General features: G+C 30.6%; 2 protein-coding genes and 1 pseudogene across 3 annotated transcripts; all 3 read left to right on the top strand.

The window, feature by feature from the left end:
• The first annotated feature begins 61,760 nt into the window (after positions 1 to 61,760).
• On the top strand, positions 61,761 to 74,786 carry LOC110618956. Of its 2 annotated transcripts, none has more exons than XM_043958286.1 (9): positions 61,761 to 64,774; positions 66,777 to 67,244; positions 67,485 to 68,180; positions 68,786 to 69,598; positions 69,720 to 70,403; positions 71,751 to 72,488; positions 72,608 to 73,348; positions 73,604 to 74,485; positions 74,587 to 74,786. In XM_043958286.1, the coding sequence occupies exons 1-9, from the start codon at positions 61,994 to 61,996 to the stop codon at positions 74,602 to 74,604; spliced, it is 7,821 nt and encodes a 2,606-aa protein (XP_043814221.1). In that variant the 5' UTR covers positions 61,761 to 61,993; the 3' UTR covers positions 74,605 to 74,786. The 2 variants fall into 2 exon arrangements, with proteins under 2 accessions (XP_043814221.1, XP_043814220.1); XM_043958285.1 differs by having other exon boundaries at positions 74,583 to 74,786.
• A 16,946-nt stretch (positions 74,787 to 91,732) lies between these two features.
• Positions 91,733 to 96,728, top strand: LOC110608108 (annotated as a pseudogene).
• A 3,001-nt stretch (positions 96,729 to 99,729) lies between these two features.
• LOC110608107 lies at positions 99,730 to 113,779 on the top strand. Its single transcript, XM_043958287.1, has 11 exons — positions 99,730 to 102,758; positions 104,872 to 105,378; positions 105,586 to 106,281; positions 106,902 to 107,702; positions 107,824 to 108,206; positions 108,468 to 108,756; positions 109,630 to 110,469; positions 110,560 to 111,300; positions 111,556 to 112,224; positions 112,322 to 112,434; positions 113,494 to 113,779. Exons 1-10 carry the CDS (start codon positions 99,975 to 99,977, stop codon positions 112,361 to 112,363), a joined length of 7,752 nt encoding a protein of 2,583 aa, XP_043814222.1. The 5' UTR covers positions 99,730 to 99,974; the 3' UTR covers positions 112,364 to 112,434; positions 113,494 to 113,779.
• The last annotated feature ends 14,213 nt before the right edge of the window (positions 113,780 to 127,992 follow it).

The following is a 127,992-nucleotide window of genomic DNA, read 5'->3' as shown; positions in this document are numbered from 1 at the left end:
ATTATGACCTATCACTCGAAAACAGAGTCACATAGCAAGAGTCTGATTAGATGATACGCGGTTTCATACGTGGAAAAAAAGACTCGGATGCTGTAGGTTTCGACTTTTCATCAAGACTCGCCCTCTCAACTTTAGGGCGGGAATTCACGAAAAGTTACCGTTAGAAAACACAATCCAACAAATTACTTATAATTGCGGGATCCCCTATCTACTAGTTGGTGCTAATTGGATTTCCAGAAAATTTGATTACCAATTCATCTTCTTACAGTATAAAAATTAGTGAATACAGAGATTAAGGTACACATTGTACACATTCTTATACAATTACTCTTTAGTTCAAAACAGTTCAATATGTTTGCCTTTTTTTAATTTACTGACTTGAGTGTTGGAGTGGCTGCCATAAGCGCCAATCACCCCCACTTTCTTTTTTCTTGCAAATTGACCAGTTGCAGCACAACTCTGTTTCAACCACATCATTTGATTCCATTGCCATGATATTCCATTGGATTCTTTCTGTTCAATTGGATTAGAAATCAGTCTTTCATTCATTTTTTTCTAAAAGTGATTTTTTTTATTCTCTAAAATGGCTGACAATTCACGATCTGTTACTAAGGTTGCTGCCAATAAGGGTATAATTATTTCTTCCACTCGTAGTAGTAGATAAAATATACCTTCAATGGTTAATGAGATTGTTCTGTGCAATCTAAATAATGAGTAGATACTCCACTACATAATAATTTTTATTATCCATAACATTGTTATTTATGTATTTGATCATTTTATAAAATTATAATTAATATAATTTAATTATAAATATTATATATGACATTTTATTATAATTTAATTAATATAATTTTATTGGAAAAAATATAAAAATTATAAATATTGTATAAAATATTTGATAATGTTAATTGCAAGCATAATTTAAATTTTTAGAAAAATTTAAATTCTGTTTTTTTTTAAAAAAAAAAATTGAATTGTTGTTAAAATTGTTGATTTTTTACTCGGACTGTTATTGTTTAGTGTTAATCAATGATAATATGGTGAAAGTTGGACTGTTATTGTTCACTGTTGGTTTTTTACTCGGACTGTTAAAATCGAACTGAATTCAATCTGATTTAAAATTATTTAAAATAATTTGATTATTTAATGGTTGATTCCAATTTGATTTTAATATAATTATAGTTTCAATTTTAACCCTTAATTCGATTTCGATTTGGAAAAAGAAATTTAAAAATAGAAAATTTAAATAAAATATAAATAAATATGAGTCATAAATATTATTGAAGATATATTTTATTAAATAAGTAAATAGTAAAATGTATTAATTTATGTGATTATAGGTCTTCAGCTAATCTACCATTGACTTAATTTAATTATTTTAGTTTGGGTTGCATTTTATTATTTTTGTTTTAATCTTTAATTTTTCTTTCTATATTTTTATCTTTTATGGCTTTGATAAATGCAATATTATGTTTGCATTAATTAAAAAATATATATTTCTTGTTTATTTATATAATGATGACAAAATGCACGTTATTTTTCCATAATGGTTTTTTTTAATTTTCATTAATTTATCAGAAATTAATTATTTTATAATTTATTGAAAAATACTTAAAACTTAAAAAACATTTATATCTTAAATTTTATTTATTAATATTTCGTATGTCTATGAAAAATAATTTATATTTAAAAATATTTTTTATAAAAATATTTTTTAATGAAATAATTTATTTTTTATTATTTAATTTTAATTTAAAAAATAAATTTTGTTAATAAATTTATAAATAAAAATTTTAATAAAAATTTAAAGAATGGAAAATGACTATCTTCTTTTTAAAAGCGAAAATCATATAAAAAATATTTTTTAAAGAAATAATTTATTTTTTATTATTTAATTTTAATTTAAAAAATAAATTTTATTAATAAATTTATAAATAAAAGTTTTAATAAAAATTTGAATGGGTAGAAAATAATTTTCTCTTTTTAAAAGAAAAAATTATATAAAAAATTTTTTTCATAAAAATATTTTTTAAGGAGATAATTTATTTTCTATTATTTAATTTTAGTTTAAAAATAAATTTTATTAATAAACTTATAAATAAAATATTTAATAAAAATTTAAATCAATGGAAAATAACTTTTTTTCCATTAAAAATTTTCATTAAAAATAAACATAAAAATTTTAATCAATTAAAATTGAAATATAAAATTAAAATAATTATCAAAAGATAATAAGTGAAATTATTCAATCAATTATATATTAAGTGTCATTTGCAAGTATAATTTAAATTTTTTGAAAAATTTAAATTCTATTTTTTTTATAAAAAAATTTGAAATGGTTAATGTTAAAAGTTCAATACTTCTGCACTCCGAAACTTAGTCTGATGGAAAGTGTATCTTAATAGACTTGAGAGGTCTAAGATTCTACTCCCACAATCCCCTATTTCAAAAAAAAAAAAATTAAGTAATTGTATGTTTATTTTATATTTTATTTGGCTATTGGAAGGATTTTCATTACTATAATACAGTATTTTAAGATCTGTCCGCCATATTCTGCAATCACATTCTTATTTGTTGCTATTAATTGTAAATTTTGAGGGCGTTTCCTGCTCGTGTATAATAATTTTATATGAGTTGTTTTTTATCTGTTTTCTTTTTTGATTGTCCAAATATGGCATGTATATTTATTTTATGTTCTATTTTCTGAACGGTTGTTATTTGGCGTTTTTGAATAGTTGTTATTTGGCGTTGATAAATGATGATATAGTGAAAATTATATGTGATCGGTGATGGTTTCAACCCCGTACATAGTAGACATAGCCATGGATCAATTTCAATTTCAAACTAAAATCGACAGTTCGATTAATTTTTAAATCGAATTGGATTTGATCCGATTTAAGATGGTTCAAAACGATTTTATTTTTTTAACATTTGATATGATTTAATTTTAAAGTGATTATAATTTTAATTTTTTACTATTCTGATTTAATTTTAATTAAAATTTAAACTATAAATTACTAATTCAGTTTGGATTTGAAAAAAAAATTAAAATTTAAAACTTAAATAAAATATAAATAAATAAATATGAGACTAATATTATTAAAATATATTTTATTAAATAAGTAAATTGTAAAATCTATTCATTCACGCGATATAAAAATAAAATAATATACGTATATTATAAAAATAAAATAATATTATATTTAAATGTAAATAATATTTTTTATAAATTAAAAATAAATTTAAACTTAATTATTTAATAATTTAACTTGTTTATATATTAATTTTAAGTAACATAATTTTTTAAAAATAATTTATTTAAAAAATAAAAATTTAAATTTAAATTAAATTAAACCGACAAATTAAGCCGGTAAATTTTGATTTTGGTTTACAAGACAAAAACTGTAACCAACCCTCTAATTTAACATTTGAGTACGGTTTAAAAATTAAAATTAATTAATCCACCTAATTCTATATTTATTTGATTTAATTTTGATTAAATTTATAGTTCAAATTAAATCTGACCGTGCATTATATTCCGTGCACGAGTTCGATTAATCTAAATAATTTGAGTTGAGTTGAACTATGGATCTGTACTATCGTTGACTTAATTTGTTTATTTTAATTTGAGTTGCTTTTTATTATTATTATTTTTATTGTTAGCTGATCTTTAAATGTTTTTATATTTTTATGATTTTGATAAATGCAATATTACCTTTGCATTATTTCTTATTTATTTATATAACTATAATAAAGAAATACATATTATCATTATATAAATAAATAAATAATTACAAAATTAATTTAATGATAAGTACATCTGAATTTTTATTAATTTTTGATAATAATTTTTTTTAATTTTTATTAATTTATCAGAAGTTAATTATTTTATAATTTATTGAAAAAATACTCAAAACTTAAAATATATTTATATCTTAAATTTTTTTGAAATATGTTTATATCTTCAATTTTATTTATTAACATTCCGTATATTTAAAAAAAAATAATTTATATTTAAAAATATTTAAGTTATGGAAAAACATCATAGCTATAGCTATAAAACATCTCCCCAAACCACTCTAGCATAGCTATAAAACATCTCCCCAAAAATCCCCTAAAATATCATAAGCATGCATGGAAAAACATGCAAAGGAAGGCAAAACAGGGTACCTTCGGCGGCACTTTCGGCGGCCGAAAGTCCTCTCTAGAGGCGAAACTCGGGCAAGTTCGGCGGCAGGTTCGGCGGCCGAAACTCCACTCTAGAGCCAAAAGTCCAAACTTTCGGGGGCGAGTTTAGGCGGCCTAACGCACCTCCTCACATGGTTCGGCGGCCGAAACTCCCTTCGGCGGCCGAACCTGAGTTCATCCAGAACCCAGATTCATGCACCACAAGCCTCCCTACACCTTCCAAACCCTCTTATCATGCATATAATCTCTTAAAACCATGCATAAGCCCTCAAACATGCATATAGGAGCTTAAAACAACCTTAAACTCCAACACACAATAACACATAAACACATATAACAACCAAAGGCATAAAGGGTCCATAAACCCTCCCATGCACAACCATGCAAACCATGCAACATCTACCCTTTTTCCTCCACAAAACTTGCTTAAAACATCATAAAACACAAGGATCAACACTTACCTCTTGAAGAACGAGAGTTGGTGTGATCCTATCTTCAAAAATGGAGAAACCAAGCTTCAAAAGCTCTAAACTCCAAAACCTTGCTCAAAGCTCACAACTCTTCAAAACAAGGATAAAACTCATTAAAAACCATGAAAGAATTTGTAAAAACCATGAAATCATCTCAAGGAGGACATGAGCTCACCTTGGGTGGGAAGAGGAAGAAAACTTACCTCTTGAACCGACCTAAGGGGCTTTTATAGGTGGCTTGGTCAACCACTTTTGGCTGCCCAACTTGCACTCACAACTCCACCACATTCGGCGGCCGAACATGGGTTCGGAGGCAACAAAACTCAGCCACTTTCTGTGGCCGAACATTACCTTCAGCGGCCGAACCCTGATTTTCCCTCCTTGGCCTTTTCTCTTCAAAACTCATTTCCTTTCCTTCTCAAAACCATAAAACACTTAAAACCATTTTAGAAAACCTTCACTTTACCCTTGCTCTACCCCTCAAAGAGGGTCTGACATCCGAGATTCCACCGGACGGTAGGAATTCCGATGCCTGAACGAGCGAGGTATTACAGAGGTTATAGAAGAGCAAGCACAATAGGAAAAATCATGTCCACTAGGATAGGATGTGGAGTCCTGTCTTGCATGACGATGTGAAATGCCATGATTTTATGCATGTGCATTGATGTTATGCTATGTATGTGTGCAGGTTCATGTGTTTCCACATGAACCATATGATGATAATGATTTGTGTATGTGTGCTGTTTCTCAGAAAGTAGGATGAGAGGCACTCGTCGATCTGCACGATTGACTGGAGTTCTGCCAGAGAATGAGGGCATGGATGCCCTTCCCCCTGCTCTGCAAAGAGCAAGGTCTTGTAGATCAAGCAGAGAAGGAACGTCAAGGGACCCTGGAAGGTCTTTTGATGTGAGCAGGAGGAGATCAGATCATGGTGGAATGTCAGTTGATGTAAGAGAGTCAGAGGAGGATGAGTAGAGAAGAGATAGCAGTCTGGGCATGAGTATGTCAGTGGAGGATATGGAAGTGTCCTAAGGAGGCGATCAGGCCTCGGGTTTTGTTCCACCTCAGTATCCACCCTACCCGTGGGGGTCATGGTATCCGATGGGAGGTACATCAGATTTCCCTAGCTATAATCCATATCCCACCTTTGTGCCCTATCCTCCCTTTTACCCACCGTACCCACAGTATCCTATGTTTCCACCCTCATTTTTCTACCCAGGTCCAGCAAACCCTAACCCGGGAAATGCTGCACCTCCTTCACCACCAGTAGAACAAATAGTTCCTGATGTCCAAATACCCAAACCTAGCTCATCAGATGGGGGTAAGGTAAAGATGACGGATTATCTGAAATTGGATGCCCCCAAGTTTGAAACAGATGATGACCCTTTTGAGTATCTCAGAACGGTAAAGATGATAACTGATGAATTGGGAGCAAGTGATAGTAGGGCCATTCAGATGTGGGGTTCATATTGAAGTGCAAGAAAGCAAGAGAATGGTTCAAGAATTATGTGGACTTGAGGTTGGAAAGCTTATCCTGGGAGCAGTTTGCTAAAAAGTTTGTAGGATGGGCTTTTCCAGATAGTTCAAGGGAGCTTAAGGTGATTGAGTTTGAACAGTTGAGGCAGACCGAAGATATGAGTGTAGATGAATATACAAACAAGTTCCTTGAGTTGCTTCAGTATGTGGGGCAAGCTTATGATTCAGATTAGAAGAAAGCTAGAAGGTATACCATGAGACTTCACTGTAATACCCGGCTAGACTCCGGTATCGGAATTCCTACCGTCCGGTGGAATCTCGGATGTCGGAGACCTCTAGAAGGGTAGAATCATGTTTTATAAAAATGTTTTCATGTTTAATGTTTTAAAGTATGAAACTAAATGAGTTTTTGGCATGAAAATAACATTGGAGGAAAACCCAGGTTCGGCCGCCGAAAGTCAAGTTCGGCCGCCGAACATGCATGCGTTTTGGAGGCACGTTAGGCCCCCGAAAGCATGAGTTAGGGAAGTTCAGGTTCGGCCGCCGAAAGTCAAGTTCGGCCGCCGAACATTTGCATGGATGCGGAGGCACATTCGGCCCCCGAACGTGGCCTGGCCAGCCACTATATAAGGGGCACTTAGCCGAAATGGGCGAGCTTTCTCCCATTTTCGGCCACAGCAAGCTTCCGACTTTCCCTTTGCAAATCTAGTGTTCTTCCTCCAAATCCCCACCATTTTTCTTGAGTTTTAAGCTTGCATTGAAGGTTTTGAACTTTTGAAACAAGTTTTGGAGCTTTGGGAACTCAGGAGCTCATCTTCTTGGATCTCCAAGTTTAGGTCGTCTCCCTCTCGATCTTCAAGAGGTAAGAGCCGATCTTAAGCTCCTTATGTGTTTTCAATAAATTTTATGCTAGATCGATGGGTAGAAATGCATGTTAGGTTATATGTGGAGTTATGGGTTAATCTTGATATCTTGGACAATGTATGTTGTTTTTGTGTGTTTGAAGTGTTGTAGTTGGGGTAGTTGATGTTTTGAGGCCCCTAGGAACTTGTATGCATGTTTTAACTGAGGTATATGTATGATTGGTGAGTTTGGAGGCGAAAATGCATTTGGGAGCCAAGTTTCTGCCCTTCGGCAGAAACCAGGTTCGGCAGCCGAAGGCACTTTCGGCCGCCGAACATGGCTGGTGAGGCAGGCCTTTCGGCTGCCGAAGTTGCCCCCGAAGGGAGACTTTCGCCTCTGTCTGGGACTTTCGGCCGCCGAAGGTGCCGCCGAACATGCATGAGTTTCGTCTCTGTCTGGGAGTTTCGGCCGCCGAAGGTGCCGCCGAACCTGCCTGACTTTCGGCTCTGGAGGGACTTTCGGCCGCCGAACCTGCCGCCGAAAGTGCCCTGTCCAGCCATTTCTTGCATGTTGTTATGTGATTGATTCATGATGTTTTAGGGGGTTTTTGGGGAATATATTAGAGCTATGTTTATGTATGTTTGGTCCCTCATTGGAGTCCACCTGTGTAGGTTCGGACCCGAGGAACCGAGGACCCCAGCAGTGAGCCAGCTGCTACCGAGTTTGTCAGAGCTAGCCAGAGGTGAGTGGAATAAACCTTAAGTTTTGAAATAAATGAAATATGAATTTTGAGCATGATTCATGCATCATGAATACCATGAGATATAATAGGTTGCTTGCATTAGTATTCACGAATATGTTGCATTGCATTTATGATGTTAATGTTGATGTGGATTGGTTATTGGATGATCCTTTAGTCCTCATATGATATGATTGATGTTATGGCATGTTATGGTATGGAAGTCCAGGTTGTACCCATTCTACGTCCCTGGCACGATGTAAGAGAAAGTCCAGGTTGTACCCATTCTACGTCCCTGGCACAGTTGGTCCATATGATATGTTATGATAAGGGAAAGACCGGTTGACCCATTCTACGTCCCGGCACAGTTGGACCTATGTAGAGGACTATAGGTGACAATACCATCCGAGATGTGATTTGTTGTGATGTGTTGCATTCCATGAAAGCATGAAATTTTAATATATTGTTTCCACTATTCTGCTCACTGGGCTTTGTAGCTCACCCCTCTCCCCTAACCCCAGATGTGCAGGTACAGGGTAGACCAGGAGGTTAGCCAGAGATATGAAGAGTGTATGTAATAGTTAGTTTGTGGACATGACAAATGTATGATGATGTAATGTAAGAAATTACAGTATGTTATGTAATGAGGTTTATTGAGGTTATAGATGTGCTTGACCCTATGAGTATTGTAATCCCTTTGATACATGATCTATAGAAATGTTTTATTATGTTTATGTTTAAGCCAACTCATCTTATGTTGTATCGCCCGTTGGGCATTGGTGGGATCCCACAGAGGGATCATGATTATGAACATGTCTATGTACATGTATAAACAGGTTGAGTTGGTGTATGAGATATGAATGAAAGAAAGGTTTTAAAATTTTTATGCATGTTGTTGATCATGTATGGGATTATACAGGTTTACAGGTTATATGACAGGCTTGCTGCGGGTCCCGGCGGCCTTAAGTCGACCCGGATCCTAGCGCCGGTAGCGGTCCGATTTTCGGGTCGTTACAGAATGGTATCAGAGCCCTAGGTTCATATGGTCGGACCTAGAGTGTTGGGCTCATAGATGTTATAGGAGGTCAAGCACAATAGGAAAGTCATGTCCACTAGGATAGGATGTTGAGTCCTGTCTTACATGATGATGCGAAATGCCATGATTATATACATGTGCATTAATGATATGATATGCTATGCTATGTGATATATGTGATGAGGGTTCATGTGTGCCCACATGAACCATATGATGCTAATGTTTGTTTGATGTGTACTGTTTTCAGAAAACAGGATGAGAGGAACTCGTCGATCTGCACGATTGACTGGAGTGCCACCTGAGAATGAGGGCACGAGCGCCCGTCCTCCTACATTGCCTAGGGCAATGTCTTGTAGAGCCAACAGAGAAAGAGTGTCAAGGGACCCTAGAAGGTCTTTTGATGCTAGCAGAAGGGGGACTGATAGAGGAGGAAGTTCTTCAGATGTGAGGGAGGTTATGGAAGAGGATCAGAGGAGGGATGGGAACCTGGATGTGAGCATGCAGGAAGAAGGGACAGGGGAGTCACAGGGAGGCGTTCAGGCCTCGGGGTATGGTTTTCCACCCCATTATCCACCCTTCCCACAGGGTTCAGGGTATCCGATGGGAGGTACATCGGATTACTCCAGCTTTCACCCCTATCCTACCTACATGCCTTATCCACCTTTCTATCCACCCTACACACAGTACCCAGCTTATCCACCCTCACCCTTCTATCCAAACCCAGCAAACCCCACCTCGGGGAATGCTGCACCTCCACCTCCACCACCTACAGAACCAGCAGCCCCAGTTACTCAACCTCCTAGACCTAGCTCAGTTGATGGGAGCAAGGTAAAGATGACAGACTACCTCAAGTTAGATGCTCCCAAATACAAGTCAGGGGATGACCCCTTTGAGTATCTGAGAGTGGTGAAGACGATAACTGATGAGCTAGGGGCAAGTGACAGCAGGGCCATTCAGATGGCAGGGTTCACTTTAAAGTGCAAGAAGGCACGGGAATGGTTCAAGTGTTATGTGGACCCGAGACTAGACGGTATGACGTGGGAGGAATTTGCGAATGAGTTCGCTGGATGGGCTTTTCCGGACAGTTCTAGAGAACTGAAAATGATTGAATTTGAGCAACTGAGGCAGTCAGAGCACATGAGTGTAGAGGAGTTCACGGATAAATTCTTGGAGCTATTGCCTTTTTCAGGGCAAGCTCTAGATTCAGATACGAAGAAAGCCAAGAAATATGTTATGAAGCTGCATTCCAGGTACTCCTCATTGGTTCAGTCAGCTGAGAGAGAAAGTTTCCACACTGTGGTGGATATGGCTCGAAGAATGGAGGCAAGTGCTATAGTTGAAGGGTCAGTGAAGCAGTCAGTGACCCAGTCTTCAGGGGTTAAGACCCCAGGTAGAGGAGGACCAGGGTTCTCTTCTCAGAGTTCAGGCAAGAAGAGGTGGGATAACACCACCAGAAAGTCGAAGAAGAATAAGTTTTGGAACAAGTTGAAATCCGGTTTGGGATTCGGCGGTGGCTCGAGCTCAGGCTCAGATGGTACAGAATGTCAGAGATGTGGAAGACCGCACAGGGGAGTGTGTCGAGCTGGGACTAACACATGTTTCAGATGTGGACAGGAGGGACACATGGCTCGGGATTGTCCTAGAGCACCTTTTATGGGCCAGCCCCAGCAGACAGCTTCTGGTAGTGTGGCACAGCCAGCAGTTCCAGCCACAACTCAGGGCAGTGGCAGAGGTAGAGGGAGAGGGGCAGTCTCTTCTTCTGGTTCCCGAGGTGAAGGTCCATCAGCTCCAGCCAGGATCTTCACCATGACACAGCAGGAGGCTAACACATCCAACACCGTGGTGTCAGGTAATCTCGTCATTGGGTGTTCTGATGTGTATGCATTAATGGACCCGGGTGCATCTCATTCATTTATTGCTCCGAGAGCCGTTGAGAGGTTGGGTCTGATAGTCTCTGGGTTAGAGTGTCCCCTATGGGTCAGTGGACCCAAGTGTGACCCATCAGTGGCAGTGTCGGTCTGCCAGCACAGTCCAGTTTTTGTTGAGGGAAGATGCCTCTCCGCCGACCTTGTGGTTCTAGATTTGACAGACTTTGACGTCATTCTAGGGATGGATTGGCTATCTACCCATGGTGCTACCTTGGACTGCAGGGACAAGGTAGTCAGGTTCAGAGATCAAAACGGGTCAGAGGTCGTCTTCAGAGGAGACAAGAGGGGCACACCTAGAGGTCTGATATCAGCTCTTCAGGCTCGTAGGTTGCTTAGGAAGGGATGTCAGGGGTACTTAGCTCATGTGAGAGAGCTAGACAGTCAGGTCAGGGAGCCAGCCTCGGTGCCAGTTGTCAGAGAGTTTCAGGATGTCTTTCCTGATGAACTTCCAGGTTTACCACCTGCTAGGGAGATAGAGTTCGAGATAGAGTTGGTACCTGGAGCTAGACCGATCTCTATCCCTCCCTACAGGATGGCCCCAGCAGAGTTAAAGGAGTTAAAAGAGCAATTGCAGGAGCTGGTAGAAAAGGGTTTCATCCGACAGAGTACCTCACCTTGGGGTGCTCCGGTCTTGTTTGTGAGGAAGAAGGATGGATCCCTTAGACTTTGTATCGACTACAGGCAGTTGAACAAAGTCACTACCAAGAATAGGTACCCATTGCCAAGGATCGATGATCTATTCGACCAGTTAGCCGGAGCAGGTTGTTTCTCCAAAATAGATCTAAGATCGGGGTACCATCAGCTAAGGATAAGGGATGAGGATGTGCCGAAGACAGCCTTCAGGACCAGATATGGGCATTTTGAGTTCCTTGTAATGCCGTTCGGGTTAACCAACGCCCCTGCAGCATTCATGGATCTCATGAACAGGGTATTCAGTCAATACCTGGATCACTTCGTTATTGTCTTCATAGATGATATCTTAGTGTATTCCAGGAATGCAGAGGAGCATGCCCATCATCTGCGGTTGGTCTTACAGACTTTGAGGGAACATGGCTTGTATGCCAAGTTCTCTAAATGTGAGTTCTGGCTGAGGAGCATTTCGTTCTTGGGGCATGTAGTGTCAGAGAATGGTATTGAGGTAGATCCCAAGAAGACAGAAACTGTGGCTAACTGGCCTAGACCCACTTCAGTGACAGAGATTAGAAGTTTCTTGGGTTTGGCAGGTTACTACAGGAGGTTCGTTCAGGACTTCTCAAAGATAGCAGCTCCTCTAACCAGGCTAACCAGGAAGAGTCAGAAGTTTCTGTGGACCGACCAGTGCGAGGAGAGTTTCGAAAAGCTTAAGAAGAAGTTGACTTCAGCACCAGTGTTAGCTCTGCCATCTAGTGGAGAGGACTTTACAGTCTTTTGTGATGCGTCCCGTGTGGGACTGGGTTGTGTACTGATGCAGAATGAGAAGGTGATTGCTTATGCTTCTAGGCAGCTGAAGAAGCATGAGTTGAATTACCCCACACACGACCTTGAGATGGCAGCAGTAATCTTTGCACTCAAGATGTGGAGGCATTACCTCTATGGGGTGAAATGTGAGATCTTTACAGATCATAAGAGCCTGCAGTACATCTTGAGTCAGAGGGATTTGAATTTGAGACAGAGGAGATGGGTGGAGCTGCTGAGTGACTATGATTGCAAGATTCAGTACCATCCGGGTAAGGCGAATGTTGTGGCAGACGCCTTAAGCCGGAAATCACTCGGTAGTTTATCCCACATATCGGCAGAGAGGAGGCCAGTGGTGAAGGAGTTCTATAAGCTTATTGAGGAAGGTCTACAGATGGAGTTATCTGGTACAGGTACCTTGGTGGCCCAGATGAGAGTGACACCCGTGTTTCTAGAGCAGGTGGCTCAGAAACAGCATGAGGACCCGGAGTTAGTGAAGATTGCCAGGACTGTTCAGTCAGGCAATGATAGTGAGTTCAGATTCGACAGTAAGGGGATCCTCCGCTATGGGAGCAGACTATGTGTACCAGATGACATTGGGCTAAAGGGAGACATTATGAGAGAGGCTCATAATGCAAGATACAGCATTCACCCCGGAACCACCAAGATGTATCAAGATTTGAAGAAAGTTTATTGGTGGCCAGCGATGAAGAAAGAAGTGGCACAGTTTGTGTCCGCCTGCGAAGTATGTCAGAGGGTGAAGCTGGAACATCAGAAGCCGGCTGGAATGCTTAACCCGCTACCTATTCCAGAGTGGAAATGGGAGAATATAGCTATGGACTTCGTAGTGGGGTTACCGGCGACGTCCAACAGATTGGACTCCATATGGGTGATTGTGGACAGACTCACCAAATCTGCTCACTTCATCCCCGTCAGGAGTGGCTACTCTGTGGACAAGTTGGCGCAGGTATATGTGGATGAGATCGTCAGGTTGCATGGGGTTCCTGTTTCGATAGTGTCAGATAGAGGGCCCCAGTTCACCTCCAGGTTTTGGCGGAGTCTGCAGAATGCCATGGGTACTAGGTTGGATTTCAGTACTGCCTTCCACCCCCAGACTGATGGACAGTCAGAAAGGACCATCCAGACCATAGAAGATATGCTCAGAATGTGTGTGCTGGACTTTGGCGGTTCTTGGAGGCAGCATCTACCTTTGGTGGAGTTTGCCTACAATAACAGCCATCATGCTAGCATCGGGATGGCTCCATATGAAGCTTTATACGGGAGGAAGTGCAGATCACCTGTTTGCTGGGAGGAAGTTGGAGAAAAGGCCTTGGCAGGGCCTGAGCTAGTAGAGATTACCAGCAAGGTGGTACCCATAATCAGAGAGAGAATCAAGACTGCTGCAAGCAGACAGAAGAGCTATGCAGACGTCCGCAGGAGACAGTTAGAGTTTCAGGAGGGGGATCTGGTATTGCTTAAGGTGTCTCCAATGAAGGGAGTGGTTCGCTTCGGGAAGAAAGGTAAACTAGCCCCACGATACATCGGACCCTTTGAAATCTTGCAAAGGATTGGGAATGTGTCGTACAAGCTGGATTTACCTGCTTCGATGGAGAGAATCCATCCGGTTTTCCATGTTTCAATGTTGAGGAAGTTTGTGTTAGATCCGAGTAAGGTTCTTAGTGAGCCTGATGTGGAGGTCCAAGAGGATCTCACCTATGTTGAACAGCCAGTACGGATCATAGACACCCAGATCAGAAAGTTAAGAAACAAGGAAATCCCGATGGTGAAAGTCCTATGGAACCACCACAACTTGGAAGAATGCACTTGGGAGACACGGGAGTCTATGCTCCAGCAGTACCCTCATCTCTTTTAAGGTTAGATCCCTATGTGTTTATGTGCTTATATATGTTGTGTTGATTGCTATGCATGTGCTAGTTGAGGAACATTCGGGGACGAATGTTCTTAAGGGGGGGAGAATGTAATACCCGGCTAGACTCCGGTATCGGAATTCCTACCGTCCGGTGGAATCTCGGATGTCGGAGACCTCTAGAAGGGTAGAATCATGTTTTATAAAAATGTTTTCATGTTTAATGTTTTAAAGTATGAAACTAAATGAGTTTTTGGCATGAAAATAACATTGGAGGAAAACCCAGGTTCGGCCGCCGAAAGTCAAGTTCGGCCGCCGAACATGCATGCGTTTTGGAGGCACGTTAGGCCCCCGAAAGCATGAGTTAGGGAAGTTCAGGTTCGGCCGCCGAAAGTCAAGTTCGGCCGCCGAACATTTGCATGGATGCGGAGGCACATTCGGCCCCCGAACGTGGCCTGGCCAGCCACTATATAAGGGGCACTTAGCCGAAATGGGCGAGCTTTCTCCCATTTTCGGCCACAGCAAGCTTCCGACTTTCCCTTTGCAAATCTAGTGTTCTTCCTCCAAATCCCCACCATTTTTCTTGAGTTTTAAGCTTGCATTGAAGGTTTTGAACTTTTGAAATAAGTTTTGGAGCTTTGGGAACTCAGGAGCTCATCTTCTTGGATCTCCAAGTTTAGGTCGTCTCCCTCTCGATCTTCAAGAGGTAAGAGCCGATCTTAAGCTCCTTATGTGTTTTCAATAAATTTTATGCTAGATCGATGGGTAGAAATGCATGTTAGGTTATATGTGGAGTTATGGGTTAATCTTGATATCTTGGACAATGTATGTTGTTTTTGTGTGTTTGAAGTGTTGTAGTTGGGGTAGTTGATGTTTTGAGGCCCCTAGGAACTTGTATGCATGTTTTAACTGAGGTATATGTATGATTGGTGAGTTTGGAGGCGAAAATGCATTTGGGAGCCAAGTTTCTGCCCTTCGGCAGAAACCAGGTTCGGCAGCCGAAGGCACTTTCGGCCGCCGAACATGGCTGGTGAGGCAGGCCTTTCGGCTGCCGAAGTTGCCCCCGAAGGGAGACTTTCGCCTCTGTCTGGGACTTTCGGCCGCCGAAGGTGCCGCCGAACATGCATGAGTTTCGTCTCTGTCTGGGAGTTTCGGCCGCCGAAGGTGCCGCCGAACCTGCCTGACTTTCGGCTCTGGAGGGACTTTCGGCCGCCGAACCTGCCGCCGAAAGTGCCCTGTCCAGCCATTTCTTGCATGTTGTTATGTGATTGATTCATGATGTTTTAGGGGGTTTTTGGGGAATATATTAGAGCTATGTTTATGTATGTTTGGTCCCTCATTGGAGTCCACCTGTGTAGGTTCGGACCCGAGGAACCGAGGACCCCAGCAGTGAGCCAGCTGCTACCGAGTTTGTCAGAGCTAGCCAGAGGTGAGTGGAATAAACCTTAAGTTTTGAAATAAATGAAATATGAATTTTGAGCATGATTCATGCATCATGAATACCATGAGATATAATAGGTTGCTTGCATTAGTATTCACGAATATGTTGCATTGCATTTATGATGTTAATGTTGATGTGGATTGGTTATTGGATGATCCTTTAGTCCTCATATGATATGATTGATGTTATGGCATGTTATGGTATGGAAGTCCAGGTTGTACCCATTCTACGTCCCTGGCACGATGTAAGAGAAAGTCCAGGTTGTACCCATTCTACGTCCCTGGCACAGTTGGTCCATATGATATGTTATGATAAGGGAAAGACCGGTTGACCCATTCTACGTCCCGGCACAGTTGGACCTATGTAGAGGACTATAGGTGACAATACCATCCGAGATGTGATTTGTTGTGATGTGTTGCATTCCATGAAAGCATGAAATTTTAATATATTGTTTCCACTATTCTGCTCACTGGGCTTTGTAGCTCACCCCTCTCCCCTAACCCCAGATGTGCAGGTACAGGGTAGACCAGGAGGTTAGCCAGAGATATGAAGAGTGTATGTAATAGTTAGTTTGTGGACATGACAAATGTATGATGATGTAATGTAAGAAATTACAGTATGTTATGTAATGAGGTTTATTGAGGTTATAGATGTGCTTGACCCTATGAGTATTGTAATCCCTTTGATACATGATCTATAGAAATGTTTTATTATGTTTATGTTTAAGCCAACTCATCTTATGTTGTATCGCCCGTTGGGCATTGGTGGGATCCCACAGAGGGATCATGATTATGAACATGTCTATGTACATGTATAAACAGGTTGAGTTGGTGTATGAGATATGAATGAAAGAAAGGTTTTAAAATTTTTATGCATGTTGTTGATCATGTATGGGATTATACAGGTTTACAGGTTATATGACAGGCTTGCTGCGGGTCCCGGCGGCCTTAAGTCGACCCGGATCCTAGCGCCGGTAGCGGTCCGATTTTCGGGTCGTTACATTCACTCTAGGTATTCCTCCCTGATCCTTGTAGCAGAGAGGGAGAGCTTCCACACTATTGTGGATGCAGCACGAAAGATGGAGGCTAGTGCCATCATTCAGGGAACAGTTAAGCGGTCAGTGGCACATTCTTCGGGTTCCAAAAACCCGGGGACCATGAATGTTGATCTCTCCTCTCTGGGTGAGGTTGCCACGAAGAGTAAAAAGGGGGGCAGAGGCCTCAGAAGGTCAAAGAAGAACAAGTCTTGGAATCGGATAAAGTCTGGTCTGGGAATAGGTGATAGTTCGAGCTCTGGTTTGGTTAGCTCCAGATGTATGAGGTGCGGTAGACCGCACAAGAGAGTCTGTCTAATTGGGACAACAACATGTTTCAGGTGCGGATAGGAGGGTCACATGGCACGTGAGTGTCCCACAGCGACCTTACTGACACAGTCCCAGTAAACAGCTTCCAGTAATGTGGCTCAACCAATAGTTTCAGCCAGGGCAGAGGGCAGTGGTAGAGGCAAAGGAAGGGGAGCAGCTCCTTCTTCAATAGGTTCCCATGGAGAAGGTCCATCAGCTCCAGCTCGGATTTTCTCCATGACCCAGCAGGAGGCTGACACATCGGACATGGTGATGCCAGGTAATCCCATTCTCTTATGTCCTAATGTGTATGCTTTAATGAACCCTGATGTGTTTCTCTTTCCTTGATGCTTTGAGAGCCGTAGATAGAGTGGGTTTGATAGCTTCTGGGTATGAGTGTCCTCTTTGGATCAGTGGACCCAAGTGTGATCCATCTGTGGCAGAGTCAGTCTGTTGGTATGGTACAGAGTATGTTGGGAGTAGATGCCTTCCAGCTGATCTTGTAGTTCTAGAATTAACGGTTGATGACGTCATTCTAGGGATGGATTGGCTTTCTACTCAGGATGTTACCTTGATAGTAGAGACAAGGTAGTTAGGGTCAGAGTTTTGGATGGATCAGAAGTAGTCCTTAGAGGGGACTGAGTAGGGATACCTAGAGGTTTGATATCAGCCATGCAGGCTCATAGGTGGTTCAGGAGAGGTTATCAGGGGTTTCTTGCTCACGTTAGTGAGCATAGTGGTTAGGTTAGGGAACCCGCCTCAGTGCCCATAGTTAGAGAGTTCTTAGATGTTTTCCTAGACGAACTGTCAGGTTTACCACCTGCTAGGGAGGTAGAGTTTGAAATTGAAGTACTGATGAGAACTAGACCTATCTCTACCCCTCCCTACAGGATGGCACCTGCAGAGTTAAAGAAGTTGAAGAGCAGTTGCAAAAGTTGGTAGATTCGGGTTTCATCCGACCTAGTATCTCACCTTTAGGTGCTCTAATTTTATTATGAGAAAGAAGGGTGGATCCCTAAGGCTTTGTATCGACTTCAGGCAGTCGAACAAAGTCACTACCATGAGCAGGTATCTGTTACCTAGGATTGACGATTTATTTTGGGCCAACCAGCAGGAGCTGGTTGTTTTTCCAAGATGGATCCGAAATCCGGGTATTTTCAGCAAAGAATCAGAAAAGAAGATGTGCCGAAGACGATGTTCAGGACCAGGTATGGGCATTATGAGTCCCTAGTGGTGCCGTTTGGGCTAACCAATGCCCCTGCAGCATCTATGGACCTCATGAACAGAGTAGTAGTCAGTTTCTGGATCACTTTATTATTGCCTTCAGTGATGATATTTTGGTGAACTCCAGAACGCAGAGGAGCATGCCTATTATTTGAGGACAGCGTTGCAAACCCTAAGAGAACACGACTTGATTGCCAAGTTCTCTAAATGTGAGTACCGGTTAAGGAGCATGTCTTTCTTGGGACAAGATAAGGTAGAAAAAGGTTTCGAGATAGATCTCAAGAAAGTTGAAGTTGTAGCTAACTAGCCCAGACCCACTGCTGTAATGAGTATTAAGAGCTTTATAGGTTTGGCAGGTTGCTACACGAGGTTCATCCAGAACTTCTCCATAATTGCCGCTCCTATGACCGAATTGACCAAGAAAGAATCAAATATTAGTATGGTCAGAGTCGTTGAGGGAAGCTTTGTAAAGTTAAAGATAAGGTCAACGCAAGAATGAAGGCAGTGGTATTTTTGCACTCAAGATGTGGAGGTACTACCTGTTTAAAGTAAAGTGTGAGATTTTTACAGATCGTAAAAGTTCACAGTACATCTTGAGACAAAAAGAGTTAAATCTGAGGCAGAGTTGATGGGTAGAACTGCCTAGTGACTATGATTGTAAGATTTATCATCCGGGAGGGGCCAATGTTTTAACAAGTGTCCTCAACCGGAGATCATTTGGCAGTCTATCCCATGCTATAGAGAGAGAGGGCCGGTGGTTAGAGAAAGTCTGGGTCCGCTGTGAGTCAACTGGAATGTTAAGCAGAGATTTGTAAACAACTTGTAGTTTTTGAAAAGAAGGATCAGAGTGGCACAGTGGAAGCAGGTGGAGCTTAGGAGAGGGTTTGGATATTGCAGTGGTGTCTTCAATAAAGTGGTGATCCGTAATGGGTTGAAGAGTAAAAATGGCTCCAAGGTACATCGAACCCTTTAAAGTCCTGTAAAGGATTGGGGATGTATCTAAGCTAGATTTACCAACTTCGATGAAGAAAGTATATTCAGATTTCCATGTTTCCGTGTTGAGAAAGTTCGTGTTAGATCCGACTAAGGTTCTTAGTGAGCCTGACGTAGAGATCCTTGGAGATCTCACTTATGTAGAGTAGCCAGTGCGGATCATAGACACGCAGATCAAAAAGCTGAGGAACAAGGAAATTCCGATGGTGAAGGTCCTTTAGAATCACCACAGTTTGGAAGTGTGCTTGAGAAGACCCGGGAGTTCATACTCCAGTAGTGCCTGTGTCTCTCTTTGGAGAGAGGTTTTAGGCTTCGCTTGCTTGATTGCTTGATTGTTTGTTGTTTGAACATTTGGGGACGAATGTTCTTAAGTGGGGGAGATTGTAATACCCGGCTAGAGTCTAGCATCGGAATTCCTACAGTCCGGTGGAAATTCGGATGTCGGAATCCTCTAGAAGGGTAAGAATTTCATTTTTCTACATGATTTTCATAAGTTTTAATATTTTAAGTGTAAAGAAAATGAGTTTTTGAAAGAAAAGCACCAAGGAAGAAAAGTCAGGTTCGGCCGCCGAAAGTGATGTTCGGCCACCGAACATGCATGGCTTTTGGAATCACGTTTGGCCGCCGAAGGTGGTTTGGCCAGCCACCTATAAAAGGCCATAGGTCGGTGAATGGATAAGATTTTCTTCATGGTCAATGAGGTACCAAACATACTCTAACATATACCCTCAATGGTCAATGAGATTGTTCTGAGCAATCTAAATAATGAGTAGATGCTCCAGTATGTAAAAAAGCAATCTAAATAATGAGTAGATGCTCCAGTATATAAAAAGGTTACACGCCACTCTTGAACAATATAAAACTCGGGAGGAGGCCTCCTTCATGGCTCTTAGGATAAGGGACGAAGCTTCCATCGACTCCCCAATGACTCGGACAGAGGCAATTCAAACGCAATCTAAGGGGAAGGCAAGGCTAGAGGAAGAGGATTCGTTGGACGAGGTTCCAAAAGTTTTCGATTGGAAGCTTACACGGGCCAGGCAAAGGTACCTGAAGGAGCAGGAGGAAGACTATGGGTTGCACGATGCCTCGCCCCTATCAGAATAGATCTTAGCAGAGACTTTTTCTGCCAAGTTCAAACTCCCAAGTTTGGACAAATACAATGAAATAACAGATCCTGGAAATCACCTAACTATCTTTAGAACAATAATGCAGCTTTAAGATGTCAATGATTTTGTGTTGTACCGAATGTTTCCGTCGACACTCACAGGCTTGGCTTAGAAATGGTACCAACATTTGAGTCTATGTTCAATTCAAAACTTTACACAAATTGCTATGTTATTTAAGTCTAGATTTATTACTTGTATACCTCCCAAAAAGCTCTCCTTTGACTTGTGAAAAATCCACCAAGGAGCTAGTCTTTAAGAAGTTTTATCTCATGTTTCAATTTAGAAGCAATACAGGTGAAAGAATTAAATCATGAGATAGCATGTGAAGCGTTGAAGAAAGGAACACCCAACATCAAGTTCATGAATTCTCTAATCAAGAATTCAGCCACTACGTACTAACAGATAATTGATAAAGTCCAGAACTACATCAAATTGGATGATGAAGTCCAAGCGTTGAGAGGACAAAAGAACGAGTCAAAAGCAAAACTAAAAGCTAGAGAATCAATTAGTTTTGATTATTTCTGCCAAATCCATTGAAAAACTGATTTATTTGATGTTTGGCAAAAATTATTACTCTTGGATTTGTTTCAATTATGATAATTTATAAGGTTGATTTTAAAAAGTAGGTAAATAAGGGAACTTTAGTTGTGGGTTGTGGTGCCTTGCTTTATTTATGGAAAGTGGAAACTATGAATTGTGAGATACAAAACTTTTGTTTGCTTTTCAGTTTTAATTTTATCCTCAAAAACCAGATGCAAGTTGGCTAGATGTTGCAGTTATATTTGTTTGGATTGTAACTAATTTATATTTCAAGTACTCATTGCTGTTCTACAATTTCTTATTTTGTGGTGAATTGCTTAAGGGCAATGAATTCTTCTGTAAGATAAACAATTTTAACTTTGTGTTAGTTTCGAAAAGTTGTATGTCTATGAGATCGTAAGTTTACGGAGATAGAATTGTGTGTATGTATATGAGGATTGAGAAAGATATGAAGAGAAGAGGGATGGAAGAGAGAGAGCTTTATAAAGTATTTAAGTTATTTTTAAGAATATTTTACTTTTTAGAAATATTTTTATTTTTTATCATGTTGTAATCGAAAAACTTATTATTATAAATCCTAAAGATTTTATTGTTAATTATACTATTATTTAAAGGATTTTATGCTACAAAATTAAGTTTAGAGACTATATTAATATAACACTCTAAATTTAAAGATAAAAATAATATGTGAAATTTATCCGGAAAAGAAATTCCTTAAAGACATTTATTTTCTGATTAAGTTTTGAATCTTATTTAAATTACAAAGGACTTCAATTAATTAATCTATGTACCTTTCTTCTATGATTCTCTCTCTCTTTTTCTTTTTAATTTTATACCAATTAATATGTCTGATTAAATTATGTTAAGATAGCAATTTAAAAAATTTTCTAACTTATTTAAGCATTTCAACAAACATAGAGTGAGCATAAATTGAAACACACAACAATCACAAATATTATGAAGCAACAGTTGCTATTATCCCAATTTAGTATAAAACTATTAAAACTTAAAACTCAAATGCTCATAATATAAAAATGATTTTAATATGATTAGTTAAACTAAACCTCATTAATGTCTTTTCACAATTTTTATTTAGAATAATATGCACTTTGTGGGTATTCGCAGTCCTGACTTGTATCAAAAAAGTCTTTCAACCACCCTCCACCCACCCACTCAAATGAAAGTCTTTATAAAACAAATAATACATACACAACCAATAGAGTTTAGTTCATTGAATTGAAATCGTTTTAAAAATTAAAAAGTCTCGAGTTTAAATAATAATGCATGAATGTATAATTTTTTTTATATATATATTCAAAATATACATTTAAAAATATTACACCAAAACAAAAATATTCAGAGAGATTCATCCAAAATTGCTCATGGAGAGATAACTCTTCTTTATTTTCTTTACACCATGTGTGCGTGTATTGATGTTAAAGAAAATATTATTATTAATCTTAAGAGAAAATTGCTTATCAACTTGTAAGAAAAGCACATCCTAGGAGGAGTAGCTACTTGGCTTGTGAAGATGTCAAGACAAACCATATGACCATCTCCTCTACCAAACATGAAGTTTGGAATATATTTAACAGCATAGGTGTTAGATTTAACAGCTAAATTTAATAATAGGTTAAAATTAAATTTAGGTATAAAGTTTGGAATATATTTATTAATTTTTAAAGTTTAGATATATTTATTAAAATTTAAATAATTAAAATTTTTTTTATTATTATCTCTAAATGGATATGATCCATACTTTTAAAAAATTAATACAAAATATAAAATATGTAACACTATAAATTTCATAGATTATAAAAATATTAAATTAAAGTAAGAGAAATTCGGTACACATATAAAAAAATTAAGTCTAATATAAATTTAAATTAGCTAAAAATACACACAAATGATATTTCTAAAAATTAATAGGCTAATGGGAGAGGTTGAAGGTGTGTTTAGAATTTAAAAAATTACTAGTCAAGTTTAGTAGAATTAAAAAAGAAAATACTTAATAAATAATTACATGTACATATATAATATTTCTTTATTAAATTTCGTTCAATTTGAATTTAATTTATCACATAATTTTCTTTTCATTTGTTGGATCTGAATTAACAAAAGTTGTTAAACACTCTAAATAATATATAGTATGATGTGATTTTAGTATTATTGAACAATTCAGATATTTATAATATGCAGACCACAATATTATGAATTTATATTTTAATTAAATTTTATTAATTACTATTTGATGAGAACTCAATCACATTCAAATAAATAATAATTATCTGCTATTATTTTAATATTATGATAATTATATTTGATATTTTTAAATAATATTTAAATTTATTATTTTAATTTTGAAAATTGATTAAAATTATATTTAATTGAAATTTTTTTTTTTGCTAATATCGATTTTTTAGCCCAGTTGATTGTGATACAACTCAAATCAAATTATACAATTTTTTTAAAAAAATAATTTTAGTATTATTAAATTAAACCTCACTATCTTCATTCACTGTAATATCAATAGGTCTGTTTGATGTTGACCTGGACAAACAAGTCTTTAAAGACGTACCCCACAAGTCTTTATACGTAGAATTTTCCATGCAAGAATCAATGCAGACATATGCATGTCTATTTTATAGTTTTCCACTTTCCACTACCCTCATTCCCTTCCAAAACACTCTTATCAAAGCTTAGAAAGTCCATCGCCATGTCCCATCTCGATTTTTTCCCCCTATTAATACGAGTCATTTTATTAGAAGAAAATATAAATAAATTTTATAAAATTATACAAAAGAACAATAAAATTTTGTAAGTAAATTCTTTTTTTTTAAATAAAAAATTAATAAATATAATTTTATTAAATTAAATTTGTATAAAATGGTTGAGCCTCTCTTTGAGTATTAGATTTTTGAAAAGTGTGGTGGGTTTCTTACACCTCGTTAATAGAAATATTTATGGTCAAAGATTTATGTGGAGTGGTCAAAGGTTTATGTGGAGTGATTCTCGTTTTTGAATGATCAAGCTTCAGTTTTTTATTCTTAAATTTTTTTGAAACAAAATTGGCTTACATAATATAGTAGTTTGTTGCCCGTAGATTTTAAAAATTCAAATCTTTAATATTTTTTGTATAAATTATTTTTTAAAGAAGACTTGCTCTGAGTTAAATGTTTTGATTTTTATTGCAAAATCTAGACTTTTTTGTTACTGAATCACATTTTTTATTATCATTGAAATTTTTAGATTGTCCTTATGGCTGATTTTTCATGCATCTAAAAGTTGAAGGAATTTTCTATTCTTTGAATTTTAGATGGCTTTGCTTCAATAATACAATTTTATATGTGCTTCTTAGGAATGGCTAATGTTTGGACATCCAATCAAGTCCTTCCAACTTTTCACATAAAACTTGTGCACAAGAAATCTCTTTGAACAATTTGCAAAGAAAGATACACGTCCTGCCTCAAGAGATGCTTGGAAGATTTTTTTTGGGTTGTCCATGTGGCTGCTAGGACATTTTCAAAGATGTTAAAAGTTATTGGAATATATATAAATATTAATAAAAATCGGATTCAAATTCGGAACGATAATCAATTTTAACCATTAAATTATAATTTTATTCTTTATTTATGTCACATTTTTCCGGTAACATAAAGGCTATATCCACTTTTGATTATTTTTATGGACTCCTCTCAAAGTTCTTCATATTGTTGTGGGCCCGAAGGACATCAATTGAAACTTGCAATTTGTTAAGATATAAGATCCCATTAGAAATTAATATAATTATGAAATTTTAAGCATCATTTATTACGGTGAAGAAGAAATGTGTTTATAAAGTCTTTGGCGCCAGTGTACAAGTCTTAATTATGATGACCAAGTCATGCCTTGAAGCTAAGCAGTCGTCTTGAGTCATAATCATATATGCACATTTCATGTCTGGCTTTTTCTCCATTTAGCCTGACTTTTCAATTTCAGACAATAAAATTCTTTTTTTTTAATTTTATCACGATTATAACTAATATTTAAAATTAATTTTGATTATGAGTCTTTATAATTTTTAATTTCACATCATCAAGACATATTGAACATTAAAAATTAAATCTTTTCAATTTATTTATAATTATAGTATCACCTTTTAATTTTGAACCAAAAAAATTAATTTTTTAATTTTTTAATAATTAGCTAATCTTTAAAATTAATTTTGACTAGAATTACAAATCATATCTACAAAAACTTTTAATTTATTCATTATATTTTTAAACTCATATTATCTTTCAGTTATATTTTAACCTTCATTAGGGAAAACCAAATAAATTCATGAATCAAAATTGATTTTAAATATCGCCCGATCGAAATTGATTTTAGATATTGGCTATAATAATAGTAAATTTTATTATTTAAAATTAAAAAGTCAAATGGAAAAATATAAAAAAAAACTTTTTTTCTAATAAACCTTAATTATATATTATTGTGCATGTAATTCACCCAACCCGATCTCTCTTCTAATGATAAAATCGAAAGTTTTTCTTTTTATACAATTAATTTGAATTGAAATTTAAACTTAGAATTTATCAACGATTTTAATATCAATAAATTCAAAACGATTGATAAATCTTGAAAAGACCTATAGTCCATTATCATCCCTTTTCCATATGTTTTTTCCTCTTAAAAAAATATTAATTAATTACTCTTTTAACTTTAAACATTATTAAGTTGGAAAACACTTCGATTGATTAGTTTTTCTTACACCAATTATTTCTTAGTATAATTTGATTCTTATTGATATTGAAACTAAAAATTAAATTTAAACTTAATTATTTAATAATTTAATTTATTTATATATTAATTTTAAGTAACATAATTTTTTTAAAATAATTTATTTAAAAAATAAAAAATTAAATCAAAATTAAATTGAACTGACAAATTAAGTCGGTCAATTTTGATGTTGGTTTATAAGATAAAAATTAATTATTCGATCTAATTCTATATTTAATCAATTTAATTTCAATTAAATTCATAGTTCGAACTGACTGTGCATTATATTCCGTGCACTAGTTGGATTAATCTAAATAGTTTGAGTTAGAGTTGAATTATGGGTCTTCAGTACATCCATGGTTGACTTAATTTATTTATTTTAATTTGAGTTGCTTTTTATTATTATTATTTTTATTGTTAGCTGATCTTTAAATATTTTTATATTTTTATTTTTTATGATTTTGATAAATGCATTATTATCTTCTCATTATTTCTTATTTATTTATATAACGATCATAAAGAAATGCATGTTATCATTATATAAATAAACAAGATTTCTTATTTATTTATATAATGATCATAAATAAATGCATGTTATCATTATATAAATAAACAAGAAATCATAAAATTAATTTAATAATAAATACATCTAAATAAATTTGAGAGGTTTTAGATTTTAAATTTTTATTAATTTTTTATAATAATTTTTTTAATTTATCAGAGTTAATTATTTTATAATTTATTTAAAAAATACTCAAAACTTAAAATATATTTATATCTTAAATTTTATTTATTAACATTCTGTATATTTAAGGAAAATAATTTATATTTAAAAATATTTTTTATAAAAATATTTTTTAACGAAATAATTTATTTTTTATTATTTAATTTTAATTTAAAAATAAATTTTATTAATAAATTTATAAATAGAAGTTTTTATAAAAATTTAAACAGAGAGAAAATTATTTTTTTAAAACTGATTTTTTTATTAAAAAAATACTTTTTATTTACTAAATATTTTCAGTGTGCTAAATCTCAAAAAATATAAAAAATATTTTTTTAAAAAAATATTTTTTATAAAACAAATGAAAACTAAATAATAAAAATATAATTTTAAGATTAGTGATGATTTTTACTACTAAATTAAATTAAATTTAAAAGTTAACAACAAATTATAGTACAGTTCTTTAATTTTTATTTAATTAATAAAATAATTCTTTTAAAATACATATTTTTATTTTAGTTATATTCTTAATAATTTAAAACTTATAAATACTAATTTTAAATAGAATTTTTATTAACAAATACTGAAATGCCAAAATATTAATTTTAATTTAATTTAATTATCAATGATAATCTATTAAAAGTTTAATTAAATATTTATACTTAACATTTTCTACTAATAATATTAAAAATCATGTATATAAATTTTAAGAGTTAAAAAAATTTAAATACTGTTAAAATTAATTTAAACATATTATTTTTTTATTTTAATATGTATTAATAAAAAAAATTAAGATATATTAGATTTAATTTCTATAATTATTTAATTATTGAAGAGGGAAACTAAAATAATTGAAAAAAATATGATATATTAAATTTAAAATAATATTAAAATAAAAAAATAATATTAAAAGACTATTTTATAAATTAAGTATTTTATGGTTAACATTTAAATTTAATTTAATCCATCTTAAAATTTATTATTGGTCTTAAAATTTTTTATTTTATTTATTAAAAAATAAATTTATAATATAGTAGTGCAGTAGACCTTTATAAAAGCAAAGAAATTTAATTCTTTGGCTGCAAGTTGCAATCAAGTCATCACTCCTCAACTCCTACCTACTCTTCTATTCACCCTCGCACTTTTCTTGTGTTCTTCATTTCTCCATTAATTCTCTGCTTCCTATCTTTATTATGCTCGTTCTCTATAATTTTACAGATTTTTTACATCCATAATTATATTAATTAATAAATTAAAAAATAAATATTTTAAACATTTAAAATAATTTAATAAATATAATAATGTGGTTGAAATTTTTTATATTGCATAAATTACAATTTTATATATAAATTTTAAGTATAATTAAAAGATTAATTTTTAGATTTTTCATAATAATTAAGAAGACAATTAAAATACTATTTTGCTTAACTAAACTACTGTTTTTTTTATCCTAATTCATTTGATTAAAGATTTAATTTTAATTAGCACAATAATAATTCTAAAATAAATTATTTTTCTCTTTCAAACAAAATCAAATTAATTAATTAAAAATAATTATTTATCTTTCAGTAATTTAATAATATCTTAATTAATTTATTAAATATTTATTTATCAAATTTTTATTTACAATCTAATTAATGTTTTTTGATATTCAATTCACTATTTTCATTATTAATTTTATGATAAAATCATTTGATCATCGTAAAATTATTTTAAATCATTAAATCTTAAATATATATAAATTAAAATATGTGCATTTCAAACCAACAAGTATGTATAAATTAAAATTAAAAAATTACCTGTTATCATGAGACGACAACGATCATTCAAAATCACGACGATACATTAGAGCAAAAAAAAAATAAGGAAAAAGGGAATAGAGAGAAGAGTAGAGAAAAAGGAAAAAGAGGAACTCAGTCAAATGGGGCGGCGAGGCGTGTTGATAGATAAGAAAAGGAAGAAGGATGGTAGTGAGCTGAAAAAATAACAGATAGAAAAGAGAAGAGAAAGGGAAAAAAGTGAGACTAGGTGGGATAGGGTGGGGCGGAATTTGTCGTGTTAGGGGAGAAGAATAAAGAGGAAAATTAGAAAGTGGAATTCCTTTTCTAAAAGTGATGGAAGTCCTTTTCTAAACAATAAAAAAGTGTGGTCCTTTATAATTTTTTTTAAAAATTATAAAAAATTAAATAATAATTTTTTTATTTTAATAAATATCAAGAAAAAATTTATAAAGGACCACACTTGCATTTAAATTAAGATATTAATAAGTTAAGTTAAATTTAAAAGTTAATAATATGCCAAACGTAAAAAAATATGAAACATATATTTTTTAAAAGTCAAATTTAAAATTTAAATTAAGATATTAATAAGTTAAGTTAAATTTAAATTTAATTAAATTTTTTAAATACGCCGAACGTAAAAAAATATGAAACATATATTTTTATAAATTAAATTTAATTATCAATGATATAATCTATTAAAATCTTTATTTTATTAAAATCAATATTTATTATTATTTTAAATTTAAAATTTTAAAATAAATATTTTTTTTAAAAGATAGAGTGAATTTATATGAAAAAAAATATTATTTTATAAAATAATATTATATAATAATAATAATATAAAAAAATTTAATATTTACAAAACGGTACAAATAAATAACTAGTTAATATAATTAATCTATATATATATATATAATTAGAGGGAGAAGGATGAAGAACGGCACAGACTTTCTGTTTGACTAGATTGTTTGCCCAAACAATCTGAGCAAACAGACTCCGCGGAATAGAAGCAGAGTGACAGACAGCATCAAAATAGACTGTTTGACCAAATTGTTTGCCTAAGCAATCTGGGCAAACAGAACCTGCGATAACAGATAGCAGAAACGCGGGAGATTTAAAATTCAAACCTTCAAGAAATCTATCATTCCCCAAACATGTGAAAACAGCTCAGCAATCCTTCAAGACAACTCAGCACCCTATCCCGCATATCAAGGAAGCCAAATCTCAAGAAGATTCAATTGCCTTCAAAGAATCAAACTCCAAATAGGAAAAAGACTCCATCTAAATAAGGAAACAAAGGGCTGTACACATTAGTTATAAATAGGGAGCTAAACCAATAAAAAAAAAACATCATCAATCTTCGAAAATCACACCAGCAGCCGTGTGCCACACCAGTTGGCCGATCGACCCTTCTTCTTCTTCTTTCTTATTTTCTTTCTTTAATTTTTGTGTTAGTTTCAGTCATGAGTTGCTGAAACCTCTTTTTCTAGTTGAAAATTAGATGAAACTTTAGTTGTTAATGGATTGGGAGATCAGAACATATTATGTTATTCTTTTATTGATCATCAATATTTATGCAATTTTATGCTTAATTCTATTGTTGCTTTATTTTTTAGATCAATTGGACCAATTAATTCTTGATTGCAAAGTGAAAAATTGTTAGTTTGGATAGTTTTAAGTCCGTAATTACTTGAACTATTCAACCACAAGTAACTCTTGGTGTAAAAACCAAGGAGATTGCATGATCTAGCAATATCACCATGCGTTTGGATAGTTAGAATTAAGTCTCTCTATTTCTTAATACAATTGACAGTTGAATGAATCTAAAATCCCAATGGCCTTCCTTGGCAACTTGTTGATTAGTGATTAATTAAAGAATGTTTTCTAGTTAATCTATGCTTGAGGAAGGATATGGTGGTAAGAAATATTTTTCACCTCCATAACTAATTTATTGAATCAAATAAAAGAACCTATGTGTCAATGATCAATTCCAATAACTAAAGTGAATCCAATTCTTCAACTAGACTTTTCTCATTATTAAATTCTCTTTATTTTATTATTTGGTTTACTTTATTGCTTTTAAATCTAGTTTAGTCATCAAATTTCAAAACCCTCAAATTTACTTTTATTGTCTATTCATTTTCTTAGTCATGGATAGGAAGATAAGTAAGTATCAATTCCCTATGAATTCGATCATTGAATTCGATCATTTTGTTATTATCTACAATTATAAAATTATGGATAATCAAAAAAATTATTTTTGACCGGTTTCGACAACTGCACAGTCACATATTAAATCAATAATGCCACATTTTGACCAATTTTAAAATTTTAATTACAATTTTATCCTTTCCCCATCTTATATTTCCTTGCAAAATAAGGGTGTACCAACTTATTGCTTCTATATGGGCCCATTTGGGTTTTTCCTGTTGTTGTAGGGTCACATCAAATAAGTTACAATTTTGTCTTTTGAGGAGCACTTACGGAAGGTTTTAGATTTAGAGTAATATTAAATAAAAATCAAGTCCATCGAGAGAGTCCTAGGCAGATGCATTTAAAGAAATACAATTAAAGATCCAGTTATATATAAAAAAGAAAGAAAATTTATTTTTTATTATAAATTTAAGTGTCATCTATCTAAAAATTTCAAGCTGCTAAAACACATCTAAATATGTGGTTTAGAAAAAAATTGTTCTATTTGAAAAAAATTAAATAAAATAAATTATAATAAACAAAAAAATTAACTTTATAGATGGTTATTTATTAGCTATTTGAATTCGAGTAGTAAATATTTTGAGTGTTGAATTTAATTTTATTCTAAGTCTATGAAAAATATAATTTTTAAAAATTGAATTTTTAAATTTATTAAATCAGAAAAAAGTTAAGAAAATTACATATTCATATGAGTATTAATTTTTTAACTATTAATTATGCATGGTACAGCTTTTTAATTATTAATTTTTACTCTTTATTTTTTTCTAAAAAAAAATTATAAAAATAACGAAAAATATCAAAAGAGCACAAAAAGTTGCTATGCATGAACCTGGCATTTCACACACATTTTCAACTTCACGGGTCTTTATTTTATTAGACGTGACATACTTTTACTTTTTTATTGTTTAGAAAAAGACTTCCATCACTTTTAGAAAAGGAATATATGTGCTTTCTTCAATAAAATCATTACATCGTGAAGAAAGCAACAATATATGTGTTCCTTTTAGGAACCGTGTTGCAATCAAGTCATCACTCGTCAACTCCTACCTACTCTTCTATTCACCGTCACACTTTTCTTGTGTTCTTCATTTCTCCGTTAATTCTCTGCTTCCTATCTTTATTCTGCTCTCAAATCAGAAGTTCTCTATAATTTTCTATTTAAATTAGAGGTTCTTACCCCATAATTATATTAATTAATAAATTAAAAAATAAATATTTTAAATACTTAAAATAATTTAATAAATATAATAATGTTGATGAAATTTTTTATATTGCATAAATTATAATTTTATATCTAAATATTAAATATAATTAATAGATTAATTTTATATTCTTTAAAATTTAACTTTCAAATCCTTTTATATTTAGTTTTTTTATTCATTATAAATGTTAGTTAAAAATTATTGAATGGTCAAATTTTTAAAAATATAATTTTTTTTCTCAAAAATACTGTGTAAAGTCTACTATCTATATGATACCATTTAAAAATTATTAAATTTATAATTTTTTTTTTAAATTTTGAAGTTATATAATACTAAAATATTTTAATAAATAAAAATTAAATAGTAAAAATATTAAAAATTAGTTAAATATGATAATTTAAATAAAATTTAATAAGAATTTAGGTTTTTTTTAAATAGAAAATAAAAAAGAAATTTAACTGTTTAAATTTTAATAGATTGAGAAAAATGAATGAAGTTTAACTTATTAGAAAAAATAATAAAGATATTTTATAATTTTAATAAAAATAAAGAAATATTTAAATGTTTAATTTTAAAAATATTAAAATAAATTAAATAATTATATTTAAATTTAAAAATTAAAGTTTAATTTATTTATTTAAAAAATATTAATATTTTTAATAGTAAGAAGTGAATGGTAGAGTATTTAATTTAGATTGATTAATTCTGGAGAAATTTAAATTTTTTATGTTAAAAATATAAAATTGATTTGATAATTATATTAAAATTTAAAATTAAAATATAAATTATTTTATATAATATAAAAAAATTATAAAAAAATGTATATAATATGAGTTTGGATATGATAATGGTTTAATATGATTCAAGAGCAATTTTAATTGGATGCTTAATAAAAAAATAAAAAATAATACAAGAAGGTAAATGAAGTAGAAAATAATAAATTAAAATTATTATTAACTTTTTCTCCCATTTAAAAAGAAAATAGTTGAAAAATAAAAATAATTATATTTGTAAATACAAAAGGTAAAATCATTATTTTACTATTTCGAAAAGTTATCTTCCATCTTATTTTCCTTCTTAACATTCAAACACCGTGAGGAAAATAACCTTTTCATCATTTTTATTTTTTTATTTTTTACTCTTTATTTTCTTAAATTTTTTTTAAAAGTAATGGAAAATGTCAAGGAGCACAAAAAGTTGCTATGTAGGAGTCTGGCATTCCACAGACATTTTCAATTTCACGCGTCTTTATTTGATTAGACGTGATATATTTTTATTTTAAGAAATAAATAGTGATATTTTCAAAAGCGTGATCTTTTGAATTTAAACAGTTATTACTTTGAAAAAAGAACTTTGATTTTATCGATTCAAATATTTATTTATCTTTCAATAATTTAATAATATCTTAATTAATTTATTAAATACTGTAATTATTCTTTTTAAGAATTCAGTAGATCAAATCATAATTTTTAATTTAATTAATATTTATGTAATATTCAATTTACTATTTTATTTATTAATTTCATAATAAAATTATTGAATTGAATTAATTTCGAACATTAGATAATAGATAGATAAAAAATATCAATTCAAATAAATTTAAAAGGATCAACAATCTAAATTATATTAAATTTCCTAATAAAAAAATGTAATTAGTCATAATAAAAAATTCAATAATAAATTCAATTGAAAATATATCCAAAATTATTTTAAAATAATTCTGAATAATAAAACAAAAAAGAAATAGAAAAAAAAAAGAAAAAGTCTATACATGTGAATTTCTCTTTTTAAACTTTTTCAAATCTTCTTCCTTAACATTCAAACACCTCAAAGAAAATAACTTTTTCATTACTTTTATTTTTCTTTTTTAATTTCCATTCTTTATTTTTTTAAAAAAAATTAAAAATAATAAAAAATATTTAACATTCAAACACCTCAGAGAAAATAACCTTTTCATTACTTTTATTTTTCTTTTTTAATTTTCACTCTTTATTTTTATTAAAAAAATTAAAAATAGTAAAAAATGTCAAAGAGCACAAACGGTTCCTATACATAGCCTTGACATTCCACATACATCTCCAACTTCACGCGTTTTTATTTTATCAGACGTAATATGTTTTTACTTTAAGAAAAATTTTGGCAATCAGAGTTTCAAAACAATAAATAGTGATAGTTGACGATAATTAACTCATTCATATAATGACAATTAATATTTTCAAAAGTGTGATTTTTTAAACTCAAATAATTGATTACTTTTAAGAGAGAATTTTGATTCTACACTATAATAAATATCTAAATCATGTCTAATAAATTGGATTAAATCTAAAAATTGAACTTCTAAATTATTTGAAATTTGAATCAAGTTCTCCCCACACATGCAAAATATTATCTATCTTAAACTTCAAAATAAAGGAAGAGAAAATTGAGTTTACCTAAAAATCTTAATTTAAATGCAAGTGTGATCCTTTATAAATTTTTTTTTATATTTATTAAAATAAAAAATTGATTATTTAATCTTTATAATTTTTAAAAAAATTTATAAAGGACCACACATTTTTATTTTTTAGAAAAGGACTTCCATCACTTGGAATTCCACCATCACGATTTGTTGCTTTCTTCAATAAAATCATTCCATCAATCAGCTTCTCATACATCACTTTTTTATTTTTTGCTTTCTCAATTCAATTATTAGATAAAAGCTCCACAATAATAATTCACATGTATATACTCCCATTCACTTTTATTTGTTATTTAATATTTTACAATAATTAAAAAAATTAAAGTAAAATAATATTTAATCTGAATAAATTACTTCGTTCTCAATAAATTCCCTAGTTGAAACTAAAACAAACACATCTTTAATATTTATTTATTTTCAACAAAAATCCTATTGACTATTTTAGGTTGATCAATATTAATTTAATTATTTTTAATTTATAATAAATCTCATAATTCATTAAAACATCATATCAATCAATGGATATCTGTAAAAATACTGTTCTCTTCAATTACTTTTCATATTTGAGTAAAATCGTACATTTCTTTTTGCTTTTTCTTTTTCAATTCAGCTCCGCAACAATAATTCACATACATTTCTTTTTCTTTTTCTTTTCCTTTTCCTTTTTTTTTTTCTTTTTGTTATGTAAGATTTTTCATAATAATTAAGAAAACAATTAAAATACTATTTTGCTTAACTAAACTACTTTTTTATCCTAATTCATTTGGTTAAAGATTTAATTTTAATTAGCACAACCATAAATCTAAAATAAATTGATTTTCTCTTTCAAACAAAATCAATTTAATTAATTAAAAATAATTATTTATCTTTCAATAATTTAATAATATCTTAATTAATTTATTAAACATTTATTTATCAAATCTTTATTTTCAATCAAATTAATATTTTTATGATAATTTACTATTTCCATTATTAATTTTATAATAAAATCATTCAACCATCATAAAATCATTTTAAATCATCAAATTTTAAATATATATAAATTAAAATATGTGCATTTCAAATCAACAAGTATATATAAATTAAAAATAAAAAATTATCTATTATTATGATGGGACGACCATTCAAAATCACGACAGCACTAAATAATTGAGAGAAAAGAGAAAGAAAAAAAGGGAAGAGAGAGAAGAGTAGAGAAAAAGGAAAAAGAGGAACTCAGTCAAATGGGTGGGGCGGAGTTTGCCGTGTTAGGGGAGAAGAATAAAGAGAAAAATTAGAAATTTAAGATTTTTTTTTTTATCTTTTAGGCTATTTAAGTTATTGAAGAAAGCAACAAATCGTGATGGTCAAATGAGTGGGGCGAGGCGTGCTAGATGAGAAGAAAAAAGGACGGTAGTGAGCTGAAAAAATAACATATAGAAAAAAGAAGAGAAGAAGGGAAAAGAAATTTTTTAATTTTAAAAATATATAAAAATATTATAATATTTTAAAAATATTTACTGATTATTTATTTTATTAATTTTTACTTTTAAAATTTTATTATTTAATTTTTATTATTTTAAAAAATTAATTAATTAATTTTTTATATTTTTAAAAAAATTATTAATTAATTTATCTTGTAATAGAATGATTAATTAATAAATTTTTTAAATAGTAACATGGGTAAAATTTTTTATATTATATAAATTATAATTTTATATTTGGGTTTTAGTAATTAATAAATTAATTTTTATATTTTTTAAAATTAAACTTTTAAACTTTTTATATTTGATTCGTTTAAAATTATAATTTTTTTATTTATTATAAATATTAATTAAAAGTTACTAAATGATTAAACTTTTAAAAATATATATATTTTAAAATATTGTGTGAAGTTTATGATTTATAAATTTTTGATACCATTTAAAAATAATAAATTATAAGATTTTTTTAAAATTTTGAAGTTATATAATATTAAAATATTTTAATAAATAAAAAATTAAATAGTATCAGTATCAAAAATTATAAATAAAATATTTCAATATTTTTAATAATAAAAAACAAATTGGAAAATATTCAATTTGAATGTATTAATTATAAAGAAATTTAAATTTTTGATGTTAAAAATATAAAAATTAATTCAATAATTATATTAAAATTTAAAATTAAAATATAAATTATTCTATATAATATAAAAAATTATAAAAAAACATGTATATAATATGTGTTTAAATTTTAATTTTAAAAAATATATTAAAATATTAAAATATTTTAAAAATATTAATTAATTAATTTTTTTATTAATTTTAACTGTTAAAAAATTTATCTTTTATTTTTTATAATTTTAAAAAATTTATTAATTGATTTTTATATTTTCAAAAATTTATTAATTAATTTAGATATATTGAGAATATTTTAAAAAATTTTCGTAATATTTAATAGCTGAATTAATAGAATAATTAATTAATAAAATTTGTAAAACTCAAAAAATTTTCGTAATATTTTATTATATTTTTATTATTAATAAAACTTTATTATATTATTTTTATTTTAATAATAAATAAAATATTATGAGTATGTACCATATAAAAAGTTATTTAAATAATTAAAAAAACCACTTTTGCTATATAGCAATAACACCATATAAAAAGTTTTTATTATTCTATAGTATTGTTATTTATTTATTTGATAATTTTATAAAATTATATTAATATAATTTAATTACAAATATTATGTATGGTGTGAGTAATTATATAGAATAAATATATATAATCAATTAAAATTATTATAAAAAATATTAATTATGATAAAATATAAAATAATTAAAAAATTAATAGAACTAATTATATAAAATATTACTAAATTAAAATTTTATTAATTCAAATAATTATAAAAAGTTAGTATAAATAATTAAAATGTAATAAGAATTAAAATTGTGATTTTAGTATTGTAAAATAATTGTTACAAATATTAAATTATTAAATTATTAAATTTAAATTACTATATTTTATTATATTAATAATCATAATAATTTCAATCTCTTCCCTTCCTACCAAAATATAGTTTTCATTCATAAAACCCATTAGCACAATCTCTATTATATATATTTCTTCACGCATCTTTCTCTCTTTTTCCTTTTTTTTCCTCTCCTCTTCTATTTTCAAATGGTTCATATTTTAAAATTTATTTTTTTTTATTATTTTCTTAGCATAAATTATGATATATATGGTTACACTGCTCTTGACGGTCAACTCAACTTTCTTGACTAAATTAAAAGTAAAAGTTAGATGATAAATCATCTAACATGGTTAATATTAAAATCTTTTATTTTCTTTGTTGCAATTAAGTTTGATTGCATATAAATTTATACTTTTGAGTTTAAAATTTTAAAAGAAATATTTTGCTTCTCTTAATTTTATATTGAAAAAATATTATTTTATAAAATAATATCATATAATAATAATATAAAAAAATTTAATATCCATATACTAGTTAATATAATTAATCTATATATATATGATTAATATATATATATATATAATTAGATCTAAAATAGGTTATACCGATATTGAGAAGTGATATATTTAAATTTATATACTCATAACAAATAGTATATTTAAATTTGTATATTTGTATCCAGTGGCATACCTAATGTAACAGCCCGGAAACCGAACTGCTACCGGCACTAGGATCCAGATCGACTTAAGGTCGCCGGGACCCGTAGTAAGCCTGATATCCTGACTGTATACCTGTGAAAACTCATACATGATCATACATTTTGCATAAAAATTTAAACATTTTCCATACCAAGGCTCAACCTGTGCATATGCCATCTCTGTGCTCTAACACCCCTACTAAAGCTCTCATTATTGCTTTAGGCGGTTCATACTCATAGATTATTAAGCCTGGTTTATCATACATATACCATGAAACATTTACATAAAAAGATCATGTATACAGAGGGTTACATCTTTTACAATCAAGCACCAGTCTATACACTGTACATATGTTCTATCTCTTTAATAATACATGTCCACTCTAGCTATTACATAACTCTTCTCTTTAACTTTACCCTGCTGACATCTCAGGACTCTGAACCTGCAAAACTGTGGTTGGGGAGCGGGGATGAGCTATACAAGCCCAGTGAGTAGAATAATAAAACTAAATATTAAAACATGATCTCATGGAATGCATCACATCATCAATATCTCATCTCATGGATAGACATGACCACCAAAACTCTCCATTGGGAGGATGCCTGGCCCAGCCAGGTCTCACAACCTCAGGATGCCTGGCCCAGCCAGGTCTTACACTCTCTGTCTGCCTGGCCCAGCCAGGTCTTACAATCTCTGCTGCCTGGCCTAGCCAGGTCTTACCTACAGATAGCTGCCTGGCCCAGCCAGGTCTTACACAGAGCTAGGGCTATTGGGGTCGCCTTGGTCCATCCACATCATCATATGCAGCATATTATGCAATGCAATGCGCCATATTCGTGAACTAGTGCAATCAACCTACTATAATCATAATGATGCATGTAATATGCTAAAAGCATTTGATCTTTTATTTAAAACCATTAAGTTCAGTTCCACTCACCTCTGGCTGACTCTGAACAATCTCTGCAGGTTCCAACACAGCACTCACTGCTGATTACCCTGATTTCTCTGGTCCGTTCCTACACAGGTGGACTCAGATAAGGGACCAATCTAACACAAGAACAACTCTATAAAACTCCCCAAAGACCCCCTAAAACATCCTGAAACTATCACATAAAACATGCAAAAGGAGGCTGGACAGACACTTTTGGCGGCAGGTTAGGCGGCCGAATGTCCCCTCCAGAGACGAAACTCGGGTACCTTCGGCGGCCGAATCCCAACTTTCGGCGGCCGAAAGTCCCTCCTTAGCCCGAAAGCCTCACTTTCGGGGGCAGGCTTCGGGGGCTTTTCCAGAGACGAAAGTCTCCTACCTTCGGCGGCACTTTCGGCGGCCGAACCTTCCCTCCAGAGCCGAAAGTCCAACTTTCGGATGCGGGGGTTAGGCAGCCGAAATCACCTCCTTGGCACCTTCGGCGGCCGAACCTACCTTCGGCGGCCGAACCTACCTTCGGCGGCCGAAGCTGGTTTTGCCCAGAGGGCAGAACCTTGCCCTGCTTCATGCAAAAGCACCCCAAAACGCCTCCAACATGCAAAGCAACTACTCCCAACTAGCATATGCCATATATCATGCATAAGGAGGTCCAAAACTATCCTAAAACCTCAAACAAGCATATCAAACAACACTTTCACATGCTTTTACACAACATCTCCCAAAACTTGCCATAAAACCTAATCATGCATACTACCCATAGAAATTCCTTAAAACTTTCAAAAATCATCAAAGGAACTCAGGATCAACTCTTACCTCCCAAAGAACTTGAGGACAAGTGATCCTAACGTGGTGGTATGAAGATCTTAGCTCTCCAAGCTTCAAGCTTCAAAACTTGGTTCTTTTGCTCAAAACCTTCAAATCACACCAAAACCTTTAAAACCCTTGAAAGATTTGATGAAAATCATGAAAACCATGAAAGTCAACTTGGAGAAAGCTTGGACTCACCTTTGGCTGTTGGTGGAGGGAAAATACCCTCTCTCCACCGACCTTTGGCCCTTTTATAGGTGGCTGGCCAAACCACCTTCGGCAGCCGAACGTGCATCCGCAACCATGCAATGTTCGGCGGCCGAAAGTCACATTCGGCGGCCGAACCTTGCATTTCTCCCTTATCACTTTTCTTTCCAAAACTCATTTTCCTTTGTACATAAAAACCTTAAAACCATCTTAAAACATTTAAAACATACCCCTTACCCTTCCAAAGGGTACCGACACCCGAGACTCCGTCGGACAATAGGAATTCCGGTGCCGGACTCTAGCCGGGTATTACATTCTCCCCCCCTTAAGAACATTCGTCCCCGAATGTTCCTAAACAACAAAACACATAAAAAGGGGAAAACTAACTAACCTTAGAACAAATATGGATATTGCTGAAGCATAGACTCCCGCGTCTCCCAGGTGCATTCCTCTAGATTGTGGTGGTTCCACAAGACTTTCACCATCGGAATTTCCTTGTTTCTTAGCTTTCTGATCTGGGTGTCCAGGATCCGTACTGGCTGCTCTGTATAGGTGAGATCTCCAAGGACCTCCACATTAGGTTCACTAAGAACCTTACTCGGATCAGACACGAACCGTCTCAACATAGAAACGTGGAAAACCGGGTGAATTCTCTCCATAGATGTAGGTAAATCCAGCTTATACGATACATTCCCGATCTTCTGCAAGATCTCAAAAGGTCCTATGTACCGTGGAGCTAGTTTACCCTTCTTTCCAAACCGAACCACCCCTTTCATCGGAGACACTTTCAGCAAAACCATATCCCCCTCTTGAAACTCAAGTTGTTTCCTGCGTATGTCTGCATTGCTCTTCTGCCTACTAACAGCAGTTCTGATCCTTTCTCTGATCATGGGCACTACTCTGCTGGTTATCTCAACTAGCTCAAGTCCTGCAAGAGCTTTCTCTCCCACTTCTTCCCAGCAAACAGGTGATCTGCACTTCCTCCCATACAAAGCTTCATAAGGAGCCATCCCTATGCTGGCATGGTAACTGTTATTATAGGCAAACTCTACTAGAGGTAGATGCTGCCTCCAAGATCCACCAAAATCCAGCACACACATCCTGAGCATATCCTCTATGGTCTGAATGGTCCTCTCTGACTGCCCATCAGTCTGTGGATGGAAAGCAGTGCTGAAATCCAACCTGGTGCCCATCGCACTCTGCAGACCCCGCCAAAACCTGGAGGTAAACTGAGGTCCTCTATCTGATACAATAGACACGGGAACCCCATGCAACCTCACAATTTCATCCACATAAACCTGCGCCAACCTGTCTACAGAATAACTACTCCTAACAGGAAGAAAGTGAGCAGATTTAGTTAGTCTGTCCACGATCACCCATATAGAGTCTAATCTGTTGGACGTTGCTGGTAACCCTACCACAAAATCCATCGCTATATTCTCCCATTTCCACTCTGGAATAGGTAGTGGGTTAAGCATTCCGGCTGGCCTCTGGTGTTCAAGCTTCACTCTTTGACAAACCTCGCAGGCGGACACATACTGTGCCACTTCTCTCTTCATAGCTGGCCACCAATATACTCTTTTCAGATCCTGATACATCTTGGTGGCTCCAGGATGAACACTATACCTAGCACTATAAGCTTCCCTCATAATGCTCTCCTTCAGCTCACTGTCATCTGGTACACATAGACGATTCCCATAACGAAGGATCCCTTGGTTATCAAACCTGAACTCTGCACTGGTGCCTGACTGAACAGTCCTGGCAATTTTCACTAACTCTGAATCCTCGTGCTGTTTCAGAGCCACTTGCTCTAGAAACACTGGTGTAACTCTCATCTGTGCTATCAAAGCACCTGTACCAGATAACTCCAACTGTAACCCTTCTTCTACTAACTTGTAGAAGTCTTTCACTACCGGTCTTCTCTCTACTGTGATGTGGGATAAACTGCCAAGTGATTTCCGGCTTAAAGCATCGGCTACAACATTAGCCTTACCCGGATGATACTGTATCTTACAATCATAATCACTAAGCAATTCAACCCATCGCCTCTGTCTCAGGTTCAGCTCTCTCTGACTTAAGATGTGCTGCAGGCTTTTATGATCTGTAAAGATCTCACATTTCACTCCATAGAGGTAATGCCTCCACATCTTGAGTGTAAAGATAACAGCTGCCATCTCTAGATCGTGCGTCGGATAGTTCAGCTCGTGCTTCTTCAGCTGTCTAGAAGCATAAGCTATCACTTTATCTTTCTGCATCAACACACAACCTAATCCCACTCGAGATGCGTCGCAGAACACTGTGAAATTTTCATCACCTGACGGTAGAGCTAACACCGGTGCTGAAGTTAGCCGTCTCTTCAACTCTTCAAAACTTTCTTCACATTCCTCTGACCACACAAACTTCTGGTTCTTTCTGGTCAATTTGGTCATCGGAGCGGCAATTCTAGAGAAGTCCTGAACGAACCTCCTATAATAGCCTGCCAAACCCAGAAAACTCTTAATCTCAGTCACTGTGGTGGGTGTAGGCCAGTTGGCTACTGCCTCTACTTTCTTGGGGTCTACTGCAATACCTTCATCTGATACTACATGTCCCAAGAAAGAAATGCTCCTCAACCAGAATTCACACTTGGAGAACTTGGCATACAAGCCATGCTCTCTCAGGGTCTGTAAAACTATCCTCAGATGCTGGGCATGTTCCTCTGCATTCCTGGAGTATACTAAGATATCATCTATAAAGACGATCACAAAGCGATCCAGATACTCTCTGAAAACCCTGTTCATGAGGTCCATAAATGCTGCAGGGGCGTTAGTTAACCCGAACGGCATTACTAGGAACTCATAATGCCCATATCTGGTCCTGAAAGCTGTCTTAGGTACATCCTCATCTCTGATTTTCAACTGGTGGTATCCGGACCTCAGATCTATCTTAGAAAAACAACCTGCTCCTGCCAGCTGGTCGAATAGATCATCGATCCTAGGTAGAGGATACTTATTCTTAATAGTGACTTTGTTCAACTGCCTGTAGTCAATACAAAGTCTAAGGGATCCATCCTTCTTTCTGACAAACAGAACTGGAGCACCCCAAGGTGAGGTACTCGGACGGATATAACCCTTGTCTACCAAGTCCTGCAACTGCTCCTTGAGCTCTCTCAGCTCTGCTGGTGCCATCCTGTAGGGAGGAATAGAGATCGGTCTGGTACCAGGCATCAATTCTATCTCGAACTCTATTTCCCTATCAGGTGGTAGACCTGGAAGCTCTTCTGGAAACACGTCTGGAAACTCTCTTACAACTGGCACTATGGATGGTTCCCTAACCTGACTGTCTAGCTCTCTCACATGAGCTAGGAACCCCTGACAACCCCTCCTCAACAACCTACGAGCCTGAAGGGCTGATATCAAGCCTCTAGGTGTCCCTCTCCTGTCTCCTCTGAAGACACAAACCGACCCATCCTGGTCTCTGAAACTAACTACCTTGTCTCTGCAGTTCAAGGTAGCATCATACGTAGATAACCAATCCATCCCTAGAATGACATCAAAATCTGTCAACTCTAGAACCACCAGGTCAGCTGGAAGGTATCTACCCTCTATAAGCACTGGACTGAACTGACAAACTGACTCTGCCACTGATGGGTCACATCTAGGTCCACTGACCCAGAGAGGACACTCTAACTCGGAGACTATCAAACCCAACCTCTCTACGGCTCTAGAAGCAATAAAAGAGTGAGAAGCACCGGGGTCCATCAAAACATAAACCTCTAAACACCCAATAAGGAGATTACCTGACACCACTGTATTTGAAGTGTCTGCCTCCTGCTGGGTCATGGTGAAAATCCGTGCTGGGGCTGACGGACCTGCACCTCGGGAACCCATCCCTGATGAAGAGGCTGCTCCTCTACCTCTTCCTCTGCCACTGCTCTGTGGTACGGCTGAAGCTGCTGGCTGTGCTACACTGCCTGAGGTCATCTGCTGGGATGGTGCAACCAAAGTCGCCTGAGGACATTCCCGAGCATAATGTCCCTCCTGCCCACATCTAAAGCAGGCTGAAGATCCCAACCGACAAGCTCCTCTGTGCAGTTTCCCACAGTTCCTGCAAACTGGATTATCTGTGCCAGAGCTGGAACCGCTACCCATTCCCAGACTAGATCTGATCCGGTTCCAGAACTTACCCTTTTTACCTCTTGATCTGTCCCATCTTCTCTTTCCTGCACCTGCTGTGCTCTGGGAGGCAGAAACTGGTTTAGGACCAGGAAACTGTGCCTTAGGCTGTTTAACTGTTCCTTGTATAATGGCACTGGCCTCCATCTTCCTAGCTGCATCCACTATAGAGTGGAAACTCTCTTTCTCTGCTGGAAGGATCAAGGAGAAATACCTGGGGTGAAGCCTTGTGGCATATCTCCTTGCCTTCTTCTGATCTGTATCATACGCCTGACCCGCGTATGGTAGCAATTCCAGGAACTTGTCTGTATATTCATCAACAGTCATCTCCTCTGTCTGTCTCAGCTGTTCAAACTCTACCACCTTCATCTCCCTGGAACTGTCAGGAAAAGCCCACCCTGCAAACTCATTGGCGAACTCTTCCCATGTCATACTATCTATTCTGGGGTCCACATAACTCTTGAACCATTCCTTCGCTTTCTTGCACTTTAAAGTGAACCCTGCCATCTCAATGGCTCTGGTATCATCTGCTCCCAACTCACTAGTTATCATTCTGACAGCATTGAGATACTCGAAAGGATCATCTCCTGTATTGAATTTAGGAGCATCCAACTTTAAGTACTCAGTCATCTTCACCTTACTCCCCCTCGAAGAACCAGGTTGCTGTGTTTCAACAACAGGGGCTACGGGTTCTGGTGGTGGAGGTGGAGGTACTGTTTCTCTAGGTACTGGTTGAGCTGGACTTGGCTGAACAGGTGGGGGTGGATACATGTGATATGGTGGATAAAAAGAAGGATGAGGCATGTATGGCATGTAAGGTGGATATGGGGCAAAACTGGAGAAATCCGACGTACCTCCCATCGGATATCCTGGGCCCTGTGGAAAGGGTGGATAGCTATACCCCGAGGCCTGAGCGCCTCCCTGGGACTCCCCCATTCCTTCTTCAGACCTTCTCACACCCATACTCTCATCTCTACTCTGTTCAACATCCACAGCTTCTCTTACTTCTTCTGATCTTCCTCCTCTGCTCATTTCTCCTCTGCTCTCGCCAGAAGACCTTCTAGGGTCTCGTGACGTTCCCTCCCTGCTTGACCTATGAGTCCTAGCTCTTGGCAATGCAGGAGGACGAGCAGCTGTACCCTCACTTTCTGGTGGGACTCCAGTCAATCTTGCTGATCGACGAGTTCCTCGCATCTTAACTCTCTTTCTGATAAACAACACATAACATAACATATCAGCAACATATAGTCCATGTGAGAACACATGAACCCTCAAGCATACATCACATAATATAATGCACATGCATGAATCATGGCATTTCACATCATCATATAGACAGGACTGACATCCTATCCTAGTGGACATGTTCTCCTATGGTGCTTGACTTACTAAACCTCTATGAGCCCAACTCTCCGCTATAGGTCCGACCATGTGAACCTAGGGCTCTGATACCAATCTGTAACAGCCCGGAAACCGAACTGCTACCGGCACTAGGATCCAGATCGACTTAAGGTCGCCGGGACCCGTAGTAAGCCTGATATCCTGACTGTATACCTGTGAAAACTCATACATGATCATACATTTTGCATAAAAATTTAAACATTTTCCATACCAAGGCTCAACCTGTGCATATGCCATCTCTGTGCTCTAACACCCCTACTAAAACTCTCATTATTGCTTTAGGCGGTTCATACTCATAGATTATTAAGCCTGGTTTATCATACATATACCATGAAACATTTACATAAAAAGATCATGTATACAGAGGGTTACATCTTTTACAATCAAGCACCAGTCTATACACTGTACATATGTTCTATCTCTTTAATAATACATGTCCACTCTAGCTATTACATAACTCTTCTCTTTAACTTTACCCTGCTGACATCTCAGGACTCTGAACCTGCAAAACTGTGGTTGGGGAGCGGGGATGAGCTATACAAGCCCAGTGAGTAGAACAATAAAACTAAATATTAAAACATGATCTCATGGAATGCATCACATCATCAATATCTCATCTCATGGGTAGACATGACCACCAAAACTCTCCATTGGGAGGATGCCTGGCCCAGCCAGGTCTCACAACCTCAGGATGCCTGGCCCAGCCAGGTCTTACACTCTCTGTCTGCCTGGCCCAGCCAGGTCTTACAATCTCTGCTGCCTGGCCTAGCCAGGTCTTACCTACAGATAGCTGCCTGGCCCAGCCAGGTCTTACACAGAGTTAGGGCTATTGGGGTCGCCTTGGTCCATCCACATCATCATATGCAGCATATTATGCAATGCAATGCGCCATATTCGTGAACTAGTGCAATCAACCTATTATAATCATAATGATGCATGTAATATGCTAAAAGCATTTGATCTTTTATTTAAAACCATTAAGTTCAGTTCCACTCACCTCTGGCTGACTCTGAACGATCTCTGCAGGTTCCAACACAGCACTCACTGCTGATTACCCTGATTTCTCTGGTCCGTTCCTACACAGGTGGACTCAGATAAGGGACCAATCTAACACAAGAACAACTCTATAAAACTCCCCAAAGACCCCCTAAAACATCCTGAAACTATCACATAAAACATGCAAAAGGAGGCTGGACAGACACTTTCGGCGGCAGGTTCGGCGGCCGAATGTCCCCTCCAGAGACGAAACTCGGGTACCTTCGGCGGCCGAATCCCAACTTTCGGCGGCCGAAAGTCCCTCCTTAGCCCGAAAGCCTCACTTTCGGGGGCAGGCTTCGGGGGCTTTTCCAGAGACGAAAGTCTCCTGCCTTCGGCGGCACTTTCGGCGGCCGAACCTTCCCTCCAGAGCCGAAAGTCCAACTTTCGGATGCGGGGGTTAGGCAGCCGAAATCACCTCCTTGGCACCTTCGGCGGCCGAACCTACCTTCGGCGGCCGAAGCTGGTTTTGCCCAGAGGGCAGAACCTTGCCCTGCTTCATGCAAAAGCACCCCAAAACGCCTCCAACATGCAAAGCAACTACTCCCAACTAGCATATGCCATATATCATGTATAAGGAGGTCCAAAACTATCCTAAAACCTCAAACAAGCATATCAAACAACACTTTCACATGCTTTTACACAACATCTCCCAAAACTTGCCATAAAACCTAATCATGCATACTACCCATTGAAATTCCTTAAAACTTTCAAAAATCATCAAAGGAACTCAGGATCAACTCTTACCTCCCAAAGAACTTGAGGACAAGTGATCCTAACGTGGTGGTATGAAGATCTTAGCTCTCCAAGCTTCAAGCTTCAAAACTTGGTTCTTTTGCTCAAAACCTTCAAATCACACTAAAACCTTTAAAACTCTTGAAAGATTTGATGAAAATCATGAAAACCATGAAAGTCAACTTGGAGAAAGCTTGGACTCACCTTTGGCTGCTGGTGGAGGGAAAATATCCTCTCTCCACCGACCTTTGGCCCTTTTATAGGTGGCTGGCCAAACCACCTTCGGCAGCCGAACGTGCATCCGCAACCATGCAATGTTCGGCGGCCGAAAGTCACATTCGGCGGCCGAACCTTGCATTTCTCCCTTATCACTTTTCTTTCCAAAACTCATTTTCCTTTGTACATAAAAACCTTAAAACCATCTTAAAACATTTAAAACATACCCCTTACCCTTCCAAAGGGTACCGACACCCGAGACTCCGTCGGACAATAGGAATTCTGGTGCCGGACTCTAGCCGGGTATTACACCTAATATATTTTATTTTTATTTTAAATTATATTTTTATATTTAATAATGTTATTAATATCATAATAAATATAATTTATTATTTTCATTATTACAATTTATATATAACTTTTAAATTTTTTTTTTCATTATTAGTAGTATATAACTTTTTAATTTTTTACAACTTTATAATATAATATATTTTTATATTTAAATTTTTACAATTTTTAATTATTAAAATTTTAATTTTTTTACAACTTTATAATTTTTTAATTTATATATTAATTTATAATTTATCTCTATTTATAAAACATTGAAACTCATATTCTATAGTACTACCAGGAGAACCAAATATTATTTAGTTAAACTAAAAATTTCATGGAATTAATTTTATTTAAAAATTTAATTTTTAATTTTAAAAATTTTAATTTATTCAATTCAATTCGATTTAAAAAAAAAATCATTCAGAAAAATCAAATTCAACCAATTATATATATATATATGACTAAAAAATAGTGCAATTGAATTCTCTTTTAACATAATACTTTATGGGAATCTTTAATAAGTTCAAAATCCCAGGTTCTACTTTTCTAGCATACAATTTGTTTGTTTTTTTTTTCATATGTAACTACAAGCGGAATCGTGACCATTCAATACTTTTGGAGAAACTCATCTCAGCCGTACATTTTTACTCATTTAAACTATTTATAATATATATACTTATGAACAATTTAATTATTATTATTATTATTACTTGTTCATTTATTTTTTTCTAATAACTTTATTATAAAAATACTAAATCATTTATCATTTTTAATTTAAAATATATTACTATATTGTCATTTATTATTATATATTCTATAATTAGATATTATATAATAAATAAGTAATTAAAATACATATAAAATAATATATCTAAAAATATTACTATTTAATAATTTTATGGAAAACTCAAAATCAATATAATTTTCCTATAAAATTTTGCAGATGGAAGAAATTAAAGTAAAAATATCACTTGTCCAAATACTCATATTATAATGGTCTAAAGAGAATAATAATAATAACTAAAATTAATTAATTAATTTTAATCAATTCTAATAATAATAATATTATGAAATATCATTGGTAAAATAACTAAAATATTTTTTATTCATTCAATCCGTATAATTAAAAAAAAAACGATTATATAACTCTTGTAATTCCATGCATAGAATAACTAAATAATTAATGATATGATTAAATAATTATTTAATTTTTATAATTAATTATTTTTTAATAAAATATTAATTAATTAATTTTATTAAATTATATAAATTAAATAGTAATTTTTTTAAATAATATTTTATTTTTAAAAAGTTTATTAAAGTGGTGTTTTCAGAAATATTTGATTGTTTTTAAAAATGTCAATATTTTTAAAAGTAAAGAGTCATATCAAAATCAAATCAAATTTTAAAAATAATAATTTCAATTACTGTTTTAAAAGTACTTATATAATTAAAAAAAATATTTTTTTAATGACATTTTCTTAAATTAATACTAATTTGTAAATTATTTCAAAATTATATTAAATTTATGAAAAGTTTTTTAATTTATATTATTTTAAAAGCAAATTTTTATTGATAATAATTAAAGAAAAATAAACAAAGTATAGAGTTAATAACATAAAGGTGTTCAATAAATCACTGAATGTCAGGTGTACGATGGAATTACTATTAGATTTTTGAGGTTTTATTAAATTTATTAATTTATTTTTATTTTAAAAATGTATGATTAAAATATTTGTATATTTTATAAAATATATTTTTTACTTTTATGTTAAAAAATTATTAATTATCTTAAATATTTGTATTATTTAATTTTTATTTAATTTTAATCATACATGTTATTTTAATTCTTATAATATTTTTATTATATTAATTTAAAATTCAAAAATAAATATATTTACTTTGTTGTAATAAAAATAAAAATGTAATTTTAAATATTATTAAATTGATTAGTACCCTGTTTATTTGAATAACAAATTTACCATTTTATTAAGAGATTTTTAAAATATGCATGGTTGTATTTGGAATCATTCAGCTCTAAATCTAATATATTTTTATTTAAGTTACATCAATTATTTTATTCTTTTTATTTTTCTTAAAATATAAAGGTATACAACGTAAACTTTTTCCTCATCAATTTAATTTTCTCTTCAAATTAAAAAATAAAATAAAGTTTATATTTTATTTTCTTTTTATCATTTTACTCTTTTAAGAAAAAATATTAATTATTTTATTGTTTATTTTGATAAAAACTTTTCAGTACGATATAAAATCATATGGATTGAGTACAAAGAAAATAGTGCATTGATGATTTCATTGATCACGTCAAGGTGAAAATAATATTTTTTAAAAATTTTAATAAATTGATTTAATTTATAATTTGTGTCTCGTTATTTTAAATCATTAATTTATTACATATATTTCATACTTAAAGTAATTTAATAATATATATTCTAAAGTAAAATTTTCTTGGGACAAATAAAAATAACAATGCAATTTAAATATTGTTAAATTAATTAAAGCTCTTTTTAAATTGAATAATAAATCTCAATAAAATAAAAATAATTATTTTAAAATTGAATCATAATTTTAAAAATAAGATAACAATGCATATGCTAATAAATTAAGATTTATTCTTTAAACTTTAAAAATTAAAAACAAATAGTAATATAACATCAATTAAAATTTAATAATTTTATTTTAATATTCTAAAATTAAAATATAAAATTAAAATAATTATCAACATGAAAAGATAATGAGTGAAATTATTCAATCAATTAACATTGTTAAGTAACATTTGCAAGTATAATTTAAATTTTTGGAAAAAATTTAAATTCTGTTCTTTTTTAAAAAAAATTAAAATGATTAATGTTAAAACGCGAATACTTAAATATTTATTTTATATTTTATTTGAGTGGTGGGATGCTTTTTTCTGCTATACAGTACTTTAAGATAGATATGCTATATTTTAGAATCGCATTCTCCTTTATTATTGTTGATCGTAAATTTTATGGTGTTTTATTCTTATATATAATAATTTTTATGAGTTGTTTTCGATCGGTCTTTCTTTTTAATAGTCTAAATATGACATGCATAGTTATTTTGTGCTCTGATATTATTGTTAAAATTATTAATTTTTGGCTAGACTATTATTATTCGGTGTTCATAAATAATGATATGAGGATGTTCGGTGTTCATAAATAATGATCTGAGGAAGGTTACATGTGATCAATGATGGTAACTTTAACTCCCCGCGGTGCTTCGTTTCTTATGATAATTTCAACTGATGCATTATAATTGTAAATATGACAATGAATCAGTTTAAATTCCAAAGCAGAATCAACACTTTTGATCAATTTTCGAATCCAACGGAAATCAATTCGATTTAAAATGATTTAAAATAATTTTATTATTTAATGGTTGATTTCGGTTCGATTTTAAAGTGATTATAATTTTTAATTTTTAATTTTTAATTTGATTTTAATTTAAAAAAAAAATTAAAAATAAAAACTTAAATAAAATATAAATAAATAAATAAATAAATCATAAATATTATTGAAAATATATTTTATTAAACAAGTAAATGGTAAAATATATTTATTTATGTGATATAAAAATAAAATAATATATATTATAAAAATAAATAATATTACATTTAAATATAAATGATATTTTTTACAAATTAAAAATAAATTTAAAATTAATTACTTGATAATTTAATTTAATTACACATCAATTTTAAATAACACAATGTTTTAAAAAAATAAAAAAAATAAATTAAAACTGAATTAGACCATCAAATTAAACTGATCAATTTTAATACTGATTTATAGTAAAAGAACTTGTAATCGGTTAATTTAATTTAAAATTTGAGTTTAATTTAAAAATTAAAATCGATTAATTGATCTAGTTCCATATTTAATCGATCTAATTCTGATTAAATTTATGATTTGAATTAGATCGTAACTATATTTGAAATTTCATAGATGGATCGGCTTAATCTAAATAATTTAAATTGGATTAAATTATGAGTTTTCGGCTAACCTATGATTGACTTAATTTATTTATTTTAGTTTGGATTGCATTTTATTATTTTAGTTTTTATTTTTAGCTGATCTTTACTTTTTTTTATATTTTTATTTTTTATGGCTGTGATAAATGTAAATATTATTTTTGCATTGATAAAAAATATATATTTCTTATTTATTTATATAATGATGACAAAATGCAGGTTATTTTTCGACTATAATTTTTTTTAATTTTTATTAATTTATTAGAATTTAATTATTTTATAATTTATTAAAAAAATACTCAAAACTTAAAAAACATTTATATCTTAAATTTTTTTTACTAACATTCCGAATGTCTATAAAATATAATTTATGTTTAAAAAATATTTTTTATAAAAATATTTTTAATTAGATAATTTATTTTTTATTATTTAATTTTAATTTAAAAATAATTTTTGTTAATAAATTTATAAATAAAAGTTTTAATAAAAATTTAAAGGATGAAAAATTATTTTTTTTAAAAGGAAAAAATATATAAAAATATATTTTATAAAAATATTTTTGAGGAGATAATTTATTTTTTATTATTTAATTTTAATTTAAAAAATAAATTTTGTTAATAAATTTATAAATAAAAGTTTTAATAAAAATTTGGACGGTAGAAAATAATTCTCCTTTTAAAAGGGAAAATTATATAAAAAATATTTTTCATAAAAATACTTTTAAGGAGATAATTTATTTTCTATTATTTAATTTTAGTTTAAAAAATAAATTTTTTTAATAAACTTCTAAATAAAAATTTTAATAAAAATTTGAACGAATGGAAAATAATTTTTTTAAAAAAGAAAATTTATTTTTTTAAAAAATAATTTATATTTTTATTAATTAAATTTTTTAAATACGCCGAACATGAAAAAAATATGAAATATATATCTTTTATAAAATAAATAAAAATATAATTTTAAGATTAGTGACGATTTTTACTACTAAATTAAGTTAAATTTAAAAGTTACCAACAAATTATAATATAGTTTTTTAATTTTTATTTAATTAATAAAATAATTTTCTTAAAATATATATTTTTATTATGTTCTAAATAATTTAAAAATTGTAAATATTAATTTTAAATTGAATTTTTATTAACAAATACTGAAATGCCAAAATATTAATTTTAATTTAATTATCAATGATATAATCTACTAAAAGTTTAATTAAATATTTATACTTAATATTTTCTACTCAATAATATTAAAAATTATGTATATAAGTTTAAGAGTTAAAAACTTTAAATACTGTTAAAATTAATTTAAACATATTATTTTTTTATTCTAATATGTATTTAATAAAAAAATTAAGATATATTAGATTTAATTTCTATAATTATTTAATTATTGTCGAGAGAAACTAAAATAATTGAAAAAAAATATGATATATTAAATTTAAAATATTATTAAAATAAAAAAATTAAAAGACTATTTTATAAATTAAGTATTTATGGTTAACATTTAATTTAATTTATTCCATCTTAAAATTTATTATTGATCTTAAAATTTTTAATTTTATTTATCTAAAAAATAAATTTATAATATAGTAGTGCATTAGAACTTTATAAAAGCAAAGGACAAAGCAATTTAATTCTTTCCCTGCAAATTGCAATCAAGTCATCACTCCTCAACTTCTACCTAACCTACACAGTCACATATGCGTACACAGACACACAAAGCAAAGTAAAATTAAAATAAATTAAATTATAAGTTTTTTTTTTTAAATTTTGAAGTTATATAATATTAAAATATTTTAATAAATAAAAATTAAATAGTAATTAATTGAATGTGATAGTTTAAACAAAGTTTAATGAGAACTTAGATATTTTTTCAAATGAAAAATAAACTTAAGTGTTAAATGAAATTTAACTCATTAATATTTTTAATTTAAAAAAGATAATAAAAATATTGTTACATATTTAATAAAAACAAATGGATGAAAGACTTAAAATTTAAAAAGTTTGATCATAAAAGTATTTAAATATTTAATTTTAAAAATATTGAGATAAATCAAATAATTATACTCAAATCTAAAAATTAAAGTTTAATTTATGTTATTTAAAAAATATTAAAATATTTCAATATTTTAATAATAAAAAACAAATTGGAAGATATTTAATTTGAATGTATTAATTATAAAGAAATTTAAATTTTTAATGTTAAAAATATAAAAATTAATTTAATAATTATATTAAAATTTACAATTAAAATATAAATTATTCTAAATAATATAAAAAATGATAAAAAGAAACTTGTATATAATATGAGTTTGGATATGATGCCACTCTAATATGATTTCAGAACAATTTTAATTAGAATTTTAGTAAAACAAAAAATAAAAAGTAAAGTAAAATTAAAATAAATTTAATTTAGTATGGTATTTATTATAAAACTACTGTGCAGGTAGAGTCACATGTGACACAGACCATGCATACGCAGACAGACACAAACAAAGTAAAATAAATTAAATAATACTGATACAGACAGAGACTTTGTGGAGAACAAATTAAACGAAAAAAAATTATAAAATATGATAGTAAAAAATTACTATTTAATTTTTATATTAGAAATTCATTAATTAATATTTAAATTTTAATTGTAAAAAATATATTAAAATATTAAATATTTTAAAAATATTTATTAATTAATTTTTTATATTTTTTAAAAATTTATTAATTAATTTATATGTATTGAGAGTATATTAAATTTTTTTATAATATCTAATAGCTGAATTAACAGAATAATTAATTAATAAAATTTTTAAAACTCAAAAAATATTTTAATATATTTTTTAAAATTAAAAAATTAATTAAAATTTTTTTTGATATTATAAAAACTAAATAATAGTTTTTTTTAATATTATATAAAAGAGTAACGAGAAATGAAGGTAAAAAGATAAAGATTTAAGGATCACGTCAAATTAAAATAATATTTTTATAAAAAAAATATAAATAAATTTATTTGGTTTAAAATTCAAAATTTGGTGTCTTGTTGATTTAAATTGTTAATTTATTATGTATATTTCATACATAAAGTAATCTAATAATTCATTTAATAATATTTATTTTAAAGTAAATGATAATTTTAATTTATTATTTCATTTACTTTTAAATTTATTTAAAAAACGCAAAATTTTTTATATATAAAATATAACAAGATTGAAATTTTTAAATAAAAAATTATTAAAACACAATTAAATAGTAATAGATTAACAAATAAAGATAAACTTAAAAATAAAAATTAATTAAATAAATTTTTATGTAATTACTGAATAAAAAGTGCTAAAATAAGTAATTAGAAGTTGACTAGTGATATATTTAAATTCATATAATTAATAAAGTGCCATAGGTATTTATGATATATTTAATATATTTTATTTTTTTCATATTTAATAATATTATTAATTAATATAATCATAATAAATATATTTTATTATTTTTATTATTATAATTTATATATAGTTTTTAATTTTTATTATTATTATTAATATGTGAATTTTTAATTTTTAAAATTTTTAATATACTATATCAATTTATAATTAAAAAATTTAAAATTAAAAACTAAATATATTTTTAAAATAATAAATAAAAAAATTAATATCTATCTATTTTTCTAACTATAAAATATAAAAAATAATATATTTAAATTTATAATATATTTTTTTAATTATATTTTTATTATTATTAAATGATATATATATATATAATTGGACTTTAAAATAGATCGATAAAAAATTGATAAGCGATACAATTAATTATAAATATTTATAATATGTGAAATAAATATATTTATAATTTTTTATATATTTATAATTTATTTTTATATAAAATAATAATTAATGTATATATAATAAGTATAATTTATTATTTTTTAATCACTATTAGTATATAATATTTTAATTTTTTTATTATTTTTAATATAATAAATATAATTTTTATTATATTTATTATAATAAATATAATTTACTATTTTTTAATTACTATTAATATATTAACTTTTAATTTTTTACTACTTTTAATATAATAAATATAATTTTTATCATATTTATTATTACTATTATATAATTTTTTGATATTCTACTACTTTTTAATATATTATATTATTAATATTGCAATAAAAATTTTATTATATTTTTATTATTAAAAAAATTTTATTATATTATTTTTATTTTAATAATAAATAAAATATTAAAAATATATTTATAAAAATTGAGGTCACATTTATTATCCCATAATATTGTTATTTATTTATTTGATAATTTTATAAAATTATATTAATATAATTTAATTACAAATATTATATATGATGTGAATAATTACGTAGAATAAATATATATAATTGATTAAAATTATTATAAAAAATATTAATTGTATAAAAATATAAAATAATTAAAAAATTAATAAAATTAATTATATAACATATTATTAAATTAAAATTTTATTAATTTAAATAATTATAAAAAGTTAATATAAATATTTAAAATATAATAAAAAGTAAAATTGTAATTTTAATACTCTAAATCAATTGTTATAAATATTAAATAATTAAATTATTAATTTAATTTATTATATTAATATTCATAATAATTTTAATCTTTCACTTTTTACAAAAATATAATTTTTATTATCCATTTTATATAAAATCTATTAGCATAATCTCTATGTATTTTTTCACACATCTCACCCTCTATTTCCTTTTCTATTTTCAAATGGTTCACATTTTAAAATTTTTCTTTTTTATTATTGTTTTAGCATGTATCATTGAGATGCGTGATTGCACTACTCTCGACAGTCAACTCAACCCTCTTGATTAAATTAAAGTTTGACAATAAGTCATCTAACATAATTAATATATTAAATTTTTATTATACATTTTATATAAAAACACATTAATACAATTTTTATTTCATATATTTCTTCACATATCTCCCTCCTCCATTTTCAAATTATTAGTATTTTAAAATTTTTCACTCAAATTATTTTCTTATATGATTACACTACTCTTGAAACCAATTCAACCCTCTCATTTTAAAGAGATTATCCTATTCTTTTTTAATATATTTATACTATAATTATTATAAAGTCATTCATATTATTATCTAATATGATTAATATATTAAATTTTATTACTCAAAAAATTGATAAATTTAAAATATATTATGATAAAACAGATGATTTTACTATTCCATTACCATCTCCACTGCCACGGCGATCTACCATCCTTAAAACTTAGTAAATTTATTTTTTTAAATATAAATTTTTAATAAAATTTATTATTATATATTATTAATATATAATAATAAATATTAACATTTTTAATTTTATTTATTGCAATTGAGTTTTATAATGAATAAATTTATACTTAATTATTATTTTAAATTTAAATTTTTTTAAAAAATATTTTATTTTTCATAATAAATGAAATGAATTTATAAAAAAATATTATTTTATAAAATAATATTATATAATAATATAAAAAAATTTAATATCTACCGTAACTTGCAAAAAACAACTATTTTAATTATAAAACTAAAGCAATAATTAAGTCATTGCTAGTCAACTCCTACATACCTCTCTATTTAATATGCAGTATTCGGTTTAAATTGAAAAAGTTGATTAATTCGAATTAATTTAATATTTTAATTTAATTTAATTTTTTATTTATTTTAGTTTAATTTAATTTTTAATTTAAAAAATTTTAATTATTTTGATTCAGTTCGATTTTGATCCAAAAAAATAAAAAAATTGAATATGATAATAATATATTATATTTATTTTTAATAATATAAAAATTAAATTATATTAAAGTTAAAATATTCTAATTAAATTTTAAAATATTAAAAATAAAGGATAAAAAATAAAAAATTTATTAAAAATTTAAACTGATGAAATCAAATCAAATCAGATTGAATTAGATCAGTTTAATTCGATTCGATTTCTGACTAAAATCGATTCAATTTTTATAAATACTAAAATTTTAACTTTTAATTTACTCAATTTTATTTAATTTTAAATCAAACAGATCGAATACTCACCTCTACCGATCTTTACTCAACCATAGCCAACGATACTCCATCTCACTTGTTAGTTATAGTGATATTTAAATATTTAATTTTAAAAATATTAAAATAAATTAAATAATTATATTTAAATTGAAAAATTAAAGTTTAATTTATCTATTTAAAAATATAATAATATTTATAATAATAAAAGATGGATGGTAGGGTATTTAATTTAAATAAATTAATTATAAAGAAATTTGAATTTTTTATGTTAAAAATATAAAATTTGATTTGATAATTATATTAAAATTTAAAATTAAAATATAAATTATTTTATATAATATAAAAAATTATAAAAAATGTATATAATATGAATTTGGAAATGATATCAATTTAATATGATTTCAGAGCAATTTTAATTGGATTCTTAGTAAAAATATTAATAAATAAAAAATAAAATAAAATTGAAATAAATTTAATTTTGTACGATTTTGTTATAAAGCTTTAAGGACTGTGTCGGTAGAATCACATCTGACACAGACAATATTTATAGAGACTTTATGAAGAACAGGCATTCGTACACACAGACTGACATGAACAAAGTAAAACTAAACTAAATTAAATATTACGGACACAGACAGAGACTTCATGATCTGAGTCAATGTCAAATCAAACGATAAAAATCACAAAATATTACAGTAAAAATTAGTATTTATTTTTTACACTACAGAAAAATTTATTAATTAATTTTTTAATTTTAAAAAATATATTAAAATATTATAACATTTTAAAAATATCTACTGATTATTTATTTTATTAATTTTATTTATAAAAAATTTATTAATTAATTTTTTATATTTTAAAAAAAATTATTTATTAATTAATTTATTTGTATTATGAATATTAATAGAAAAATTAATTAGTAAAATATTTAAAATATTTAAAATATTTTAGTATATTTTTTAAAATTAGTTTATAATTTTTTCTATATTATAAGATTAAATAATAATTTTTTTAATATTATATAAAAGAGAAATGAGAAATGAAAATAAAAAAGAAAAGATCCAGGGATCATGTCAAGTTAAAATAATATTTTTATAATATTTGAGTTGGTATTTTTTCTTTTATGAAAAATAATGTCAGATGTGAAATTATTATTAAAGGGATAAATTACATTTAAGTATCTTTATTTTATTAAAATCGATTAATTTATAATCACTCAATTAAATTATTTGTATATTTATTTAAAAATCAACCTCTTTAATTTTTAATTTATTCGACTATTCAGTATTAATAAGTTATTTTACACATCTGTCAAAAGAGTATTCTCGTTCGATTTGATGAAACACCAGTTAAAGAGTATTTTCATTCGATTTGATGAAACGTGGTGTAAGGACTATATAAAAAAATTTTAATTTTAAATTATTTTATTAAAATCAATGCTTATTATTATTTTGAATTTAAAATTTTAAAAAAATATATTTTATTTTTTAATAAATAAAGTGAATTTATATGAAAAAAATAATATTTTATAAAATAATATCATATAATAATAATATAAAAAATTTTAATATCTAGAGCAAATAATTAATTAATATAATTAATCTATATATGTATATATATATATATAAAATTAGAATCTAAAATAGACTATATACAAAAGTTAATAAAGGACATATTTAAGTTTATACATTTATATAAAGTAATATATATATATATTTGTGTTAAGTGTTACGCCTAATATATTTCATTTTTATTTTAAATTATATTTTTATTTTTAATAATATTATTTATATTATAATAAAAATAATTTATTATTATTTTTAAATTAAAAATTAAAAAAATAAAATTTAAAATTTATTAGATTTACTAATATACATCAATTTATTATTTTTATTTATTTAAAATTTAGAGATTAAAATTTAAAATCTAATTTACCTAAAATAAATTTAAAATATTGACGTGCTGTGGGCCTTATTTTATAAAAGCAAAGGACAAAGCAATTTAATTCTTTGGCTGCAAATTACAATCAAGTCATTGCTCGTCAACTCCTGCGTACCCTTCTATTCACCCTCTCACTCTGTGTTGTTCATTTCTCCATTAATTTTTCTGCTCTCAAATCAGAGGTGGTTCTATTATTTTTCTATCCATATTTGAGATTTTTTCAATCCATAATTATATTAGTTCACAAGTTAAAAAATAAATATTTAAAATAACTTAATAAATATTTTTATATTTCTAATAAAAATAAATAGATAAAAGAATTAAAATTTAAAAAGTCTGATTATAAAAATATTTAAATATTTAATTTTAAAAATATTGAGATAAATTAAATAGTTATATTTAAATTTAAAAATTAATGTATAATTTATTTATTTAAAAAAAATATAAAATATTTCAATATTTTTAATAATAAAAAATAAATTGAAAGATATTTAATTTGAATAAATTAATTATAAAAAAATTTAAAATTTTGATGTTAAAAATATAAAAATTAATCTAATAATTATATTAAAATTTAAAATTAAAATATAAATTCTTCTATATAATATAAAAAATTATAAAAAAACGTGTATATAATATGAGTTTGGATATGATACCAGTCTAATATGATTTCAGAACAATTTTAATTGGGTTCTTAGTAAAAGAAAAAATAAAAAGCAAAGTAAAATTAAAATAAATTTAATTTAGTATGGTATTTATTATAAAGCTTTAAGGACTGTGCAGACAGGATCACATCTGCACAGACAGAGTATTTAGGAAGATTGTATGGAGAACAGTCCATGCGTACACAGACAGACACAAACAAAATTAATTGTGTAATATTATCAAATTAAAATTTTATTAATTCAAATAACTATAAAAATTAATAAATATAAATAATTAAATATAATAAAAAATAAAATTATGATTCTAATATTTTAAATTATTTATTATAAATCATAAACAATAATCTTATTAAATTTAAATTATTATAATTTATTATATTAATAAATATAATAATTTTAATCTCTTCACCTTTTACAAATATATAATTTTCATTATATATTTTATATAAAATATATTTACACAATCTCCATTTTATATATTTTTTATATATTTCTTTCGTTTATTTTCAAATTATTCATATTTAAAATTTTTTTTATTAATTTCTTTAACATTTAATATAGGATGTATAATTGCATTACTCTTTATATCTCACTCAATTGACTAAATTGAAATTAAATGATAAGTCATCTGAATATTTTAAAAAAAATTATTTTATTATTTTTAAATAATAAAATATATTTATATTATAATTATTATGAAGTCATTTATACTATTATCTAACATAACTGATATATTAAATTTTATTATTCAAAAAATTAATATTTAAAGATATTATAATAAAACAGAATAATTCTCCTTTCCTACCACCACCATCGTCCTGCCACTATTATATTCTATCATTAGAACTTAATAATTTTATTTTTTAAAAAATATAATTTATTAAAGTAAAATTTATTATTATATATTAATAATATATAATAATAAATATTAAAATTTTTAATTTTATTTATTGCCATTGAGTTTTCATAAATTTATATTTAATTATTATTTTAAAATTAAAATTTTAAAAGAAATATTTTGTTTCTCTTAAATTTATATAAAAAAATTATTTTATAAAATAATATTATATAATAATAATATAAAAAATTTTAATACCCACGCTAAATTTAATTATAAAACTATAAGCAATAATTGAGTCATCGCTGGTCAACTCCTACTTACCCTTCTAATCAGTATTCACCAGCCTTTACTCATCCATAGCCAGCGGGCCCCATCTCTCTTGTTAATTGTATCTTGAGTTGAGTTGTTGAGATTTGAATCTAATATATTATTTAGGTTTTTTATATAAAAAATTTATTAATTTTAAAAAATATATTAAAAATGTAAAAAAATAATTTTTTTTAAAAAAATATTAATTAATTATTTTATTAATGTTAGACATAATTATTTTAGCATTCAACTTTTATAATTTTAAAAAATTTATTTTTTAAAAAATTATTAATTAATTATTTTATTAATTTTAAATATATTTATTTTAATTTTTATAATTTAAAAAAATTATTAGTCGATTATTTAAATTTTTTAAAAATCTATTAATTAATATATCCTTATTAGAAGTATTTAAATTTTTTTATAATATTTAATAACTAAATTAATATAATAATTAATTAATATATTTTTTAATTAATTTTTATATACTATAAAAACTATATAATAATTTTTCAATATCATATAAAAGAGGAACGAGAAATGAAGATAAAAAGGAAAAAACTCATGAATGTGAAAATAATAATCTTTGAAAAAATATAAATAAATTTATTTAGTTTAAAATTCAAACAATAATTAAGTCATCGCTCGTCAACTCCTACATTCCTTGTATTCAGTATTCACCAACTTTTACGTATCCATAACCAGCACTCCTCCATCTCTCTGTTAGTTCTCTGCTTCCTCTCTTCATTTGGCTCTCTAATTCTTTAGCCACTGTTTTGCTTTTCTGTTGATTTCAGCAGTCCTTTATTGTCTTTATTTTCTTTTATCTTGTTCGACTCTGATTTCTTGGTCTATTTTATTTTTGATCTGAGATTTCAAAAAAAAATAAAAAAAAATCAAAATGGTTCTTGATATCCTTATCTCCATCTTCTCTGAGTTCATCAAAGAACCCATCATGGAATTTGTTGTTGTCCCAATCAAACGACATATCAGCTACCCTTTCACCTACAAGAGCAACGTTAAGAAACTCCATGATGAGTCTGGGAAATTGAAGAACAGAACAGTCGAGTTGCAGCAAGCTGTTGAGGAGGCTACAAGGAAAGGGGAAGAGATCTATGAAAGAGTCAACAAGTGGCTGAACGATGCAGGCAAAGCTATTGAAGAAGCTGAGGAATGTATCAAAGGCGAAGAACAAGCGAAAAAGAGGTGTTTCGTTGGATTATGTCCTGATTTGAAGACACGCTACCAGCTTAGCAAGAAAACAGAGAAGAAAACTCTGGCAATTCATGAGCTGGCGAATAAAGGCGACCATAATCCAATTTCCTTCCGTCCCCCTCTACAGCAGATAGTTGCCCCGTCAGTATATGCTCGTGAGGGCTTGAATTCAAGAATGTTGTTCTTGGAGAAAGTTATGGATGCACTATTAGATCCAGATCTTAATATGATCGGGGTGTATGGACTTGGAGGTGTGGGTAAGACCACCCTAGCAAAACAGGTCCACAGAAAAGCTCTGGAAGGGAAGCGATTCGGCGTCGTCGCTATGGTTGCTGTAGGTCAAACACCAGAACTCCGAAGAATTCAATCGGAGATCGCTGATATCCTGGGCTTGGAATTTAAGGTGGAGGAAATACCTGGAAGAGCTAATCGGCTATATGAGAGGTTGAAGAAAGAGTTGGAGAAAGAGAAGACAGAGTTGGAGAAAGAGAAGAAGGTACTTATAATTCTTGATGATATTTGGAAACAACTTGATTTAAATGCAGTGGGAATTCCCTTTGGAGATGATTTCAAAGGATGCAAAATATTTCTCACCTCAAGGAGCCAAGATGTGTTATCTCGCGAGATGGGCACACAGAAAGAATTTAGGCTCGACGTTCTACAGGACGAAGAGGCCCGGAGTTTGTTTGAAATAACTGTAGCAATTGCAAAAGATTCAGAATTTCAACCTATCGCCGCAGAAATTGCTAAAAAATGTGCAGGATTGCCTTTTCTACTGTGCACAGTGGCGACAGACTTGAAAAATAGAGGGTTATACGCGTGGAAATATAAGCTGAAACAGCTATCCGAGTTTAACAACGAAGAAATATATTTAAAAGTGCGCGCGATTCTGGAGTCGACCTACAATAATTTGTGTAGCAACGAAATCAAGTCGTTTTTCTTGCTTTGTGGTCTGTTAGGGCAATCTAATATTGAAATCCAGTCCTTGCTGAAATACATTATGGGTCTTAGTTTATTCAAGAGCATTACTGTGGAAGACGCAAGAGACAAACTACGCGTATGGATTGATACCCTTAAAGCGCAGAGTTTATTGCAAGATGGCGACATGTGTGGATTCATAAAAATCCATGATGTTGTTCGAGAGACTGCTCTCTCGATTGCATCTAGAGAGCAACATGCGTTTATAGTTACAAGTGGCAAGGAGTTTGTGAAATTCCCAAATAAGGATTGCACCAGAATTTCTCTGCAGTATTGTGATATTGAAAATCTCCCCGAAGGATGGGAGTGCCCAAAAGCAGAGGCACTATTCCTTTTCACAGACGTTTTTTGTTTGGGAATTCCAGATCAGTTTTTCAAGGGCATTAGAAACCTGGAAGTAGTGGATTTTACTGGGATCCATTTTGTGTCCCTCCCTTCATCGCTTGCTTTCCTATCCAACCTTCATACCCTTTGCTTGCATCGATGCCAACTGGACGACTTAGCTATCATTGGAGACTTGAAGCAACTACGAGTTCTTAGTTTTGCAAACTCCTACATTGTTGAGTTGCCCAGACAAATAGAGCAACTGGCTCGACTAAAAGTCTTAGATGTGAGCAATTGTTCCAAACTCAAAATGATTCCAGCAAATGCCTTATCAAAGCTGTCGGAGCTTGAAGAACTGTACATGAGTAACAGCTTTGTTGAGTGGGAGGCCGATGGGAACAATGCAAGCCTTGCTGAGTTGGAAAAGTTGTCTCAGTTGACTACCTCGGAAATGCAAATACTGGATGACAAGATATTACCCAAACACTTGTTCTCCAATGGCCGCTTGCAGAGCTTCAGAATACTGATAGGGGATAACTGGGACTGGGATGACAGCTACAAAACCTCCAGACTGCTGAAACTTAAGCTCAAGACAAGCATTCATTCAGGATACGAGGTTAAAGTGCTGTTGAGAGAGACTGAAGATTTATTCTTAGATGAAGTGGGGGAGGCTGAGAACTTGTTGTATGATATTAACGGGGATGGCTTTCCAAAATTGAAGCATCTCCGAGTCCAAAATAATCATGCCATTCAACATATCATCAAGTGGGCTGCATGTGATGCCTTTCCAATTTTAGAGTCCTTGATTTTGGAAAATTTGATGAAGTTGGAGAAGATCTATCATGGTGGACTCACAGAAGGATCTTTTAATAAATTAAAAATTTTACGAGTAAAAAATTGTCAGAAATTGACGCATCTTTTCTCATTATCTGCTGTCAAGTGTCTTTTGCAACTACAGGAAATGGAAGTGGAAGATTGCCCTGAGATGAAAGCTATTGTTATTGATGAAAGCCAGAACAGTAATGAAGTGTTTGAGTTCAATGACTTGCGCTCCTTGAATTTACAAAATCTTCCGAATCTCAGAACTTTTCACAACCCATCGAAAATTGAAGAATTTATGTCAGGACGGGAGAATGATACTCACTTGTCATTTTTCAGCAGAACGGTACGCATGCATGAACTTTTTTTATTTATTGAATATATATTGATTAATTGAGATTAATTGTTGAATGCTAAAATTTTTAAATAACTATTATTAGTCATTATCATTAATAATTTAGTGAAAAAACATTATATAAATGATTATATTTGATTACTATCAATTACTCTATATTTGTTGATTCAAATCGTATTTTAAGTTTCTTAATTTAGAACATAATCATATTTAATTTATTTTATGAGTATATTATATGAATAAGCTGATCAAACAATAAATATGAATTAATTGTGATAATTTCATATTTTATATTTAAAAATTATATCTTTACATTATTACTCTTTTTAATATATTTTCTTAAAATAATTTGACCATTTTAAAATTTGAATCACATATTCTCTTTCATTAAAAACACTAGATCTTTGTTTGTTATGCAATTCTTATTAAAATAGAATTAAAAATTTAATTTATTTTTATTCATAAATAAATTCATTTATTTGAAATAAATTTAAATGTAATAAAATTTATTTTATATTAGATAAATTAATAATAAATTTAAATTGATTTAATTATTCATCATTCTTATTATTTTTAAACAAAACATAATTATTTATTCTTATAAATAATAATTATTTTTATTACATTCATTAAAAAATATTATTAATATTTTTGTAACATTTTGAATTTTATATAATTTTTTACCATTAAAAATATAATTTTTTTTTAAATTAATAAAATAATATAATAAAATTTTAATATTAATTATAAATGTATTAAATATTATTAGTTACCATTAAATTAAAATAATTTTTATAAAGATTAATTATTAATTAACCATAAGAAATGAATTTAAAATAAAAACAAAAAAAATTAAATGGCTAATTAAATAATTTTGATATAAATAATCTTAATTGGAATATTTTTTTTATAAAATTTTAATAATTTTAGCAAAATTTACTTTTAATTCAAAATCAATTCTCATAAGAATTCAAGAAAAATTAATTCTTATATTATTGATTTTGCTAAACATAAAAATTTTAGAAAAATATTTTTTTTTTAAATTTTTTCAAAATTTTACATTCTAACACAAATTACCTAATTTTTATTTTTTCATCATTAAATAATTTTTAAAATTCATTTTATTTTTTACCTTTTTAATTTTACTAGAACAAAATTTAACATAAATGCTTGCGTAATTATGTTTTTAATATAGATTCTATTTTAAAAAAAAAAAAAAAAGAAATTCTCACCGATTCTAGGTGATGAACAGATTTTCTAAAAATAATAGAAAAAAAAGCTGACGGAAATATGAGGGATCCTTGTATTTTTTGATTGACGGAAATACGAGGGATCCTAAATTTTCAGCGATGAAAGTAATATGAAATAGAAAGAGAATTTTCTTTAATTCTCTGTGAGATATAACTAAATAGCTAATTTTATTCGTAATTACCGACAGCGATAATTTTTAATTTTTATTTAATTAACATTTTATTTTAAATTTTTAATAATTTTTAAATTATTTTTATTATTTTAATTTTAAATATCAAAATTAATAAATAGTAGATCCATTTAAATCCCAGGATCGAGCTCTAATTTGAAACTAATTATTTATCATTTCATTTTAACAATTTAATTTAATGTATTTTTATATTTTATTTTTAAAATTATCTCATAATTTTTTTAATGATAAAATTTAATTAATTATTTTTTAAATTATGATTATTGCGAGAAGACATCAATCATACATTGATAATTTTAGTGAGAACATATTAAAAATTATTTTATATTTTTAATTGTATTTTTTATCATTGGATTATAATAAATTAAGTTAAGAAATTTTCAAATTTGATACTTAAATATTTATAAAAAATTGACTAATTGCTTTCAAAACTAAAAAAGGATATTAAAGACTTTTCACATTTTTTTGAAATTCATTGTTGATCCGTAAAATATTTCTATTTATTTTGATAGAAAAAAAGTTTTTTAAACAAATGTGTTATCTCTGCTACAGGTTTCTTTCCCCAACTTGGAGCATCTTGAATTAGTTTCAGTTAATTGTGAAAAGATATGGCACGATCAACTTTCTACAACTTCTTCAAAATTAGAGACTTTGACGGTGAAAGATTGCAACGAGTTGAAGCATTTATTTACAACTTCAATTGTTAAAAGACTCTTGCAGCTTGAAACACTTCATATTTCCTCTTGTACTTCCATGGAAGAGATAATACTAACAGAGAAATTTATAGAAGATGAAGATGAGATGATGAATCAGATACTTTTTCCTAAATTGGATGAGCTGACACTTTGTTATCTTCCAAAGTTGATTAGATTCTGCACTGGATATCAAATTGAATTTCAATCTCTTAGAGACTTGGACATAGACAGTACAGGCATGATGGAAAAACAAGATCACATAGAGATGAATCAAAATCAAAATCAAAATCAGAATGCTGAAATTCAATCTCTCTTCAATGGAATGGTGACTAATTTTACCCTTCTCTCTTTATGCATGCATAAATGCATTCATATTTTGACATCCTATAGTTAAATGGCATTCATTAATAGGTAGGCCTAATCCCTCTGTTGACTAAAAGACCTTAATTCGATAGGCCTCCACTTCATATCACCTCGAACGATTACATTTTTGTCTCATATTTATTTAACTTGAGCTTATATTGAAGTTCTCACATTTATTAAATCAGTGTGTTTGGCATTGCAGGTTGGTTTTCCTAACTTGGAGAGATTAAGTCTCTCCAATATAAACGAGTTGAAAAGAATATGGCATAGCCCACTTGCGGCAAATTCCTTCTTTAAACTGAAATCATTGGATGTTTCTTATTGCCAAAAATTGATGGCTGTTTTTCCATCAAATGACTTAGAAAGATTCCGAAGAATGGAGGAGTTGTGTGTGAGCAATTGTGCTTCATTGCAAGAGATATATCAACTTGAAGGGTTCAATGTTGATGAAGCATTTGAGTTGAGAAGATTAAATATCAGTGGACTGGGATCGTTGAAGCATGTATGGAGGAAGGATCCACAAGGAGTTTTCAGTTTTCAAAATTTGAAATCAGTTAAAGTTTCAAATTGCGATATTCTAAACTATCTGTTTCCAACCTCCATTGCCGAGGGTCTTTTGCAGCTTGAAGAGCTTACGATAACTTGTTGTGGGGTTGTGGAGATTATTGCAAAGGTTGAAGATGTGGAACAAGACCCTTATTGTTGTTTTAAATTTCCTCAACTAACATCCCTTCAACTTATAGATCTATCAAAATTAAGGAGTTGGTATCCAGAGACACACAATTTTGAATGTCAGAAATTGACAAGTTTGGATGTTCGTAATTGTCACAAAATAATAAAATTCAGTTTCCAAGAAACACATGAAGAGGGCAAACAATCACTACTTTTTTTGAAAAAGGTAAGATTTTTTTCCTTTTTACTTCATAATATAATTTTTTTTCCTCAAATTTCCTTCTCTATTTCAAATTAAATTTTAAAAAAAAAATAAAGAAAACTTGATAAACAAGACAATATATTCAAAAGGCCTATTGAAAAACCTAAGCTTTATATTCAAATTTTTTAAATTTTTTATATAATTATACCGGATGATTAAAATAATTATGATCAATCTTAAATTAGTGTACATGTAATGCAATATATATATATATATATATATATATATATATATATATATATATATATATATATTATTTATTTACTTTTTAAAATATTAATTAAATCTACATGAACCATTATCTTACAAATACTTTATCTTCATTATCCTATTCAAAGATCATTCTATTCTCTAATTTAAATCTTGAACTTTTTAATTTCAAATTAATTAGATTTTTAAAGTGAAAATTTTGGATTTAAATAAAGAAAATTTTGAATTAGATATTTCTTGATGGCTAATTATGTTAACAGTAAAGTTTATTTTCTGGGAAAATATAATGTTTCAGATGTATTTGGACATTTCACCATCATTGTAATTAGTTTAACAATATACTTATTTGTTGTGCGTAGATGAGTCCCAACTTGGAGGAATTGACTTTAGAGCACAAGGACTTGATTGTGATACAGCAAGGACAATTCTTTTCTAAACTCAAAATGCTTACTTTGACCAACTTACAGAACAAATCACGCCCTTTCATAATTGGTTTCCTTCAAAGATTATCTTCTGTGGAAACAATTTTTGTACAAGGTCATAATACTTCAGAAGAGTTGTTCTCATATGAAGGACTTGCCGGAGAAGAAGAAGAAGAACATGCCAGGACACTTGCACGAGTGAAAAATTTGAAGCTAGAGAGCGTTGATAATTTAAAGCATATATGGGACCCATACTCCAGACTGAAACCACTTCTTCAGTATCTCGAGACTTTGAGTGTATTTGGTTGTGAGAGTTTGATCAACGTAGCACCATCCTCATCATCTTTCCAAAATCTAGCAACTCTTGAAGTGATTTTCTGTGAAGGATTGGCAAACTTGATAACAGCGTCCACAGCCAAGTCCATGGTGCATCTCACCAAAATGACAGTACAATATTGCGATATGATGACAGAAATAGTGACCAGCGATGGAGATGATCATACAGAGGATGAGATTATTAATTTCGACAAACTGAAATGTTTGGAACTTTATGGTCTGCCTGGTCTCATCAGCTTTTGCTCCGGCAATAATGCCTTCAATTTTCCAGCTTTAGAAAATGTTACCGTCAATGGATGCTCCCGGATGAAGATTTTCGCTTTTGGAGATCTAAAAACACCAAAACTACGAGGAATAGTCCTGGAATATCAACAGCGTTGGGGGGGAAACCTTAATGCAACACTAGCAGAAATGGTATTTGTGTATTTATTCTCATGCTTTCTTCTTAATTTTCATGATATCTGTTGCATGCATATATGTTATATGTTTATGATAAGTCAGTTCATTTGTTTTTCCCTTTGTCTTGTGGGATCAGAGAGTTGACCGATATTTTAATAAAGCATCTGAATTTCCTGAGCTCTGGCATGATGGGATGCAAGGGAGACTCTTACGCAATGTAGAAAGGCTTGAGGTGGATAAATGTGCAATGTATAACAAAGCTATACCATCCAATGTACTGGTGTTTTTAAACAAGTTGGAAGAGCTTGAGGTGAAAGACTGTGATTCAGCAGATGTAGTATTTGATTTGGAAGGGCTTTCTGCTGATGATGGGCTGCTTCCCCAACTATGCGAATTGCAATTAACAAGTCTTCCAATGTTGAGACATTTATGGAACAAGGATCCCAGAGGAATTTTAGAATTCAAGAACCTAAAGTGGCTTCATGTTGGAAACTGTAGCAGCTTGAAGTATATTTTTACCTGGTCGATGGCATTGTGCCTCATGCAACTGGAAAAGATAGAGCTGAGCAATTGTAAGATGATTGAAGGAATCATAGAAAAGGAGGAAGCCGCTGATAAGATGATATTATTGCCTTTATTGAAATCTGTAGTCCTTAAATGTTTACCTAGATTTTCCAGATTGTGTTCAGGATGGAGTGATGTGGAATGTCCATTGTTGGAGGAGATGAGCATATATGAATGTCCAAGCTTAAAGAATATCTTTGCCACAAAGACACCGGTGAACACAATTGATGAGTTTCATACACCTTTTTTTCATAAGGTTAGTTTTGTATTCATTCTTTTCTTAAACATTGCATTTGAAAAATATAAAAACACTAATTTATATGTCAGCTTATTTTATTTTAAATAATTTTTACATTTAAAAAGTATTTATAATGTTAATTTTTACATTTAAAAGATATAGAAAAAAAATCATATGTTAAGAATTTAATTTATTTATTATATTTATTATTAAAATAAAATTTTATCTTCCTTAATAAAAACTGAATTAAAAAATACATTAATTTTATTTTAATTATTCAAATTCATTATACACACATGAATTCGAATTAAATTTTAAATATATATGTTTTAATTAAGCATGTCAATCTTTTATATATATATATATATTTAACTTTTACTAAAATTTTTTTATTTAAGAAATTTTTCTAATTTTCTCAAAACTAACTTTATATTAGAGAAATTTAAAAACTTAATATATTTTTCTATTCTCTTTAAAATTTCTTAATTAATTAGGTTCTTAAAATAAAAGAAAAAAAATCAATTTTCTATTTTTACTACTAAAATGTATAAACAATTATTTATAATTGATTATCTATAACTTATAAAATCTAAAATTCAAATTCATTTGCATTTATATATAAATTAATATTACGTAAATTTATAATGTTGATTTCTTTTATTTTTTTCACTTAAAAATTTTAACTGATGAGATTATTATAATTTTATAATTAATAAAAAAGTACATAAATTTTGCACGTCAAACTATGTTAATAAAATAATAATTGTAAAAAAATGTTAAAATTATTTAAAAATAATATAAATTTTTTATATTTTTCATTTATTTCAATAAATTTTTAAATTTATATCCATTAGATAAATTTATCGGTTAATAATCATTACAATTTACTAACATATAAGCTTATAAATACATTTCAAAAATTTTATATAATAAATACATTTCAAAAATTTTATATAATAAATACATTTCAAAAATTTTATATAAAAATAATGTATCATTTATACTAATATAAAAATATTTGTATTAATAAAAATAATAAAATAAGAAAAATAAATAAATATAAAACTTTAAATATAGCTAAAGGAAAATCAAGTAATTTTTTTAAACATTTGAAGATAAAAGAAAAAAAATAATGAGATATATAATATATTTACTATATTTTTACTTTAATAAATATATTTATAGTTTTTATATCTAATTTTACTCCACATTAAACTTTAATACTACATATTTATTATAACATAGAAATTGTTTTCTTATTAATATATTAATTAATTAAATATATTATGAATTTTTATAAGCATATGGGATTCATCATTAACAATCTTTTACTAATTAGAAATTTTTTTATTTGCTGATGTGCAGATGTTTCCAAATTTGAAAAAGTTATCGTTAGACAAGAAGTCTACCATAACCATACTCGGATTTAAATTTCCAACAGGTTTCTTTTCCAAAGTAGAAGTCCTTAAATTGAGTTTCTTTCTAAACAAATATCATGTTCCTCTGTTTAGTTTACTTCAAATATTCCCCAACCTTGAAAGACTTGAAGTTCTTGATTCTTCTCTCGACAAACTACTTCCATTTGAAGGACTGGGTGGTGACCAAGAAGATATCACTACAATTCCACAGATAAATTCTTGTGGAAATTTGATTGTTTTAGCACCATCCTCTGTGTCTTTGGGAAATCTGAAAACTCTCAAAGTATATGGATGCAACACATTGGCAAATATTTTTACATCAGCCGCAGCCAAAAGTATGGTACAACTTGAGACATTGATTGTAAGATCTTGCAATGTGTTGACCGAAATAATAGGAGGTGTTGAAGAGGATGGATCAACTGAAGAGATTGTTTTCAGTAAAATGAAAACATTAAAACTTAAAGATTTACAGAACCTCACATGCTTCTGCTTGGGCAGTTACACTTTCAATTTCCCATCTTTAGAACAAGTGAATGTTTTTAGATGCCCCAAGTTGAGGATTTTCACTGTCCGCAAGCTGAGCACACCAAAGATACATGGTGTATTCACAGGCAACAGATTCAATCGAACATTTCATTGGGAAGGCGATCTCAATGCGACCATTGAACAGATTTACATGAAATATGTACGTATTTACCAACTCTTGCTTCTCCCTTTATTAAACTCAGTCATGCTAATGTGTTTGGTTAAATGTATCGATGCTTGTTTATTGTTCTCCAATAATGCAATATTTTGGATTTGTAGGTTGGATTTAAATACATAGATGATGTTCAACTCTCCAACTTTCCCATGCTGAAAGAAAAATGGCATGGCCAATTTCCATTCGAGAACTTGGAGGACTTGAGAAAATTGGTGGTGGACGAGTGTGCATTTTTCTCAAATGCCATATCATCAAATCTACTAAAGCACTTGTCCTGTTTAAATGAGTTGGCTGTAGAAAGATGTGATTTAGTAGAAGAGCTGTTTGAATTAGAAGAGCTAAATGCTGATGAAGGTGATGTTGGGTTATTGGAGTCTCTAGAAGAATTGAGGTTAATTGATTTGCCTAGATTGGTGCATGTGTGGAATAAGGATCCTCAAGGAATTTTGAGCTTTAGAAACCTAACATTGTTGAAAGTTGAGAATTGTAGCAGCTTGACTAATATTTTTACTCTGTCCATGGCTTCGGGTCTTCTAAAGCTCAAACATTTGGAATTGAAAAGATGTAATTTGGTGAAACATATCATCACAAAAGAAGCAGAAGAGGAAATAGCAAAGGATAATACCATATTTCCATCAATGGAGTCCATGAGTCTAGAGTGTTTGCCTAATTTGTCAAGTTTTTATTCTGCAAGCGATGTTCTGAAATGCCCATCCTTGAAAAGAATTGAGATGGTTGGCTGTCCAAACATGGAGCTATTGGCTTCTATATTTTGCAAAGAACATGATCTAAGCATGATTGCTGAGGGAAATGGAGAAAGAATTGCAGCCTCTTCTGGCGGGAAGGTCAGTTTTCTGTATAATAAGGAGAATGCTTTCTTGTTCAATTTCATCACTGTACTTAATGGAGATTTTCAATTTAGTTGGTTTATCCAAATTAATTCAAAAGTTTGAACTTAAGCTCAATTTAAAAAGCTGAATTACTGGGATCTTTAAGATGTTTGTTTTCATTTACATTCCATTTCTAAGATGAACCATATGTTCTTAATGTTTTGATCTCATATATCCTTATTTATAATTACTGTTTATTTGGTTTATTAGGTTGTCATCCCAAGTTTAGAAGAATTAAGAGTGGAATGTAACACCATAAAGAATCTGTGTTCTCAAACATCTCAAGCTGATTTCTTGTGTGGACTGAAAGGCATTGAGTTGACATGTATTTCTAGTGACCGTACACTTTTGCCATCTCAGTTCTTTGAAAGTTTACCCATTCTGGAAAAGCTTGTTCTGAGTGATGCTTCTTTCGAAGATATCATTTCCTGTGAAGAGATTATTGGCGAGGAAATACATCCTCAATCACTTGTGAAAGTGAAAGAACTAAGTTTGTCTAAACTGCCAAGGCTCAAGCATCTCAGGGACGCCAAACTACTCTCAGTTTTCCAATCTCTGGAGACTTTAAATGTAATGGAATGTGGTAGATTGCAAGTGTTAGTGGCATCCTCTGTTTCTTTTCAAAATTTAACAGCGCTGCAGGTATCAAATTGCCAAGGTCTAGTAAATTTGTTGTCTTCTTCAACAGCGAGAAGTCTTGAACAACTTGAAAAAATGAAGATAGAGGAATGTGAACTGATACAAGAAGTTATAGTGGCCGAAGTAGATAAAGAAGAAGAAGAGAATGAGATTTGCTTCAACCAACTGAAATGTTTGGAACTTCGACGTCTACCAAGTCTCTCTAGCTTCTGCTCTGGGAATTTGACCTTTAATTTCCCATCTTTGGAAGAAGTAATCCTTGTAGAATGCCCCAATATGAAGATTTTTGCTCAAGAAGTAAGCACGCCGCAGCTGTGGAGAGTTCAAACAGGAGAACAACGTAAATATGATAAAAAATGGGATTGGGATTGGGAGTACACCATTCAAGTTATATGTGATTGGGAGTGGGAAGGCAGCCTTAACAACACCATTGAAGCACTATTTAAGGAAAAGGTAAACATTTACTGAAAAAAAAAGTAATATATTTTTTTTTTAGTATGTAATAATCATAAGGTTTCTCATTCTTTCGCTGTCAAAATTGATTTCCTAGAAAGCTGAAGAGACGAGGATAGGCCAGTGTTCATATGGGTGAGCTTGAATAAGGCCAATGTTCATATTCTATTTCACCAACTTGCTTGACTGCTATACTTCTTCTCATTCAAGGTAGTCTTTTTGTGATGCTTTCTCATTTTCCTTTTTCAATCACCAATCCATTATCTCTATCAATGAAGTGTGCATCTCAAATTCTCATCAATGCTTCATTTCTCCAATTAGTTATTTTTTTCTTTATGTATATTTATACTATATATAAAAGTGGAAAGAGGAGAATAATAAAATTTTCTATAATACCTTAAGCCTTTAAATCATTTACAAATTAATTAATTTAATTATTTAAGCAGTTGATAATTTTATTATTTAAAATTTAATTTTTAAAATAGATTATAATTGTATTTTTAAATTAATTTGAGTTAATTAAGAAAATCTTAAAAGATATATAATAAGATTAAATTTTTTAAATAAAAATATATATTAGATTATAATTTTATTATTTTAAATTAATTTTAGAGTTTATTAAGAAAATTTAAAATAAAGATCTAAATTAATTTAAATACTATTAAATTAATTTTAAGATTATTAAAATAATAAATTCATATTTTTAAAGTATACATTAAATAAGAAGTTAAATTTAATAATGAATATTAAAAATATTAATGAAATAAAAATATTTTACTTAAATATCTCTAATTTTTTAATTTTTATAAGGTGAAATTTTTTTATTTATTAAATTAGTTTTAAGAATTAGTTAGGAAAATAATAAGATATATAAATTTATTAATATTTAAAAATTTAAATTAAATAGATTATTTTTCATTTTAATTTAAAATCTATTATATTGTAAAATTTAAAATCTATTATATTGTAAAAAAATTAATAATATATAAACTATTTCTGGTATGACAATTTAGTTCTTTATTTTGAATAATTAAATTTTAGATTGGTAAGAGGACAAGAATATGTTTCATTGTTTTTATTATTTTGAATTTTTATGCTTAAGGATAAGTAAAGGTGCAAGTATGGGTCTTATAGAATTGCAAAACTCACAACTTTTTTCTTATTTAATTTCATAATTTTGCTATAATTTTAGTATAAATATTTATTTTTATTTAAAATTTAATTTTGGACAAATTTTTTGAGCAGAAATTGAGAAAATATACGAAAAAAAGTTGAATTGAAGAATTTTTGGACGTTGCAATCTTTGCCAAACTTGTAGTCAAGGCAAGACGATAGAAAGTTTCAGAAAACACCACCTCAGTAGATTTTACCACAAGGATATAATAAGTTTTAAGTTGGATCAAACACAAATAGAGAATAAAATAAGAGTAGTTGAATTTATTTTAAATTATTAAAATTTATCTTTTTGTGCCTAACTTCTAGAATTAAACCTAGACATCATATTGTCTCCTGTTTTCCATCCTCTCCTCTCTTACCACGGCACCTCTCTCTTCTTCTCCGTCTTCTTTTCCTTTTTTTTCTTTTCTTTTTTTTTTTTTAGCTTTTGCAATGTGATTATGGCCTTTGAAGAGTAAATAATTATTTTCAATTGAAAGTTAATTTCATTGAGATTTTATTCAAGATATGAGGTTATGTGCTTCAATTCTTTTTATTTTATTTCTATTTTTTTGTTAATTTTTAAATTTGAGAAACACCACTCTATTGGTGTTTTCTTGAGAATTCAAGAGATCTATTGAATCTTTTGAGATAATAACAAATTATTAATTAATTTTATTAAATTTATAATTATTTAATTGGATTAATAACAAGTAGCAATTAACCTATATTAAGAAATTGGTAGATTTAAATAAATCGCGTGTTTTTATTGATCAAATTTATATTCTTCTCTCTTAATGCAGTTGACTAATTAAATCTACACGCGTGTTAAGGATTATTAGTTAATTAGAAATTAATTTAAGCGTGAAGCGGATTAATTTATTCATAATGAAGAATAAGAAAGAATTGGTGGGATTCACATGTTTGACCATTGTAACCAAACAATAGATAATAATATGAATTATTTTTTTTTTTATGAACCGCAAAATACCTTAATTTGATTACTAAAATTTTTAATTAAATATTTGTTTTTCAATTTTTAATTATATTATTTATTTTTTCTTTTAAATTTATTTTTTTTAGTTTGCTGAAGAAAAAATCATTCTCATCAAAAACTCTCTTTTTCTCCCTAGTTATATTAAACTACATTTCTATTTCAATTGGTCATTTAAATTAAACAAAATTAAGATCTCTGTGGCATTGATACTCATTTATCCTATATATAAGTTTTTATTAAGTAAGGAAGTAAAATTAAATTAATGAATTCGACATCTGTCAAAACTATATAATTAAATAACTCATTATGATTTTTATGTGTTTTTTCTTAATTTTTTCAGAATTTATAAATGAAAGTTATTAATTTATAAAAAAATTTTAACTATAAATTAGTTGTTGAATAAAGTTAATATAGAATTTTTTTTTGATACCCTGTGTTTTTATATATAATATACATTATATATTTTATTTTATTTATTTTATAAATTAATTTTTTTAAAATTAATTTTTTAATAATATTATTATTTTAATTAATAATCTATAATATATATAAAATCGAGAATGAGGTAAATAAGGAGAATTTCTAAACAAAAATTTAAATTTAATAATTAGTCATTGTCCTTTATTTTTATTGATTAAGAAATAATAAAAAATTTTATTATTTTAAAAGTTATTAATTTTTATTTAAATTTAAATTAATAAAATATAATGAGAATTATTCTGTCAACAATAATGTTAAATAATGAAAATTTATGCCCAAACTTATATTTATATGGTTAATATTATTACAATTAAGATTAAATAAAAGTTAAAATTATTTTAATAATAATTTTAATTATACTAAAAACTCTATTATAATTTATAGTTTATAATTTAAATAATTTTATTATCTAAATCTAATAAATAATATTAATTAATTTAAATTATTTTATCTATTAGAATAAAAATTAACAAAATTATATATATATATATATATATATATATAATTATTGTATATGAAATTATCATTAATAAAATTTAATGACAATCATTTTGTCAAATTCTAACAAATAATAACATTAAATAATGAAAATTTATGCAAATATTTACATTTGTGTTGTTAATATTATTACAATTAATATTAAATAAAAGTTAAAATTATTTTAATAATAATTTTACTTATACCAAAAACTCTATTATAATTTAAAATTTAAATAATTTTACCCTCTAAATCTAATAAGTAATATTAATTAATTTAAATTATTTTATCTATTAGAATAAAATTAATAAAATTAATAAAATTAATAAAATTATATATATATTAATATAAATGTCCTGTTTAGGATTAAAAAAATTTTAAATTATTATTCATATATTTAAATTCTAATTTTATTATATTTTTATATAAAAAATAAGTTGTACATAAATTGGAATTCTATTATTTATAAAATAAATCAAGAATATTAAAATAAGTATGAAAATGTGCAAGACACACGTTAGATAAAAGGTAGTACTATATAATAATGAATTAGTAAATAAGAATGAATTAGTAAATTTTTTAAAAGTTCATGAATCTAATGGTAATTTACCCACCTTAAATCATTGAAAAAAAAAATTATTATATGATAGGTTTTGATTCCATGAGTGCAGTACAGTTAAAAATGGAAGAAAAGAAAAAGGATGCTAAGCATTTGTCAGAAAATAGAAAAGAGAGGTTGTATGATAATGAGTTGTTAAAAAGGAGAGAGATAGAGATTTTTTCTAATATTTTATTTTAAGTTGGTATTAAATCTTGACTTTCCAACCAAAAATACTCATAAATTAAGGATTTTAATGCATGCACAAAGCCCCATTTGTTCACCACCCACCTTATTGTGTCAAAATACTCATTTTATTTATTTATTTATTTAATTTTTTTACTAAGAAATAGTTCCAATTATACAATCACTTTCAAAGTGAGCAAAACTAAAAGTAATTTAAGAAAAAAAAAATTACTTAGTGGATATGTTGCTTTTAAACTAATTGTTCCATTGAGTATGCCTTAAGTCACATGACTTCAATTATAATTTTGTCATTATTTAATTATATATTCTTATCTTTTAAAAAATATTTATTTTATTTATTTCACTTTTTAAAAAATAAATTATATCTTAATTATTATGTAAATAATATGAAATTTTTAGAGAAATTATTTTTCTATTATATATTAATAAATTTATAGCATTAGCAATCGATATCAAAGAAAGATTTTTAGCTTACTGTATTTTATTATATTATTTTTAATTACAATAATCCCTAAATGTATATAAACATTAGATGTAGTTATCGAATTCTAGAATCAATTTTATATATAATATTAATATCTTAAAAATTATAGGGCTCCATTTTTATGTAAGGGTAAAATTATTATTTAGTTCCTATAGTTTATTAAAATTAATTATTAGTCTATATTTATAAATTACTCAATTAAAATATTATTTTTTATATATTTTATAAAATCAAATTTTTTGATCATTTAATTAAATTAAATATTAATTAATATATTTTGATTTTAATTATACAATTAAATAATATAAATATTTAAAATTACTTGAATAAATTACTGTATATATATACGTATTTAAGATTATAGTCTAACCGCTCAACGGACCTAAATAATTAATTTTTAGATTAGATTTCACTTAATTCAAAATAGTTCATCTAATATATAGTAAAACAGAACTGCAATTAGGAGTGTGTAATCCTCAGTAAATTTAGAATCGATTTAAATTAAAAGAAATTAAAATTTTATATTTTAAAAGTTATAAAAATCAATCTGATTCGAAATATATATAACATCCAATTGAATCAAATTAAAAATATTCAATTTAATTCGGTTTGATTTTCAATTTTATTATTGTCTCTTGTCACAGTTAGTTTACAATAATGGAGTAAGAACTAAGGAAATGCTCAAATCTATTTTTATTAACAAATTTGTATAAAGATTTTTTTTTAAAAAAAGTAAACAAACATACAATTTGTAGTAAATTCTAAAACCCATTGTCTGAATAGAGATGAAAGAAAAAAAAATCAACATCAATTACAAAGAGGAAAAGTCTCAAAATCTATATACAATAATTAAATAGTAAAATTGCAAAATTCAATGGTGACCCATTATTTATTCACAATGATTTAAACAGAAATAAAAAGGTAGTTCACCGCCAATTAGCATAATATTGATGACAAATCTGTGGATTCAAGCCAATAAAGATAAGACTGATGAGACAATGATTAATTCGCGGTAGAAATGAGTAGAACGACAGTGACACGACAATAGGCGATAACGACACGAGTTGAATCAATATAGAAGGGGCGACAACAACGACAACATCAAACTAGATTCTCCATTGGTCTGACGGCGACGACAATAGTGAACTAGCAAAATCCTCCCTTGCTGGATGACACGATATTAGCATATTTGATTTTCAAGTGAGAAAGGAGGAGAGGAGAAGGAGAGAGGAGATGAGATGAGATTGGAGCAAGGGAAATTGAAATGGTGAAGTAGGGTGAATGGTGACTGCATGGGGTGTTAAGGAGTGGGGAAAATAAAATTTAAATTAGAAGTCTTATTGAAAAGGATATAGTATTATATTGTTTTTCTAATTAAAATTAAGCCAAATTAAAATAATTTATTTTTAAAAAAAATTAAAATTAAACTGTATTAAAAAAATAAAATAAAATAAAATTTTTAAAATTCATCAGTTGAATCAATTATTTTAATTTAAATAGAATACTATTTACTTTCATAACCAACGTATCATAAAATTTAATAAAAAAGTATAATACCTGCATAGCTTGAAAAGATTTCCACATTGGTGGGACATGGAATTGTAAATTCTTATTATATCATAGATATATATTTTTTTAATATAATACAGCTAAATTACAGCATCACAAATTTTATAGTAATAATATATCATTCTATTTCCCATTCAAAAAAATATATATATATCATTCTATTTGAATGAGAAAACTGAATATTAGAGATTTATATATATCTAAATAAAAATTATTAAATAATTTAAATTAATTATTTTAATAAAAAAATTATAAAAATTATTTAATTTTTCACATAATCATTAAATATAAAAATTAAATTTAAAATAAATTAACTAATATTTCTTTTATAAAAAAATAAAGACGTGGATACATACAAAAATCTTTTAAAGAATTAATGGAGAATAGAATATAATAATTAATCTTCACAAAACAAGGGGAGCTTCCAGTGATTTGGACTTCATGTAAATCATTTTAATTTCATCATTTTAATCGTTAATCGGTAAAGTCAACCCAGGTTAATTAGGTGGCAAGGCATATAGTAAGGTACAACAAATCATGGGTTCTACTATCAATTCCTCCATCCCCTACTCTTTACCTCTTAATAAAAAAAATTAATCGGTGAAAATTATGAAATTTACTATATTTAGAGTCTTTTATAATGATATAAATAGAAATGAAGGAAATTACAATTTGAAATAGAAAATATGACATTTGTATATTAGCTAATTTTGGCAAGCTTCCTAAATTGAGATTATTTAATATTCACTAATCATAGAATTTCTAGTATTTAATAATGATTGCACAAAGATTATGTGTAATTAAATGTGTACTTAATTTTTTTTTTAATTTTCTTAAACTGCAATTTATTTATTTATTTTCAAAACAATTGAGGGTATGAAAATTCAAAATTGACTCTCTCATGCGATGCATTTATCCATTGAACTAAATTAAGATAGTTAAAACGTATATTTTTTTTAAATAATAATTACTTTTTTATTTTTTTGACAACGTGATATATATGAAATATATGAAGTGAATAAATAAATTCAATAATTATGAAGAAATATATTTTATTTGATTATAGTCTAATTTTTATATATTATTAAAAATAATATATTATTTAATTTTATCAATTTTTTAATAAAAATTAAATTAAATTAAAATAATAAAAAAATTAAATTAAAAATAAAATTAAATTAAAATTTAAATTAAAATTTTAAATTAATTTAATTCAATTAATTTTTTTAATTTAAATCAAATCCTCCTAATCGGTATCATATCAACCAAAAGACCTTGTACCTCTCCATTCTCTTTTATATAGTTGACTAGCTAGCTATCATTTTCTTGGGTCATAACAAAGTCCCAGTAGTTTTAATTTGTGTTTTAAGGACCCAAACACCAAATTGAAAATTTAACTCATTTTTCGAAAATAAATTTTGCTGAAAATTTCAGGGAAGTTGACCTTATTTTGTTTATTTATTACTCTTATGCTTCATGGCTTGATTCAGATAACCATTTATTTATTTAAGTTAGAGTACACTTTTCGAACCCATTTTTAGTTATGCTAACAAGAAAGGCAATAATGCTAGGTGATGATTTGAAAAAGAATGAGGCAATCCAAAAGAAAATTTTTAAAAAATAAAAAAAAATTTGAAAAATTGCTTTAAAAGCAAGGGATCATAGATATATATTTAGGGTTGAGAAAGATGGAATGAGATGTTGCATCTCGTTTATATTAATTATTAATTAATTAAGTATTTAGTTAATTGAAAATGAATAATTATATCTTAGCTTGCAAATATGATATCATCACAAGCAATTTCTTTGTACTAGTTGATAATAATCTATATAAGAAGTATCAGCACTATCCTCTGAAATTTTGCATTTTGAATAAAAGTATTCAATTTTTTATATTTAAAAAAAATTATGTATAAGTGTGGAAAAATTCCTGTGAATAAAATTCATATAGTAAGTGAAACATTTCAAGCAATATATATATATTTTTGTAGCGTATTTAAAATTAAAAGTTTGTAAGAATTTAATTTAATTGATTTATTTTTAAGAGAATTATTAGTTAAACTTTATAATAAGGAGAAATTCATTAATTACTAGATAATATAATGGCATAGGATTACTATTACTAGATATTTTTCTGCTAGGGTTACCGTTACTAAATATTTTCTCACTTTGTCTATGATAATGGAATCATCCATCCATTAGCCGACGATCTCCATTATTGAGCAACTAGTCACATTATCGCCGGATTTTCAGAAAATATTACATTTATCTTCATCTTTTTACAGTATAAAAAGAAACGATCACAGAGACAAAACTAAGCTATACTCTAACACTAAAAGCTCTAAATCATTTGTTGCATTCTCCCTGCTTGTCATAATACTGACTTGAGCGTCAGAGTGGCTGTCGTGGGTATCCATCACCACCTCACATTTTCTTCATTGTAGGTTCTAGCCAATCACTGCATAATCTCATTCCAACTACATCATTAATTTAATCTCAGCAACATTATTTGGTTCCATTGTCGGGAAACCCATTGGATTCTTTCTGGTCATTTAGGTTCATGTTAGGCCCTTAGTCCTTTTTTCTCTCTAAAAAAGGAACTTTTCTTCCCTATTCTTAGAAATGGCCAGAAGTGTATATGTCATCACCAAAGGACCTGATAAGGGAAAAGAAAAAAATAAGCGGGTAGCAGAGGTTGTCCTATCTATCCATCAAGAACTATGGATTAAGCAAGAGGTAAGGTTCGGCCCCATGGACAAGGTAATCTTTGCCAGGCCAGCTCACAAGACGGTTTTTGCTAGACCACACGTGCGTTGGTCCCACGAATCAAAGCCACAAGGCAATCTTCGCTAGACCAGGTCACAAGGCGATTCCCACCAGACCACTCGAGCATTGGTCCCACGAATCAAGGCCACAAGGTACTCTTTGCTAGGCTAGGTCACAAGGCGGTCCAGTCAGACCACTCAGGTGTTGGTCCTATGAATCAAGGCCACAAGGCACTCTTCGCCAGACCAGGCCACGAGACAGTTCCTGCTAGATAACTCAAGCGTTTATCCCACGAATTAAGGCCATAAGGCACTCTTCACCGGACCAGGCCACGAGATGGTTCTCGCCAAACCGCATGGGCATTGGTCCCATGAATTAAGGCCATAAGACAAATTTTCATAAGGCTAGGTCATAAACCCACCTAAGGCATTTTGCAACGGAAGGACGACAGTCCGCCGGGCCACATGCCCAGGTATTAATCCTACTTTTTTCAAAGACTATTTTATAACTAAAAGAGCATTAGAGAAGATACGCTTTAACCCCTTCGGTTGGCAAAAATAGTGGCATTAAGGGAAGCGCACAAAAGCATTCAAAACATATATTTTTTTCATTATAAAAGATACAAGGAGTCTAGAAATGGACTTGAATAAAGTCTCTAATACATCAAAAGTCTTTATAACATCAAAAATCTCTATTACATCAAAATTCCTATCACATCAAAATCCTTAAAATCTATGAAAGGAAGTCATTTGAAAGGTCGTGAGAAGAGTTGTCTCTTCAACTACCTTTCTAGCCTTGCCCTCGGAATTAATCTCATATAATGCAACCCCCTAGAGGTCACGACGCTGAAAAGCCATTATAGTTAGGCTGGTTGCAGTCCTCAGCCAATACACAGGGTTAAGCAGTGTGCCTGCACCTTTAAGAAGACCCACATTCAGTTGTCCTTTGAAGACCGTAATGATATCTCCCACACATATCTGATAGCCCATGATGCTATCTCCCACAAAGATTTAGTTACTCTCAAAAAACAAAAGAAGAAGAAACCTTCGTTCCTCTATCCCATGAGAAATTGTTGTGAACCAAAAAGAAAAATGAAGGATTTTTATACAGTGAAATAGCCGACAAAGCTTTGAATGCGACGTAGAAGATAAGGCGATCAACAGGCAAGCGAAACGACACTCATAACCGAGATCATGCCAGGTGTCCTAAACCGGAAAGGCAAACAGTCACCTTCGAACCTAAAAAGTTGAATACCGGTGGGGGACCTCTGATGTTAGATAACATAACATCTGCCCAAAGTAAGTTATGAGTTAACACTACAAAACAAGGGTCACGTGGCAGGGATATGATAAGTGGGAGATGTGATCTCGCTATGGAAAGGGAGACCTTGACACTTTAATACTCGAACTATCGTTAAGACTTGCCCTCCCTTAATAGGCCAAGACTTGGCACATGATTACTATTACTAGATACTTTTCCACTTCGCCTATGATCGCGGGATCATCAACGCATTAGCTGATAATATCTATTACCGAGCAGCTGGTCATATCATCACTGAATTTTCAAGAAATGTTATATTTATCTCCATCGTTTTACAATATAAAAGTGGAATGATCACAGAGATAAAGGTACGCTATGCTCTAACACTGAAAGCTCTAAACCATTTGTTGCCTTCTCTCTGCTTATCACGATACTGACTTGAGCGTTAGAGTGGCTGTTGTGAGCATTCACTACTACCTCACATTTTATCCCTTGTAGGTTCTGGTCAATCACATCATAGTCTTATTCCAGTCCCATCATCAATCTAATCTCAGCAACATCAGAATTTGATCTCTGAAGGAGGGACTACTGATGTAGATCGATAATAAATTATATTAAATTTGATTTGAATAATTCAAATCACGACAATTATTCACATACACTATAACTCCTAATAAAGTGATAGAATCCTAATCGCAATTAGGATATTATCCTTATATGTATAAGTTTTAATATCATATTTTATGTAGAATTCTATATCTAATTCTAAATATGATTCTATTATCTCATACTCTTTTAATAATATCTAAACTCTATCCATTACACTGTACAGGGAGCTCATAACCTCTAACAAGCGTGCTAATTTCTTTCTAGTCTATTATATTATTAACTAAGTATCCATATTAACTTAAGTATCGGAGAGATTGGCAAATCAATATGATGCAAACAACATAAATAATTATGGAAAGGATAAGCTAGTTCATTAAAGTTTTATTAAATAAATTAATTGCGGTCTAAGGCTCTATTTATTTCCATATTTTCTGGTGTATGGAAAACTAGTTGACTAATAATATTTTCCTGAAAAAGAAAAGGTTAAGTCATTTTTAAATAAAATGATTTCCTTTTTTAAAAAAACAAATCATTTTTTATATTTTGAGAATTTTATTAAGATTTCTATATATAAATTTATTAATGTATTTTAGTTTTTAAAATTAAAAATAAAAGCATAATTTATTTTATTAGAAAATATTTTTTAGAATTTTTCTAAATACATATTATTTTTTTTGAAAACAAACAGAGTTTTAGTACACAAAAATTAGTTATGGTTTTATTAGTTTTGTTTTATCTTGCTTAGGGAGAGTAAATTAAAAAATTAAAAAACCAATTAAATTAAAATTTAAATCAAAATCAAATCGAAATTAAAAAGAATAAAATCAAACTGAATTAATTCGATTTGGTTCTATTTCAGTTGTTCTATTTCAGTTTGGAACTAATCTGCTTATCTAAGAAAAATCCCATTCACTTGCATTGGAATATGAAAGTCCAATAGTGTTCTTTGAAAAAAAAAACGAAATTCTAATAATCCAAATCGCAATTTTAGACAATTTTAATTAAGTTCCTACTTAATTAATTAGATCAAAATCATAATTCTTTCAAATTACAATTTTACCCCAATATCAATTTATATGCAATCAAGTCTTATATGATTTAACTTCTTATTTTATTTTCAAATATATTGGGAATGAATATAATTAACTAATTAATTAATTTGAAGGTCATAAATATTATCTAGTAATATGTTAAGACTACCCAAATATTCGAAATATCAAAAGTGGTTTGACTTAACTTTTCCGTACATAGTTTCTCAAGTGTAATTAATATCTCTTTATCACAAATGTCTCGATTTAATATTTAATACATAAAACGTATCTACAATGTTAAATCATATTAGATATCATTTATTAATCATTGACCGATTGAATGAAATTTCAAATCTCATTTGCTAATTTCATTTCACCTTGCACAAGGATTTCCTAATCAATGCTAGTATAGAACAAATGGGACATTACCTAATTTAACTTAGGTGATGAATCTTATCTCAATTACATAAATACTTTCAGACAGTTTTTAATATATTTAATTCATACCTATTCATTACTCATGAGCTAAATAACGTATAAAATGAATCAAAATATAAAAATCTCTATATAAGATTAATTATTGATTTCAAGTCAAATGATCACTTACACAACCATCACTTGAATAACCCACATGCACTTGTTATTTTCCATATGAATTTCTCAAGCGAGTCAATTCAGTGTACTTATTAATAAAATAATCATCTACATATTAGTTCTATATATCTCAACATATGAAATCAGTTGATTCCTTTAAAATGAAAGAACATAATATGTACCAGTTTCAACAGTTCTACTCATTGTCCAATCATAATAAAAATATCGACTAAGAACATTTGGAAATATTATTTAAATACAATAGAAATCTCATAATTATAATCACATTATAATTTTATTTGCACAATAGTACAGTCTCGTGGATTTTATCTGCACTCGAGATTCAATTAAATTAACACTAAAGATAAATAACAACCTTTATATAATGTATTTAAATATTTAAAATATATGAAAAATAATATTTAACAACAACTAACAGATTAGCTATAGAGTATATTCCTAACACAGATTGTGCAGAATATACATAGAATAGATGCTTGACAGCCATCGATAGCAATGAACTTAAATATAATATTGATGCTAGCATCCATGTGCAGCAGAATATGACTTCTTTTGCAGCAGTGCTTCAGGACTCCCATGGTTTTTTTCAAAGAGGTTGATGGGCATTTATAAAGTTGTTCTTCGTCCTAAGATGATTGAAATTCTAGTACTCAGAAGTCTCTTTCTTGGCTTCATAAACATAATATCTATAATGTGCATTTTGAGTCTGATGCTAAAGTTATTGTTGATGCCATTTTGAACTCTCAGGAATATTGGTTTGAATTTAATCAAATTGTTATGGATTGTAGAGATTTACTATCTCACGGATCTAATTGGACTTTATTTTGTATTGCGAGACAGACTAATTTAACCGTCTATTCTCTTATTAGAGAAACTATTTTACATGTTAGTTCCACCTTTTAGAGGGAACCTCCAAGTTTCTTGTGTGATATTTTACATTATGATGTTTTTCATTTTTTTTTTTACTTCAAGTTTTATATTGGGTATAATGGGGCAACCTGCTAACTTGGTTTAATTAACCCTAATTTAGTTAAGTTTTTGCTTTTTGTAATTTAAATTGTATAATGGATAATTTTTTTTATCACTGTATTGATTAAAATTAATTACAACTTTAATATCAAACATTTAATAATTATTTTATTAAATTACTATCATACATAAATAAAATAAAATCGTATCTTATAAAAAAAATAAAATACATAAAATTATTTTTGAAATAAAAGCAATGTTTTAAGTTGAATTTTACTGAAAAATAATTATAATAAAAATAATAAACTAAATGGTATATAATTAAAAAAAAGCATATAAGCATCTTAAATTTTGTTTAAAAAAGTCCTTAGTGGAATTAATAAAGTTCAAAATCAAGGTAATATTTTTAATAAGAAAAATTTAAATTTTAATGAATAGCTCTCAAAGCATATCAAGCATCTTAAATTTTAATTAAAAAAGTCTTTAATGAAATTAATAAAGCTCAAAATCAAAGTGATAGTTTTAATAAAAAAAAATTAAATTTTAACTATTGGAGCCATTAACTTTATGTAACAGTTGTTAGGGCGGTCACGCCGATTATGCAAGCTAAAACGCTGTCATGAAAATAATAATTATTATTATTACATGCTGATAGACTACCCTAATTCAATTCGTCATGGCAACTATTTCTACATACTCTATGCATATTTTTCCCTATCCTAATAAGTTATATGCTAAGCTTTATAGCTTTTCATTCAATCTTACTTGTCTAGCAATCAGTGTTGGCTGACTTCTTCACAATCCCACCAATTTATGGTCGAAGATGATAAAGGCATTATATTTTTCCCATGTATCTTTCTGGGAGGTTGGCTATAAGCATAATAGCTCTTGCGTTTGGCAAAACCTTCTAGTTGGATGAGATGTACTGCGTGAGAATGTTTGCATCAATATTGAGAATGGTTCCTCTACTCACATTCGGTTTGATCCTTAGCTGCCTTATGTTCAAGGTTTTCGACTACAATATCCTTTAGGGTTTCTGTATTATATCCATTTGGCATAACCGTTAATTAACCATACTTCTTTGGACTGGGACTATCGACTGCTTGTCCGTCTGTTTCTCCCTTTTGATGTAGGATTTTATTCATCTCTATTCCCCTCTTGGTACTTTTAATGTCTTAGTTTGGAGGCATACTTCGCATAGCAAGTATATTGTTCGAACTAGTTATCGGTCTTTGATGCCACATCTTAGCTCTACCATTTTGGCTTCTCATCCATCGTTTTCTACGATTCCGGGTTTGAGCATTTGGAAGAGTGTTTAGTCTCTGCAGGTCCTACCAAAATTGCAATTCTTTCTCCGGTACTTGCTCCCTAATGCTTTACATGTGCTATTAGTTTAGCTCAACATGGTTATTCTATGGACTGTACCTCTATATGTTATTATGCATTCGACGGTTAATTTGGTTTTTGTTGGTGGGAATCTTTAATTGATCAATTCAGCTTAGAACATGAGGATTCTATGTAAGATGTACTTAATGAATGAATATTTAAAGAATTATTACTATAAAATAAAATCTATATAAGATGTACTTAGTAATTGAATTACTTATTTTTAAAAATTAGTTTGAAATTACATGTAAATATTGAGTTAATTTATTTTAAATTTAAACTTTAAAATTTTAAATTAAAATATAAAAATGACATAAACATAAACATTAATATTTAGGCCAATCGATTTAAAAAGGCCTAATATTTAGGCGTAATTGCATTTTAATATAAATATTTTAGTTTTGATTTAATTGGTCCAACCTTTATATTTTGATGCAATTTTAACTAATATGTAAATTTCTAAATTGGGTAGTTTATATGGTAATTTGATAGTCTAGTTGACATATCACGTGTATTATTATTATTATTATTATTATTATTATTATTATTATTATTATTATTATTATTATTATTATTATTATTATTATTATTTTATGAGAGATTTATTATTTAATCACTAAGTATTGTCACGTGTATTGTTATTATTATTATTATTTTATGAGAGATTTATTATTTAGTTGAATATTGTCATTGTTAACAAGTCAGTCTCTCGATTTTGAGAAATCTATTAAAAAGTTTTTATCTTTTTTCTCCGTCGATAAAATAGTTCTTTCGTTTATTTATATCATTAAAAATATAGCAAAAAACCAAATTACTCATTTTTCTTCTCCTTTTTGGATCCTCTTTTTTCTTCTTCTTCTTCTTTAAAGAGAAGGAGGAGGCCGTTCTGTTTTTTCTCCTTTTTAAGGAGGGGGAGGAGGGCTATTTCGCTGACGAAAATAAAATATAAGGACGTTTTAATAAATTTAAAAAAAGATAAAGATGTTTTAATAGATTTTTAAAAATATAGAGACTGACTTGTTAATAATAGTAATATCCAGAGACTAAATAAAGAGATTTATTTGAGAGCAAAATTAGATTTTAAATTTTTTTCTCTCATTTTCATCTATCTTTAACGGAAAAGAGGGCGGAAAGACTATTTCATTAACGAGAGAAAAAATAAGGACGCTTTAATAGGTTTTCTGAAAATGCAGGGATTGATTTATTAATAATGTTAATACTCAGGATTAAATAGTAAATCTCTCTTTTTTATATATGAACTAATGAGGAAATGAATGAAAAAGCCCTACATTTATATTATTTTGTATTTTAATTTAAATATTTAAATTTTAGATTAATTAGTCTAATATTTATATTTGAGTGGAATTTTAGTTGATTTTTAAAAAATAAAAATGTAATAGTTCACATAAAATATCAAATAAAATATTTTATTACTTTTAAATATAAATTAATTTTATCTATGAAAATAATATTAATTCATATTTAACTATTTAATTTTAAAGATAACCGTTAAATATACTATTATAAAAATTTTATAATAAATATATTATTTTTAATTATTATATATATATATATATATATTATTTTTTATTAAATAATATTTTTATTATAAAATATTTATAATTATTATAGTAAATTAAAATTTATAATTATAAAAAACGTAAACCGCATATTTAACCAATAATATGTTTATTATAAAATATTTATAATTATTACTATAAAATAAAATTTATTATTGAAAACGTAAATAACATATTTAATAATTAAATATTTATCTTTAATTTTAATTTTAAAAATATTTAAATATAAACGCTTGAATCAATTTATTTAAAATTTAAATATTTAAATTAAAATATAAATGATATAAACATTATACTTTTTCAATTAATTAACCGATTATAAAATAATAATAACAATACACGTAAACATACTGAATTAAATTATCAAATTATCACATACATTATCATCATTTAAAAATTTATTAAAATTATATTAAAATCTAGTAAAACTATCAAATTACAATATATATAATTAAATTTAAAAATTTAATAAAATTTTATTAAAATATAAAGATTAGACTAATTAAATTAAAATTAAAAAATTTAAATTAAAATGAAAATAAAGACAAAAATTGAGATTTTTTGAATTAATTAGCTTTTTTTTTAATATATTTATAATATATTATGCCATGACTACATTAATAGATATATTTTTGAAAGAATATATTTGTGATAAAATAATGGTTTTTATTTCATAATTTAAATATTTTAAAGACAATAAATAACTTATTAATATAAACAATAGTCTAATAACTATAATAATGTAGGAGCTTAAAAAAATTAATCAATGACATATATAATTTCACCTCATTTATTTATTTTTTTTAAAAAAAACTAATGGAATGACATATACCTTTACAAAAAAATAAAAAAGAGAATATAAAATTTATGGGATTTAATACTATTTATTTGACTAATTAATTTAAAAATAGCATCATACTATCATAATCTATCAAGAATACCATTAAATAAATAGAAAAATTGTATTTGAAAAAAAAAAGAAAAAAAAAATCTATCAGAAGAGGAAGAGAAGACCATAGACCAGAAAGAAAACCATACTCTATCTGTAATTGAAAATTTAATCAGAACTAAAATTAAAAATACTTATTAATTTGAAATATATCTAATTTATTACAAATGTCTCACCAAAGATTCATCAAAACCAAAAATCCCAGTACACACACTTCCCCTGTTCTTGTTCCTGTGAATCTACTCCCAAGTCTCACTCATCGCTAACAACTCTCTCTCTCTCTGTGAACCACAGTGCACTTGAACATTTCCAGGGAAAATGCAGAATAATCCATCAGAATCCGATTCTGGGTTGTCCATTTCTTGCCCAATTTCTTGAGGTTTCATCAAAATTTCTTGGTTTTGCAGGTTGTAGCCATGAAAGCTTGACAACCCAAATTGTATTTTCAAGAGGCAATGTGAAGGAAACAAAAGAAACAGGACCTTTTTCCTCGCATAATGGTGGCTGCCATTTCTCAAGCAGCTGCTGCTTCTACTGATAAAACCCCTAATCATGCGAGACCCCCGCTCTTACCTTCTGAGAAAGACCAGCAAAACAATGGTGGTCATGTTCCTGCAAGAAAACCCAGAGGAAAACAGGTCCCTTCTAGATATCTTTCTCCTTCTCCTTCCTCTTCTACCACAACAACTAGTACTACAAGTTCTTCTTCCTCTGCCTCATCATTTTCTAAGAGATTCCCTTCTCCCTTGCTTTCTCGCTCCACAAATTCTGGCCCAGCACATACTCCTTCCTCCTTTTCTTATTTTTCTGGTCCCAAAAGATCCCAGTCTGTAGATAGAAGGCCGTTGGTGACTCCGAGGCCAACAACGCCGAACCCGGAGTCTAAACAAGGCAATGCCACTGAAATGTCAGCTGCAACAAGGATGTTGATCACTTCTACCAGGAGTTTATCAGTGTCTTTCCAAGGGGAAGCGTTTTGACTCCCGATTATCAAGGCTAAGGCTGTGACTTCGCCAAATGTGGGTAGAAAGGCCACTCCAGAGAGGAGGAAAGCGACTCCTGTGAGAGATCAAGGGGAGAATTCGAAGCCTCTGGATCAGCATAGGTGGCCAGGAGGAGTAGAGAAGGGAATTTAGGTTCGGCAGAAAGAAAGCCGATGTTGTCTAGGAGTTTGGATTGTAGTGGTGGAGATAAGAGGAGTCTGGGATCTGGGTTGATGATGGTTAAGTCATTGCAGCCATCTGTGATGGTTGATGAGAGGAGGTTGAGCTTGGATTTAGGCAATGCTAAGCAAAACCCAGATGCCAATTCGGTGATTCAATATTCTCTTACTGGTGATCTCACTGTATCTGATAGTGATAGTGTTTCCTCTGGTAGCACTTTAGGATTGCATGAATTAGGTAGTGGGATTTCCAAAGGAAAAAATGGGGCTCGTGGCATTTTTGTTTCTGCAAGGTTTTGGCAAGAAACAAATAGCAGGTTGAGGCGCTTGCAGGATCCAGGTTCACTATTACCTACTAGTCCTAATTCCAGAATGAGCATTTCATCAAAAACCAGTCAATCAAAAAGATTTGGTGTTGATGGTACAGTGACATCTCCCAGGACTATTGCTTCTTCAACTATTAGGGGAGCCACGAGGCCTGCCTCGCCTACTAAGCTTTGGACACCTACGGCTTCGTCTCCGTCACGAGGGATTTCTAGTCCTTCAAGGGTGAGACCCATGAGTAGTTATCCTGGTAGTACACCTTCAATTCTTAGTTTCTCAGTTGATTTAAGGAGAGGGAAGATGGGGGAGGATCGAATTGTTGATGCACATATGTTGAGGCTTCTGTACAACCGTTACTTGCAATGGCGGTTTGTAAATGCAAAGGCAGATGCTTCCTTCATGTTGCATAGACTAAATGCAGAGGTATGGTATACACACTTTTCACTGTTTTTAGTCCATTGATTTTGGTTTCTCATCTATAGTAAATATATCTGGCTCAAACTTACCCAAATAGTTTAGTAGTTTTTGCTAGCTATTTTATAAACCCATCAATTTTCCTCTAAACAATCTATTCGGGACACTATAATGTCAATAGTAACATCCTTGGCATAATGTAAATTTCTTGGGACTTGTAGATTCTAATATCAGTTTCTGGAAATGACAAACAAAGAACTGCGTTTAACTGGAGCAACATCAATGCTATAATTTTAGGAAAGATGTTACACAGTTTCTATGCTTTTTTTTTTTTGGGATGGTAAAGATTTCTAAGGGTAAAGATTTCTAAGGCTCAAGATAACTATACTGCCTAATAGAGTTTAAGCTCTAGATATAGTCAAAAGTGAAATATATACTCAAGGCAATGTGTCTTCCCATCACCTAAAATGGAAAGAAAACAAACTGAACCTTAAAAGTAAGCTTGAGTTTGCATCATTAATCTCAGTGAACAGGTATGAACATAGTTACCTAGACCATGGTACTCTTGAGTCCTGGTACGGGTACATGGTATGCTAATTAATGAAATATAGGATAAGTAGGGGGTAACCTTGATTGGTATTAGTGGTATGTTTAGTTAGTATGCCAATTTAATTTGGGAATGTAAATTATATTTACTCAATATAATATAATGTTTAAATAATTAAATATATGATTAATAGTTGATAATATTTATATTTTCTAAAAAATTTTAAATTTTAACTAATAAAATAGCCAATTACACTCCCACGTCAACCTATTCCACTAACATGTAAATCAACTATCTTGCTTAAAATGTTTCAAAATGTATTCTCTTCTGTTTATTATTCTTTTGCTGTAGCCTTTTTCCTCTCCTCTTCTTCTTCTTGTGCCTGCATGCTGCTATTGCACACTTTCATATTTATTGATCTTTCTTCTTCCTTCCTTCCATATTTTCATTTCTTGTGGAACTTATAATTTTGGCAAACTGGATGGTGTCCCTAGCAATTTGGGACAGAAGAGTATTGCGTTTCAAGATGCAGTACCTGGGTCTCGGTTACCAGGGGGTGAGAGAATCTAGTAACTATGGGCATGAACAAGCTTAATGAAGCGAAGCTCTACCTTGAAAATGACTAATAGCTTAGTTTATTTGCAGCAGGCTTATTAAGAGTCACTTGGTTGTCTGTACTAGGCACATTTGGCCTTTTCATTTGTTATTCCCTTAGAAATTCAAATGAAAGAGTTCATAATTTTTTGTAGGGTGATCTAAGGTTAGTGAGCATAATTTAAACAATAAAGTGCTCCATTTATTTTATTTGGGTCAAATTAAAGGTCATCTAAAACTAAGGTAGACTCAATATGACAAACGAAAGTTACTTTAGCTTGTTTGAGGCTCAACAAAACGAAATCTACACGCTTAGGCATGTTCAGACTTGTTTCTAAGAGTTGGTTTGGTTTTGAAGAAAATAATACTTTGCAGTAATAACTTTTTCTCAGAACAAGTCCCTACGTTTACTTGTATATATTCCATTATTTAGACATGAAATGTTATTTTCAGTATTTCGAAGAGCTATTCCCGGAAGAGCACATGGAGAAAAATGAACTTTTATCCAAATAAGAAAGTTTCTTCTGTAAAATTTGCTCATTTGAGTTTATGCATGCATACATATATACATATACACATACATACTTGTAAATATATATATATATATATTCCAAGCAAGCTTTTAAGCATTCAGAGTAGGTGAGGTCATATGCACCTGATTGATTTTCAACAGCAATTATCTCTTTTGTCTAAATACTCATCTTTTGGTTTTGGTTTGTTGGCAGCTGCAGTACTGTATGACTTTTGTTTGTTGGCAAACTGTAGAGAATAAATATGATGGGCACAATTGAGTATTCTTACAGTTTTGGTATTGTTCTTTATTCCAGAAAATTTTGTGGTATGTATGGGTGACCATCTCAGAACTACGGCACTCTGTCATTCTTAAAAGGATCAAGTTACTGTTGCTGAGACAAAAGTTAAAGCTAACTTCTATCCTCAAGGGACAAGTAAGATTTACAAACTCACTTTACTTTAATTGACTTATAAATCCATTTAGAGCTTCTAGTAAACTGTCTCTGCTTAAAATTCAATTATCTATTAGCTTTTCTATTTGTATTGTAGGGTTAAATCTTCATGTCAAATGTGATGATGAATAGAAAACATGTTTACCTGTTGAAAATAGTTGAAAAACATGACTTTTGTTATAAAGGAAAATAGTAGAAAACAATCTAAAGTTATTTTTCAAATCCTAGCTAAAATTTTGGAAAATGGGCACATGTATAAGCAAAATCTTGTTTTCTAGTTATTTTAAATAACTTTTTCAGCCAGTTTACTTTGAGAGAACACAGCCTTGTTGCATGTAAAATTGAGAATTAAGCATGTCTTTTGCATCACAATTGAAGTATGAAGAAATGTTTGAAAAGAGATATCCATCAAGGTGAAGGCTTCAAAATTCATATATAGATAGGCCTGTGCAGCAGGGATTATAGATCCTCAATAGTGTGGCAAATTTGAAAGATCCCTTTGACTTCTACCAGTCTTTTTGTTATAACTGGTTCTTTTATATATTTTCCAACTGTTTTTTGGAATTAGGAGGTTCAGTCTCTTCATATAATGATTGATGGAGATGGTTGTCATGTGGGTTTAAAAAGTAAGACTGAGGGAGGGAAGTAGAGTAGGGGCAGGGGAGATGATGCATTCAACTGAGTCTCTAGTCCTTAGCTAATTAGAGAGAAGGACAATAAGTAAACAAAATCTTAGAGGAGAATTTCTTTAATTAGAGAGAATTTCTTGTATATTGTATAAAATATATTTTTTTAATTTTTATGTTAAAAAATTTATTAGTTATCTTAGAGGAGAATTTCTTTAATTTGAGAGATTTTGTGGTGTTTCCTTCTCGTGCATAATGATTTTGCTATAGATTGTCTTTGGTCTGTCTTCTTTTCTCAGAGTTACTCACCTTTCGGACTATTGTTGTTCGGTATTGATTGGCGATAATCTGATGAGAGTTGTGTTTGATTGGTGATAATAACGTTGGCGTCTCACGGTGCTTATTTTTTGTGATAGTTCCAATCGATGTATGGTAGACATAGTTATGAATCAGAATCGGTGATTCGATTTATTGTTCGAATTAAATTGAAATAGATCTGATTTAAAACGGTTCAAAGTTGTTTAGGAAGATTTTTTAATAGTTTCAATCCAGTTTTAAAGCATTTATGGTTTTAATTTTTCATAATTCTGATTTTTTCAGTTTAAAAAAATTATTATTTAATATTTATAATTTTTTAAAAAAAATTATAAAGGACCACACTTTTTTATTGTTTAGAAAAGGACTTCCATCACTTTTAGAAAAGCAATTCAACCATCACGATTTGTTGCTTTCTTCAATAAAATCATTCCATCAATCAGCTTCTCATACATGACTTTTTTTATTTTTTGCTATCTCAATTCAAAGTGTCAATAAATTTGACAATAAAAGATTTTACATTAGAAACTATAACCATGTTAGATTCAGGTGTAGATATGAACTGCATAGACCAAGGAATCATACCAAGTAAATACTTTCATAAAACCAAACAAACTTTATCTGCAGCAAATTCGACTAAAGTCAAAATAGATTACAAAATACCTAGTGCACATATTTGTAACAATGAAATTTGTTTTAAAACCAACTTCATGTTAATAAAAAACCATAATACACAAATCATATTAGGAAATCCATTTTTACAAATGCTATATCCCTTTAAGGTAACACAATTAGGATTAGAAACCAATGTGTTAGGACAAGATATTCTTTTTCAATTTATAACACCAATTAATTACCATGATGTTAATTTATTTCAATAAGAAAACATAAGCAAAATTAATAATTTAGAAAACCAAATAAAATTTTTAAAAAAAGATTTGCATTCTATTAGAATAGAAGAACAGTTAGAAAATCCAAACATTAAACAACAAATTAAAAAACTTCAAGAACAATTTGAACAAGACCTATGTTCAGATTTACCAACAGCATTTTGGGATAGAAAACAGCACATAGTAACTTTACCATATAAACCAGACTTTAAAGAACAAGATATACCAACTAAAGCCAGGCCTATTCAAATGAACCAAGAAATGTTAGAATTTTGTAAAAAAGAAATTCAAGATTTATTAAACAAAAATTTAATTAGACCAAGTAAATCACCATGGTCATGCGCAGCATTTTATGTCATTAAAAATGCTGAGATAGAACGAGGTGCACCAAGATTGGTAATCAATTATAAACCATTAAACAAGGTTTTAAGATGGATCAGATATCCCATACCAAACAAACAAGATCTCTTAAATAGATTATATAAAGCAGAAATCTTTTCAAAATTTGATATGAAATCAGGTTTTTGGCAAGTACAAATAGATGAAAAAGATAAATATAAAACAGCATTTACCGTACCATTTGGACAATATGAATGGAACATTATGCCATTTGGCTTAAAAAATGCACCAAGTGAATTCCAGAAAATTATGAATGACATCTTTACACCATATGATTTTATCATAACTTATATAGATGATGTTTAGTATTTAGTCAAAACATTGATCAACATATTAAGCATTTACATATCTTTTATAAAATCATAAAAAGAAATGGATTAGTTTTATCCAAACCCAAAATAAAAATTTTTCAAACAAAAATTAGATTCTTAGGTCATGAAATATATCAAAATACTATAGTACCAATTCAAAGAAGTATAGAATTTGCAGATAAATTCCTGAATGAGATTAAAGATAAAAACCAATTACAAAGATTTTTAGGTTCTTTAAATTATGTTGCTGATTTCTTACCCAATATAAGAATATTATGCAAACTATTATACAATAGATTAAAAAAGAATCCCAAACCATGGACAGAAGAACATACTAAATTAATACAGGAAATTAAAAAGCATGTAAAAACTTACCATGTTTAAACCTTTGTAACCCAAATTATCCTAAGATTGTAGAAACAGACGCATCTGACCAAGGATATGGTGGAATATTAAAACAGAATATAAACCATAAAGATTATATTATAAGATATTATTCTGGTATATGGAATCCTACACAAGAAAAATATTCTACAATTAAAAAAAAGAGATTTTAGCAATAGTTTTATGTGTTACAAAATTTTAAAGTGATTTATTAAATCAAAAGTTTACTATTAGAGTTGATTGTAAAGCTGGGTCATTACTGTTATCTACTATCATTAGAATTTAGTAAATTTTATTCTTTTTAAAATATAATTTATTGAATAAAATTTATTATTATATATTAATAATATATAATAATAAATATTAAGATTTTTAATTTTATTTATTGCAATTAAATTTTATGGTGCATAGATTTATATTTAATTATTATTTTAAATTTAAAATTTTAAAAAAATATTTTATTTCTCTTAACATGTGAAGTAAATTTATATTAAAAAAATATTATTTTATAAAATAATATTATATAATAATAATATAAAAAATTTTAATACCCACGCTTAATTTAATTATAAAAATATAAGCAATAATTGAGTCATCGCTGATCAACTCCTACATACCCTTCTATTCAGAATTCACCGGCCTTTACTTATCCATAGCCAGCGGGCCCCCATCTCTCTTGTTAGTCGTATCTTGAGTTGAGTCTTTGAGATTTGAATCTAATATATTATTTAGGTTTTTTATATAAAAAATTTATTAATTTTAAAAAATATATTAAAAATGTAAGATCTCTTTAAAAAATTATTAATTAGTTATTTTATTAATTTTACACATAATTATTTTAATATTCAACTTTTATAATTTTAAAAAAATTATTAATTAGTTATTTTATTAATTTTAGACATAATTATTTTAATATTCAGCTTTTATAATTTTAAAAAATTTATTAATTAATTACTTAAATTTTTTAAAAATCTACTAACTAATATATTTTTATTAGAAGTATTTAATTTTTTTTTTGTAATATTTAATAACTAAATTAATATAATAATTAATTAGTAAATTTTTTTAAAATATTAAAAATATTTTAATATATTTTTTTAAAATTATAAAAATTAATTAATAAATTTTTATATATTATAAAAACTATATAATAAATTTTCAACTTCATCGCTCGTCAACTCCTACATTCCCTTGCATTCAGTATTCACTAACCTTTACTCATCCATAACCAGCACTCCTCCATCTTTCTGTTAGTTCTCTGCTTCCTCTCTTCATTTGGTTCTCTAATTCTTTAGCGACTGTTTTGCTTTTCTGTTGATTTCAGCAGTCCTTTCTTGTCTTTATTTTCTTTTATTTTGTTCGACTCTGATTTCTTGGTTTATTTTGTTTTTGCTCTGAGATTTCAAAAAAAAAAAAAAAAATCAAAATGGTTCTCGATATCTTTATCTCCATCTTCACTGAGGTCATTAAAGAACCCATCATGGAATTTGTTGTCGTCCCAATCAAACGACATATCAGCTACCCTTTCACCTACAAGAGCAAGGTTGAGAAACTCCATCATGAGGCTGAGGAATTGAAGAACAGAACAGTCAAGTTGCAGCAAGCTGTTGAGGAGGCTACAAGGAAAGGGGAAGAGATCCATAAAAGTGTCAACAAGTGGCTGAACGATGCAGGCAAAGCTATTGAAGAAGCTGAGGAATGTATCAAAGGCGAAGAACAAGCGAAAAAGAGGTGTTTCGTTGGATTATGTCCTGATCTGAAGACACGCTACCAGCTTAGCAAGAAAGCAGAGAAGAAAGCTCTGGCAATTCATGAGCTTGCGAGTGTAGACGACCATAATCCAATTTCCTTCCGTCCTCCTCTACAGCAGATAGTTGCCCCGTCAGTATATGCTCGTGAGGGCTTGAATTCAAGAGAATTGTTCTTGGAGAAAGTTATTGATGCACTATTAGATCCAGATCTTAATATGATCGGGGTGTATGGACTTGGAGGTGTGGGTAAGACCACACTAGCAAAACAGGTCCATAGAAAAGCTATAGAAGAGAACCTGTTCGACGTCGTGGCTATGGTTGCTGTAAATCAAACACCAGAACTCCGAAGAATTCAATCGGAGATCGCTGATATCCTGGGCTTGAAATTTGATGTGGAGGAAATACCTGGAAGAGCTAATCGGCTATATGAGAGGTTGAAGAAAGAGTTGGAGAAAGAGAAGAAGGTATTTATAATTCTTGATGATATTTGGAAAAAACTTGATTTAAATGTAGTAGGAATTCCCTTTGGAGATGGTTTCAAAGGATGCAAAATACTTCTCACCTCAAGGGGACAAGATGTGTTATCTCGCGAGATGGGCACACAGAAAGAAATCAAGCTCGACGTTCTACAGGACGAAGAGGCCCGGAGTTTGTTTGAAATAACTGTAGCAGGTGCTAAAGATTCAGAATTGCCCCCTATCGCCGCAGAGATTGCTAAAAAATGTGCAGGATTGCCTCTTTTACTGCTCACAGTGGCGACAGACTTGAGAAACAGAGAGTTGTACGCGTGGAATGATAAGCTCAATCAGCTATCCGAGTTTGACAACGAAGAAATATATTCGAAAGTGCACGCGATTCTGGAGTCAAGCTACAATAATTTGTGTAGCAATGAAGTCAAGTCGTTTTTCTTGCTCTGTGGTCTGATAGGACAATCTAATATTGAAATCCAGTCCTTGCTGAAATATGTTATGGGTCTTAGTTTATTCAAGAACATTTCCACTGTCCAGGGAGCAAGAAACAAAGTATATGGTTTGATTGATACCCTTAAAGCGCAGAGCTTATTGCTAGATGGCGACATGTATGGATTCGTTAAAATTCATGATGTTGTTCGAGATACTGCTCTCAATATTGCATCTAGAGAGCAACATGCGTTTATAGTTACAAGTGGCATGGAATTGGTGAAATTCCCAAATAAGGATTGCACCAGAATTTCTCTGCCGTATTGTGATATTGAAAATCTCCCCGAAGGATGGGAGTGCCCAAAAGCAGAGGCACTATTCCTTTTCACAGAAGTTTTTTGTTTGGGAATTCCACATCAGTTTTTCAAGGGCATTAGAAAGCTGGAAGTAGTGGATTTTACTGGGATCCATTTTGTGTCCCTCCCTTCATCGCTTGCTTTCCTATCCAACCTTCATACCCTTTGCTTGCATCGATGCCAATTGGACGACTTAGCTATCATTGGAGACTTGAAGCAACTACGAGTTCTTAGTTTTGCAAACTCCTACGTTGTTGAGTTGCCCAGACAAATAGAGCAACTGGCTCGACTAAAAGTCTTAGATGTGAGCAATTGTTCCAAACTCAAAATGATTCCAGCAAATGCCTTATCAAAGCTGTCGGAGCTTGAAGAACTGTACATGAGTAACAGCTTTGTTGAGTGGGAGGCTGATGGGAACAATGCAAGCCTTGCTGAGTTGGAAAAGTTGTCTCAGTTGACTACCTTGGAAATGCAAATACTGGATGACAAGATATTACCAAAACACTTGTTCTCCAATGGCAGCTTGCAGAGCTTCAGAATACTGATAGGGGATAACTGGGACTGGGATGACAACTATAAAACCTCCAGAACGCTGAAACTTAAGCTCAAGACAAGCATTCATTCAGGATACGGGATTAAAGTGCTATTGAGGGAGACTGAAGATTTATGCTTAGATGAAGTGAGGGACGCTGAGAACTTGTTGTATGATATTGACGGGGACGGCTTTCCAAAATTGAAGCATCTCCGAGTCCAAAATAATCATGCCATTCAACATATAATCAATTCGACGAAGTGGGCTGTATGTGATGCCTTTCCAATTTTAGAGTCCTTGATTTTGAAAAATTTGATGAAGTTGGAGAAAATCTATCATGGTCGACTAGCAGCAGGATCTTTTAATAAATTAGAAATTTTGCAAGTAAGAAATTGTCAGAAATTGACGCATCTCTTCTCATTATCTGCTGCCAAGTGTCTTTTGCAACTACAGGAAATGAAAGTGAAAGATTGTCTTAAGATGAAAGCTATTGTTATCCATGAAAGTGAAAACAGTAATGAAGTGCTCGAGTTCAATCGCTTGCGCTCTTTGAATTTGCAAAATCTTCCGAATCTTAGAACCTTTCACAGCAAAATGAAGGCGCCATCGAAAATTGAGGAATTTCTGTCGGAACGGGCGAGTGATACTCATTTATCACTTTTCAGCCGAACGGTACGGGTGCATTAACCTTTTACATAAATCTATATGCATTTTTTTATTTTTTGGATATATATTGAATATTTGAGATTAATTGTTGAATGCTCAAATTTTTAAATAACCATTATTAGTCATTATCATTAATAATTTGTCAAAAAAAATTATATAAATGATTATATTTCATTATTAGTTAGTCTACATTTTGTTGATTCAAATCGTGCTTTAAATTTCTTAAAATGAAAATGATATTCTGATTTTTATTATTAAATACATTTTTATTGTTTATGAAAATTTAGAATATAATCAATAGAATATAATTTTTATAATTTTTTAGTATTCATATTTAGTGTATTTTATGAGTATATTATATGAATAAGCGGATCAAACAATAAATATGAATTAATTTTAATAATTTCATATTTAACATATTTTCTTAAAATAATTTGACCATTTTAAAATTTTAATCACATATTCTCTTTCATTAAAAATATTAAATGTTTGTTTGGTATGCAATTCTTATCAGAATAGAATTAAATTTTATTAATGGAATTCAATTTATTTCTAATAAATTAATAATAAATTTAAATTGATTTAATTTATTCATCATTCTTATTATTTTTAAACAAAACATAAATATTTATTCTTATAAATAATAATTATTTTTATTACATTCATTAAAAAAATATTATTAATATTTTTGTAACATTTTGAATTTTATATAATTTTTTACAATTAAAAATATAATTTTTTAAATTAATAAAATAATATAATAAAATTTTAATATTAATTATAAATGTATTAAATATTATTAGTTACTATTAAATTAAAATAATTTTTATAAAGATTATTTATTAAGTAACCATAAGAAATAAATTTAAAATAAAAAAAATTAAATGGCTAATTAAATAATTTTGATATAAATAATCTTAAGTGAAATTATTTTTTATAAAATTTTAATAATTTTAGCAAGATTTATTTTTAATTCAAAATCAATTCTTATAAGAATTCATGAAAATTTGATTCTTACATTATTAATTTTGCTAAACATAAAAATTTAAGAAAAATATATTTTTTTGTTCTAAGCAAGGAATAGAAATTTCAAAATAAAATTTCAATTTTCTAACACAAATTACTTAATTTTTATTTTCTCGTCATTAAATAATTTTTAAAATCCATTTTATATTTTACGTTTTTAATTTTACTAAAACAAAATTTAACATAAATGATTGCGTAGCTATGTTTTTAATGTAGATTCTATTTTCTTTTTTTTTTTAAAAAAAAAAAGAAATTCTCACCAACTCTAGGTGATTGGACAGATGATTTTCCAAAAATAATAGAAAAAAAAGGCCGAAGGAAATATGAGGGATCCTTATATTTTTTGATTGACCATTTTTTTTAAAAAATAATTATAAAATGATTATAATAATATAATATAAATATTTAAATGAGATATATATATAAAAATATTTTAATATGGTTAGTGATACTTGACATGCTAAATTTTGAGCACGATGAAGATGATATAAAATAGAGAGAATTTTCTTTAATTCTCGATGTGAAGGATTGCTAATTTTGTCCGTAATTACCAACGATTGATAATTTTTAATTTTTATTTAATTAACATTTTATTTTAAATTTTAAATTTTAAATTTATTTTTACTATTTTAATTCTAAATGATCAGAATTAATAAATAATAGGTTCGTTTAAAATCCGCAGAGAACCCAGCTCTAATTTGAAACTAGTTATTTATCATTTCATTTTAACAATTTAATTTAATGTATTTTTATATTTTATTTTTAAAGTTATTTCATAAATTTTTTTTAATGATAAAATTTAATGAATCATTTATTAAATTATGGTTATTGTGAAAAACATCAATCATATATTGATAATTTTAGTGAGAACAAATTAAGAATTACTTTATATTTTTAATTGTATTTTTTATCATTGGATTATAACAAATTAAGTTAAGAAATTTTCAAATTTGATACTTAAATATTTAGAAAAAATTGACTAATTGTAAAGACTTTTCACATTTTTTGAGGGAATTCATTGTTGATCCGTAAAGCATTTCTATTTATTTTGATAGAAAAGTAGTGCTTCAAACAAAGGTGTTATCTGCTGCAGGTTTCTTTCCCCAACTTGGAGCATCTTGAATTAAATTCAGTTGGTTGTGAAAAGATATGGCACGATCAACTTTCTGCAACTTCTTCAAAATTAGAGAGATTGTCTGTGAATAATTGCCACAAGTTGAAGCATTTATTTACAACTTCAATTGTTAAAAGACTCTTACAGCTCAAAACACTTTATATTTTCTCTTGTACTTCTATGGAAGAGATAATACTAACAGAGGAATTTATAGAAGAGGAAGATGAGAGGATGAATCAGATACTCTTCCCTAAATTGGATGAGCTGACACTTCAGTATCTTCTAAAGTTGATTAGATTCTGCACTGGATATCAAATTGAATTTCAATCTCTTAGATACTTGAACATAAGCAATTGCCATGCATTGATGTGCTTGGTCCCCAGTGTCCCTCATACAGGCATGATGGAAAAACAAGATGACACAGAGAGGAATCAGAATCAGAATCAAAATCAGAATGCTGAAATTCAATCTCTCTTCAATGGAATGGTGATTAATTTTACCCTTCTCTCTTTATGCATGCATAAATGCATACATATTTGGACATCCTATAGTCAAATGGCATTCATTTTTGTCTCATATTCGATAGGCCTTAATTCCATAGGCCTCCACTTTATATTTTTGTCTCATATTTATTTAACTTATGCTTATGTTGAATTTCCCACATTTACTAAATCAGTGTGTTCGGCATTGCAGGTTGGTTTTCCTAACTTGGAGAGATTGAGACTCTCACACATAAATGAGTTGAAAAGGATATGGCACAGTCCACTTGCTGCAAATTCCTTCTTTAAACTGAAATCTTTGAATGTTTCTTTTTGCCAAAAATTGATGGTTGTTTTTCCATCAAACGTCTTAGAAAGATTCCGAAGAATGGAGGAGTTGCATGTGAGCCATTGTATTTTGTTGCAAGAGATATATCAACTTGAAGGGTTCAGTGTTGATGAAGCATTTGAGTTAAGAAGTTTAAATATAGATAGATTGAGATCGTTGAAGCATGTATGGAGGAAGGATCCACAAGGAGTTTTCGGTTTTCAAAATTTGAAATCAGTTAGAGTTTCAGATTGCGATGTTCTAAACTATCTGTTTCCGGTCTCCATTGCCGAGGGTCTTTTGCAACTTGAAGAGCTTACAATAACTAAGTGCGGGGTTGAGGAGATTATTGCAAAGGCTGAAGATGTGGAACAAGCCCCTTATTATTGTTTTAAATTTCCTCAACTAACATCCCTTGAACTTACAGATCTATCAGAATTAAGGAGTTGGTATCCAGGGACACATATTTCTGAATTGCAGAAATTGACAAGTTTCAATGTTCGTAATTGTCATAAAATAATAAAATTCAGTTTCCAAGAAATAGACGAAAAGGACAGACGACCCCTACTTTTTTTGGAAAAGGTAAGATCCTTTTCTTTTTTTACTTCATAATATATTAGTTGAAAATTTTTTTCCTTAAATTTCCTTCTCTATTTCAAATTAAATTTTCTTTTTAAAAAAAATTAAAAAAAAATGGATAAACAAGATAATATATTCAAAACGCCAATTGGATATAAAAAGCTAAACTATATATTTAATGATAATTATAATAAAATTTTTTAATTTTTTTATACAATTATACCATACTTTTTGATCAATCTTAAATTAGTATAAGTATAATGTAATATATATATATATATATATATATATATATATATATATATATATATATATATTATTTATTTACTTTTTAAAATATTAATTAAATCTACACGAATATCTATTTAATAACTAATTCACCATTACCTTACAAATACTTGATTTTATTGTCCTATTCAAAAATCATCATATTCTTTAATTTAAATCTTAAACTCTTTACTTTAAATTTTAAATTCTTTAATTTCAAACTAGTTAGATTTTAAATTCAAACTAGTTAGATTTTAAAAGTGAAATTTCGGATTTAAATATAATGTTTTAGATGTATTTGGACATTTCACCATCATTGTAATTAGTTTAACAATATACTTATTTGTTGTGCATAGATGAGTCCCAACTTGGAGAAATTGACTTTAGAGCACAAGGACTTGATTGAGATACAGCAAGGACAATTCTTTTCTAAACTCAAAATGCTTACTTTGACCAACTTACAGAACAAATCACGCCCTTTCATAATTGGTTTCCTTGAAAGATTATATTCTGTGGAAACAATTTTGGTACAAGGTCATAATACTTCAGAAGAGTTGTTCTCATATGAAGGACTTGCGGCAGAAGAAGAAGAACATCCTGCACGAGTGAAAAATTTGAAGCTAGAGAGCGTTGATAATTTAAAGCATATATGGGACCCAGACTCCGGACTGAAACCACTTCTTCAGTATCTCGAGACTTTGAGTGTAATTGGTTGTCGTAGTTTGATCAACGTAGCACCATCCTCATCATCTTTCCAAAATCTAGCAACTCTTGAAGTGAGGTTCTGTGCAGGATTGGCAAACTTGATAACAGAGTCCACAGCCAAGTCCATGGTGCAACTCACCAAAATGACAGTACAAAGGTGCAATATGATGACAGAAATAGTGACCAGCGATGGAGATGATCATACAGAGGATGAGATTATTAATTTCGACAAACTGAAATTTTTGGAACTTTATGGTCTGCCTGGTCTCATCAGCTTTTGCTCCGGCAATAATGCCTTCAATTTTCCAGCTTTAGAAAATGTTACCGTCAATAGATGCTCCCGGATGAAGATTTTCGCTTCCGGACTTCTAAATACACCAAAACTACGAGGAATACGCCTGGGAGATCAACGGCATTGGGAGGGAAACCTTAATGCAACACTAGCAGAGATGGTATTTGCGTATTTATTCTTATGCTTTCTTCTTAATTTTCATGATATCTGTTGCATGCATATATGTTATATGTTTATGATAAGTCAGTTCATTTGTTTTTCCCTTTGTCTTGTGGGATCAGCCATTTTGCCAATATTTTAAAGCATCCGAATTTCCTGAGCTCTGGCATGATGGGATGCAAGGGAGACTCTTACGCAATGTAAAAAGGCTTGAGGTGGATAAATGTGCAATGTATAACAAAGCTATACCATCCAATGTATTGGTGTTTTTAAACAAGTTGAAAGAGCTTGAGGTGAAAGACTGTGATTCAGCAGATGTAGTATTTGATTTGGAAGGGGTATCTGCTGATGATGGGCTACTTCCACGACTAAAGAAATTGGAATTAACAAGTCTTCCAATGTTGAGACATTTATGGAACAAGGATCCCATAGGAATTTTGGAGTTCAAGAACCTAAAGTGGCTTCATGTTGGAAACTGTAGCAGCTTGAAGTATATTTTTACCTGGTCGATGGCATTGTGCCTCTTGCAACTTGAAAAGATAGAGCTGAACAATTGTAAGATGATTGAAGGAATCATAGAAAAGGAGGAAACAGAGGAAGCAGTTAATTCAGCCGATAAGATGATATTGCATTCATTGAAATCTGTAGTCCTTAAATGTTTGCCTAGATTTTCCAGATTGTGTTCAGGATGGAGTAATGTGGAATGTCCATTGTTGGAGGAGATGAGCATACATGAATGCCCCAGCTTGAAGTATATTTTTACCTGGTCGATGGCATTGTGCCTCTTGCAACTTGAAAAGATAGAGCTGAACAATTGTAAGATGATTGAAGGAATCATAGAAAAGGAGGAAACAGAGGAAGCAGTTAATTCAGCCGATAAGATGATATTGCATTCATTGAAATCTGTAGTCCTTAAATGTTTGCCTAGATTTTCCAGATTGTGTTCAGGATGGAGTAATGTGGAATGTCCATTGTTGGAGGAGATGAGCATACATAAATGTCCAAGCTTAAAGAATATCTTTGCCACACAGACACTGGTGAACACAATTAATAAGGTTAGTTTTCTATTCATTCTTTTCTCAAACATTGCATTTGAAAACTATAAAAACACTCATTTTAAATGATTTTTACATTTAAAAAGTATTTATAATGTTAATTTTTCTGTTAAAAATTATATATATTAACTTTTACTCAAATTTTTAATTTTTCTGTTGGAGAAATTTTTCAAATTTACTCAAAACTAACTTTATATTAGAGAAATTTAAAAAATTGATGTATTTTTCTATTCTCTTTAAAAATTCTTAATTAATTGGGTCATTAAAATAAAATAAAAAAAATCAATTTTCTATTTTTACTATTAAAATGTATCAACAATTTCTCATTTATAATTGATTATCTATAACTTATAAAATCTAAAATTCAAATTTATTTGCATTTATATATAAATTAATATTATGTAAATTTAAAATGTCGATTTGTTTTTTTTTTTTCACTTAAAAATTTAACTAATGAGATTATTATAAATTTATAATTAATAAAAAAGACATAAATTTTGCACGACCAACCATATTAATAAATTATATTAAGAATGTAATTTAAAAAATACTTAAAAATAAATAAAAATAATAATTGTAAAAAAGTGCTGAAATTATTTAAAGATGATATAAAATTTTTATATTTTCATTTATTTCAATAAACTTTTAAATTTATACCCATTAAATAAGTTTATCGGTTAATAATCATTACAATCTACTAACATATAAGCTTATAAATACATTTCAATAATATATGTTTATTATAACATAGCAATTGTTTTCTTATTAATATATTAATTAATTAAATATATAATGAATTTTTATAAGCATCTGGGGGATTTACCATTAACAATCTTTTACTAATTAGAAATTTTTTTATTTGCTGATGTGCAGATGTTTCCAAATTTGGAAAAGTTTTCGTTAGACAAGAAGTCTACCATAACCATACTTGGATTTCAATTTCCAACTGGCTTCTTTTCCAAAGTAAAAGTTCTGGAATTGAGTTTCTTTCTAAACAAATATCATGTTCCTCTGTTTAGTTTACTTCCAATATTCCCCAATCTCGAAAGATTTGAAGTTCTTGATTCTTCTCTCAACGAGCTACTTCCATTTGAAGGACTGGGTGGTGTCCAAGAAGATATCACTACAATTCCACAGATAAGAGATTTAAAGCTTAAAAATCTTCCTGATTTGAAGCATATATGGAATCCAGATGGCCAACTGCATGACCCATTATTTCAGTCTCTTGAGACTTTTGAGATAAATTCTTGTGGAAATTTGATTGTTTTAGCACCATCCTCTGTGTCTTTGGGAAATCTGAAAACTCTCAAAGTATTTGGATGCAAGACATTGGCAAATATTTTTACATCAGCCGCAGCCAAAAGTATGGTACAACTTGAGACATTGAATGTAAGATTTTGCAATATGTTGACCGAAATAATAGGAGGTGTTGAAGAGGATGGATCAACTGATGAGATTGTTTTCAGTAAAATGAAAACATTAGAACTTGAAATTTTACCGAACCTCACAGGCTTCTGCTTGGGCAGTTACATTTTCAATTTCCCATCTTTAGAACAGGTGACTGTTTATAGATGCCCCAAGTTGAGGATTTTCACTGTCCGCCAGCTGAGCGCATCAAAGATACATGGTGTATTCACAGGCCGCAGATTCAATCGAACATTTCATTGGGAAGGCGATCTCAATGCGACCATTGAACAGATTTACATGAAATATGTACGTATTTACCAACTCTTGCTTCTCCCTTTATTAAACTCAGTCATGCTAATGTGTTTGGTTAAATGTATCGATGCTTGTTTATTGTAGATTGGATTTAGAGAGATATATGGTATTCAACTCTCCAACTTTCCCATGCTGAAAGAAAAATGGCATGGCCAATTTCCATTCGAGAACTTGAGGCACATATGGAGACTGGTGGTGGACGAGTGTGCATTTTTCTCAAATGCCATATCATCAAATCTACTAAAGCACTTGTCCTATTTAAATGAGTTGGCTGTAGAAAGATGTGATTCAGTAGAAGACCTGTTTGATTTAGAAGGACTAAATGATGATGAAGATAACGATGGGTTATTGAAGTCTTTAAAAGAATTGAGGTTAATTGATTTGCCTAGATTGAGGCATGTGTGGAACAAGGATCCTCAAGGAATTTTAAGCTTTAGAAACCTAACATTGTTGAAAGTTGAGAATTGTAGCAGCTTGACTAATATATTTACTCTGTCCATGGCTTTGGGTCTTGTAAAGCTCAAACATTTGGAATTGAAAAGATGTAATTTGGTGGAACATATCATCACAAAAGAAGCAGAAGAGGAAATAGCAAAGGATAATACCATATTTCCATCAATGGAGTCCATGAGTCTAGAGTGTTTGCCTAACTTGTCAAGTTTTTATTCTGCAAGAGATGTTCTGAAATGCCCATCCTTGAAAAGAATTGAGATAGTTGGCTGTCCAAACATGGAGCTATTGGCTTCTAAATTTTGCAAAGAACATGATCTAAGCATGATTGCTGAGGGAAATGGAGAAAGAATTGCAGCCTCTTCTGGCGGGAAGGTCAGTTTTCTGTATAATAAGGATAATGCTTTCTTGTTCAATTTCATCACTGTACTTAATGGAGATTTTCAATTTAGTTGGTTTATCCAAATTAATTCAGAAGTTTGAACTTAAGCTCAATTTAAAAAATTTAAAAGCCTCAATTACTGGGATCTTTAAGATGTTTGTTTTCATTTACATTCCATTTCTAAGATGAACCATATGTTCTTAATTCTTATATCCTTATTTATAATTACTGTTTATTTGGTTTTTTAGGTTGTCATCCCAAGTTTAGAAGAATTAAGAGTGGAATATAACACCATAAAGAATCTGTGTTCTCAAACATCTCAAGCTGATTTCTTGTGTGGACTGAAAGGCATTGAGTTGACATGTATTTCTAGTGACTTTACACTTTTGCCATCTCAGTTCTTTAAAAGTTTACCCATTCTGGAAAAACTTGTTCTGAGTGATGCAAGTGTAATGGAATGTGGTAGATTGCAAGTGTTAGTGGCATCCTCTGTTTCTTTTCAAAATTTAACAGCGCTACAGGTATCAAATTGCCAAGGTCTAGTAAATTTGTTGTCTTCTTCAACAGCGAGAAGTCTTGAACGACTTGAAAAAATGAAGATAGAGGAATGTGAACTGATACAAGAAGTCATAGTGGCTAAAGTAGATGAAGAAGAAGAGAATGAGATTTGCTTCAGCCGACTAAAATGTTTGGAACTTCAACGTCTACCAAGCCTCTCTAGCTTCTGCTCTGGGAATTTGACCTTCAGTTTCCCATCTATGGAAGAAGTGATCATTGTAGAATGCCCCAATATGAAGATTTTTGCTCAAGAAGTAAGCACGCCGCAGCTATGGAGAGTTCAAACAGGAGAACGTAAATATGAATGGGAATGGGAAGGCAGCCTTAACAACACCATTCAAGCACTATTTAAGGAAAAGGTAAACATTTACTAAAAAAAACAACGTAATATATATTTTGTTAGTACGTAATAATCATAAGGTTTCTCATTCTTTCACTGTCAAATTGGTTTCCTAGAAAGCTGAAGAGACGGGGATAGGCCAGTGTTCATGTGGGTGAGCTTGAATAAGGCCAATGTTCATATTCTATTTCACCAACTTGCTTGACTGCTATATTTCTTCTCATTCAAGGTAGTCTTTCTGTGATGCTTTCTCATTTTCCTTTTTCAATCACCAATCCATTATCCCTATCAATGAAGTGTGCATCTCAAATTCTCATCAATGCTTTATTTCTCCAATTAGTTCTTTTTTTCTTTATTTATATTTATACTATATATAAAAGTGGAAAGAGGGGAATAATAAAATTTTCTATAATATCTTAAGCCTTTAAATCATTTACAAATTAATTACTTTAATTATTTAAGCAGTTGATAATTTTATTATTTAAAATTTAATTTTTTAAATAGATTATAATTGTATTTTTAAATTAATTTGAGTTAATTAAGAAAATCTTAAAAGATATAATAAGATTAAATTTTTTAAATAAAAATATATATTAGATTATAATTTTATTATTTTAAATTAATTTTAGAGTTTATTAAGAAAATTTAAAGTAAAGATCTAAATTAATTTAAATACTATTAAATTAATTTTTAAAATAAAAATTATTAAAATAACATGTTTAAATATTAGATAAATATTAAGAAGATTATTAAAATAATAAATTCATATTTTTAAAGTATAAATTAAAGTAAGAAGTTAAATTTGATAATGAATATTAAAAATATTAATGAAATAAAAATATTTTACTTAAATATCTCTACTTTTTTTATTTTTATAAGATGAAATTTTTTTATTTATTAAATTAGTTTTAAGAATTAGTTAGGAAAATAATAAGATATATAAATTTATTAATATTTAAAATTTTAAATTAAATAGATTATTCTTCATTTTAATTTAAAATCTATTATGTTATAAAAAAATTAATAATATATAAGCTATTTATGCTATCCTGTATAACAATTTGATTTTTTTATTTTGGATAATTAAATTTTAGATTGATTGATGATAGGAATGTGTTTTATTGTTTTTGTTATTTTGAATTTTTATGCTTTGAGGACAAGCAAAGGTGCAAATATGGGAGAGTTTGATGAGTTGCAAAATTCACAATTTTTTTCTTATTTAATTTTATAATTTCACTATAATTTTGATATAAATATTTATTTTTATTTAAAATTTAATTTTGAACAGATTTTTTGAGCGGGAGTTGAAAAAATAAACGAAAAGAGGCTGAATTGAAGAATTTTTGGACTGAAAGGTTACAATCTTTGCCAAATATGTAGCTCAAGGCGATGAGAAGTTTCAGAAAGTGCCACCTCAGTAGATTTTGCCTCAAGAATATAATAAGTTTCAAGTTGTATCAAACACAAATAGGAATAAGATAGAAGTAATAGAATTTATTTTAAATTATTAAATTTTATCTTTTTGTACATGTATAAAGATTTTTAGAATTAAGCCTGGACATCATATTTTCTCATTCTTCCCCTCCTCTCTTGCCGCCGCCCCTCTCTCTTTTTATCCATCTTCTTCTTTTCTTTTTCTTTTCTTTTTTCTTTAACTTTTGCAATTTTCTTATGCCTAAGTTAAACAATTATTTTCAGTTGAAAATTAATTTCAATTGAGGTTTTTTTCAAGTTGTGAGGTTATGTGCTTCAATTCTTTTCATTTTATTTCTATTTTCTATTAATTTCTAAATTTGAGAAATACCACCTCCATTGGTGTTTTCTTGAGAATGCAAGGGTCTCATTAAAATAACATGTTATTAATTAATTTAATTAAATCCGTAATTATTTAATTAGATTAATAACAAGTAACAATTAACATATGTTAAGAAATTGATAGATTTGATTTAAATAAATCGCGTGTTTTTATTGATCAAGTTTGAGTTCTTCTCTTTTGATGCAGTTAACTAATTAAATTTACATGCGTGTTGGAGTTATTAGTTAACTAGAAATTAATTTAAGCGCGAAATCGATTATTTTATTCATAAGAAAGAATTGGTGGAATTTACGTGTTTGACCACTATAACCAAATAATAAATAATAATATAAATTTTTTTTTCTTGATCGACTGCAAAACACCTTAATTTATTACTGAAATTTTTAATTAATTATTTGTTTTTAATTTTTAATTGTATTATAGATATTTTTTTTAATTTATTTTTTCTTAGTTTGACCAAAACAAAATTATTTTTATCAAAAACTCTTTCTTCTCACTTATTATATTAAACTACATTTTTATTTTAATTGGTTATCTAAATTAAACATAATTAAGATACTCACTTATCTCATATACAAGTTCTTATTAACAAAGAGAAGGAAAGTAAAATTAAATTGATGAATTCGACATCTATCAAAACTATAATTAAATAACTCGTTATGGTTTTATAGGTATTTTTTTCTTAATTTTTTCAGAATTTATAAATGAAAATTATTAATTTATAAAAAATTTTTAAGTACACTCAAATCATGGGTTCTACTCTCAATTCCTCCATCCCCAACTCCTTACTCTTGATAATAAAAAATAATAATAATAAAAAAAAACATTCATTGGTGAAAATTATGAAAGTTACCATATTTAGAGTCTTTTATAACAATATAAATAAAAATGAAGGAAATTATAATTTAAAATAGAAAATATGACAATTGTATATTAGCTAATTTTGGCAAGTTTCTAATTAAATGTGTCCTTAATTTTCTTAAACTGTAATTTATTATTTTTTTTTCAAAATAATTGAAGGTATCAAAACTCAAAGCTAACTCTCCTATACGACACATGTGCATTTATCCATTGAATTAAATTTGATAGCTAAAACCTATAAATTTTTTAAATAACAATTACTCTTTTATTTTTTCTTAAATAACAATTACTCTGACTCTGACGTGAATAAATACAGCTATACAGAAATATGTTTTATTTTTATATTCACTAATCGATTTAATTATAGTTTAATTTTTATATATTATTAAAAATAATATATTATTTAATTTTATCAATTTTTATAATTAAAAATTAAATTAAATTAAAATATAAAAAAATAAAATAAAAATAAATCAAATAAAAAAATTAAAATTAAATTAAAATTTTAAATTAATTTATTCAATTATTTTTTTTTTAAATTTAAATCAAATTCTGATAGCCGGTATCACATCAAACAAAAGACCTTGTACCTCTCCAATCTCTTTTGTATAGTTGACTAGCTAGCTATCATTTTCATGGGTCATAACAAAGTTCCAATAGTTTTAATTTGTCTTTGAAAGGACCAAACACCAAATTGAAAATTTACCTCATTTTTCGAAAATGAAATTTGCTGAAAATTTCAGGGAAGTTGTCCTTATTTTATTTAGAGTACACTTTTCAAACCCATCTTTAGTTATGCTATTGAGCTAACAAGAAAGGCAATAATGCTAGGTGATGATTTGAGTATTTAGTTAATTGAAAATGAATAATTATATCATATGATATCATCAGAAGCAATTTCTTTGTACTAGTTGATAATAATTTATATAAGAAGTATCAGCACTATCCTCTGAAATTTTGCATTTTGAATAAAAGTATTCAATTTTTTATATTTAAAAAAATAATGTTAAAAAATAGAAATTATGTATATGTGTGGATAAATTCCTATGAATAAAATTCATATTGTAAGTGAAACATTTTAAATAATATATATATTTTCATAGCGTATTTAAAATAAAAAAAATTATAAGAATTTAATTTAATTTATTTATTTTTAAGAGAATTATTAGTTAAACTTTATAATATGAGAAATTTATTAATTACTAGATAATTTAATGGCATAAGACTATCATTACTAGATATTTTTCTGCTAGGGTTACTGTTATTAGATATTTTCCCACTTTGCCTATAATAATGGAATCATCAATCCATTAGTCGGCAATATCCATTATCAAGCAACCGGCTACATTATCGCCGGATTTTCAGAAATATTATATTTATCTTCATCTTTTTACAGTATAATAGGAAATGATCACAAAAACAAAACTAAGCTATACTCTAATACTAAAAGCTCTAAACCATTTGTTGCATTCTCCCTACTTGTCACAGAGTGACTACCGTGGGCACCCACCACCGCCTCACATTTTCTCCCTTACAGGTTCTAGCCAATCACAGTATAGTCTCATTCCAACCATGTCATTAATCTAATCTCAGCAACATTTATCGGGAAACCCATTGGATTCTTTCTATTCATTTGGGTTCAGGCCAGGCCCTTTGTAACGACCCGAAAATCGGACCGCTACCGGCGCTAGGATCCGGGTCGACTTAAGGCCGCCGGGACCCGTAGCAAGCCTATCATACATCCTGTGAACCTGCTTAATCCCATACATGATCAACAACATACATAAAAATTAAAACTTTTCTTTCATTCATTCTATCATACGCCAAACTCAACTATGCATGCACTGAACATAATCATCATCATAAACTTGACCCCTCTGTGGGATCTCATACAATGCCCCCAATGGGTGGCATAACAAGTGTTGAGTTGGCTAAACATAGTCATCAATAAACATTAAGATCATGTATTACAAGGGATAACAACATACTATGGTCAAGCACACTTCTAACATCCTTAAACATCATAACATTACATATCTATACTGTACTTTTTCATTACATCATTCTACAATTCGTCATGTCCACATTCTAACTATTACATACATAAGACTTCATTACTCTTCTTGACTTCTCTGTCTAACCCGTACCTGCAACCCCGGGGAAATTGGGAGAGGGGTGAGCTACTAGAGCCCAGTGAGCAGAATAATAAAACATTTGAAACAGATGATAACATGAAATGCATCACATCACAGCTAATCACATCAAGGATGAATTTGTCACCAATAGTCCTCTGCATGGTCCGACTGTGCCAGGGGCGTAGAATGGGCCTCATTGGTCTTTCTCTTACATAATCATAACATAGCATGACATAACATTCCATAATGCCAGGGGCGTAGAATGGGCCTCACTGGTCTTTCTCTTACATAGTGCCAGGGGCGTAGAATGGGCCTCACTGGTCTTCCGTACCATATCATCATCATATCATAACCTATGAGGACTAAAGGATCATTCAACATTCATCCACATCATCATCATATTATGCAATGCAACATATTCGTGATTTCTAATGCAAACAACCTAAAATATCTCATGGCATTCATGATGCGTGAATCATGCTAAAACTGGTTTATTTATTTAAAAGCATAAGAGTTATTCCACTCACCTCTGGCAAAAGCTCTACTAACTCAGAAGCAGCTGACTCACTGCTGAGGTCCTCGGTTCCTCGGGTCCGAACCTACACAGGTGGACTCAAATGAGGGACCAAACATACATGAACATAACTCTAAAACATCCCCCAAAAACCCCCTAAAACACCTCAAAACTATTGTAACACCCGGCTAGAATCCGGCACCGGAATTCCGAATGTCTGGTGGAATCCGGGGTGTTGGGATTCTATATAAGGGTAGGAGTTGTGTTTTCTAAGGGTTATGAGATGTTTTAAGGTTAAGGGAAATGAGTTTTGAGTTGAAATGACCTAAGGCAGTTGAGCCAAGTTCGGCCGCCGAAAGTAAGTTCGGCCGCCGAAAGTGTTTGGCTTCCGAAGGGAAGTTCGGCCTCCGAATGTTGCATGGTCTTGCCTGTGATTGGGCAGCCGACGATGAGTTGGCTAGTGAGCTGAGTCATGGCTTTTGACAGATGTTGGCCTCAGATTCTTGCCATGAATTAGCCACGTCTTCTATGACTCATCTGCAAGTGTTTTGAGCAGCTCATGCAGGAGTTTGCTCATTTACCAAGTTTTGAAGGGTTTGAAGAAAAGTGAGCTTTGGAGAGTTAGTGAGGGTGAAAAGAGTTGATCCGTTTTCCTTTGTTGAGATCACTCACCAGAAGGTAAGTGATGTGTTGCCTATGTTTTATATGTTTTCTGAAGGTTTTATGGGAGTTGTGAAGAGAGAGATGCATGTTTAGGTTTTCAATGGGAGGTTTGCGGATATATGCATGAATATATGTTTGTTTGATTTGTTGTTTGGGGTATTAGATAGTTTTAGACCCCTGTGATCATATACATGAGTATATGTATGTTGAGTAGATGAGATATGCATGTTTTGAGAGCTTGAGGGGAAGGAGAAGATGGTTTGCCGGTGAAACTGAGTTCTGGATGAACTCAGGTTCGGCAGCCGAAAGTTCATTCAGCCGCCGAACCTCCTGCATGGTAGCTTAGGCTGCCACAGCTTGCCCCCGCAAGTTTTGCATGTTCGGCTCTGTTTGGGGGATTCGGCCGCCGAAGGTGCCGCCGAAGGTGCTTGAGTTTCGTCTCTGGAGAGGACATTCGGCCGCCGAACCTGCCGCCGAAAGTGTTCTGTTCAGCTTTTCTTTTGCATGTTTTTGCCTGGCTAGGTAAGTGAGTTTTAGGGGATTCTTGGGGAGTGTAATAAAGGTATTGATAAGGTAGTTTGGTCCCTCATTTGAGTGTATCTGTATCTGTACAGACCAGAGGAACCAGAGAGAGCAGCAGTGAGTACTGCTCCAGAGTTTTCAGAGCCTGCTCAGTCAGTCAGTCCAGATAGCCAGAGGTGAGTGGAACTAAACTTATGACTTTTAATTGAACCACAACCTGTTTTTAGCATATCTCATGCATCATGTTTATGCCATAGGTTGCTTGCATTAGTATTCACGACTATGTTGCATTGCATTGTTATTTGGTGATGTGAGTGAATGCTGAATGATCCAATAGTCTCAGACAGGAAGACCAGGAGCCTTTGACTACGCCCTGGCACGTATAGCAAAGACCAGGAGCCTTTGACTACGCCCTGGCACGTATAGCAAAGACCAGGAGCCTTTGACTACGCCCTGGCAGGTATAGCAAAGTCCAGGAGCCTTTGACTACGCCCTGGCAATGGTAAGTTCACAGGTGTTATATACACATATACATATATGACAGGAAGACCAGGTGCTCGATTCTACGCCCTGGCACAGAGTTACTGGGACTATGTGGTGACAGGTTTACTCTTGATGTGGCTTGTCTGTGTTATGGCGCATTCCATGAGATCATATTTACTGAAATGTTTTACTGTTCTACTCACTGGGCTATAGAGCTCATCCCACTCCCTTAACCCCAGTTTTGCAGGTTCAGTGTACAGTGTACAGGGACAGTCCAGCAGAGTACAGAAAAAGTAAAGAGATCTGTAATAGCGTAGAGTGGACATGTAATATGAAACAGATGTAATAGTTGTTGCTTGACCTAGTGATGTATGTTTTGTACATGATCTGTATATGTATATATGTTTTCCTGTATGTGAAAACCAGGCTTAACAGGTATGAATTAACCCAGCTAGAGCCAGCTCTAGTCAGGGATACAGAGTACAGAGTACATGAGTACAGAGTACAGAGACAGTGCATGCACAGGTTAAGCCTTGGTCCAGAAAAGAGTTTTATTTTCACTAAAAATGTATGATCATGTATGAGGTTTACAGGTACACAGAGAGTATAGCAGGCTTGCTACGGGTTCTGGCGGCCTTAAGCCGACCTGAATCCTAGCGCCGGTGACGGTCCTTTTTGGGGTCGTTACAGATTGGTATCAGAGCCCTAGGTTCACATGATCGGACCTATAGAGACAGTGTTGGGCTCAGACAGGTTAGCAGTGGTCAAGCACAATAGGAAATCATGTCCACTAGGATAGGGTCTTGAGTCCTATCTGTTATGATATGCCATGAGTATTGTATGTGTATGATTGATATGTGATGTTTATGTGCTAAAGTGGTATGTTATATGTTGTGTTTCCATGTGTTTCCAGACTAAAGATGCGAGGAACTCGTCGATCAGCTCGATTGACTGGAGTCCCACCAGAGAATGAGAGACCAGCTGCTCGTCCTCCTGCATTGCCAAGGGCAAGGTCTCAGAGATCGAGCAGGGAAGGTACGTCAATAGACCCTAGAAGGTCTGTCGACGAGAGCAGAAGAGGAACAGTGAGGGGAGGAAGATCAGAGGAAAGGAGGGAAGCTATGGAGAATGATCAGTCTGGAGATGACAGCATGGGTATAGGCAGTTTTGAGGAAGGTATGGGAGAGTCGCAGGGAGGTGCTCAGGCCTCAGGTTTTGGTTATCCATCCTTATTTCAGGAGCCAGAGTATCCGATGGAGGGGATGTCGGAGTACTCTCGATTTGACCCATATCCTACATACATGCCATATATGCCATATCCTCACTATTACCCATCATATCCACCATATCCTATGTATCCATCTTCCCCTACCCATCCAAGTGCAGCACACCTAGAGCCAAAGGACCCAGTACTACCACCAGAATCAGTAGCCCCTGTTGTTGACAGACATGAACCTAGCTCATCTGGAGGTAAAGTCCAAATGACGGAGTACTTGAAATTGGATGCTCCTAAATACAACACGGGAGATGATCCATTTGATTACCTCAGAGCAGTTAGGATGATCACTAGCGAATTGGGAGCAGATGATAGGAGAGCCATTGAGATGGCAGGTTTCACATTAAAATGCAGGAAAGCCAGAGAATGGTTTAAGAATTATGTGGAGTCTAGAATGGACAGCATGTCATGGGGAGAGTTCACCAATGAGTTTGCAGGGTGGGCTTTTCCTGACAGTTCCAGAGAGATGAAGATCATTGAGTTTGAACAGTTGAGACAAACAGATGAGATGACTGTTGATGAGTTCACAGATAAGTTCTTAGATTTGCTTCAGTACGTGGGTCAGGCCTATGATACTGATCAGAAGAAAGCAAGGAGATATACCATGAGACTTCATCCCAGGTATTCTTCTTTGATCCTTCCAGCAGAAAAGGAGAGTTTTCACTCGATTATAGATGCAGCTAGGAAGATGGAAGCTAGTGCTAAGAGTCAGAAACAGTCAAAGGCACAGGCTTCGGGTTCTAAGGCCCCCAGTTCAGGTTCAACAGGCAGTAAGAGATGGGATAGAGCGAGAGGAACAAGGAAAGGGTTCTGGAGTAAAGTAAAGTCAGGTCTGGGAATAGGTAGTGGCTCAAGCTCTGGCACAGCTCCAGTCATGCCTCAGACTAGTGGCAGAGGTAGAGGGCGAGGGGTAGCCTCTACTTCAGCAGCAGGTTCCCGAGGTGGAAATCCGGTAGCCCCAGCACGGATTTTCACAGTGACACAGGAGGAGGCTAACACGTCGAACACAGTGGTGTCAGGTAATCTCATCATTGGGTGTTCAGATGTGTATGCTTTGATGGACCCCGGTGCTTCTCATTCCTTTATTGCTTCGAGAGCCATAGAGCGATTGGGTTTGATCAGTTCTGAGTTAGAGTATCCTCTCTGGGTCAGTGGACCTAGATGTGACCCATCAGTGGCAGTGTCAGTCTGTCGTTTCAGTCCAGTATTCATAGAGGGTAGATGCCTTCCAGCTGACCTTGTGGTTCTAGACTTGACAGATTTTGATGTCATTCTAGGGATGGATTGGCTATCTGCATATGGTGCTACGTTGGACTGTCGAGAGAAGGTAGTGAGTCTCAGAGACCAGGATGGGTCAGAGTGTGTCTTCAGAGGAGACAGGAGAGGTACACCCAGAGGTATGATTTCAGCCCTTCAGGCTCGTCGTTTGCTTAGGAGGGGTTGTCAGGGGTTTCTAGCTCATGTGAGAGAGCTAGACAGTCAGGTGAGGGAACCAGCCACAGTCCCAGTAGTCCGAGAGTTTCTCGATGTGTTCCCAGACGATTTGCCAGGACTACCACCTGATAGGGAGATAGGGTTTGAAATTGAATTACTGCCCGGTACTAGACCTATCTCTATTCCTCCCTACAGGATGGCGCCAGCTGAGTTAACAGAGTTGAAAGAACAGTTGCAGGACTTGGTAGATAAGGGTTTCATCCGCCCTAGTACCTCACCTTGGGGTGCTCCAGTGCTTTTTGTCAGAAAGAAGGATGGATCCCTTAGACTTTGTATCGACTACAGACAGTTGAACAAGGTCACTATCAAGAATAGATATCCTCTACCTAGGATTGATGATCTATTTGACCAGCTAGCTGGAGCAGGTTGTTTCTCGAAAATAGATCTGAGATCTGGGTATCATCAGTTGAGAGTCAACGAGGCAGATGTGCCTAAGACAGCTTTTCGGACCAGATATGGGCATTATGAGTTCTTGGTGATGCCGTTCGGGTTGACTAACGCCCCTGCAGCATTTATGGATCTCATGAACAGAGTTTTCAGTGAGTTTCTGGATCACTTTGTCATTGTGTTCATCGATGATATTTTAGTGTATTCCAGAGATGCAGAGGAGCATGCCCAGCATCTGAGGATAGTTCTGCAGACACTGAGAGAGCATGGTTTGTATGCCAAGTTCTCGAAGTGTGAGTTTTGGTTACGGAGCATTGCCTTCTTGGGACATGTAGTATCAGCAGAGGGTATTGAGGTAGACCCCAAGAAGATAGAGGCTGTAGCTAACTGGCCCAGACCCACGACAGTGACTGAGATTAAAAGCTTTCTGGGACTGGCAGGTTACTACAGGAGGTTCGTTCAGAACTTCTCAAAGATAGCAGCTCCTATGACCAAATTGACTCAGAAGAACCAGAAGTTTATCTGGTCAGACCAGTGTGAAGAGAGCTTTGAGGAGCTCAAGAGGAGATTGACAACAGCACCAGTGTTAGCTCTGCCTGTCAGTAATGAAGAGTTCACAGTGTTCTGTGATGCCTCTCGAGTGGGATTGGGTTGTGTATTGATGCAGCGTGATAGAGTAATAGCTTATGCTTCTAGACAGTTGAAGAAGCACGAGTTGAATTACCCTACCCATGACCTCGAGATGGCAGCAGTTATCTTTGCACTTAAGATATGGCGGCATTACCTCTACGGGGTTAAATGCGAGATCTTCACTGATCACAAGAGTTTACAGTACATCTTAAGTCAGAGAGAGCTGAATTTGCGGCAGAGAAGGTGGGTCGAATTGCTCAGTGATTATGATTGTAAGATCCAGTATCATCCGGGTAAGGCGAATGTTGTTGCAGACGCCCTAAGCCGGAAGTCACTAGGCAGTTTATCCCATATAGCAGCAGAGCGGAGACCAGTTGTGATGGAGCTTTATAAGCTCTTTGACGAGGGATTACAGCTAGAGTTGTCTGGTACAGGTGCGTTGATCGCACAGATGAGAGTGACACCTGTGTTTCTGGAGCAGATCGCTCAGAGACAGCATGAGGACCCTGAGTTGATGAAAATTGCCAGGACTGTTCAGTCAGGCAATAGTGCAGAGTTCAGATTTGATAGCAAAGGGATCCTTCGTTATGGGAGTCGACTTTGTGTACCAGATAGGGGCAGTGTGAAAGAAGACATTATGAGGGAAGCTCATAATGCAAGATATAGTGTTCACCCAGGAGCTACCAAGATGTATCAGGATCTGAAAAGGGTTTATTGGTGGCCAGCCATGAAGAAGGAAGTGGCGCAGTTCGTGACAGCCTGTGAGGTTTGTCAGAGAGTGAAATTAGAACATCAGAAACCAGCCGGAATGCTTAACCCATTACCGATTCCAGAGTGGAAATGGGAGAACATAGCCATGGATTTTGTAGTGGGTTTACCAGTAGCGTCCAACAGGATAGACTCTATATGGGTGATTGTGGACAGACTCACGAAATCTGCTCATTTTCTTCCAGTACGGAGTAACTATTCTGTGGATAAGTTGGCACAGGTCTATCTGGATGAGATAGTGAGATTACATGGAGTTCCAGTATCTATAGTTTCAGACAGAGGACCTCAGTTTACCTCCCGCTTTTGGCGGAGTCTGCAAAGTGCGATGGGCACGAGATTAGAGTTTAGTACTGCTTTCCACCCACAGACTGATGGACAGTCAGAAAGGACCATCCAGACCATAGAGGATATGCTTCGCCTATGTGTGTTAGACTTTGGCGGTTCTTGGAGGCAGCATCTACCTTTGGTAGAGTTTGCCTACAATAACAGTCATCATGCTAGCATTGGGATGGCTCCTTATGAAGCGTTGTATGGGAGGAAGTGCAGATCCCCTGTTTGCTGGGAAGAGGTAGGAGAGAAGGCTCTTGCAGGGCCAGAGCTTTGATACCAATCTGTAACGACCCCAAAAAGGACCGTCACCGGCGCTAGGATTCAGGTCGGCTTAAGGCCGCCAGAACCCGTAGCAAGCCTGCTATACTCTCTGTGTACCTGTAAACCTCATACATGATCATACAGTTTTAGTGAAAATAAAACTCTTTTCTGGACCAAGGCTTAACCTGTGCATGCACTGTCTCTGTACTCTGTACTCATGTACTCTGTACTCTGTATCCCTGACTAGAGCTGGCTCTAGCTGGGTTAATTCATACCTGTTAAGCCTGGTTTTCACATACAGGAAAACATATATACATATACAGATCATGTACAAAACATACATCACTAGGTCAAGCAACAACTATTACATCTGTTTCATATTACATGTCCACTCTACGCTATTACAGATCTCTTTACTTTTTCTGTACTCTGCTGGACTGTCCCTGTACACTGTACACTGAACCTGCAAAACTGGGGTTAAGGGAGTGGGATGAGCTCTATAGCCCAGTGAGTAGAACAGTAAAACATTTCAGTAAATATGATCTCATGGAATGCGCCATAACACAGACAAGCCACATCAAGAGTAAACCTGTCACCACATAGTCCCAGTAACTCTGTGCCAGGGCGTAGAATCGAGCACCTGGTCTTCCTGTCATATATGTATATGTGTATATAACACCTGTGAACTTACCATTGCCAGGGCGTAGTCAAAGGCTCCTGGACTTTGCTATACCTGCCAGGGCGTAGTCAAAGGCTCCTGGTCTTTGCTATACGTGCCAGGGCGTAGTCAAAGGCTCCTGGTCTTTGCTATACGTGCCAGGGCGTAGTCAAAGGCTCCTGGTCTTCCTGTCTGAGACTATTGGATCATTCAGCATTCACTCACATCACCAAATAACAATGCAATGCAACATAGTCGTGAATACTAATGCAAGCAACCTATGGCATAAACATGATGCATGAGATATGCTAAAAACAGGTTGTGGTTCAATTAAAAGTCATAAGTTTAGTTCCACTCACCTCTGGCTATCTGGACTGACTGACTGAGCAGGCTCTGAAAACTCTGGAGCAGTACTCACTGCTGCTCTCTCTGGTTCCTCTGGTCTGTACAGATACAGATACACTCAAATGAGGGACCAAACTACCTTATCAATACCTTTATTACACTCCCCAAGAATCCCCTAAAACTCACTTACCTAGCCAGGCAAAAACATGCAAAAGAAAAGCTGAACAGAACACTTTCGGCGGCAGGTTCGGCGGCCGAATGTCCTCTCCAGAGACGAAACTCAAGCACCTTCGGCGGCACCTTCGGCGGCCGAATCCCCCAAACAGAGCCGAACATGCAAAACTTGCGGGGGCAAGCTGTGGCAGCCTAAGCTACCATGCAGGAGGTTCGGCGGCCGAATGAACTTTCGGCTGCCGAACCTGAGTTCATCCAGAACTCAGTTTCACCGGCAAACCATCTTCTCCTTCCCCTCAAGCTCTCAAAACATGCATATCTCATCTACTCAACATACATATACTCATGTATATGATCACAGGGGTCTAAAACTATCTAATACCCCAAACAACAAATCAAACAAACATATATTCATGCATATATCCGCAAACCTCCCATTGAAAACCTAAACATGCATCTCTCTCTTCACAACTCCCATAAAACCTTCAGAAAACATATAAAACATAGGCAACACATCACTTACCTTCTGGTGAGTGATCTCAACAAAGGAAAACGGATCAACTCTTTTCACCCTCACTAACTCTCCAAAGCTCACTTTTCTTCAAACCCTTCAAAACTTGGTAAATGAGCAAACTCCTGCATGAGCTGCTCAAAACACTTGCAGATGAGTCATAGAAGACGTGGCTAATTCATGGCAAGAATCTGAGGCCAACATCTGTCAAAAGCCATGACTCAGCTCACTAGCCAACTCATCGTCGGCTGCCCAATCACAGGCAAGACCATGCAACATTCGGAGGCCGAACTTCCCTTCGGAAGCCAAACACTTTCGGCGGCCGAACTTACTTTCGGCGGCCGAACTTGGCTCAACTGCCTTAGGTCATTTCAACTCAAAACTCATTTCCCTTAACCTTAAAACATCTCATAACCCTTAGAAAACACAACTCCTACCCTTATATAGAATCCCAACACCCCGGATTCCACCAGACATTCGGAATTCCGGTGCCGGATTCTAGCCGGGTGTTACATTCTCCCCTCCTTAAGAACATTCGTCCTCGAATGTTCCTAAAACACACACAAAAACAAAACACAAGGAGGAAACGAACCTCAAAACAAATATGGATACTGCTGGAGCATAGACTCCCGCGTCTCCCATGTGCCATCCCTAGAATGACATCAAAATCTGTCAAGTCTAGAACCACAAGGTCAGCTGGAAGGCATCTACCCTCTATGAATACTGGACTGAAACGACAGACTGACACTGCCACTGATGGGTCACATCTAGGTCCACTGACCCAGAGAGGATACTCTAACTCAGAACTGATCAAACCCAATCGCTCTATGGCTCTCGAAGCAATAAAGGAATGAGAAGCACCGGGGTCCATCAAAGCATACACATCTGAACACCCAATGATGAGATTACCTGACACCACTGTGTTCGACGTGTTAGCCTCCTCCTGTGTCACTGTGAAAATCCGTGCTGGGGCTACCGGATTTCCACCTCGGGAACCTGCTGCTGAAGTAGAGGCTACCCCTCGCCCTCTACCTCTGCCACTAGTCTGAGGCATGACTGGAGCTGTGCCAGAGCTTGAGCCACTACCTATTCCCAGACCTGACTTTACTTTACTCCAGAACCCTTTCCTTGTTCCTCTCGCTCTATCCCATCTCTTACTGCCTGTTGAACCTGAACTGGGGGCCTTAGAACCCGAAGCCTGTGCCTTTGACTGTTTCTGACTCTTAGCACTAGCTTCCATCTTCCTAGCTGCATCTATAATCGAGTGAAAACTCTCCTTTTCTGCTGGAAGGATCAAAGAAGAATACCTGGGATGAAGTCTCATGGTATATCTCCTTGCTTTCTTCTGATCAGTATCATAGGCCTGACCCACGTACTGAAGCAAATCTAAGAACTTATCTGTGAACTCATCAACAGTCATCTCATCTGTTTGTCTCAACTGTTCAAACTCAATGATCTTCATCTCTCTGGAACTGTCAGGAAAAGCCCACCCTGCAAACTCATTGGTGAACTCTCCCCATGACATGCTGTCCATTCTAGACTCCACATAATTCTTAAACCATTCTCTGGCTTTCCTGCATTTTAATGTGAAACCTGCCATCTCAATGGCTCTCCTATCATCTGCTCCCAATTCGCTAGTGATCATCCTAACTGCTCTGAGGTAATCAAATGGATCATCTCCCGTGTTGTATTTAGGAGCATCCAATTTCAAGTACTCCGTCATTTGGACTTTACCTCCAGATGAGCTAGGTTCATGTCTGTCAACAACAGGGGCTACTGATTCTGGTGGTAGTACTGGGTCCTTTGGCTCTAGGTGTGCTGCACTTGGATGGGTAGGGGAAGATGGATACATAGGATATGGTGGATATGATGGGTAATAGTGAGGATATGGCATATATGGCATGTATGTAGGATATGGGTCAAATCGAGAGTACTCCGACATCCCCTCCATCGGATACT

The sequence above is a fragment of the Manihot esculenta genome, chromosome 7 (assembly GCF_001659605.2).
Source record: "Manihot esculenta cultivar AM560-2 chromosome 7, M.esculenta_v8, whole genome shotgun sequence".
NCBI lineage: Eukaryota > Viridiplantae > Streptophyta > Magnoliopsida > Malpighiales > Euphorbiaceae > Manihot > Manihot esculenta.
Note: the sequence above shows the minus strand (reverse complement) of the source record. Positions and strands in the feature narration are given on the sequence as shown.

Bases quoted from the DNA above. Each gene is read 5' to 3' on its own strand.
- LOC110618956 (XM_043958285.1), top strand. From the start codon at position 61,994: ATGGTTCTTGATATCCTTATCTCCATCTTCTCTGAGTTCATCAAAGAA. The intron at 69,599-69,719 runs GTATTTGTGTAT...TTGTGGGATCAG, and splicing joins ATGCAACACTAGCAGAAATG to AGAGTTGACCGATATTTTAA. The intron at 70,404-71,750 runs GTTAGTTTTGTA...GCTGATGTGCAG, and splicing joins ATACACCTTTTTTTCATAAG to ATGTTTCCAAATTTGAAAAA.
- LOC110608107 (XM_043958287.1), top strand. From the start codon at position 99,975: ATGGTTCTCGATATCTTTATCTCCATCTTCACTGAGGTCATTAAAGAA. The intron at 105,379-105,585 runs GTGATTAATTTT...TCGGCATTGCAG, and splicing joins AATCTCTCTTCAATGGAATG to GTTGGTTTTCCTAACTTGGA. The intron at 108,207-108,467 runs GTCGATGGCATT...TATTTTTACCTG, and splicing joins TTGAAGTATATTTTTACCTG to GTCGATGGCATTGTGCCTCT.